Consider the following 118,374-nt stretch of genomic DNA (forward strand, 5'->3'; position numbering starts at 1 on the left):
ATGAGGGGTGATATTTTAAAGTGTATTATTTAAATAATGAAATTGTATTTAAGGATTAAAAACAATAAACGAGATAAATAATACACAGGTATCTAGATATTATTTATTCGATAGAATTATACCTGTGGGTTACCCATTAGATATTATATTGACACTCCAGGAAATGCAATTTAAATGTTTACATAGAGCATAGATCTCTCCAGTTATTGCTTTCAAATCCAGTATTGCTGCAACAATAACATGCCCCAATTGTAAGACGAGTCAGGGCTCATTATTTCATGTTTTTTGGTCTTGCCCAGTGATCTCACAATTTTGGACAAAATTATTGGAGAATATAGCATATATTAGGAATGTCACTATCCCTCTACCATACCATCATACATTTCCAGGTTAACTTATCTAATCGTGTTCATAATGATTATAAACAAATGATGGTCAAGAAATTATTTCTTCAGGGGCTGCTTTCCATCTTGTTGGTCTGGAAGGACAGTTGTATTCCCTCTTTCTGGCAGTGGCAAAATGCTATTCACAGTATGATGGTAATGGAATCCTACGCGGCGCATACCTCGCCCCTTCTGAAGACGAAATTCTTAAAAATTTGGGATCCTTATTTACAAAGCCTTAGTGGAAGGGCAAGAAGTTTAGTCCTTAATACCTTGTCATAGTCTTAATACCTTGTCATAGTCTTGGTCTCTCATTAATTTGCCTAAGAACATAAGAACATGCCATACTGGGTCAGACTAAGGGTCCATCAAGCCCAGCATCCTGTTTCCAACAGTGGCCAATCCAGGCCATAAGAACCTGGCAAGTACCCAAAAACCAAGTCTATCCCATGTTACTGTTGCTAGTAATAGCAGTTGCTATTTTCTAAGTCAAATAATTTAGTAGCAGGTAATGGACTTCTCCTCCAAGAACTTATCCAATCCTTTTTTAAACCCAGCTACACTAACTGCACTAACCACATCCTCTGGCAACAAATTCTAGAGTTTAATTGTGCGTTGAGTGAAAAAGAACTTTCTCCGATTAGTTTTAAATGTGCCCCATGCTAACTTCATTGAGTGCCCCTTAGTCCTGTTATACGAAAGAGTAAATAACCAGTTCACATCTACCCGTTCTAGACCTCTCATGATTTTAAACACCTCTATCATATCCCCCCTCAGCCATCTCTTCTCCAAGCTGAACAGTCCTAACCTCTTTAGTCCTTCCTCATAGGGGCTGTTCCATCCCATTTATCATTTTGGTCGCCTTTCTCTGTGCCTTCTCCATCGCAACTATATCTTTTTTGAGATGTGGCGACCAGAATTGTACACAGTATTCAAGGTGTGGTCTCAACATGGAGCGATACAGAGGCATTATACATTTTCCGTTTTATTCACCATTCTGTTTACTTTTTTGACTGCCGCAGCACACTGAACCCATGATTTCAATGTGTTATCCACTATGACGCCTAGATCTCTTCCTTGGGTGGTAGCTCCTAATATGGAGCCTAACATTGTGTAATTATAGCATGGGTTATTTTTCCTATATGCATCACCTTACACTTATTCACATTAAATTTCATCTGCCATTTGGATGCCCAATTTTCAGTCTCACAAGGTCTTTCTGCAATTTATTACAATCCGCTTGTGATTTAACTACTCTGAATAATTTTGTATCATCTGCAAATTTGATTACCTCTTTGTTATTGTTCTCTCGTATTTTTCTGTTTTTTGGTTATCTTTTTTGTTATATCCATCCAACCACAGCTTGAAGACGGGTAGCTCTCTGTGTAGAAGAGGGAGGGGAAGGTGGGGGGGGGAACCTGTCTCATTATGTATATTCATTATCTGACTTATCATTTAGGGTTTGATGTGCCAGAGTAAGACACCAGCCTTGCCCATCATTATCATTATTATTTTGTATACACAATTATCTGTAATCTGACATTGTGACTGAAGTACTGTTTGCAATTCCTGTGAATGTGTTAATAATGTCATTTTGTTGTTAATTGGTAATTATAATGATAATAATAAACATATTTGAACTAAAGTCGAATTGGCTGGATGAAATCCGCTAGACTCTCTTGAAGACCTAATCCATTTAGCTATTTGCTTGGATCTCCGATTGCAGGAAAGATCCCGGGAAAGGGCCGATCTTCGTCGCCCAGTATGTTTAGCATCTTCCTTTCAACACCCGCTTATCTCTTCCAAACCGCAAGAAGCACGAACCATCACAGAAGAACCTATGCAGATTGGTCAGTTCAGGATTTCATCTGAGGAAAGGCAGTGGCAGGATTTCATCCGAGGAAAGAATCTGTGTCTCTATTGTACAGGAGCAGTTCACTATGCCAAAACCTGCCCTTTGAAGCCGGGAAACTCTTGGACCTAGGATTGATGCAACTTCCTCTTCTCAAATCTTAATTCTGGTGACATTATCCATCACCAAGAATTCTATTCACCTGCAGGCCTTCTTGGACACTGGTGCAGCCGGGAACTTCATTGAGGAAAGTCTAGTTCAACACTATCAGATTCCCACAGAACCTCTGAAGATGCCCCTTACCATTTCATCAGTATACGGACAGCCCCTGGCAGACAGGATTTCGTGCATTACTAGACCCATAACTACTGGGATGTTGCACCAGGAGGCTATTCGTCTTTATGTCTTACTCTTCTCCGTAAACCAGATAATTCTAGGCCTGCCTCGGTTGAGGTTACCCCAACTTAGAATAGACTGGGATATTCTGCAGTTGGCTAGTTGGAGTTCCAGTTGTCACCATAACTGCCTGGTTCCTCTTCTGCTCCATACCTACCCTTTCCGGATTGCTGGACCAATATGCTGACTTCGCCGATGTCTTCAGTGAGCAGCAAACTGAGACGCTGTCTCCACATCACGACTATGACTGCGGCATCGACTTACTTCCTGGGAAAATTCCTCCCTGAGGGAGAGTGTATTCACTATCAGAACCCGAGACGAAGGCCATGAACCAATACATTCAAGAGACTCACCAGACCGTCATCTTCTCCAGCGGAACCTGGGGTTTTTTTTGTTAAAAAAAGGACAGATCTCTACGACCATGTATTGATCGAGGTCTGAACGCTATCACATGATAAAAATTATATCCTATTTCCCTGATTACCGAGCTTTTCGACCGATTTAAAGGCGCTAGATCTCCGAGGAGATCTTAACTGAGTTGTGTAATAAACATTGTAAAAATTAAGTAAACCTGATATTTTAAATTCAGGAAAGGAGGAGTTATGTGAAAGTGAGTTTTTTTTATGCCACATCAGTGAACAGAAACAGAAAACACAGAGAGGGAGAAAATAGTGATCCCTGTCGCTTATAAAGCATCAGCATAAAAGAATCAAAGGTGTTCTAGATTAAACACTGGTATAACTGGAGAAGGAAAAAGTTCAGGATAATTTGCAGTGGCAGGACATAAAGGCCCCATCACAATCCAAAGCTGCACTTGTATTATCTGTGTAGGTTATAATTTTAAGACTCTAGTGACAACCTTGAACTGAGACCGTTTACACATACAGAGTGAGAGAAAAGTTTCTGCGTGGTTGAGTCAGCGCTTCCAATAGGCGCCCAAACCTCCCTGTTTGTCTTAATAGAAATAGAGATACTTGATTATCATATATTTTCTTGAAGCCAAAGCTAGTACTAAGGGACTCTAAGCTGGTGAGTCAACGCTTAATCTACACTTTAGTTTCCCTGACCGGAAGACTTTATTGTGTTAGCGTAGTCAGGAATCCTGTTTCTCATTTATTTAAAGTAGAGCATAGGAGAAGGTCAGTACATTTTGATGAAAAAGAGTTCCTGAGACAGAACCGCCAGCACCTCTCAGCTAATCAAGCAGCGAACGCAAACAGTACCCCTTCTGTCATCAAACCCCAGACTCAGTGAGAGGATGAAGAATCTGCGCCCCCTAACACCAGCGCGTCACACTCAAATTACTCAGGGACGCAGATAAGTGCACGCTGCCACTCCAGCCGCCAGAAAGTTTAGGTAGACCAACAGCCATTTATACTTTCGGAGAGTTTTAAAGAAAAAGAAAGTACACTCACCAACAGAAAAGGCAATAGTGAACATCAAAACGGAGTGAGAGAGAGCGAAAGAAGGAGATTAAAGAAGCAAAATCAAATAGTGACGGAAAAAGTAAAGGGAGACAACAGGAGAAAGAGAGACACAAATAGTGACTAACTTATACTTACCTGAGACATCTCCTAATAATCTTTTCATTCATAAGAACATAAGAAATTGCCATGCTGGGTCAGACCAAGGGCCCATCAAGCCCAGCATCCTGTTTCCAACAGAGGCCAAACCAGGCCACAAGAACCTGGCAATTACCCAAACACTAAGAAGATCCCATGCTACTGATGCAATTAATAGCAGTGGCTATTCCCTAAATAAACTTGATTAATAACCGTTAATGGACTTCTCCACCAAGAACTTATCCAAACCTTTTTTGAACCCAGCTACACTAACTGCACTAACCACATCCTCTTGCAACAAATTCCAGAGCTTTATTGTGCGTTGAGTGAAAAATAATTTTCTCAGATTAGTCTTAAATGTGCTACTTGCTAACTTCATGGAATGCCCCCTAGTCCTTCTATTATTCAAAAGTGTAAATAACCGATTCACATCTACTCATTCAAGACCTCTCATGATCTTAAAGACCTCTATCATATCCCCACCTCAGCCGTCTCTTCTCCAAGCTGAACAGCCCTAACCTCTTCAGCCTTTCCTCATAGGGGAGCTGTTCCATCCCCTTTATCATTTTGGTTGCCCTTCTCTGTATCTTCTCCATCACAACTTTATCTTTTTTGAGCTGTGGCGACCAGAACTGTACACTGTATTCAAGGTGTGGTCTCACCAAGGAGCGATATAGAGGCATTATGACATTTTCTGTTTTATTAACCATTCCTTTCCTAATAATTCCTAACATTCTGTTTGCTTTTTTGACTGCTGCAGCACACTGAACCGACGATTTTAAAGTATTATCCACTATGATGCTTAGATCTTTTTCCTGGGTGGTAGCTCCTAATATGGAACCCAATATCGTGTAACTACAGCAAGGGTTATTTTTCCCTATATGCAACACCTTGCACTTGTCCACATTAAATTTCATCTGCCATTTGGATGCCCAATCTTCCAGTCTTCCAAGGTCCTCCTGTAATGTATCACAATCTGCTTGTGATTTAATTACTCTGAATAATTTTGTATCATCCGCAGATTTGATAACCTCACTCGTCGTATTCCTTTCCATATCATTTATATATATATATATTGAAAAGCACTGGTCCAAGTACAGATCCCTGAGGCACTCCATTGTTTACCCTTTTCCACTGAGAAAATTGACCATTTAATCCTACTCTCTGTTTTCTGTCTTTTAACCAGTTTGTAATCCACGAAAGGACATCGCCTCCTATCCCATGACTTTTTAGTTTTCTTAGAAGCCTCTCATGAGGGACTTTGTGAAATGCTTTCTGAAAATCCAAATATACTACATCTACGGTTTCACCTTTATCCACATGTTTATTAACCCCTTCAAAAAAATGAAACAGATTTGTTAAGCAAGACTTACCTTGGGTAAATCCATGTTGACTATGTTCCATTAAATCATGTCTTTATATATGCTCTATGATTTTGATCTTGAGAATAGTTTCCACTATTTTTCCTGGCACTGAAGTCAGGCTCACTGGTCTATAGTTACCTGGATTGCCCCTGGAGCCTTTTTTTAAATATTGGGGTTACATTGGCCACTCTCCAGTCTTCAGGTACAATGGATGATTTTAATGATAGGTTACAAATTTTAACTAATAGATCAGAAATTTCATTTTTGAGTTCCTTCAGTATCCTAGGATGCATACCATCCTGTCCAGGTGATTTGCTACTCTTTAGTTTGTCAATCTGGCTTACTACATCTTCCAGGTTCACAGTGATTTTGTTCAGTTCGACTGACTCATCACCCCTGAAACCATCTCTGGAACTGGTATCTCCCCAACATCCTCATTAGTAAACACAGAAGCAAATAATTAATTTAGTCTTTCTGCAATGGCCTTATCTTCCCTAAGAGCCCCTTTAACCCCTCGGTCATCTAATGGTCCAACTGATTCCCTCACAGGTTTCTTGCTTTGGATATATTTAAAAAAAGTTTTTATTATGAGTTTTTGCCTCTATGGCCAACTTCATTTCAAATTCTCTCTTCGCCTGTTTTATCAATGTTTTACACTTAACTTGACAATGCTTATGTTTTATCCTATTTTCTTCAGATGGATCCTTCTTCCAATTTTTGAAGGATTTTTTTTGGGTAAAATAGCCTCTTTCACCTCACCTTTTAATCATGATGGTAATCGTTTTGCCTTCCTTCCACCTTTCTTAATGCGCGGAATACATATGGACTGCGCCTCTAGGATTCTATTTTTAAACAATGTCCATGCCTGTTGAATACTTTTAACCTTTGCAGCTGCACCTTTCAGTTTTTTCTATTTTCCTCATTTTATCAAAGTTTCCCCTTTGAAAGTTTAGTGTTAGAGCTGCAGATTTACTTATTCTCCCCTTCCAATTATTAGTTTAAATTTGATCATTTATTTATTTGTTTATTTTTTATATACCGACATTCAATATGGTATATCACATCGATTTACATTTTAACTCATGTAACATAACTACAATTACCTAGTCCTTATTCAAGTGTTTCTTCTTCTATCGGTTCTTGATTTCTCCCTCCCAGCAAGTTCAAGCCACTCCTTTCTAACGCTCCATGTATTTCAAACGAAAGTTCCAATCCATTAATTAAGTTACACTGTTACTATGTATTTCTGACATAAGTTCCAAATTGTTTACTAAGTTTCTTTGTTACTATGAAATAATAAGAAGACATCTTAGTCATATTATTCCATGAGTTAAAATGTAAACCGATGTGATATACCATATTTGTTATGATCACTGTTGCCAAGTGGCCCCACCACCATTACCTCTCTCACCAAATCCTGCGTTCCACTAAGAATTAAATTTAACTAGCTCCCTCTCTTGTTGGTTCCTGAACCAATTGCTCCATGAAGCAGTCGTTTATTACATCCAGGAACTTTATGTCTCTAGCCTGTCCTGATGTTACATTTACCCAGTCAATATTAGGGTAATTGAAATCTCCCATTATTTCTGCAGTGCCAAATTGGTTAGCTTCCGATTTCTCTTAGCATTTCATCATCTGACCATTTTGGTCAGGTGGACGGTAGTATACCCCTATCACTGTACTCTTAACCAACACACATGTGATTTCTATTTATTTATTTATTTATCTTTTTTTATTTTATCATTTTTTATCATTTTTCTACCCATATAGATTCTACCCATATAGATTTCTACCCATATAGATTCTATTGAGCATTTAGTCTCTTGTATGATCTTTATACTGTTGGTCTCTGTTCTCTCCCGGACATAAAGTGCCACACCCCCACCAAGCTGATCCTCCCTATCATTGCGATATAATTTGTACCCTGATTCAGCTACTTTAAACAGCTATTGATTTAAATCTCCATCTTTAATAGTTCACTGTTAAAGGGGAGGACTAATAGAGGACGTATCTGATAGTTATCTTGGATTATATTCAGAACCGGTTCTGTTAGTTTCTGGAGCTAAGAAAAATAAGAAAAGAGTTCTTATTAGTTAACATTTATATGAACATCTGTAATCCTGTTTTGTAGTTAAGAGATTATTATTCATGAGAATTGCAACATTGATAATTCTTGCTTGAAAATAAAATCCATCAGTTTTGAAGTATCTTGAATGCTCTAAGAGTTTTCATCTGTTTACATTTAAATTTTGCTTTTGTAATTTGGGTTCTGCTTTCCCCCTTCACTCCTGAGGAGTTTGCCGGGTGGGTTTTGGACCCATTTTTTCCCATTTTAAGGGAGACTCAGTTGGAAGCAGAATTCCCTTTCTGCCCTCCCCTTCTTGGTTTCCTACATAGAAATGACTGCAGAAAAGGACCAAATGGTCCATCCAGTCTGCCCAGTGAGTAGAAACGACTGCGCCTTATGAGTCACCTTTATAATTATCAGTTTCCAGACCGTCAAAGTCAGGGCCCTTGTTGGCTGTGTTTGAGTCCAATTCCCCGTTGCCTCTTGCCATTGAAGCAGAGAGCAATGTTGGAGTTGCAAGAAAAATATCAGGCTTATTGGTTAAGGTTAATTACAGCCGCATCCGCAAGTTACCCCCATGCTTATTTGTTTTCCCAGACTATACAATTCAATATCCTTGTTAGTTGCTGTCTGAATCTAATTCCCCTTTTTCTCTCCCCCACCCCCCCCTGCCATTGAAGCAGAGAGCAATGATGGAGTTGCATTAACAGCATAAAGGCGTATTGGTTAAGGGTTGTACTGCTACACCAGCAAGTTACCCCCATGTACTCTTTTCTTCATTCCCATCCTCCAGCCTTAATGGATCCACAGTGTTTATCCCATGCCCCTTTGAAATCTTTTACTGTTTTTGTCTTCACCACCTCCTCCAGAAAGGCATTCCAGAAATATTTCCTGACATTAGTTCTGAGTTGTCCTCGATGGAGTTTCATTTTGTGACCCCTAGTTCTACTGATTTCTTTCCAATGGAAAAGGTTTGTTGTTGATTGTGCATCATTAAAACCTTTCAGGTATCTGAAGGTCTGTATCATATCTTCTCTGCATCTCCTCTCCTCCAGGATATACATATTTATGTCCTTCAACCTCTCCTCATAAGTCATTTGATGGAGATCCCCCACCATTTTGGTCGCCCTTCTCTGAACTGCCTCCATCCTGTCTCTGTCCCTTTTGAGATATGGTCTCCAGAATTGAACACAGTACTCCAGGGGATGCCTCATCAAGGACCTGTACAGCGGGTTCTCACCTCCTTATTCTTACTGGTTATTCCTCTCTCGATGTAACCCAGCATTCTTCTTGCTTTAGCTATTGCCTTGCCACATTGTTTCGCCATCTTCAGATCACCAGACACTATTACCCCAAGGACCTCTCTTGCTCCGTGCACAACAGCCCTTCACCCCCCAACACATACAGCTCTTTTGGATTACCGCACCCCATATGCATGACTCTGCACTTCTTGGCATTGAATCCCATCTGCCATATCTTCGATCACCGTTCAAGCTTTCTTAAATCATGTCTCATGCTCTCTACTTCTTCCGGTGTGTCTACTCTGTTGCAGATCTTAGTATCATCTGCAAATAGACAAACTTTACCTTCTATCCCTTCTGCAATATCCCTCACAAAGATATTGAACATCTGAGAGACTAAAGATGGTTGCCTAATGAGAGGCACAGTTTTTTGAGCTCCTTGTTACTTTTAGATATTTTTCTTGATATGCCTCTTACTAAGCGCAAAGCTAAAATCAGGAAGTCAATCCCAGTCACTCCCTGATCCGATCCCTCTTAGCCATTAATTCAGGGGTTCTTTGCCTCAGCATCTGAACCAACACCGGATGCGTCCTTGGCAGTTCGAGCCTCGGAGCGAGTGGCTCTATTGTTGAACCTTGATGTCACCCTTAGCCCTGATGCTCCGGCAGCTCTGCCTCTTCTTCTCCAGATGGCTTCCTTGGGGGATTTCTCACTACCTTGTGAAGTTCAGCTTCCTAGATTGGCATTTTCTGGGGTGAATCTCTCTGTTGGAACCGCAACCAGTTCAGGTTTGCACCAGATTTTTCTTCAATGTTCCTGCAGCAACTTTGTCTGTCTGCAGGTGACAAGGATCCTGCTGTTAGGCCACAAACTTTTATTTCAATACCGGAGGAAGTAGGAAAAGACCTGCAAGAGGTTCAAGCTTCACAGAATGGCAAATGTCGGTATATAAAAATGCAAAATAAATAAATGTATAGATTATTTTCTACTTTGCCCCTCTTTGCCTAGATCTTCAGTGATTACTCTGGACTCAGTCTGGTCTGCTTTAATTGTACTTCAGAAATCTATTTCTACTTTAGTTGATGTCACTTCTACTTTTTCACCTTGTATCCAAGTTATTGAAAATGAATTGGGCTCTCATTCAAAGAAAATTGAAGATATGGGAAATCAAATATCATCGATACAGCAAGTTCAAGAAACTTTAAGTCTGATACACTTTAGTTAAGGAAATTGGAACACACTGAAACCTCCCTTCGGTATTTGAATCTTAGGATTTTGAACTTTCCCCAATCTAATTTAATTTCAGCTATAGATATGTTTAAGAAATATTCATTAGATGTTCTTAAAGTACCTATGGAAGCTACACCAACTATTGCTAAAGCATATATGTTAAAACCCATAGAAGCTTATGTAACCTCTCAATCTCAAGATATGGACCCTGACTTGACTCAACTATTGGAATCATTTATTGAAGTGCCTATTTCCCAACATAGGACTTTATTTCTTTTGTTTTTTCCCATGAAAAAGCCTTGGTTCTTAGAGCCTTTGTTCTTAGAGCCTTTTTTCAAAACAGACTTTCTTTTTTTTATGGCCAACAGGTCTGGATTTATCCTGACATTACACTCTGTAAAAGTTTCTTAGTATGCAATCTGAGACTGTGACATTAGGCGTGAGGTTCATCCTTAGATATCTGTGCAAGTGTGTAATTTCTCATTTAGGATCTAGTTTTATTTACTTTGACCCTGCTCATTTGCATCTTTATCTTGATGCTCATACTCAAGCCATTTCTGCTTAGTTTGTTAATCATCAGGATTTATGTATTACTCAGCGCTTGTCTGTCTTTCTTAAAAATGTTTGTGTTATATTGTAATACACTAGTATATCGCTCCTTTTCTTCTTCCTGAGTCTCCCTGTTTCTTATTATTCATATGTGAGACTTAGTTTATTATCATGATGATAAGTTTCATTTCTTGTAATTCTTGTTTGTTCATGAAAATTTCAATCAATCAATAAATAAATAAAAGATATTGAATAGAACCGGTCCCAACACCGATCCCTGTGGCAGTCCACTTAACACTGTTTTCTCTTCAGAGCAGGTTCCATTTACCATCACATGCTGTCTTCTATCCACCAACCAGTTTGTAATCCATGCCAACACCTTGGTGCTTACTCCCAAGCTTCTCATTTTATTTATGAGTCTTCTATGTGGGACTGTATCAAAAGCTTTATTAAAATCCAAGTAAATCACATCAAGCGCTCTTCCCTAATCCAATTGTCAAGTCACCCAATCAAAAAAATCAATCAGTTTCGATTGACAGGATCTTCCCCTAATGAATCCATGCTGCCTCGGATCGAACAACCCACCGGATTGTAGATAGTTCACTATCCTTTCCCTCAGCAGAGTTTCTATAAATTTTCTCTCCACCAAGGTGAAGCTAACTGACCTGTAGTTTCCAGCTGTTACGAATGTACCCAGAGAGCCCCGGGAAGGGCGTAGAGATGCAATCGCTTACTCCTGAGAGAGAGTGAGCCTTTGGGCCCTGAGGTGGCTCAGAGAGGAGCCCCAAGACACACCCTGAGGGAGGTGAGCAAGCACAGGCATGGGTGAAGCAAGAACACAGGAGGAGGATGAAGTGGGTCAATCCTCTGTTGAACCAACATGTACTAGTGAGGACAGATGGAGGCAGCGGGCTGGAAACTAGGAGGCAAGGTACCAGAGTAGGAGATTCCATACCCGAGAGAGTAAAGAGTCAGAGTACATAGGGGAATGAGGACTCCTGGATCTTGGATGAGAAGAGGACTCCTGGACTGGACGAAATGAGATAGGACTCTTGGAGACTTGGACGAGACGAAGCTCTTGGAGGCTTGGATGAGACGAAACTCTTGAAGACTTGGTTGAGACGAGACTCTTGGAGATTTGGACGAGATGAGACTCTTGAAGACAAAGAAAAGACGAGGCTCTTGGAGATCTGGAAGCGTGCTGACCTTCAGGGCGCACTACACAGCCCAACGTGGACTGGTCATGGACCACCCTGTCCTACTGCGCACCCTACACAACCTGGAAGGCTGGATTCAGACCATGTGGAGAGCGGGACATGCACAGAATGGAGAAGAGAGTACAGGCAGTGCTTGAGAGAAGTCTAGCCGAAGAGGATTTCAGTCACCTGAAAATGGACAACGAGGGAGATAGATTTACTCCAGAGAAGGTCGACTGGAGGAGAAGTCCGGGGGATAGCAAGGCTGCTGGAGGATACTTCTGGATTGAGAAAAGGAGAGAAAGAAGAGGGTACGCGAGAGGGGATACCTCAAGCGCAGGTCATATAGACATCTGGACACCTGGACATCTGGATCTCAGAACGAGAAGACAACTGGACATCAGGGTCTCTGGACATCTGGACAAACAGACCCAGGAAGAGAGGACTACTGGACAAGTTGAGATCAGAGGGTGGTAGAGAAGAGGATGACGGCCATCAGGACAAAGGACGTCTGGATACCTGGACATCTGGAATGCTTGAACCAGAGGACATCTGGATGTCTGGAGATCTGGACATCAGGAACGTCTGAGACATCTAGATACAGATGAGGAACCCTGAGGCTTACGGAAAGGGAAGCCAAGGCCAGGAACATACCACGAGGATGATCCGACGAGGAATAAGACTTGGAGCGATGGATGAAGACATCAAGACAAAAAGACATGGAACATGAAGTCTTCCGGACAGGAGCAGCAAGCTGGACCATGATGGAAGCGGTGGAACTCCAAGGACGAAAGAGAAGCTCCATGGAGTGTGTAACTCCATCCGAAGGCACTGAGGAACTGAAGCAGGGGCTTTAAATAGGGCAGGACCCGGAAGAGCTCTGAAGACATCAACTGGAGGGCACAGGAATACGTCCTGTCTCTGGCCCTTTAAGAAGAGGACAGAGACATGCGGCCCACCCCTAGAGGGAGCCCCGGAGGCAGGTGGGTGGAGCCGAGGCCTGCAGCAGCATCCTGCCGCATGGAGAAAGAGTGGGCCAGCCGGAGGCAGCTCCTGCTGCCAAAGAGGAGCTGCAGAGGGGCGTCCTTCTGCCCCAAAGAAGAGGAGAAGGCGGCGTACCTCCTGCCGTGTAGGAAGGAACAGCAGCAAGGCCGCAAAGATGCAGGGAGGTGCGGCTCGGCGGCAGTCCGGGCCGCAAGGGAGAGCAGCAGCATCGAGTCGGCTGGAAAGAAGGTGAGGGGCCTGTCCGCGGAATGGGGTCCGCGGGCAGGATCAAAACACCAGCCTCCTCTCTGCTCCCACTCTTGTGAAGCGGGACCACCACTGCTCTTCTCCAATCACTCGGCGCCACTCCTGTTTCCAGGGATCTATTGAATAGGTCACACAGCAGACCCGCCAGCACATCTCTGAGCTCCTTCAGTATCCTGGGATGAACCTCATCCGGCCCCATGGCCTTGTCCACTTTTGGTTTTCCTAGCTCTTCCCATACATTCTCTTCTGTAAATGGAGTTACATCTACTCCATTCCCCTCCAGTTTCTTGTTAACTAGCGATGGTCCTTCTCCAGGGTCTTCTTTAATATTTAATATTTCTGCCGTTTCTTCCTCTCTCTCCACACATTGATCCTCGTCACCTTTCGGTTTCACTATACCTCCTTGGGCCTTTCTCCTTTTTCTGATGTATCTAAAAATTGTTTTGTCACCTCGCTTTACCTCTTTGGCTATTCTTTTTTCTGCCTGACTTCATGCTTTCTTGATTACTTTCTTCATCTCCCTCAGTTTCACCAGTTATTATTCCCTGTGTTCCTCTTTTTAGGATCCTTTTTATTTCTCGAATGCTGCTTTTATTATTCCTTCATATGGTGACTCCTCTAATAACATCTGAAACCCCATTTTGCACCTCATCCATTTCACACCGAAAGGGCGTGGGGGAGGTTAGACAATTATAAAGACACTACGAGAAAAAGCCCTAAAAGCCCTGCATGCAAGAAAAACACCTCTGGACCAAATAAAACCTCCCAGTAAAACTACTATTAAAATTATTTGATAGCATTATTCAACCAATCCTTTTATATGGGAGTGAGTTCTGGGGTCTATCATTACCCAAAACTGTACAGAATAGGACAGAAACCCGACAGAAATCCTACACCTCCAGTTCTGCAAACAGACGTAATGTGTCCATGGAAACACCCCTTAATAATGGGTGCAGAGCAGAATTAGGATGCTTTCCCCTACTACTCACCAGGCAAAAAAAAAATAATATTCAAATTCTGATGACATCTCAATAACAGAGACACAAACTCCCTCCACTACCAGGCTCTCTGTGAAGTAACCACAAAGCACTGGGGAAAACACGCTCTGCCCCATGGTAGCAAACCTGACTTTTTCATTCTTCACTGTGGTACCAGCCCTGCCACCGAAGATTTAAAAATGGGCAGCATGAGCTGAAGGCAACACCTCCTTGCCTTTGAAGAGAGAGAGAGAGAGAGAGAAAAAAAAAAGGGAAAGGGTTTATTTATTTATTTAATTTATTTTATTTATTTATTTATTTAGGCATTTTTATATACCGTCTTTCCAAAAGAAGATCACAATGGTTCACAGTAAGTATTAGGTATTTATATTCATGGTCCTCGAACATAGGCTTTGTGATAAGGTTCAACCATTCTTAAATGAACGGAGCGGCTAGAGTGCTGACGGGAAAAAAGAAGTTTGATCACATTATGCCAGTGTTGATCTCTCTCCACTGGTTACCCATCAACTACAGAATAAAATATAAAGCCGCCTGCCTCATACATAATTTGTTATATGGAGAACAAACTGAATGGTTGAATTTATCTCTAAAATTGCACGTACCGCCAAAAAATCTAAGATCGGCAAACAAGGCTTTGTTATCTATACCAACTATCTGCTCGGCAAGATTAAGCCAAGAGAGAGAACGTGCATTGTCTATCGCAGGATCCAAACTGTGGAACGAGTTACCAACAGATCTGAGACTAACGATCGATAAAAAAAATTTTAAGGCTGATTTAAAAACTTGGCTTTTTAAATGCACATATTCACAAAATAATCAAACCTCTCATGGCTAGTTACAGGTACTAAAACAAACGCTCCAAAACTTCAGTTTTAAAGGCAGAACTAACTTTTATGTTTTATGAGTGTGATATTTTAAGCATGTTTATTATTTTGTCTTAATTTGTCTTAACTTTACCCTTGAATACCATATTGAGGAATAGCCATCTATAATTTTATCTTTACTTGTACAGCTAAAATACTTTTATGTGCTTTTAACTAATTTTAGCTGTCATCTTTTATTGAACTGTTTTACTGTATTTCAAATGTGTATATTGTAAACCGCTGTGAAGGCTAACGCCAATACAGCAGTATAAAAAATCTAATAAACTATAAATCGAGCTCACATCGGCTCGCAAGGATGCTGGCGTGTCACTGCCGCCTTCCGCATCAGGCGCAGCAGGCTGATGACGCCAGTTGTTTCCGAGCAGGCCCACAACTCCGATGCTGCCTATTTTCCTCTTCAGCACTGCCCAGGTGAGATAAAGTTGGCGAGGCAGCGTCTGCAGGATGCACTGATGTGGGGAAAAATTCCTCGCAGGCAGCTAAACCAGGATTTGGCTTCCTGGCCTGGAAGTAAAGTGCCTGTAAATGGGGAAATTGGATGGAAATATGGGAGACTTGGTAGGCATGCATTTAAGGAAGCCCCACTGTCATTGGATTTCAGCTACTTTTGATTGCCTCAACAAACTCTCCTAATTCAATAGAGGTAATTAAAAAAAACCAATTAGTTCACAAGTGAAAGCTTGCAGCAATCTCACCAATGTGTATTTTTCTCATTGCCGCTGTTGAATTACAAAAGCAATCTTCTTCTACATGTGTTATATGCCGAGATCACACGGTGACTGCAAAAAATTGTTTATATGCACATTCTTGAGCTAGAGAGCAATGGAAGTGTAAGAATTTCATAATAGAAAAGGCTGTGGGAGCTCTGATTAGACTCTTTGGTGACACCAGGCCTCATGTTCCGATTTCTACACCATTAAAGAAATGTTTGTTCCTTAGTAATACAGGGTCGTAATTGATTTTCAGATGAGAGACGTATGACCTGTGCCATTCTGAAGAGTGGGGATCACTTTTTTTCTATTCTTACTTGATTTACCTGGTGATTTTTCTGGTTATTTTTGTGTATTTCATTTTATGTTCCTAAACATCTGCTAGAGCTGAGAGAGGTGGGGATGGGGAAGGAGGGAGAGAGAGAAAGAGTGATTGCTTGGGACAGAGGGGGAGCAATAGAGCGACTGCTGGGACTGGAGGAAAGAGAGCTGAGGTTAGGGGATGGAGAGGGAGAAATGGAGGGGGATGAAGAGAGGGATTGAGAGTTGGGAATGAGAGAGAATGATAGAAAGAGACAGAAAGAGTGGCTGCTGGGAATGGGTAGAATTGAGAGAGACTGACTACTAGAGAGTAGGGGTTTGATAGAGAGTGGAGGATGAGGGCAATAGACAGAGAGTGAGTGCTGGGGATGAAGAGGATAGACACAGAGAGAGAGAGGGCGACTGCTGCGAGTGAAGAGGACTGAGAGACATAATGAAACTATCTGGGATAAAGAGGATGGGGAATAGAGAGATAGAGATTGAGAGTGATGGGAAGAGGAGAAGATTTACGAGAGTTGTGACTCTCGAAATATGTTGGAGAGGGTACCAGCCACATTTCCACCTCATCCTTCCCAATGTGAAATGGCTTTTCTGTTTTGAAAGGTTGCACAACCCTGCCCTATTATGAGATGCAAATTGGAAAACAGAACAAGCTGGACTGCTGCAGATCCTTACACAGAAGTACACGGCATCAGAACCCCTCACCCCAGTTGCACACGCAAAAAACAGGCAGACACTCCTCAAATATAGCATAAGCGATCACAGACTAGAAAAAGAAAGATGCAGACAAAAATTAAACTGGAAACCCCAAGAAGCCAGACGCTGTGTGCAGTGCAACACTGGAGAAATAGAAACGAAATGCATTTTCTTTTGTGCTATGGAAAATACAAAGAGATCAGAGACGCACATTTCCCAAAGCTGACAGAGAAAATCCAAGACTTCCCACGAAGGAACCAGCAAGGATAGAGAAGAAACAGCAGGTACAGTAGCAAAACATATGGTATCCTGCCACCAGACCAGAAATGAAACCTGACCAGGCCTAATATGGATCAGCACCAGAACCTGAGTTTTGTTTCTGATGCTGTACGTTCTGCAATTTTACTTCACTGTTATTTTGTAATTTTTCCTTTCTTCCTCTTATTCTAATCATTCTTTTAGCTACTTTGGCAATGCATGTAAAATTGTCACGCCAATAGTTATCAGAATCTGAATCTGAGTTGCTCGGCAGCCGTGACTGTAACCGGAGTCTTAGCAGCTTTTTTGCCATTCGGAAGATGTCGCCTGCATGAGATCCTGAGACCACAAAGGGCTTCCAGTCTCTTTCTCTGCCCAGATCCCTCCTTCCTGTCCCTTCTCCTCCCTCCTAACCCGGAACATTTCCTGCAGCCTCAGCCATCGAGAGAGAGAAGCAGAGCCTGAAGAAAGCGAGAGAAGGGGGAGAGCCTGCAGCTTCCTCCTCCCCAGGAGAGAGCATGGCCGAGGCAGAGCCTGCACAGGTAGGGATGGGTGGGGGGCAGCTTTCCCTCCAGGGCTGGGAGAGGGGGAGTTCACAAGGAATAAGACCAGGGGGAAAGACAGTCTAACCCCCCTCCCCTCCTCTCCGTCCACTTCTCAACAATTCATCCCTCTGCCCCTGCCAGCGATTCCTCTCTCATTCCCCCCGTCCTGCAGAAAAGCTCACACATTTCACCGCCGCTGCAGCCTCTCCCCAAGCAGCCTGGCCTGGGAAAGCGGCGCAGCCCAGCAGGAAAGGCCCCGGATAGCACTGCCCCCCATGCACGGGCAAGGCTGCTTCCACCTCTGGTCAAACACGGCAGCTGCATAGCCGGGGACCCATTGCAGGAGCTCACAGGGCTCGGCCAGCACCCACTCTATTGTTGTCCAGTGCCCTATGGCTCAGAAAGCATCTGCCCTCATCTGCTTTTTCCTACCGACCCTTTCTTTCCCTGGCAGGGTGCAGAGAACAGGCGGGGAAGGGGTGAGCGATTTCTTTTGCGTTACCAATGTAGATATTCCTTAATTATTATTATTATTATTTTATTTTTTTTTTGCAATCTGTTCCAAAAATCACAGATGACGCATTTGTCAGACACTGGCATGATTTCTGAAACGTATCTGTTTAATATTTAAAAATATGATATCCAGTGATGTGGTTTAATTATCAAGTTCTTGGGTGGAAGATAGTTCTAGGCCTGAAAGTTAATTGGGAGGGGGCCCAAGATAAGGGTTCACCTATGACAGTGGCTCCCGAACCTGTTCAGGGGGACCCGGAGCCAGTCACAGTCAGGATTTTTAGAATATCTGCAGTGAATATGCATGAGATAGATATGCATGCACTAGAATCACTGTGTGTGCAAATCTATCTCATGCACATCCATTACTTATATTCTGAAATCGTGACTGGTTGTGGGCTCCCAGAACGGGATTGGGAAGCACTGACCTTGGGGGTCTGATATCCTTGCACTGGCCCTGCCCCAAAGTGGAAGGCTTTTAACATGGCACTCATGCCAGTCCACCTAATGCCATGCTTGCCTGGACTCACACAGGCCAGAAGAAGGTAGAGCCATGCTGGCTTCGCCCAGAAGAAAGTAGAAATGCACTTGAATCGGCCCACACGAGTGGGAAGGAGGTGGTGGCATGTGACTGCTCCCCTGTCAGCCGGAGCAGGGGAAGAAAGCTGAAGCAGCAGGCCAGCAGTGTCATGGAGGAGAGGAGAGAGCTGGGGGTCAGGGAGGCAACAAGGGAGGAGGGTAGCAGTCAATAGAAGTCCAGTTGTTAGAGCAGAGGGCCGAGAACCGAGGTTGCCAGAGCTCAAAATCCTCCTCCTCCCACTGATGCTTCTTGTGAACTTGGGCAAGGCATTTCGAACCTTCATTGCCTCAGGTACAAACTTATCATTTACTAAGTTGCGTGAATGTGCAGTAAACTGTGTTTCTCGGAGGTCAAGCAGAATGTGGGTGGCAACATCATCAGATGGAGCCCAGCATGGAAGTGTTACCGCGAAGCTTGCACAAGCTTTGGACATGCCTGACTGACCATGTGCAACCCAACCTATATCACAGCCTTCCTCATGGAGGCCCTTCGGTCTTATCTTTCCACTGAACCTACAGGCCCGGGAACTGCGACCGTCTCTAAGGGTCTGGATGTCAGCCACTCGTCTACCTCTGGTGTCCCAGGAAGATGTGGCCTCTCCTCCTGCTTTCCAGACCATGTTGGCATCAGCAGTTTTCAAGGAGGAACTGGACAGACAGATCCAGAAGGCTCCGGAACGTATGATGCGGAGCATCTGTGCACTGCCATCGACGGCATCAGTGTCTCTGCAGACTGAATCCCCTTTCAAAAAGGCCAAGTGGCTGAGAACATAACGCTTGGTGACCCCAGGGAGGGATTATTATACCCTTGGCATGCTTGGGAGAAACATTTACAAGTGGGCCATCCTTAACATCTGCCTAGCCTCCTCCCGGCTCTTTATGTGACAGGATGTGTGAGACATCCTGATGGCGGCATTTGGGTGAGTGCGGCAGCTTGCAGGGCCAAACGTGGCTCAGATGAAAGACCACTTAACACCTTCTCCATTATCACACAAGATCCACTCTCCTCATCTAGGAGGTACTTGAGTGGAATGCCGAAGAGGTATTTCTAACCACAGAGGAGATACTCTCCTCTGCATCCCTCTTCCTCACCAGCAACTGGGACCTTACTCTCATCCCGGACAGCAGAGGGCCCAAAAACCACAGCCAGCATCCCAGACAATACCTGAGATGGATTTTTGACTGGATCAGGGAGAGCGTAGCTAGGGATCCAGTATCCGTGACAGAGAATCTTCCTGTTGGGGGGAGGCTGAGGTTCTATGGCTCAGAGTAATCTCAGACAATTGGGTTCTCAGTAGGGTTGTGCATTTGTTAGGTCATTCGTTTCATTCATTTCGGCCATGTGCGCATATCTTGCGATCCGAAGTACGTGCATAAAACTGATGGTACACGCACATTTAGGTAGGTGCCCACATACACGCATACCACCAGTTTGTGTGCGTAGATTTTGATCGCGAGATATGCACCCAGCCGAAAAGAATGAAACGAATGACCCAATGAATGCACATCCCTAGTTCTCAGCATAATCAAAGCAAACAATTGTATGTGACATGTTAGTCCACATGGATACATGGAATTAAGTGTCAAAAGCAAGTTGTAGGTGATGTCTTTTTATAGGACTACCTTAATACATCTGTGATGAGCTTTTCAGCATTCTCCTTTCTTCATCAGGCTAGTGAAGAAATAGCACAGTCACGTTGGGATTAAATAGTATAGAGTCAGCTAGGTCTTCCACTGCCTGCATGTGTCATTACAGCTCAATCAAGGAAAGGGGGAGGGGGAGAATGCTAGAGATGATGAGAATAAAATTCTGCAATTGAAAAGGCCTAAATTATATGTGATAAAGGGTGACAAAGCCAATGTCCTTATTAAGTCCTTTTCTGTTTGTTTCAAAGTGTTTAATCATTCCAGTTTCAAACATTTTCCCTTCTTGTGTACTTCTAAAGTTCCCTTTAAGTACCCTGATTATGAGGTCGTTAAGGGAATGATCTTTTGAGAACAGGTCATCTACTGGCCCTTGTCCTGTTTTTTTCTATGTGATATTCTGAGTCATGTCTATGAAGATTGATTCTTGTTCATAATCTTTTGTCTTGTCTCACCAGTTTAGCATCCTTCTTCACAGGTTTTGCATTGGATCATGTACACAGTATTCACAGAGCAAATATATCTTATGCATATTCATTATATGGATATTCTAAAAATAAGGCCTGTTTGTGGCTCTTGAGGACTGGAGTTGGCCACCTCTGAGATAGAGGCACCTCTCCTGCCACTACAGGGCTCCTTCTTTAGGGCTCAACCAGGCCAAGAGCCTGGGAGCTGCCTGCAAGAGGCAATGAACCTGGGCCACCAGGGAACCTGAGATCAGCCTTGATGCCTGCTCCACCAGGGAAAATTAGCCCTGGGACTGGGAGAAAACAGTGCTCGACAAGGAGAATCAGTCCAAGAAAAGTATTGCCCAACGAGCAGAAGCATCTGCTCAACCAGGTTGAGGCACGAAGTCAAGATCTGAGAGCCGCATTTCTAATTCTAGAGGCCTCTCATGTACCATGCGGTCCTGGGGCCCCAGGATAACTAAAAAAGATGATCACAGATGCTTGTGCAATGTGACTGGGTCTTTTTTGTCCTACATGTGATGGGGGACATAGGGTCTCATTTTAGGAAGGCTAAGATCTCAGGTCTTGGTCCTCTTAATTCCTCTACTCCTCTTGAGCAAGGAGAGCAGGTAGCCATGAGGGTGGCAGAGGACTGTGCTGCAGAGGCAGCTGCTGGTTTACAATTGCCCCCATTTTCATGCTTGCTCAGGCCCACCCTCTGAAACGTCTGCTTCTGGGGGCCAAGGACCATTGGCCATTTCCCCTGAAGCTGACGGCATTAGGAAGATCCCTCTCGAAGTGGTTGGCCCTCCACATTGTTTCTTTTCCCCTGAATTTGTAATTATTATGCGCCAGATCTTCTGCACTATGTAGAGGCCCGGTGGGAGCAGCCTTCCTCCAACTTCTGGTCCCACGCCTATTGATCACCAGGAATCTGCTCCTAAGTGCCCAAGAGGGGCTTTCGGGGGTTTGGGCTGATCAGTTACTCCTAACTCCTCGGCATCCCTTAGGGGGCCTGACCCAAATTAGTCTAATTCAGATACTTTATTGGACTCTGGAAAAAGAGGAATGTTCTTCCAATGAAGAGGACTCCTCACAAGGGCTTACCCCTGGTGAGGAGTTTGATTTTTTTAGTATGCATTCGTGAAATAGAGGTTACTGCAACTGCCCAAAATCATGTAACATGCCCATATATCACTCTGTTGTAATTCAATATCTCCCAGTGAAGTACAGAATCCTCCACAAATCACTCACTTTAATGCACAAAGGCCATCTACAATCACTTGCATCTGGACCTCGAATTCCCCCTCAACCTCCACTTCACCAACAGACCGAGTAGAGAAATATATAAAGGAACCCTACAGACCCCACCTACAAAAGCCACACGTCTCACCTCAACTAAAGACCGATCCTTTTCAACAGCAGGCCCAACTATCTGGAACAACATCCCAGCTGACCTCAGAATGGAGCCCTGCCTACTAACATTTAAGAAAAAACTTAAGACCTGGCTTTTCCGCCAAGCCTTCTCAGATACCCATGACACACAATAGTCGACAGAACTTCCTTCATGAGCAATGGATCTCCATACTACCCCTAAGTCCAGAATAAGAGCCCCCTGACTCAGCTTTTGTTTATACTAATTATTTTCTTCTGTCTCAAGCCTTTCCTTCCTTCCAGCAGTCTATGCTTCCAAGTTTACTTTCCCTGTTAAATGTAACTTTGTTCTTCCTGTTCAATCTATTGTTTTTTGGTTACTGTTCATGGTTCAGTTCCCCAATTTGATGTAAACCGATCTGATATGGTCTCTACCATGAAGGTCGGTATAGAAAAGTGTTAAATAAAATAAATAAATAAAATATACTTGTGAGGCATGACAGACAATGACAAGAAGTCTTGTAAAGCTTAGCTGTGTCAGCTGACACCATTCAAGCCTCTCCGACTAAAATTTCAGGCAGTTCCTCCGCTGATCTTACAGCTAAGTTTTACAAGACTTCTTGTCATTGTCTGTCATGCCTCACAAGTATATATATTGAATTACAACAGAGTGATATATGGGCATGTTACATGATTTTGGGCAGTTGCAGTAACCTCTATTTCACGAATGCATACTAAAAAAATCAAACAAGACCTATGATTATATCAATGGTATACATTAAGCCTTTGCTAACTAGCATGGATAAGTGTGCCTTTTTATGAGGCCTTTTTGAAAGAAAATTCCTGTAATACACGGTGTATTTTGTGTTAACTTTTTTTGGGTGTTTAGCTTATTCTCAGCTGACATTTTATTGCTATCCATGATCACCCTTTTTCTTTAGCAGGCTCTCTGTTTTGAAACTCGCTACCTGAACAGTCAGATACTATCTCTGACGTTGACTAAAGTTTTTAAAAAGGCACAAAGACACAAACTCCTTTTTATTTAAACAGGTCTTTCGCACAGTATCACTAAGTTCCCTGAGATCTAAAACTTGATGAAGAGACAGACAGTATCCATATCACCATACATACTCTTTCTGATTGTGCACCCTGTAGCACCTATTTATACCCTGATTCTGTACCTAGTTTTTATACCCTACCTCAGTGATTTTGTTTTTTGAATGTTCTCCCTCAAAGTTCTATGTCAACATGTTTCAATGTATTCCGCCCCTGAGGCAACAGTTCAGTTCCTTGTAAACCGGTGCCATATGTATTGTATACATGAACATCGGTATAGAAAAATTAAAAATAAATAAATAAATACATTTAAAATCCAGCTTTAGTTTACATTGCATTGTTTTGTCTTCTGCCATTTTGTATGGTTTTACTATGTATTTGATCCTTATCAGTTATCATTTACTATGTTAATATGTTTGTTACTATTCTGGGAAAACATGGAATTTATCCACCCCTTCCTCCAGACAAAATTAAGACCCAAAAAGTATTAAGTGAAAATATTCGATGATGTCCATGGTCTCCCCAAATAGGGTACAGAAGATCCTTGTTACTATCTGCAAACTTTAGAGGAAACGTGTCAGGAGTTTGTGCTGACGTGCCTGATGCAGAAGTTTCCTACTCCAGTGCATTTTATTCTCCAGTTAATGACCTCATCTGATTTCTAATATTCTAAAATACACCTGCTGAGCGGGTCCCTCTTCCTGTTCCAGGTCTCTGTAACCTTTGAGGACGTCACTGTCTATTTCTGTGAGGACGAGTGGGAGATGTTAGAAGAATGGCAGAAGGAGCTTTACAAGAAGACCATGCAGGAGAATTATGAAACTCTGACATCCTTAGGTAAAGATGATTTTTTTTTTGTTCCATTTTGAGAAGTTGTACATTGCAGTGTTTTGAACACCTTCAGTCTGGGAGGAACTAGACATTTAACTGGAATGATCCCAGTCTCTTGTACATAAAAATCTAGTGGGTATTTAAGAGATTACCAGGAATATGTTTGAGAATTGTGCTTGCTTTCTGATTGCTAGCTAACATCTCTGCTAATTTTCTGTTCAATAGCTTGGCTGTTGCAGTAATCCTTTAGGTGTACTGCTTTGTTCTGTGGGGCTCTTACTTTAGGTCTGTAGTATCTCACTTCAAGTTCTAACCTGAAACACCCCTTGGCAGCTAAATAGATTTAACTCTTTATCTCTGCCTTGTGTGTATATAAATGCGACCTTCTCCCAGATATCTCATTAAAGTAAAGAAATACTTTTTTAGTCTCTCTCTTATTTAGAAGACATACAGAGCCAATTATTCAGAAAAAATATTAGCCAGATAAGTCATATTTATCTGGCTACGTGGCGCCACTGAATATCCAGCTACAGTCAGTAGATGCCACTTAGCTATATAAGTGATTTATTCAGCTAAGTATGTAGCCGAATAACTCAGGGACGGGGAATGGGCAGATCAGGGAGAAGTCAAGTTAGATGGACTAGTTATCTGGTTAACTCCAATATTCAGAGTTAGTTGGATAACCTACTCTGGTCGGGCACAGGGCTGTCTTAAAGTTAGCTGGATATTTATTTATTTATTTAAAGGCTTTTATATACCGGAGTTCATGCACTTGTGCATACCACTTCGGTTTACATTTTAAAATTTAAAAGATTTTACATTTTAAAATTTTACATTTTACATTTTACATTTTAAAATTTAAAAGATTTTAAAAGACGCAACCATTTTATGACATGCATGTGTCACCACGCGCGTGTTCTAAAAGCGATACCTGCGTGCACTTGCGCGCCCGTTTTTATATTGGTGTGAGTTTATGTGGGCAGGTTGCGACTTGCACGCACAAGAAGGGGTAATTTTCTAAAAAAATGCACGGTGATGCTTTAAACATTTGCCCATTAGCCAGCTAATCTAAGGTAGCTGGGTATATTCAGTGGTGCAGCTGCACAGTGACTCAATATGGACCCCACAGACATAGTCTTAGTGTATAGTCTGTTCATAGTCCATTACAGCTGATAGAGAATAAGCTACAAGTAGACTGACAGATAATGGGCTTATTACTTTCTTCGAGTAATATGAATGTTACTCCAGGGAGAATTCTGCACACAATGTTTAAAAATTCTTCATGCTTTGTATTTTGTTAATTTAAAATGTTGCAAATAATAAAAAATGGAGCATTCACTAAAGAATGAAATCTTATAATCACAAAAAATTCTTATAATCATGACAAAGCTTAAGTAATACTGCTAAGGACCGTCATAACACCCCACGCGTACATCATACATTTATGTATTTGCATTTTTAACGGGTCATGCTTAATCGTAGGTCCTAAATAATTCTCCCTTTTTAAATATTTTTTTTAATTTTTGCAGTTAAAATAAGATTATTACTTCCCTTCATCCAAGGCAGCACAGTAAATCACAAGTCACCCAACACAACGTTATGTTTCAATTGAGATTCTGCATCGGGGGTGAACATTACAGCGACGTCGACGTTTCTCTAGATGTAAAGAGCATCAACGTTAGTTAATACAAAATGACAGAATGTTTGTGCTTCAGCCAATTTTTTACACTTTTTACTCAACATGAACCGCCATGTCATAGTTCCGATGCCACGCGATGCTGCGGCATGCCAGCGTCTTAAAATAGAAGTGAGGATGTAATTATGTCAGTACTTTGCATACTTGACAACTGTCAACCAAATGATATCAATTAAGAACAGACCAATTAGAAAAATTGGTTCCACTCAATCTCGGCATTCATACCGACAGGAGACATTGATTGCATATAATTAATCTATCGTTGTTCATGTTTGATTCAAGTTTTCACCCGATTCCAAGCCTCCAATCACTTGCAAGTTAGACAAGAATAGACCAGGCTATATCAAAAAAAGTATACTTCTTTTCAACAAAATGTGCCACCATCAGTGCCTGTAATAAAAGACAGCTTTTATGTTCAAGCAGGCATACATGAAAGGATCTAAAGGTTTTCCCTATATATATTGAAGAGCCCAGGGACACTGTAGTAGATACACTACGTACGACAGTTTACAAGTAGATATGCGGGAAACTTCCACTCTTCTTCCACCCGCTGAAATAACATAACCTTTGGTGTTTTGCATATCACAGATAGCACATTGATTGCAACTTTCTTGCCTTTGTATTCTGGAATCAGAGTTTCCGAAAACTATGAGATCTAAGCCGGTCTCAGCAGCTGCACCTTGAACCACCATGGTTTCTGCCTGGGTCAATTAAATTGATTGGGTTTTTCTTTTCATTTCACAATAGAGGCCTCTCTCCCTCAGCATTGCCAAAATTAAAACCCCACCTCTGGGGTTTCCCCCTACCCCCACCTTTCCCAGACACATCTTGCCCCATTGAAGGCATTGGGTGTGGTGGGGGTTGGGCAGCAGGGGGTAGGAGAATCCAGCCCATATGTTTCCTTTTGCTTTTTTGCTTTTTTTCTTTTCTTTTTTCCTTTGTTGTATATTTAATTTTGAGCCAATGAAACAAACAGAAATAAACATGAAACGAAATGAAAAACGAATTTAAAAAAATAATAGAAAATGAAAAAAACTAGACAAAGCTTTTTTCCTTGCACATTCCTTCTTTCCTGTCCCCATTTAATTCCTCAGAATTTAATATTGTATCACACTACATCTCCTCTATGTATTGACATCAGTAATATTTCTGCCGCCACTCAGAATGAGCTTCATTCTGTGCAAACATTTGTTTAATTGTAAATTCACTTTCTATATGATTAGTTAATTAAAAAAAAACAAAAAAACACTTCCCTTAATTTAGGACAAACACAGTATAATTTATTTTTGGCTTGGAACAGGCTCTTCATGTGAGAAACCTTCTCTTATATCAAAGATTGAGCGCAAGGAAGATCCATGTGTCAGAGACAAGCAGGACCCAAGAGACAGGAGAAGACTGAAAAGCTCCTGGACAGGTGAGGGAGAGCTCAGGTACAGGAGAGGACCCCGGGGCAGCCTGAGGGCACCTCTCTATCTGTATGGGGGGAGGAAGAGCCTAGACATTCGGGAGAAATATAATTTATCCTCGTTGGGTAGGATAGCTCAGGAAAAATGAATATTCTACCTCATTTGTACTACCTTTTTCAAACACTTCCTATTTTGATCCCAGTTAGAGTCTTGAAACTATAGCAAAAAAAGATAAGAATATAAGAATATAAGAAAGTGCCATACTGGGTCAGACCAAGGGTCCATCAAGCCCAGCATCCTGTTTCCAACAGTGGCCAATCCAGGCCATAAGAACCTGGCAATTACCCCAAAACTAAGTCTATCCCAAGCAACTGATGCCAGTAATAGCAGTGGCTATTTTCTCAGTCAACTTGATAAATAGCAGGTAATGGACTTCTCCTGCAAGAACTTATCCAACCTTTATTAAACCCAGCTACACTAACCACATCCCCTGGCAACAAATTCCAGAGCTTTATTGTGCGTTGAGTGAAAAAGAACTTTCTCCGATTAGTTTTAAATGTGCTGTTTGCTAACTTCATGGAATGCCCCCTAGTCCTTCTATTCACATTTACCCGTTCTAGACCTTTCATAATTTTAAAGACCTCTATCATATCCCCCCTCAGCCATCTCTTCTCCAAGCTGAACAGTCCTAACCTCTTCAGCCTTTCCTCATAGGGGAGCTGTTCCATCCCCTTTATCATTTTGGTCGTCCTTCTCTATACCTTCTCCATCGCAATTATATCTTTTTTGAGATGCAGTGACCAGAATTGTACACAGTATTCAAGGTGCGGTCTCACCATGGAGCGATACAGAGGCATTATGACATTTTCCGTTTTATTCACCATTCCCTTTCTAATAATTCCCAACATTCTGTTTGCTTTTTTGACTGCCGCAGCACACTGAACCGACGATTTCAATGTGTTATCCACTATGACGCCTAGATCTCTTTCTTGGGTTGTAGCACCTAATATGGAACCCAACATTGTGTAATTATAGCATGGATTATTTTTCCCTATATGCATCACCTTGCACTTATCGACATTAAATTTCATCTGCCATTTCAATGCCCAATTTTCCAGTCTCACAAGGTCTTCCTGCAATTTATCACAATCTGCTTGTGATTTAACTACTCTGAACAATTTTGTATCATCTGCAAATTTGATTACCTCACTCATAGTATACCTTTCCAGATCATTTATAAATATATTGAAAAGCACAGGTCCCAGTACAGATCCCTGAGGCACTCCACTGCCCACTCCCCTCCACTGTGAAAATTGTCCATTTAATCCCTCTCTCTGTTTCCTGTCTTTTAACCAGTTTGTAATCTACGAAAGGACATCGTCACCTATTCCATGACTCTTTACTTATCCTAGAAGCCTCTCATGAGGAACTTTGTCAAATGCCTTCTGAAAATCCAAATACACTTCATCTGCTGATTCACCTTTATCTACATGTTTATTAATCCCTTGACTTGGGTAAAGCCATGCTGACTTTGTTCCATTAAACCATGTCTTTCTATATGTTCTGTGATTTTGATGTTTAGAACACTTTCCACTATTTTTCCTGACACTGAAGTCAGGCTAACTGGTCTGTAGTTTCCCGGATCACCCCATGGGCCCTTTTTAAATATTGGGGTTACATTAGCTATCCTCCAGTCTTCAGGTACAATGGATGATTTTAATGATAGGTTACAAATTTTTACTAATAGGTCTGAAATTTCATTTTTTAGTTCCTTCAGAACCCTGGGGTGTATACCATCCGGTCCAGGTGATTTACTACTCTTCAATTTGTCAATCAGGCTTACCACATCTTCTGTTGGATCCTTCATCTAATTTTTGAATGAGGATCTTTTGGCTAAAATAGCCTCTTTCACCTCACCTTTCGACCATGCCGGTAATCGTTTTGCCTTCCTTCCACCTTTCTTAATGTGTGGAATACATCTGGACTGTGCTTTTTTAATAATGTCCTTGCCTCTTGCACATCTTCAGTTTTATCTGGAAACATAGGCCACTTACGGTGTCGTGATTGATTTTTACCACCCAAAGTCAAGGAGAGAGGGCTTAATGCCCCTAATATTAAATGGCATTACCTTGCTTCTAAGCTTCGGGCTCTTATTGATTGGCATAAGGAAAAGGAGATTAAACAGTGGGTGCAAATCAAACATTGGTGTGGTTGCCTAAATGCTCATGGTACATTTTTTCATATTTGGCAGGAATGTCCATTTGTTTGCAATTATTGGGCCTTAATTCAGGGGGTTTATTACTGAGCGAGTGGGGCTGCTGAGACCCTCCAACTATCTGAACTGTTGGGCCTGACTTCCCTCTGATTAGATGCTATCACTCATTAACTGCACCTAGTGACTCCGGTAATATTTCTTTTTATTTGGAAAGGCTTATACACATGCAAACTGACAGCATAACAGTATGCCAGTCTGAAGATATCAGGAAATGCAGGCCAATATATCATTTTAGTTTGTCATTATTAAACAATAGCTCTTTATTTAGTATTTAGTTAATAACTGGACCTTTGCACCCATGGGTGGTCTTACCTACAACATGATGTATTTCCATATAAGATAAATCTCAGTGCTGTGTTTGTGGCATGGTTGTGGACCCCTGGTTGCTGTGTCGATGACTCCTCCCACGGGGAGGGGCCCCATGGGGGAACCACAGCAATAGGCTAGACTCTCTAGTAAGCAACACAAGGAAGAAGGAAGCTTTATTGTACAGCAATAGAGCGATGCCCGAGGAGTGGGCAGCTCTCCTCAGCCACAGAGTAGTCTCTGATGATAATGTTCAGTCCAGGCACTGGTGACACAAGTGCAGAATAGATCTCACCCGATGCTGGGAAGCGAAGGGGTCCGGTAGTGGTCCGCGAAGCAGGGTAGGCTGAGAACCCAGCCCAGAGGATGTAGACAGCGATGACAGATCTGGTAGTGGTCTGCAGGGCGGAGTACACCGAGAATCTGGTCAGAGGTGAGACAAGGTAGAGAGACTGAAGAATGAGGTATTCACAAGGCTGGTAATGCTGCCGAGGTATATGGCTTCCGCAGTAGTAAGGTAGCGAGGCAGGCCGAACGCTGGTGCCGTGGTCCTTGAAGGTCCTTGAGGAGCAGGTAACCCAGAGGTTTGGGTACTTGCCAGGTTCTTATGACCTGGATTGGCCACTGTTGGAAACAGGATGCTGGGCTTGATGGACCCTTGGTCTGACCCAGTATGGCATTTTCTTATGTTCTTATGTAGGTAGTCAGGAGTGGACAAGGCCCTCGAAGAGCGAGTACCTAGGCGTCCTTCTAGGCAGGGTAACCTGGAGAGAAATAGAAGAAAGCAAGACCCCCGAGGAGCGGGTGTCTTGAGTGTCTTTGCTGAGCGAGAAACCCCGGAGGGTAGGTAGGAGCGGAAGGGCCCCCGAGGAGCGGGTACCCAGAGCGTCCTGGAATCAGCGTAACCCCGGAGGCCTGTAGGAGTAGGTACTCTGAGCGAGCGTCTCAGAAGCGGTCAAAATTAGCTGGACCGGAATCCTTGCTAACTCGTAGTAGTGTTGGAGATTGGAGGCTAAGTACCCGGAGGTAGTGACGTCATGAGGTGGGGACGCCCCCCCAAGGTTCCCGCCAAGACGCATTCAAAAGGAAAGGCGACGAGCACGCGTGCCCTAGGAGGCCTTAGAGAACATGGTGAACGCAATTGCCCATGCCGGTCCGGGGACGCCGGAGAGGTCGGCAAAGTGAAGTGGAGGCAGCCATCTTTCCCAAAGGAAAGGAGAGAGAGAAAAAAGCGGTAAGATAGAGAGGGCGCAGCCATCTGCGACCGGGTGCAACAGTCAGATTCTCACCAATAAAAGCTCTATTAGTTATCTATATTTCTCGCGGTTTCTGTTATGCTTACAAGCAATTTCTAGCTTCACTAAACCTTCTACTGCTAGCTGAGATGAGAATCTGGTTTAAACCAGTTACAGTCAGCGCAGAACACGAAAAGAGACGAAAAGGTTACTAGAGTTCACAGCATAAAGCTGGCCATATCTATGAGACCTGCGCATCTTTTAATTAGATATAATGGGGAAGCACGACACAGGCCAAACTGGCCCTACTAATTTTCTACAGAGTTAACATCCTACCCCACCACAACCCAACCAACACTCTCTCATCCTCACTATCCCAAAGTAAGTAGTACACCTAACCTTACTTCTTCCTCCCTAACACCATCCCATATCTAAATAATAAAAGGGCAATCCAAATACTTTCCCACCTACACCCTCTGGTTCTGTACATGAAAAGGACCTTGTCTACTGATCACTTTCCTCACAAGGAACTGCCAACAAATAATTGACCCCACAAATGTTACTCTTAAACACTAGATCTATCAAACTATTTCTTATCTGAGGAAATTGAAAACACCCCATTTTAACAGAGACATGGACATCCCCCCTGTTTCTACAAATCTTTCCACCTGATTTCACCTCTGTCCAAGCCAGTCATATGAACAAGCGAGGATGAGAGGTAACCATAATCCTCAAGCAATCACTGGGCCTGACACTTACCCCCGCCCATTGAGATCAAGGAAACAGTTCTTATTCAAACCAATGCCCACCCCCAAATGGGAAATCCTCCTGGTCTATCACCCACCATTCAGCACAGACATAGCCGTCCAGGATCCCCTGTCAATAACCTTTTAAATAATCCTGGAACACCCAAGAACATTGATCTACACAGATGAACCAGACTGGACCCTACCTGATTTCTTGACTTCTATTGAAGCCTTAAACCAATCCCAACTAGTAAACAACCAACCATGTTGCAGGCCTTATACTTGACCTGGTACTTACTTACACCATATCAGCTACTAAAAATACATCAGTTGAGGACCTCCAAACATTCCAGCTTTCATGGTCATTCCATTTCTTGATACAGTTCAACCTATAACCTCATCAACCTGCAAAGTCAAAAGTGAAAAAGCTATGAGTCAGACCAACTGTGCAAATAACACAGGAGGCCTTTTTAAAAACTCTCCAGAAGCTAAATTACGAAAATCCTCCCACCTCACTCAATCATCTGGTTGACACTTGAAATAAGGACCTTAAAACCAATCATAGATGAGATTGTCCCAGCATAGATCGGCCTTACAAAAACCCCAAACTCACCCCTCAGTTCACACTGGAACTTGGAGGAAAACTTGTATATGGGCACACAAAATTCTACTCCTGTATTTTATTACTTGCATATATATGATATTTGCAGGTTATAAAATATGCACAAATGTACCCTGCAACATGCATGCGTGTGTAAAAACAAAAAAAAATGTGTGACTACATATTGCACTTATCCGGATAAGTTCTGACCTATCCAGTAAATAGCAACAAAGCAGCTATTTAGCCAGATAAATCATAAAACATTACTTATTCGGCTAAGTCAGAATGCCAGATAAGTAGCACTATTTGAATATGAAGCATTTTAAGACTTATCCTGCTTAGCTAGATAAGTCCTAACTTGTCCGGATAAGTGCCGCTTTTAAGACTTAGGGGGGTCATTTTCCAAAGCGATCGCACGCGAAAAGTCCCTTTTCGCGTGAGATCACTAAATCAGGGAGGAGTTGGGGCAGACTCTGCGACGACTTCGCTGATGGCAAAAAGGTAAGGCCCTTTTGGATCTTTAGCCTCAACTCTCTCCATTTCATCCTAACTCCCCACCCAGTCAGTATGTGAGCAGGTGAGTAATCTGCCAAATCTACACACGTAAATTGCTTATAAAATAACAACTTGCGTACATTTCTCCCCCACCCTGGAATGCCCCTGGCCCACCCCTTTATTCCATGTGCAAATTTATTTGTGTACCCTTACTTACACATGTATTTTAAGATTTGTAAAATATCATATGTGCGGGTATGTGCTATATGTACATGCATATAGGATGATTTTTATGGCCATGACTTTTGAAATTTCTCCTTTCAGTAAGCTAGAAGAAGGCATAAGTGGAAATGGTGAAAGTCAACCCTACAGGCTAACAGTGACAATTGCAGGCATCACCAAACAATCTGTCACAAAGCCTTGAGCAATGTAAAGAAAGTGTTCTACATCTAAATACTCAACCAAGCAACAAACTCAACCAAAGAACTCTTCAGAATAGTTAATAAGCTCCTAGGATCCATCTCCACATTATCATCTGAAACATACCTTAACAACTAAGCAGAATATTTCACAAATAAGATTGCACGCATCAGATCAGAACTGAATGCAGTCTCAAATTTCAGCATGCTACCAGCAACTCACCCCACCTCCCTATACACACCCTCTCCTCCTCCCACCCATAGCTGGAGGATAGCATCCAAACCCTTCTCACTGACCTCCAGGGAATAACATGCACTGAGGACCCCTTGTCCATCCTGGTTCATCAAAACTGTGAAACCAGGTCTACACAATTGCCTTGAACCAATAATCCACACCTTTCTTCCTAAAGGGTCACCTACCTGACAGAATAAAAAGAGCTACACGCAGGCCAACCTTAAAGAAACCAGACTTAGACCCTCATGACCCAAGAAACTACCGTTTAGACTCCAACCTCCAATTTCTGAGCAAAATCATTGAAAGGCTGTCCTATTACAGCTAACTGAATTCTTGCCCACCTCAAAAGCTCTTGATTCCTACCAATCTGGTTTCAGACCGCACAACAGAACAGAAACTGTATTTGGAGCTTTGTGAAGCATTTGATACTGTGGATCATGAAGTCCTAATTGCCCGTATGTAGGACTTGGATCTAACAGAGTCAACGATTATCTACTCTAAATCCTACCTTCAGAATCTCTTCCAAACTGTCTTTCTGAGACCGACACTATCTCATGCCCATTTCCTCCCGTGGATCCCCCAAGGATCCATGCTCTCTCCCACAATCTTTGAAATCTGCATAGCCCTAGATCTCTGCCCATTCATACACAGATGACATTCAGCCTGTGATCCCACTTGGTCCAGATCCAGACAAGGCAGACAAAAAGTTTCTTTACAGAAAGGGTGGCGAATGCATAAAACAATCTCCCAGTGGAAAGAAGGATGGTATCGGAAATCAAGAAAGCATGGGTCAAGCACAAGGGATCTCTGAAGGCGAGGTAGGGATTGTAGCGATGGGCAGTCTAGATAGGCCATGCGGCCTTTTTCTGCCATTATGTTTCTGTGTTTCTGACTTAGTGTTTCCCTCTCCTGGATCCCAGCATACTTATACATCAGTTCTTCCAGGTCATAATCTCTTATTTGCTTTTCTTCCTGACTGTTTCTTTACCTCATCCTCCTGTGTTGCTCCCTTGTCATTCAGTTACCTCTAATTGCTCGGGCTGTTCTGTCATCTCTCTTCTGAGACTCCTCTCCAGGTCTCCTCTTTCTCTCTCCGTTTCCCTTCCTGCCTCTTCGCTCCACTGTTTTAAGATAATGTCACTCATGTACTGCTTTATTTTGATTTGTCCAGTAAGCATTTTAAATTTGCATAAATTACTTTTTCAGTTTTTCCTTTGGCAGTTTTTCTCTTTCTTCTAGTTTTGGCAGATTATCTTTGCAAACTCTCTAGATTTATATACAGACAGGGTTTGTGGCATAAAGATAGCAGTACATTATCTCCTTCTTATGTTCAGGTGTCCACGTGACTGAATTTAGACCTATGGGAAACCAAGCGGTGTTTCCCAGGCTTGAGGCACAAAACCACATGGATTCCAGCCTTTTCTAAGGCAGATAAAACTTTATTCAAGTTACAGCAGTCAACACAATAAAATGACTGCCTGCCTTTTCATGTATTTAGTTTATTTTAAAAACTATATATACCGCTGTTCCAAACACGGAAGGAGATCAAAGCGGTTTACAACTAAACATACATAATGAGGGAACATAAAATAAACAGCTATCACAATATCGTCAAATCATAAACACATTAAAAATCCAAATAAAACAAAATCTTAAAAATATAAAAAAGTAAGACAGGAAACAAAAAAGGCAAATTTACACTCTGGAATCTATAATTATATCTTCAGAGTCTAACCGTATTCGTCCTTGAATAGCCAGGTTTTGAGACCTTTTCTGAACAATGTTAAATCAGTCGTTGATCTCAGGCAGTCAGGCAGTGTATTCGAAAGTATGGGTCCCACAATAGAAAAAGCTTTCTCCCTTACTTCACCAATATGTGCTATTCTGATAGATGGAATTTCGAGCAAACCTTTATTTTGAGATCTTAGCGAGTTGGAATATAAATATGTAATTTAGAACCAACCCATGGAGTATCGGAATTATTTACAAGTTTATGTATTATTGTTAATATCTTGTATTTGATTCTGGCTCTAATGGGGAGCTAATGTAGATTAATAAGAATGAGTATAATATGATCAAATGTTTTTATTCCAGTAATTATCCTGGCTGCAGAGTTTTGTAAAAGTTGTGTGGGGCGTAATGTTGATGTAGTAGATCCTAGTAATAGTGAATTACAATAATCAGTTCCAGAAAAAATCAAGGTCTGTAACACCATCCTGAAATCACTTTTACAAAGTATGGGTTTTCGATGTTTTAACATTTGTAACTGTGCATATCCATTACGGATTATGTATTGAACTTGATTTCTTATGGTAAGAGTACTATCCAGTTGTACTGTATTTTGAATGGGTATGGAATGTCCTTTGAAATCTAGAGTTACCCGAGGAAAATCTTTTTTTTTATCTCGACAGTAAGATAATTTCTGTTTTTTGAGCATTAAGAGCTAAACGGTTTTGAGACATCTATTGGTTTATAGCATCTAAATATATTTTTAAGGATTACAAAGATTTTGTTAGGGTCTCTTGGGCTTTGGGTCAACATAGATTGACAGGAGATGCCTTTCCTGGAGACTTAGGGTAGATGTGAATCGGTTATTTACTCTTTCGGATATTAGAAAGACTAGGGGGCACTCCATGAAGTTAGCATGGGGCACATTTAAAACTAATCGGAGAAAGTTCTTTTTTACTCAACGCACAATTAAACTCTGGAATTTGTTGCCAGAGGAATGTGGTTAGTGCAGTTAGTGTAGCTGTGTTTAAAAAAGGATTGGATAAGTTCTTGGAGGAGAAGTCCATTACCTGCTATTAAGTTCACTTAGAGAATAGCCACTGCCATTAGCAATGGTTACATGGAATAGACTTAGTTTTGGGGTACTTAGCAGGTTCTTGTGGCCTGGATTGGCCACTGTTGGAAACAGGATGCTGGGCTTGATGGACCCTTGGTCTGACCCAGTATGGCATGTTCTTATGTTCTTCTGTTCTTATGCTCGCCAGCTGGTCCTGCCCCAGAGCTTTCTCCCTCTCAGGAATTTAAGGTGGACCAGGCCTCTAACCTGGTCCTGCACATACAACATGGGGGAAAACGGGGTCTGCATTACAAGACTTCTTATTTTTTTTCATCTGCTGCTATGGTGGATCCATGATAAAGGCTCCCCAGGGTCTAGAACTGCACCAGGGATGTCGTCTTAACTTTAAGATTCTGCACTATCACTACCACCATCATTAACCCTAGTGCTGAGGCCGAGGATGGGTACTTTTTATACCAGGTGATGTGCAGTCAGTATGGATTTGTTTGTTTGTTTGTTTGTTTGTTTTTGCTTCTTCTCACACTTCTCTAGTAGTATGAGAAGTATGTGGAGATTTGGTCTAGATGTTATACAATGAGGTCACCACATGAAAGTACAAGACTAGGTGAGGATTACTCCATTCAAATGCTGACTCATTACAGGCTACAGAGAAAGGAATGCAGAGAAAGAGTTAACAGATCCTCCATGAGCAAACACCTCCTATTTGCTCTGCCTCAGAGGCTTTGCTTATTTCTCATTGGCTATTTTATTACCTTGTGATGCTCAGATATGCCAGTCCTCCAGCAGTAATGTACATAATGCATCATCTCATAAAGATGGAAGTCATCAAATGTCAGTTTGATATCTTTTATGACTGAGATGAAAAACTTTTATCTATCTCTTTTAATATCACCACGAATACATTGGAGTTAATGGTGGATCTGTCCGAAACTCCATTTCCTTCTGAAAACGTTTTGTTGGAATAAAACGTATGCCCGTAGGTCTCCATTGCACATTCAACTCTGAGGGTCTGAATATGGAGCCTGAGAACTTTTTCCTGTGCCCCCAACATATGAAATAATGTCTGCATTTTCTCTCTTACCCAGCAGGTTATGGGATCAATCATGAAAATAAGAAGCAGCAGATGGAATGTGCTGAGAACCGGGAAACCCACAAGATGCTCCCAGAGAAAGACAAAGAAAGGTTTATCCAGCAATCAGACGTGGAAACAGACTGGAGGAGAGAGTCTGATTCAAGCAAGGAAAGGGGAATCACTACAGAGTCCAGAGGAGACACAGACAGTATTTCTGGAAATATAACAATCACCACTAGACCACAGACCAGAACAAAGCAAAATATATCCACTTACAGAAAGAGGGAAGAAAATTTTACAAGAAAAGACAAACTTATGTTTCACCAGCTAAGACAGACTCAGGAGAAATCCATTCAATGTACCGAATGTGGTAAAAACTTCAGTTCAATGTCATATCTAAGAATGCACCAGAGGATGCACAGAGGCAAGAAAGCATGCAGTGAAAGCTTCAGTCAAAGAATGCCAGGAATGCAACCTCAGAGGATCCACAAGGGACAGAAACAATTTATTTGTCCTGATTGTGGTAAAAGCTTTCATCGGAAATCAGTTTTAAAAGAACATCAGATTATCCATATGGGAGACGCACTACTCCAAGAGAAACCATTTGCATGTTTAGAGTGTGGTAAAGGTTTTATTCTAAGATCAAGTCTAACAAAGCACAAAAGGATCCATATTGAATTGAAACCATACACATGTTCATACTGTAGTAAAAGCTTTAATGATAAATCAAATTTTAAGAAACACCAGATTATTCATACAGGAGAGAAACCATTTTCATGTCCAGAGTGTGGAAAAAGCTTTAATGACAAGTCAAATTTAAAACAACACCAGAGGATCCATACGGGTTATAAGCCATTTGCTTGCCTGGATTGTGGTAAAAGATTTAATCGTAAAACACATTTAAATACACACCAGAGGAACCACACAGGAGAGAAACCATTTACCTGTCCAGATTGTGGTAAAAGTTTTGGTGACCGGTCAAATCTAAGTAGACATCAGTTGACCCATATGGAAGAGTACTTATTTATATGTCCAGATTGTGGTAAAAGCTATAATGATAAGTCAAAGATAAAAAGTCATAAATTGACCCATATGGGAGAGAAACCATTTACCTGTCCAGATTGTGATCAAAGCTTTTGTGAGACATCAAAGCAAGAAGACATCAACTGAGCCCTAATGGAGAAAGAAAGAGAACTGCCAAGGTCTGAAACATATCTTGAAAGTGCTTAAACCACACAGAATAAGTTTAAGTAATTAATAAACTCACAATCTCTGTACTCTTACAATTTTGGAATTGTAGACAGGTTTGATAAAGATTTCAACCAGTTGGATGTAAGAAAAAGAAAACTCAGTCATGCTCACCAGCTATTCAATAAGAATCAGAGTGTAAATCATAAGAGCTAAAAAAGGTCTGGGTCTTGAAGATATAGATTACATACACAGAGCTACTTCTGCAGACATCCAGACATACATATCAACTGATCCAGATGCTCAGAAGGTACCAAAGCATTAAAGTAAAAGGTCACAAGTATCATAACTGGGCAAGTGTATCGAAGATTGGAAATAGAAGGCATGACTGAGATAGTTTCTCTTTGAATATTTGCTGAAACTGTTATGTATCTTGTCTCCGGACATCTTACTGGAGGCGTCTCAGTGAGCAATTGAATACGGACGGTTACACAATGAGCAGTTCAAGCATGAGATAATTTTCTGATACTACACAGCAATAAAGGCCAAAAAAACAAGCTGTTTAGGGGACCTTTCTAATTCGACTAGCGTAGCACAGATCTTAACTCCCTTCATCAGGTCAGGTCAGAAGGAGGTAAGAGTGATGGTATCTGAACCCACTTGATGAATCAGAATGGTGGAGTTGTTTCAGAATTATGATGAGCAGTTAAGTGGATGGATTTGATAGGGGTGGGAGGGAAATGGGGAAAGCTACATTTGTAAAACTCTTATTTACTTAGATGAAATAGAGGCGTGAGAAAAATCAAAAAGGGAAAATTGTACAATAAAGTTTGCAATTGTAGGAAGATTGGTTTACTTTCATTTTCATTTCATTCATTAAAATTTATTGATGGCTTAACACAAAATGGTCTAAGTGATTTACAATAAAATAACACATATAAAAACATAAATATAACATAATATACAAATAAAAGAAAAAATAAACAAAAATTATAAGCCACAAATATAAAAGGAAGTCAAAAATAGAAACTCTAGCGAAAGCCATCAAGGGAAGGCTTGCTTTAATAAAAAGGCATTTAAAAGAAGTCTGAATTTCTTAAGACAGCCTTCTAGCCGAAGCTCCATGTGTTACGGGAACCGGCCGCAGAGGCCATCGGCCGGCTCCCTTCACTTACCAGCGCATCCCCCAGCTGACCGGACCCGGAAGCCTCGCCACAGATGCACACTGCCGCATGCCCTCCTCTCTGGCTCTCCCACGCTACTGTCGCAACCCGACCAGGCCGTTGCCGGGACGCCGCGCACGATCCAGGCCGCGGTCAGGCCCCACGCTGGCCTCCCGGCTAACCCCCGGGCTCCCATGTGTTCTCGCTTCACGTGACCCCCTTTTCAGGGTCACCCGCAAGAGGGGTCCAGACTCTTTCCTAGGCCTCAGGCCTTGCCTTGGCTACTCCTGGCTCCTGTTTGTTCCTGGAAGCTTCTCTACCTGTTCCTGAATTCCTGTTTCACCTGACACTGTCTGCCAAGACTCTTGCCTGCCTGACCACGAGATACGCCGCCTGCCAAGACTCTTGCCTGCCTGACCACGAGATACGCCGCCTGCCAAGATCCTTGTCTGCCTGACCACGAGATACGCTGCCTGCCAAGACTCTTGCCTGCCTGACCACGAGATACGCCGCCTGCCAAGACTCTTGCCTGCCTGACCACGAGATACGCCGCCTGCCAAGACTCTTGCCTGCCTGACCTCGACCCGACCCCGGTTCCTGAGGGCTCAACCTGAGGGGAACGAGGGCAGGTATTGGTGGAGCCCCAGTGGGGTCTCAGGCGTCACCGGCCTCGCCTGCTAATGGTGGGCACCTGTGGGGCTCCTCCCCACTGGTGGGATCAGCTCCCTGTCAGTCCAAGGATCCAAGCTGCTAGCACCATGGGTAAGGAGTTCCATAGGGTAGGTGCAGCAACTGTAAAAGCCGATTCCCTTGTAATGGTGAGGCGGGCATGGCGTATAGACGGAGCATCGAGAAGTCCTCGTTGAGATGATCTAAGTTCTCGGCAAGGTTTGTAAATTTTTAGTAAAGCATTTGACCATGAGCAAGAATGAATACTTGCTCATTAATAGATTAAACTATTGTTTTATGGTGTCCGATCATTTTAATTTCAATTTTCTTACATTCCTATGTAAGTTTTCTTTTTGAACTCCGCTCCTATGGTTGTTAATAGAATGGCCTTGCCTGTTAAAATGTTTTCTTTTGCATCTTCTCCTCCTTGTTCTGCTCTATGGTGTGTTTATTTCATGTCCTTGGAGTTTCCCTCTGGATTTTATTTTCAGGCCTGTTGTTCCAGTATAAGATATTCCTCTTCACATGTTCTGCGTTGAATGATGTGCACCACTCTGAAAGAGGAGCAGGACTATGAGTCTTTTCTGATGAATGCTCCCTGTTTATGAGGCGCCGGAGGGTTCCTGGTTAGTGATGGTGGAACAAGGGAGTGGAGGAGTAGCCTAGTGGTTAGAGTAGAAGGCTGTGAAGCAGGGAAGCCAGCGTTCAAATCCTGCTGCTGCTCCTTGCGATCCTGAGCAAGTCACTTCACCCTCCATCGCCTCAGGTACACACTTAGGCACCTGATTTACTAAGGCTGTGCTCCCATTCTGTGTCTATGGGGGAAATGCTTAGTAAGTCAGCCCCTTAGATTGTAAGCCCGCTGGGGACAGGGAAATGCCTGAAGCACCTGCAGTGTTACTCGCCTTAAGCTACCAATGAGAAGGTGTGTGACCTAAATCCAAATGTAATAAAAAGGAGATGTCAGTAGATGTGTGCTGGGTAAACTCCCTGAACCCACCACCCAGAAGCAGAATTCAGCGCTGGAGGAAATGCTGATACAGCTATAGCGGAAAACGGAGAAAAAAAAAATCAAGGAACTGCAGACCCATAGCTACCCTCAGCCATAGGAATTAGGTGAGGGAGGGGGCTGATGAATGCTGGAGAAGGGCTGGCAGCAAGCGTAAGATTATACCTGATGATACCGGGCAGCTCACTGGGAGGCAGAAGAGAACATTCACTGAGAGGATGATTTTAAAACGAGCAGGCGTGCGCCCATACATGGGAGTATCGGCGCGCAAGCGAGGATATGCTAGAATTTGTAATCATGCCTGGACTTCCACGCCTGCATTTTAAAATGCACCAACCATGCATAAGTATGCTCCTAGTTTTAAGAGGCTGCTCGAGCACAGCTAGCGCGCATGTGTCTTCAATAGGACCATGTCAGCTTTTACGCGCGTACGTCGGTGAACTTTAAAACATGCTCGCGCGAGGCTCATTCCTAGTTTTCCAGTGAGTCCACCAGCTTGTCCAGTTGATAGCAAGGTCTTTCAGACCCCTCTGGTTCTTCATCTTGGACACTGCCCAGTTGTCCCAGTCCCTTCACCCTGACCTATAAGCCCTAAAACTCAAGATCTACGTACTTGCTCATCGGGAGCCGCAGTAAAGTTACATGCATATCTATCGTATGTTTATAAAGTTTGCATCTTTTTGGATTATTGAAGTTCTTTTTGGAATAACCTTAGGACACTGATACAGGAATACTTGCTGGTTTTGCTCACACAGACACATTCTGACTCTCTTTTGAGTTGAATGACTGGGGGATTTTTTTTTTTTTCACTTTCTGAATCCCCGCAGGCTTGCTGACACCTCTTATTTAAACTAGTGTCTTATGTTTAAGATTTTTCTGATTGTCTCTTTTCCTGTGACTACAAATATAAATGAAACATTCCCCTCTTATATCCCACAGGAGATAGCAGCGATCTCTGGGGTTTCCAAGCTAAGGGTGGGATGCACCGCATGCAGCTGTGGCCCTGAGACTGGGGAGATGCAGGCGGTGGGGCGTCTCAGGGGGACTCTGCAGGCCTGGGACTGGCTCTGGCCTGCAATCTGTGAGTGCTGGGAGAAGCGCTGCAGGGGTCGGGGAGGCAGGAGCAGTTCCAGAAAATAAAGTGCCTGAGCTCAGGGAGGGCGGAGCAGGGATGTGATCCAAGCCCATGGAGCAGGGAAGAATCACAGATTGAGAGGTGAGCTGAGCCTGCCAGTGAAGGGAAGCCTAACCTGATGTGGAGGGCAAATTTGTGTGCTGCATTTTGACTTCCTTTCTGGAGGCGAGCGTCTTCCGTTTCACCTACTCCAAGTGGGCCTCTCTGATTGCAGTATGGTTTTTTTTTAATGTTGGCAGTGAATATTCAAAATAAAATGAAAGAGAAACAAATTGAAATGTAGTTTGTTTTTATTTCATGGACATTGCCATTTCCTATTTTGTGTTACAGGAGTGCAAATCCCTGATTTGTGCTGTTATTTCGAGGTTTCTGGATTCTGTTTGGCATTGCTGAAGGAGCCCAGTAGGGGGCGCTCTCTGCCCATGGGCTGCCTGGTTTCAGGTAGAAGCTGTAAAAGCCTGGGCACAGTTGGCAAGGGCAGTCAGCTGTCTCTGGGAGGGAGTCCTAGGTAGAAGGGAGTGGTCTCAGGCAGGATCTATAAAAGCCAGGGCAGGGAGCCACCAGCAGTCAGCTCAGTCCTTGGGAGTCTGTCCTAGTCAGCAGGTGAGTGGTTTCTGGAGCATTTCTGAGAGCTCTTTAATGCCTGGGGAAGTTTAGTGATTAATTCATTGATTGTACAATTGGTTGGTGTTGGTGACTTGGAAAAAGGGGGAGAGGGTTTTTGAGATTGGATTCCTCAGAGGAGATTGCAGGCAGGACAGACGAGAGAGAGTTTGATTGATTATATTTACTTTTATTTAAATTTAGGATTTTTATTTTACTTTTCTCCTTCATTTCTCTTTTTTTCTTTATGCATTTTGTCAGTATTTACCATCCATTTATTTGGCTATGAAAGCTTGTCTCTGTGATGTAATGCATTTATTTATTTAAAAGACATTTCCCACTGTCAGGCATTCTAGACAAGTTACAAACTTTAACATACATATAATGGATAATAAATACCTCAGCACATCGGCTGTGATCAAAGTCTTGATACAGTTCAGACTGAATCTTGATCAGAATAGTTCAGTGCAATTTCAATTTGCTGAAAAGCTTGTGCAAATAGGTAATGCTCTTTGTCTGGAACGATTTAATAAATAGTTCTCACTTTAATCTTCAGGATCCGTATTCCAGGAAGCTGGGCCGGCAACGCAGAACATTCTCTCTCTTCTTACACAAAAGTTTGTCTTAAAAAACGAGGTAAGCGCTTACCCAGAGATTGTGGCAGAACACAGATCATTGAAGTAGAGATTATATGCAGTATGGATCTTTATCATGAAGTGCTCTATGAATCAAGACTAAGATCTTAAATGTGATTATGCCAGAGAATTGGAAGCTGATGCAGTGGTTACAGTCATGTGATCATGTCACCCCATGCACCCTGCAGCACACAGGCTGAGGCATTCTGGCCCATTTGTAGTGCACTTAATGACTGATTGTTAAATGTACAGCAATGCTGGGGAATGGTGAGCTGACATCCTTAGGTTTTGGAGATGGAAATCAGAAGTTGTTTCTAACTGTGGATAGGTCAGGGATTGTGTGTTTTTTGGTTTTTTATTTTATTTCAAGCGACATACATGCAGAATACAAATGACTGCAGATGTTAGAACATCTGGCAGAATATATCCCTCCAGGACACATACAGCTGCAATCCTTCAAGCACACATTCTTCCCACACCCCCATTGTTGCTGGTCAGTGCCCCCTTGCAATGATTGTCAGAGGATGCTCCGACTTGTATAGAATGGAAAATATTGTAATACAAATTAATGTGAATGGAAAATATTGTAATACAAATTAATGGAATGTGCAAGCAGCACATTCCAGCAAGTGAAGTAAGGGAGGGTGGGCAGTAGGGAAGAGGGCAGTAGAGCGGAGAGGCAGCCTCAGGATTACAGAATCGGGGAAGCTTCTCTCGCTGAGAATCCCTGTGCAAGCCACTTCTCCCTCTGCTGCCTCAGGTACAAGCTTACAGCCGGAGGTAAAAAGACGTGTTTTAACTACTGATGCATTGAGCTAATGGTAAGCTAATGCTCTGAGAGCTAAAAAAGAGAAATATGTGCTAACCCAAAAAATGTGCAATTAAAGTATAAACTTAGCATGCATTGGAACATGAGTGGTACACAAAGTATATTCGTGGAACTCTTATCCCCCCATCTATAAAATCCACAAGACTCATCTCCACCACCAATAGGGCCCTTTCCCTCGCAGGCCCTTCCCTGTGGAACTCCATGCCACTTGACCTTCGCACCGAAACCTCCACACCCACCTTCAAAAAGAAACTCAAAACCTGGCTCTTCCTCCAAGCATACCCCCAATCACCTTCACCACCTATAAACACCTTAACCCAACCTCCATCTAGTACTAGTACTAACACCTACACCCATCCCCTCAAGACAACCACAAACCCCCCACTTATCATGCACACAATAATTTATCTCTTATTAGCACCGTACATATCTTCTTACCCCCTTGCACTGTTGCCCTTGCGCATTTTCAAATATTGCACACAACCTATGTACATACCGCTTGTTCATTGTTTCCCTGTACATATTTTCTCCTCACGTTTCCGTCTTCACCCCCCCTGCCCCCCCCTTTGTCTCGACCACCCCCTCCCCTCCCTCCCCTATTTATTTAGTTATTGATCTGTTACTATTTTCTAGGTTACACAATGTTCCTTGTAAAGGCTTTGCCTATATATATCCTTGTTTTAAGTTATCTGTAAACCGGCACGATGTGCAAACGGCTGCCGGTATATAAAATTAAATAAATAAATAAATAAATATTCCCTACACATAAAACATGATTTAATGTGCACATCCTTTACAAACATTGTGTTATGCACAGAGAACACACTTCTTGCAGAAATTGTATTTTAGCACAAAAATCCCACACCTTGAACTCAAGGTTCAGTCCTATAGGCTAAGGGCAGTCTCTCAAACTCCGACCAGCAGTTACATTTCCAGCGTTAGGAAAACCCGAGTTAAGTCTACTCACCTCTCAGCACTGGGGGTAATAGCTAATGCCTTGATTTAATATAAAATTTGCATAGAGATCCGCCAATCTCCTCACATCTTTGTGTGCATATATGTTTTTGTTACATCAGAGGTAGAGTTGTACACATAGAAATGTGCACACCACGGCATACTCACATGCACACATTAGGGGTGAGCAGCCCAAAACATTTTTTTTCATTTTTGGCGTTCCATTTAACATTTATTTAATTTCGGTTCTTTTACCAAACTGAAAGGAACACCCAAGGATGAGAAAAAAACTGGTGAAGCCCCAACATGGTGCTGGGGCTGGGAACTACCATGGCCCCATCATTGCAGCCCTGGGGAATAAAAGTGTAAGGAGGGACGCTCACTCACCTCCTGCCCCATCATTGCAGCCCTGGGGAATAAAAGTGTAAGGACGGACGCTCACTCACCTCCTGCCCCATCATTGCAGCCCTGGGGAATAAAAGTGTAAGGAGGGACGCTCACTCACCTCCTGCCCCATCATTGCAGCCCTGGACAATAAAAGTGTAAGGAGGGACGCTCACTCACCTCCTGCCCCATCATTGCAGCCCTGGGGAATAAAAGTGTAAGGAGGGACGCTCACTCACGTCCTGCCCCATCATTGCAGCCCTGGGGAATAAAAGTGTAAGGAGGGACGCTCACTCACGTCCTGCCCCATCATTGCAGCCCTGGGGAATAAAAGTGTAAGGAGGGACGCTCACTCACCTCCTGCCCCATCATTGCAGCCCTGGGGAATAAAAGTGTAAGGAGGGACGCTCACTCACCTCCTGCCCCATCATTGCAGCCCTGGGGAATAAAAGTGTAAGGAGGGACGCTCACTCACCTCCTGCCCCATCATTGCAGCCCTGGGGAATAAAAGTGTAAGGAGGGACGCTCACTCACGTCCTGCCCCATCATTGCAGCCCTGGGGAATAAAAGTGTAAGGAGGGACGCTCACTCACCTCCTGCCCCATCATTGCAGCCCTGGGGAATAAAAGTGTAAGGAGGGACGCTCACTCACCTCCTGCCCCATCATTGCAGCCCTGGGTAATAAAAGTGTAAGGAGGGACGCTCACTCACCTCCTGCCCCATCATTGCAGCCCTGGACAATAAAAGTGTAAGGAGGGACGCTCACTCACCTCCTGTCCCATCATTGCAGCCCTGGGGAATAAAAGTGTAAGGAGGGACGCTCACTCACCTCCTGTCCCATCATTGCAGCCCTGGGGAATAAAAGTGTAAGGAGGGACGCTCACTCACCTCCTGCCCCATCATTGCAGCCCTGGGGAATAAAAGTGTAAGGAGGGACGCTCACTCACGTCCTGCCCCATCATTGCAGCCCTGGGGAATAAAAGTGTAAGGAGGGACGCTCACTCACCTCCTGCCCCATCATTGCAGCCCTGGGGAATAAAAGTGTAAGGAGGGACGCTCACTCACCTCCTGCCCCATCATTGCAGCCCTGGGGAATAAAAGTGTAAGGAGGGACGCTCACTCACCTCCTGCCCCATCATTGCAGCCCTGGGGAATAAAAGTGTAAGGAGGGACGCTCACTCACCTCCTGCCCCATCATTGCAGCCCTGGGGAATAAAAGTGTAAGGAGGGACGCTCACTCACGTCCTGCCCCATCATTGCAGCCCTGGGGAATAAAAGTGTAAGGAGGGACGCTCACTCACCTCCTGCCCCATCATTGCAGCCCTGGGGAATAAAAGTGTAAGGAGGGACGCTCACTCACCTCCTGCCCCATCATTGCAGCCCTGGGGAATAAAAGTGTAAGGAGGGACGCTCACTCACCTCCTGCCCCATCATTGCAGCCCTGGGGAATAAAAGTGTAAGGAGGGACGCTCACTCACCTCCTGCCCCATCATTGCAGCCCTGGGGAATAAAAGTGTAAGGAGGGACGCTCACTCACCTCCTGCCCCATCATTGCAGCCCTGGGGAATAAAAGTGTAAGGAGGGACGCTCACTCACCTCCTGCCCCATCATTGCAGCCCTGGGGAATAAAAGTGTAAGGAGGGACGCTCACTCACCTCCTGCCCCATCATTGCAGCCCTGGGGAATAAAAGTGTAAGGAGGGACGCTCACTCACGTCCTGCCCCATCATTGCAGCCCTGGGGAATAAAAGTGTAAGGAGGGACGCTCACTCACGTCCTGCCCCATCATTGCAGCCCTGGGGAATAAAAGTGTAAGGAGGGACGCTCACTCACGTCCTGCCCCATCATTGCAGCCCTGGGTAATAAAAGTGTAAGGAGGGACGCTCACTCACCTCCTGCCCCATCATTGCAGCCCTGGACAATAAAAGTGTAAGGAGGGACGCTCACTCACCTCCTGCCCCATCATTGCAGCCCTGGACAATAAAAGTGTAAGGAGGGACGCTCACTCACCTCCTGCCCCATCATTGCAGCCCTGGACAATAAAAGTGTAAGGAGGGACGCTCACTCACCTCCTGCCCCATCATTGCAGCCCTGGACAATAAAAGTGTAAGGAAGGACGCTCACTCACCTCCTGCCCCATCATTGCAGCCCTGGGGAATAAAAGTGTAAGGAGGGACGCTCACTCACGTCCTGCCCCATCATTGCAGCCCTGGGTAATAAAAGTGTAAGGAGGGACGCTCACTCACGTCCTGCCCCATCATTGCAGCCCTGGGTAATAAAAGTGTAAGGAGGGACGCTCACTCACGTCCTGCCCCATCATTCCAGCCCTGGGTAATAAAAGTGTAAGGAGGGACGCTCACTCACCTCCTGCCCCATCATTGCAGCCCTGGACAATAAAAGTGTAAGGAGGGACGCTCACTCACGTCCTGCCCCATCATTGCAGCCCTGGACAATAAAAGTGTAAGGAGGGACGTTCACTCACGTCCTGCCCCATCATTGCAGCCCTGGACAATAAAAGTGTAAGGAGGGACGTTCACTCACCTCCTGCCCCATCATTGCAGCCCTGGGGAATAAAAGTGTAAGGAGGGACGCTCACTCGCGTCCTGCCCCATCATTGCAGCCCTGGGTAATAAAAGTGTAAGGAGGGACGCTCACTCACCTCCTGCCCCATCATTGCAGCCCTGGACAATAAAAGTGTAAGGAGGGACGCTCACTCACGTCCTGCCCCATCATTGCAGCCCTGGACAATAAAAGTGTAAGGAGGGACGCTCACTCACCTCCTGCCCCATCATTGCAGCCCTGGGGAATAAAAGTGTAAGGAGGGACGCTCACTCACCTCCTGCCCCATCATTGCAGCCCTGGGGAATAAAAGTGTAAGGAGGGACGCTCACTCACATCCTGTCCCTTATTCAGTAAGGGGCGGAAAACGCGCGTCCAATCCGCCGAACCTAATAGCGCCCTTGATGGCCCTATTAGTTATTCCCGCGTGATTCAGAAAACAAAATGTGCAGCTAAGCCGCACATTTTGCTTTCAGAAATTAGCGCCTATCCAAAGGTAGGCGCTAATTTCTTCGGGCACCGGGAAAGTGCACAGAAAAGCAGTAAAAACTGCTTTTCTGTGCACCCTCTGACTTAATATCATGGTGATATTAAGTCGGAGGTCCCGAAAGTTAAAAAAAAAAAAAAATTTGAATTTGGCCCGCGGCTGTCGGGTCGAAAACCGGACGCTCAATTTTGCCGGCGTCCGGTTTCCGAGCCTGTGGCTGTCAGTGGGCTCGAGAACAGACGCCGACAAAATTGAGCGTCAGCTGTCAAACCCGCTGACAGCTGCCGCTCCTGTCAAAAAGGAGGCGCAAGGGACGCGCTAGTGTCCCTTGCGCCTCCTTTTGCCTGTTTTTACCGCCGGGCCTAATTTAAATACTGAATCACTTTTTCTCCCGCAGACTTTACTGAATCGGCCTGTTTGTTCTCTGACCTTCTTTGGTTGGAAAAAGAAGTCGGTGTACATTAATAACAATGGGGTAGATTTTCATACTCCGCGAATAGGCCTACTTTTGTTGGCGCTCCAGGCGCAAACAAAAGTACGCTGGATTTTAGTAGATACGCGCGGAGCCGCGCGTATCTGCTAAAAACCTGGATCGGCGCGCGCAAGGCTATAGATTTTGTATAGCCGGCGCGCGCCGAGCCGCGCAGCCTACCCCCGTTCCCTCCAAGGCCGCTCCGAAATCGGAGCGGCCTCGGAGGGAACTTCCTTTTGCCCTCCCCTCACCTTCCCCTCCCTTCCCCTACCTAACCCACCCACCCGGCCCTGTCTAAACCCCCCCCTTACCTTTGTCGGGGGATTTACGCCTCCCTCTGGGAGGCGTAAATCCCCGCGCGCCAGCGGGCCTCCTGCGGGCCTCCTGCGCGCCGGGACGCGACCTGGGGGCGGGTCCGGAGGGCGCGGCCACGCCCCCGGACCGCCCCGGGCCGTAGCCACGCCCCCGGGCCCGTCTCCGGAACGCTCCCGACACGCCCCGAAAACGCCGCGCGGTTCGGGCCCGCCCCCCGACACGCCCCCCTCCGAGAACCCCGGGACTTACGCGAGTCCCGGGGCTCTGCGCGCGCCGGTAGGCCTATGTAAAATAGGCCTACCGGCGCGCAGGGCCCTGCTCGCCTAAATCCGCCCGGATTTGGGCGGATTTAGGCGAGCAGGGCTCTGAAAATCCGCCCCAATGTGTATGTGACTCTTTTTCCATAAGGTGTGCTATCTGTGGAAGTCAGTCTGCGTAGCAGCCAGGAGATCTCTGTGTCACTGTCCACTCTCCACACAACACTAGTACTGGTATTTGTGTGTGTGTCTGAGTACTAGAAAAAAAAAAAAGAGTACACTTCATTTATTGTAAGAATAAAAAAATCCCTAGCCTTTCCTAGTGACAGTGCAAATTCCTTCAGGCCATTGAGCCCCTGGCTGCTGCTTTACAACAAACATTGGTATTCATTGGTATCCTTATACGCCAACGACAACTTGCTTTACACATCCAAACCCTCGGTATCCGGGCCGCATTTTCTGCGTCTTCTAGCGGAGTACAGTGGCATTTCCGGTTATAAAATAAACATTGATAAATCGGAAATATACATTATTGACAAATTTATGCCAATCCCCCACTGCGTTGCTAAATTTTGTGTTGTACAAGACAGTTTCCAATATCTTGGCATCTTTTTTTCCTCGTGACTTCAGGAAACTATTTGAGGCGAATTACAAAGATCTTAGCGGTGATATTAAAGGCCGCCTGCAACGTTGGGGTGAACTGCCAATCTCTTGGATGGGTAGAGTCAATTTGCTCAAAATGAACATCCTTCCCAGTTTGCTATACCGTTTTTACACGTTTCTTGTGACATCCCTCATCGGGTTCTTGCAGAGCTCCATGGCTGGTTAGGTCGCTTTATTTGGAATCTTAAACCCGCTTGCATTCGGCTTAGCCAGTTATGGCTGGCAAAAAATCAGGGTGGTATGGCACTGCCTAACCTCCGTCTTTATTACTGGGCGGCACGGTTAGTTTGTTTGCAAGCTTGGCTCTGCGGCTCAGAAATGCCTTGGGTAGCTCTCAAGCAGGAACAAGCAGGGGTTTCCAGACTCTCAATGCTCCCTTTTCTGCCGCATGGATCTCAGTTATTGCACACAGTGTGTCGGACTCGTCCCATAGTAGTGCATACGCTACGTATCTGGCATCAGGTACTGTGTTTTATCAAATTGGAGGGGGAGGAGATCTCTCCCATTTTGTCCTCTTTATAGTAATTCTATTTTATCTAGTTGTACTTTTTCTCTGGCTTTCAAAGACTGGTGAGCACATGGCCTGATTTCCCTGGTTCACCTCTGGAGTGAGGAAGAAGGGGAGGGGGTAGCTTACTTCTCTACCTTAGTTGAAGATTTTGATATTGTCCAGGGTTCGTAAGTTCACTATGGGGTAAATTTTAAAAGCTTCACGCCCGCGACCTTCACCCATTCCCAAACCGTACCCTAACCTCCCTTCCCCTTCCCCTAACCAACCCACCCCCTATCCCTATTCTAGGGCCCCCTGCACCTTTGTCCTACTTTCTGCGCATGCTTCCGGGCAGGTGCAGATTGTGCGTGCCAGCACCCAGCGGGCATGCGATCCTCCCCCATAGCAGCAAATGGCCCAGGGTTTTGAAAATCTGGCCCTATACACGGCTATGTCAGGCTATTCGGGGAAGAGTTCCTCTAGACCAGAGCTTTCCAAAGTGTGTGTCGCGACACTTTAGTGTGTCGCCTGCAGTGTGCCGGTGTGTTGCACAAGCCCGGTGCACGTGACACACCAGCAAGTGGGAGCCAATGCGGCCGCCGGTGGACCTCATCCCACTGGCGGCTGAGTAGTAAAATATTGCTGTGCTGTGTGCCGGAGATGCACAGCAGGAAGATCGGCAGGGCCGTGGTGGAGCTTACATCACCACGGCCCGAACAAAAATGTCACGCAGGTGCTCCTCCTCCTTCCTGCCCACGCGGCCCCGGAAGGAAAATGTTGCTGGAGCCGCGCGGGCAGAAAGCAGGAAGAGCAGGTGCTCCGCCTCCTTTCTGCCCGCGCGGCCCTGGAAGAAAAATGTTGCCGGAGCCGTACGGGCAGGAAGGAGGTGGAGCATCAGCCACATGCAGAAGAGGAGCAGCGTTGTTGCAGCGGGCGAGAAGAGGAGGAGGCCCGGTAGCAGGGTCTCCACCGCGATCGGCCGGAGAAGATCAGGGCTGCTGCAGAGCCCATCCTGCAGCAACCCGTGAAGAGGAGGCCCAGAGGTAAGAGAGAAGCTGAGGGCCCGATGAGTTGTGTGCGTGTATGAGGTGAGTTGAGAGATTGGGTGTGGGAGTGAGGACCTGAATGTTTGCAGAGACAGCATGTGAGAGCCTGTGTGTGTGTGTGTGTGTGTGTGAGAGACAGCATGTGACAGTGAGAGCCTGTGCTTGAGCAAGACAGCATGTGGGAGTGAGAGAGCCTGGGTGTGTGAGAGTCAGACAGCATGTGCAAGAGAGAGACTGTATGAATGATTGTATGAGAGAGAGCATGTGACAGTGAGAGCCTGTGCTTGAGCAAGACAGCATGTGGGAGTGAGAGAGAGCCTGGGTGTGTGAGAGTCAGACAGCATGTGCAAGAGAGAGACTGTATGAATGATTGTATGAGAGACAGCATGTGACAGTGAGAGCCTGTGCTTGAGCAAGACAGCATGTGGGAGTGAGAGAGCCTGGGTGTGTGAGAGTCAGACAGCATGTGCAAGAGAGAGACTGTATGAATGATTGTATGAGAGAGAGCATGTGAGAGCCTGTGTGTGTGTGTGAGAGAGAGAGAAAGCATGTGAGAATGAGAACCTGACTGAATGTATGAGGGAAGAAGATAGATGGAGAGAAAAGAAATAGAAAAAAAAGACAATATGAAAGGAATTGGCAAAAAAATAAGAAAGGGGAGGTGCAACAAAAAAAGCCTGTGACCAACCGATTAGAAAACTAAGATCAGACAGCAAAGGTAAAAAAAAACAAATAAATTACTTTTTACTGATTGGCACATGTAATCTTTGGTAATGTGCAAGAGTAGCACTTTCTCCATGCGGATCTCACAATGTATGAGATCAACATGGAGGAAGTGGAAGCCCACGGGGCCTGCACAGAGGAGGTAGCAGAATGGGCTTCAGTGCCAATAGCAGCAATCAGTGCCTCCCAAATAGCCATGTGGCAGCAGTGACAGTGGCAGCAGAGGAATGAGAGAGGCTCTGAGGTTGCTGGCAAAAGAAAGAGAGGGGGGTCTGCCTTTAGTGTGTGCATGTGTATGAATGGGAGTCTGCCTGGGAGTCTGTGTGTGAATGCATGGGTGCCTGACTGAGGGTGTGTCTGTGTATGAGAATGTATGGGTGTCTTCCTGGGGTTTGTATGTGTGAGAATAGATGCCAGCCTGTGTGTGGTGTATGTGTGTGTGTGAGAATGAATGTGTGCATGCCTGGGGGATGGTGAGGGAGTGGTGTGAAAATGAATGGGAGCCTGCCTGGGGGTCAGTTTCAGTGTGTGAGAATGATTGGGAACTTGCCTGGGTGTGTGTGTTTGTGTGAGAATGATTGGGAACTTACCTGGGTGTGTGTGTATGTGAGGGAGCCAGAGCGAGTGTGTATTTATTTATTTATTTATTTATTTATTTTTAATTTTTATATACCGAAGTTCTTGTGGGAATTACAAATCACTCCGGTTTACATAAAACGATGAACTGCCCAACAGCGGATGGGGGCTTTACATAGTACTGTAGAACATAAGGAACAATAAACCGGATGTCAATTTAACATAGTAATAATAAATATAATATAATATGTATATACAATTTAACTATTTAACGTAGTAGAGAAGACCTGTCAAATCTACCATATAGATACAATAAGAATAATATAGTGAACTTATGGATTCAAAAATTGATTGAGCAGTTGTGGAGTCCTGATAGTAGGAATCGGTGAGGTGTCGATAATTTAGGGATACCTAGTATGAGAAAATCCAGGGGAGTAAGAGTTTGTGTGTGGAGGGGGAGAGAGTGTCTTAGAGCCTGAGAGTGTGTCAGTGTCTGTGAGAGCGAGAGGTTATGGTGGGTGTAAGAGCATGAATGTGTATGTATGTGACAGTGTATGTGTGAGAGAGGATAATCTCCTAATCCTGGACAATATCAGGGTGACTGGAAATCAAGAGCTCCCACGTATGGACAGCAGGGGCTTTTTAAAATCCTTATTAGTTTTAATTATTGGGTGTTATTTGATATATGTGCTGTTTTGAAATATTTTATTGGTGTTTGGGAAATTGTAAAAAATGTATATGATTTTAATTAATAGAAATTCTATTTATCAGTAGTTTTAAAATATTCTTTTATTAGTATGGTTTTACTATTATAACTGATGCTTTATGTTTTTTGATTTTATTTGTTTTATGAGGAATGGTGGTTCTGTTTTTCCATTGTTAATACACAGAGTCTGGTTGCTTGGGGTTTCCATTTCAGTTTTTGTTTAATTTGTGCTCCTTTATTTTGTATTCTGTATTTGGTGAGGGTCTGTCTCTGCTTTGTGTGTGTGTGACCATGATGAGAGATTCTGCTAGCATAGGGATCTATAGCAATCGGGTTTGTTTTGTTTCCTCAGTAGGTGGTGTATTGGTATTCTAGGACCCAGTGTAATATTTACCTTTGTGTTTTCACAGGTAGGGGTATTGTTGTTTGAGTCCTTGGTGTTATTACTGTTATGTTACAATGGGATTGCAGTATAGATTTTGAGTGTCTTTTTTGCGAGGTTTTATTTTAGTTCACAATGTGCCTGGCAGAGGAAGGTGTTTGTGCTGCTGTTACTGTGAGGTGACACCAGCATTTGAAAATATCTTTTACTATGATGAGCTGTAAGGGAAACATCCAAGCTCCTTTGTTTGGGGAAATTTCAGTGGATGCACAGAGTTAGAGAACTGAAGATGCAGGATTTGTATTGACATTCTGTCCCTTCCTATAAATTCCAGACTTCACTCTCATAGCCAAATAGAATTAGTTGAATGAGGCTATCAAATAATTATATAGTGTGAAACTGGCCAGCTTTTTAAAATTATGCAGAAGACCCTTTGGGCTTTCTTATTAACACCAAATATTCAAAATCTGTGTTCATTCCATCAAGCTCATATATCTCATTAAAGAGGTAAATTGAATAACACAATAACTTTGTTTTATTATTGTTATTCATAAATTAGAACAATAACATTAATCTTGGAATATTATATATTTTTAATATAAATGAAAGGTTTTCACAAGATAGGTTGTGTCGTGAAACATTTTATTATGTATATATTTAAGGAAACATACATAAATTGTCGAAATACATTTCGTTCGTTTAACCTTTAACCTCCGGTTTGCTAGTAGACTGAATTACTGTGTCCCGAAATTATGTTTGTCTAAAAAGTGTGTCACCAACATGAAAAGTTTGGAAAGCTCTGCTCTAGACCGACCTCTTCGACTTTTGAATGGGATGAAGCTGTTCTCAAGTGACCCTAAAGCGAAGTGATGGGGTATTGCTCTTATTTACAACGGCCTCCTGTGTAGTAAATTTGGTAACTTCACTAACTCCAAATTCATAGATGCTTAGAATGCAGACCTTGGCTTGACTTTGACTCCTAGAGATTGGAAAGGTCTATGGACATCTGCACACCGGGTCTCCATTTGTGTTAAATGGGTTGCTCTGATGTTTTGATTACTATATTGAACATATCAAATGCCCCATATTTTCTCCACAATTCATACTGGAGCTAGTAATATTTGCTGGAGAGCTTGTGGGAAAGTAGGCACCTTTCGACACATTTGGTGGGATTGCCAGAATGTGCAGTATTTCTGGTCAAGGGTTACTCAGGTCCTGGCGGATATATTGGGCTACTCCTGTTTTTTATGGGCCCAGTCTAGGGCTTCTGGGTTGATGGGCTGGTTCATCAGTGCCACTAAAGTACAAGCAGCTAGCCAAATAGCTTTTACTAGCTGCACACTTTACCATAACCAAGTTCTGGAAAACCAGCCCATCTCTGGACTATTGGGTCCATTCTAAAGACCTAGCTGGCATTGAACGTCTACAGCATGATCAATTAAACACTCTTTCAAAATATGAGTATTTGGGGACCTTACCTGAAATACTATAAACAACACAGTCATCTAACTGTAGCTGTTTTATTCTCCTACTCCATGTTCCTCTTATAACAATATGCATTGTATAACTAGCCTTCACTCTTCCGTATTGCAGCAGTGACCTCTGTACTGCTGTTTTGACTTGGATTCCTCTACTGTCTGTCTCTTTTTTTTTTTTTTTTTTTTGTTAAAAAAGTTTAAATAAAGGGGGCACTCTTTCGCCGGCAAGGAAAATGGCCGCATAAGGGAAATGCTCCATTCCCGGATCCACAATCCGAGCACGCAGAGGTATGGCAGCTAAACGAAAAACAGTTGATTTAAAACAATTTCACTTCAGCAAACTGCCGCCTGATATCGGGAGCGATCACGAGGTTGGGCCCGTGCGGGCCTCAGAAGCTGATAACGAGATGTCTCAGCAGGGACCCGATCCTGTCACTGGGGGAAGCCCAGAATGGGCAGAGACTTCTGCACAACTTAAAAACGACATCTGAGGCTGGTTCATAGAGTTCCGGGCAGATTTGAAAACACACAAGCAGGAACTCCTGGCCGTGATGATATAGCTAACTTGGGCCATAGAGTGGATGAGCTGGAGGTGCAAGTGAATGCGAATGGGTCTGCTTTAAATAAAGTGGCTATGCAGCAGGATTCAATGGATGGTGAGCTTATGGTGAGCTTATGTCTATACAAGAAGAGTTGGAGGATCTGGAAAACCGCTCCAGGAGGTGCAACATAAGGATTCGGGGAGTGCCAGAGACTCCAGAGTTCAGTAATGCCATAGAAGTGGCTGGCTTGATATGCCAATTTATCCTACAATCTAGCCAGGAGCACAGTTCTACCACTGAGGGCAATACACAAGAACCCATCAAGTTAGAAAAAGAGCCCATAGGGCCCTTGGCCCTAGAACAGACTCTAGGCCTCGAGACATTGTATTGTGCTCCACAGTTTTTTTCTTAAATCAAAGATAATCTATGAAAGGTTTTAATGATCCAAAGACAATGACAAACCTTTTCCGTTGCAAAAAAATCAGCAGAACCAGGGGTCACGATTTAAAACTCCAGGGAAGAAGACTCAGAACCAATGTCAGGAAGTATTTCTTCACGGAGAGGGTGGTGGATGCCTGGAATGCCCTTCTGGAGGAAGTGGTGAAGACCAAAACTGTGAAGGATTTCAAAGGGGCGTGGGATAAACACTGTGGATCCATAAAGTCTAGAGGATGTGAATGAAGAGAAGAGGCAAGGGATGGCTTGCTTGCGGGAATGACGGCTACTACCTGGAGATTAATATCTTTATTCAATAAACATACACACAGTTAATGCGACTCCAATATTGCTCTATGCTTCAACGGCAAGAGGAAATGTGGAAAAAGGAAAATTAGGTTCTTACCTTTGCTAATTTTCGTTCCCGTAGTACCATGGATCAGTCCAGACAGCTGGGTTATGCCTCCCCTCCAGCAGATGGAATCAGAGAGAAAACTGAAAGCACCCCCTAGATATACTGGTGTGCCACCTGCGATCCTTCAGTATATGTGATATCAAAGCCGAAGTAACGAATTAAACACCATACACACTGCCCCCCCAAATTTTATTTTATTTTTTTAAAGTAGTGACCAGATCAAGTAGAAACATCCTTGAGAACAGGTAAAACCAGAAACAACAAGTAGGACACCAAGGGGCGGATTTTCAGAGCCCTGCTCGCGTAAATCCGCCCAAAACCGGGCGGATTTACGCGAGCAGGGCCCTGCGCGCCGGGAAGCCTATTTTACATAGGCCTCCCGGCGCGCGCAGAGCCCCGGGACTCGCGTAAGTCCCGGGGTTCTCGGGGGGGGGCGTGTCGGGGGGCGGGCCCGGTCGTCGCGGCGTTCCGGGGGCGTGTCGGCAGCATTTTGGGGGCGGGTACGGGGGCGTGGCTACGGGCCGGGGGCGTGGCCGCGCCCTCCGTACCCGCCCCCAGGTCGCGGCCCGGCGCGCAGCAGGCCCGCTGGCGCGCGGGGATTTACGTCTCCCTCCGGGAGGCGTAAATCCCCCGACAAAGGTAAGGGGGGGGGTGTAGACAGGGCCGGGTGGGTGGGTTAGGTAGGGGAAGGGAGGGTAAGGTGAGGGGAGGGCAAAGGAAAGTTCCCTCCGAGGCCGCTCCGATTTCGGAGCGGCCTTGGAGGGAACGGGGGGAGGCAGCGCGGCTCGGCGCGCGCAGGCTATACAAAATCGATAGCCTTGCGCGCGCCGATCCAGGATTTTAGTGGATACGCGCGGCTCCGCGCGTATCTACTAAAATCCAGCGTACTTTTGCTTGAGTCTGATGCGCAAGCAAAAGTAGGCTGATCGCGCTTCTTTTAAAATCTACCCCCAAGAGTGTACAGTAAAAACACGATAAAATGACCAACGGAACTATGAAAACTGTGGCATCTGTCGCAAGACAAACTGCAATAGAAAAAACATAGAATACGAGCGGACTCCAGAAAACACTGTGGGCGGGCGTCTGGACTGATCCATGGTACTACGGGAACGAAAATTAGCAAAGGTAAGAACCTAATTTTCCTTTCCCAGTACGTACCAGGATCAGTCCAGACAGCTGGGATGTACCCGAGCCGCCTTAACTGGGGTGGGACCTGAGAGTCCCGCTCGAATCACACTGCTCCCAAAGGACTCTGCAGGAGGACCACGGACATCCAGTCGATAATGCCTGGAAAAAGTATGCCAGGATTTCCACGTGGCCGCCCTGCATATCTCTTGGCAAGAGACAAAGTGATTCTCTGCCCACGAAGTCGCCTGAGAACGCAGAGAATGAGCCTTAAGTCCAGCGGGAACAGGCTTACCGCATCCAACATACGTGGACGCAATAGCACCCTTTAACCAGCGTGCAATCGTAGCCTTGGAAGCCTGAAGACCCTTCCTGGGTCCATTCCACAACACGAATAGGTGATCCAACCTTCTAAAATCATTGGTAACCTCCAAATAGTGCAAAAGAATCCGACGGACGTCGAGACGCCTCAAGTCCCTACCTTGAGAAGACTGGAGGTCCTCTTCCGAAAAGGAAGGCAATTCCACCGTTTGGTTGACGTGAAATGCGGAGACCACCTTAGGCGAGAAGGAAGGAACAGTTCGTAGAGAAACTCCGGACGCCGAAATGCGCAAAAACGGTTCCCTGCAAGAGAGAGCCTGAAGCTCCGACACCCGACAAGCCGAGGAAATGGCCACAAGAAAAACCGCCTTGAGGGTTAGATCCTTCAAGGAAGCCGCCTTGATAGGTTCAAACGGAGCCGCACACAAGCCCCGGAGTACCAAGTTCAAATTCCAAGACGGACAGGGAAGCCTGACGGGAGGACACAAGTTTCTAACCCCTCCCAAAAAATGAGCCACATCTGGATGACTCGCGAGGGAAGAGCCTTCGACCTTACCCCTCAAGCAGCCCAAGGCCGCCACCTGAACTCGAAGCGAATTATACGCCAAACCCTTCTTCAGGCCATCCTGTAAGAACATAAGGATATCCACCACGGACGAACGTCTGGCCGAGGAACCCGCCGTGTCACACCAATCGTGGAAAACCTTCCATACCCTCGCATAGGCAAGCGTAGTGGAAGACCGACGCGCCCGAAGAAGAGTAGACACCACCGCGTCCGAATAACCTCTCTTCCTCAACTGCTTCCTCTCATAAGCCAAGCCGTCAGACAAAAATGATCCGCCAGATTGAAAAATACTGGACCCTGACGAAGAAGATTGGGAAGATGAGCGAGACGTAGTGGACCGTCTACTGCCAGGTTGACAAGATCCGCGAACCACGGGCGACGCGGCCATTCCGGAGCCACGAGAATCACCTGACCGTAATGGGACTCTATGCGTCTTAGCACTTTCCCCACTAGAGGCCACGGAGGAAACACATAAAGAAGAATGTGACGAGGCCACGGAAGGACCAGCGCGTCCACCCCTTCCGACGCGTGCTCTCTCCTGCGACTGAAGAAACGTACCGCCTTTGCATTTTGGCGGGTCGCCATGAGATCCAATCGCAGAGTCCCCCAACGCCGAGTGATGAGCACCATCGCCTCCGACGAGAGCTCCCATTCTCCTGGATCTAGGTGTTGCCGGCTGAGGTAATCCGCCTGAACGTTGTCCATGCCGGCAATGTGGGTGGCCGCGAGGCGCGTTATGTGCCGTTCCACCCAGGACATTAACAGCGCCGCCTCTGTCGCCACCGCGCGACTTATTGTGCCTCCTTGCCGATTTATGTACGCCACTGTGGTCGCATTGTCCGACAGAACTCTTACTGCTCGCCCGCGCACTATTGGAAGGAGGCGACGCAAGGCCAGCCGAACCGCTCTGGTCTCCAATCGGTTGATGGACCAAGTCGCTTGGAGCGCCGACCAGGTGCCCTGGACTGCACGGGACTGGCAGACCGCTCCCCAGCCCGAGAGGCTGGCATCCGTCGTCACCACCAACCAAGACGGGGGTTCGAGGTCCACCCCCTGTAGGAGATTGTCTGGAGTCAGCCACCAGGAGAGACTGGAGCGGGCCGGCTCCAGCAAAGGTAATTCTATCCCGTAATCCTCTGAACGGGGATCCCACCGAGACAGAAGTGCTCTTTGTAACGGTCGCATATGTGCAAAAGCCCATTGTACCATTTCCATAGTAGACACCATATGACCAATGACTTGTAAATAATCCCAGACCGTGGGAGTCGCGAGCTCCAACAGGCGCCGCACCTGAGTCATGAGATTGAGCATGCGTTGCTGCGGAAGAAAAACCTTGCCTACCACGGTGTCGAACCGAGCTCCCAGAAACTCCAGCTGTTGGGTCGGCTCGAGTCTGCTCTTCACGAAGTTGACTACCCAACCCAACGCCTGGAGCTGGCGCACCACTAAGGAAACCGCCCGGGTGCAAGCCGCATGCGACTTCCCTCGGACGAGCCAATCGTCGAGATAGGGATGCACAAGGACTCCTTGTCGCCGGAGGGAAGCCGCTACCACCACGAGAACTTTGGTGAACACCCTCGGCGCGGTGGTCAAACCGAAGGGGAGGGCACAAAACTGGTAATGGGACCCCATCACCATGAATCTCAAGTATCTTTGATGTCGTTCTCGGATTCTGATGTGGAGATACGCCTCTGTCAGGTCCAAAGAAGCCAAGAATTCTCCCTTGTGGACGGCCGCAATAACAGACCGGAGAGTCTCCATCCTGAAGCGAGGCACACGCAACGCCTTGTTTACTCCTTTGAGAGCCAGAATGGGCCGGAAGGTGCCCTCCTTTTTGGGAACCAGGAAGTATATGGAATACTGACCCGTCCGGAGCTGGTCCTGTGGAACCGGAACCACCGCCCCCAGAGCCTGTAGATGATCGACTGTTTGGGCTATAGCCATTTGTTTTTTCACCGGGCCGCACGGCGATATCATAAAGAGATCCCGGAGGGGACGTACAAAATCCAACTCGTAGCCGTACCGAACCACATCGAGGACCCATTGATCCGAAGTGATTTTGACCCACTCCTCCCAGAACCGGGATAGGCGACCTCCGATAGCGGGAACGGAGGAGTGGGCCTGCGCACCTTCATTGCGCGGGCTTGATGGCAGCGAAACTTTGGGACGAGCCCCCGCGTTGAGGCCTCCTGCCGCGAAAGGAAGGAGACCAAGACTGGGTTCTCGTTGCCTGCTGCCGCTGGGGAAAGGAACCACCTCTTCCCGCACGGAAACGCCTTTGCCCCCGAAAACGAGCCCTGGTATTACCAAACGACTGAGGTTGCCGAGGCCTATCCTCCGGCAACTTGTAAACCTTGTTGTCTCCCAGGTCCTTAATGAGCTGATCTAGTTCCTCGCCAAACAGCAACTTGCCCTTAAAGGGGAAGGAACCTAATCTCGCCTTGGAGGTGGCATCCGCCGACCAACGACGGAGCCACAGCAACCTCCTGGCTGAGACCGCCGAGGACATAATGCGAGCCGAGGTGCGTAACAAGTCATATAAGGCATCCGCTGTATAAGCGACCGCCGCTTCAACACAATTGGCCTGCTCAGCTTCGCCCGGAGGAAGCTCCTGCGTGGTCAGCAGCTGCTGGACCCAGCGCAGATTAGCCCTCTGCACGAGGCTGCTGCATACCGCCGCTCGGACACCCAGTGCCGCCACGTCAAAAATGCGCTTCAGTAAGACCTCCAGCTTGCGATCCTGGAGGTCCTTCAATGCTATGCCCCCCATCACGGGGATAGTCATATGCTTGACCACAGCCGTGACAGCCGAATCTACCGCGGGTGTCTTCAAAAGTTCCAATGAATCATTAGGTAAGGGATATAGCTTTTCCATGGCTCGATTCACTCGCAGGGAAGCCTCTGGCAGTTCCCATTCCTTCGAGACTATCTGCAAGACCTTGTGGTGGAAAGGAAAAGTCTGAGGGGGGGCCCGAAGCCCTGCCATAGCGATATCCCCCGTCCGCCTCTTGAGGCGGCGCCGTCAACTCTAGCTCCTGCAGCACGTGAAGAATAAGGGAGCTTAGCTCCTCTTTACCAAACAAGCGTAGCACCTGTGGGTCATCCCCCTCTACGGACCCCTGCTCGTCCGCTGTCAACAAATCCGGGGCCCCCGGGGATTCCGGAACGGCTCCTGTGTCTCCCATGTCCTCAGCTCCTCCCCCCCCCCCCCCCACGGGCGGGGAACCGTGACCCCGGAGGACCCCACCCCCGGTGGACTCCCCCGGGGCAAGGAAGTTGTCTTGGGAACCTTCGGGGGAGTGGGAACCTCCACCTCCCAGCCGGATTCTGCCTGCAAAAAGGCTTTGTGCATTAAAAGCACAAAGTCCGAAGAAAATGGCACCGACCTTTTTAAATTCTTCCTCGGGGCATCCGCGGAGGGGGGGCCTCGGGGAGACCCCAAATCGGGCTGGGAGCGCGGGCTTCGAGCGCCAGGAGAAGGAGGAGGGGAGATTTCCTCCTCCGATGCTGAAAACTCAGACTGCCTCGTGGCCAAGATGGCCGCCGCACTCCTCCCCGATGGAGGAGGGGCCGCAGAACGGCTGCCGGAGGCGCTGCGATGCCGCGACAGAGAGGGGAGAGGAGACCCGCTGCGGGCAGCGCTCCGCCCCCGCGAGGGTCCCTCGCCCCCGGGAACACATCGGGGGCAGAGACCCCCACGGGAGAGCTGCGCCCCCGCCTCCCCACAAGTCAGACAGACCGCGGATCGCAGCATCATCGAGGAGAGCCCGAGCTGCAAACAAGAAATGGCGCCAAAATTCCGGTGAGGAGAGAGCCTCAAGCTATCGCGCGCCGGGTGAGCTAGCCACCCCCTCCAGGGTCCGAAAGGCACTGGCAGGCCGGGGTTAAAAAGAGTGAGCTCACCGCCTGTCTCCAACAGGTCTTAAGTGGCTCTGCAAGAAAAAACTTCAACTTTTTTTTTTTTTTAAACCCCCTTCAGGGTTAAACTCCCTGGAATTGGGGGGGGAGGGTGACCGGCCCACCGGTAAGCTCTCCCCCAGCCACACGGACACTCTATCCCGGGAATAAAAAGGAGGGTATGCCCTCCGAGCCTGCCCCACACTGAACTCCGACCGCGCAACGCAAGACACTAACACAGACAAACAGGCAGACAGAGGATAGTAAGGAAGAACCAATTGATCTTGTCCCCTGTCCTCTATTTCTTTCTTTTTTTTTTTTTTTTTTACATTTCCCAGTACCGAGAAAACTGACCAGACCAGGACCGCAGGTTATGCCTCTCAATCTGCTGGAGTCAGAGAATATACTGAAGGATCGCAGGTGGCACACCAGTATATCTAGGGGGTGCTTTCAGTTTTCTCTCTGACTCCATCTGCTGGAGGGGAGGCATAACCCAGCTGTCTGGACTGATCCTGGTACGTACTGGGAAAAGGTTTTGCATCCACAAAAAAGCAAGGGAGTAGCTTGCTTGTTACGGCGGTTACTACCCCAAATCAAATAAGCCTGATACTTCACTTTCAATGCACATTCAGCAAAGCTCTCTCCTTCAACGGCAGGGAAAATGAAGAAAAGATGATTTATATTCAGCATCAACCAACAAGGAATGAATTACATAGTCTGGGTAAACAAATAAGCAGGGGTGTAGCTGGCTTGTTATGGCGGTTACTACCCCAAATCAAATAAGCCTGATACTTCACTTTCAATGCACATCCAGCACAGCTCTCTCCTTCAACGGCAGGGAAAATGAAGAAAAGATGATTTATATCAGCATCAACCAACAAGGAATGAATTACATAGTCTGGGTGTAGCTTGCTTGTTACGGTAGCTACTACCCCGAATCAATTAAGCATGATACTTGACTTGGAATAAGTATCCAGTGCAGCTCACTGCTTCAGCAACAGAGGGAATTAAGTAAAGAGGATTTTTATTCAGACAAACAACAATGGCTGAATTGCACATGCAGGGTAAACAAACGGGAGTAGCTTGCTTATTACGGCGGTTACTACCCCAAACCAATTAGCTAGATACTTCACTTAGATGCAGCTCCAGCACTGCTGTTTTCATCGATGGTGGGGGTGGAAGGGAATTGGAACCAAATAGTTACCAATAAGGGCCCTGACCTCAGCGGTCAGAGTAACAGATTATGAAAACAAATAGGTGTGAAAGCTTGCTGGGCAGACTGGATGGGCCGTTTGGTCTTCTTCTGCCGTCACTTCTATGTTTCTATAATGGACGCTGCCAGTAAAAAGAATTCCTGGGTGTGGGAGGGCCATACCCTGTCTGTTTAGCAGGATCTCACACCATCTACACTACGCAAACGCTTTGATTTGAAAGAAATCACAGCTTATTTACATGCTGAAAACATCCGATATCGCTGGACTTTCCCATTTGGACTCCAATTCGCTATTAATGGGGTGGCTTCTCATGTCAAAACCCTGGCGGAAGCTATTGAAGCCCTCAACAAGGCTGGTCACCAGCCTAACATCGTGGCACCGAAGAAACCCTCCAGGACTATGCGGATGGACGACCACCCAAAATGGCGCAGGGTAGGAAAAGGCGGGAGCCGGCTGTGCCGCCACTCTGAGGACTCTCGGTCAGCGCTATCTGATCAAGGCTGATTTCCTTTATCTCGGGACGTTGTTGGATTGGCTACTGACTGCATTAGCAGGTAATCTTGTTGGAGCTAGCTTATGCGTTCCTCCGCTTATCTAAGCAGAAGATCTCTGGTGACGGTTTCATTGCTAGACAGACTGATGCGCTCATCATCTGAGTAGTGAGCTCGCTTCTTGTTGCATGTTCATAGGTTTAAAAATTGGGTTTTATGAACGTATTTGTTCATTGATTCGAAAGGGGGTGGGAGGGGGTGTACCATGCCGGTAAAGGGTGACTCCCGAGTGAGGAGTCTCATCACCCACATGTTCTGGAGGGTTGATACTAGATTATGGGGTATAATGGGGTTAACCTTTCCAGAGAACGTAGGTTATTGCCACTGTATTCTTTGCTATAGTAGCTGTCCTTCTGTCATGAATATCACAATATGTCTAGATTGACTGCATTCACTCAAAGACCAAACCCAGGGGAGCGTATTAGGATGCTTAATGTGAAGGGACCTAATCATTACCGTAAACGGTTTCTCCTAAACCAAGAGCTACAAACACATCATGTTTCTATTGCAATGATACAAGAGACACATCTATGGAAGCGCCACAAAAGGGTTCTTTCATTTAAACAATACCCACATATATATCTTGCTGCTAGTACAAAGAACTCCAAATATGCAGGTGTGGGTATCCTGATTAATAAGGATTTTATACATGAGATCATGAAGATTATACGAGACCCATTAGGGCGGTATATCTTATTAAAACTTAAGAGTGGGGAAGCAGGTAGTCACTTTGGTCAGCATTTATGCTCCTAATATTGGTCAATATGTTTTTTTTTAATATGCTAGATGAGATGTTACTCAAATATGCTGAAGGTGCAATCATTATGGGTGGGGACTTTAATGTGACTCACAGCCCCACTATGGATAATTCCGCTCAGACATCTACCATACCCAGGGCTGTTCGGAAGCGATTATCGAGCTTGATTTCACACTGGCAACTAGGGGATGCTTGGCAGCAGAGAAACATGCATTCTTGAAGTCATACTTACTTTTCTCATGCCCATCAATCTATTCTCAATTGGATTATTTTCTGGATGACAGGCAAATGCAAAACTGGTTACTGATGCTGGAATTGAACCCATTGTGTGGTTTGACCACTCTCCGGTCTGCATACAGGTAAATCTTCACGATCAGGACAGGGGCCAAAGGTTCTGGCGGTTGAATGAAGGGCTTCTTAAAGACACCTCATTTGTTCAGTCCTTGGGTACTAAATTGTCAGAATACTTCCACAACCATATCAACAATCCCACTCCTAAGCCAACTATCTGGGAGAGCTCCAAGGCAGTCGCCTGGGGTATTCTTATTTCCCATGCCTCTTTTCGCAAACGCGAGAAAGAGAAACGGTGAAAATCACTTATGAGGCAACTTGCCCAGTTGACCCAGCAGCATATGCAATCACAGGGCCCTATCTCACTTCAGAAAATAAATAGGATCAGGGATGCCCTTAAGACGCTCGATGCGGAGACACTCGCTTTTCAAATGGATATAATTAAACAATACTTTGAGGGGGGAAACAAGGCAGGTCGTTTGTTAGCTAGACGCTTAAAAGAGGTTTTCGTGCAAAATAATATCACTAAAATAAAGGATAGGGGGGGAAATCTTGTTACTTCCTCAGAGGGGATCAAGAAATGTTTCACTGACTTTTAATGTCGGTTATATAGTAGAGATACCGCCATTGTTGGTACTGACATTGAACGCTACTTAAAGGATTTGCCACTGCACAAGATTACGTATGATCAGCAGCAGTATTTGGATGCCCCTATTCTAAGCAATGAGGTACAAAGGGCGATTAAAGCTCTAAAACCAGGAAAATCCCCAGGATTAGACAGCCTCACCGGCATCTATTACAAAAAACTCTCCCATATTGTGGCAGAACCTTTAAGTGAAATGCTGAACTCCTTACGGGGCACAGACGCCTTAGCCACTCACGCGAATGTATGTATGTATTTATTTATTTATTTGCTTATTTATTTAATTAGCTTTTCTATACTGGTGTTGGTACATACCTTCACACCAGTTAACAATCTATCTTAAAATAAAAATAACATAATATAAAAGAAAAATAAAATACAATAAATTTCATAAAAATACATAAATCAATCTTATAAAAGTAATACAAAATGAAATTAATACATAAAATGATCACAATAAAACCAAAGTTGTTAAACAGCTAAAATAAAATGTTTTTAACTGGCTGTTACTTGGAAAGCTTGCGTGTATAACCAAGTTTTTAGCGCTTTCTTGAACTCTTTTAAGTTACATTGGAGTCTTAATTCAACGAGTAGTGAGTGCCAAAGGCCTGGTCCCGCTAATGACACGGCCCTTTCTCTGACTGATGTAAGTCTGGCTGTAGAAACCGATGGAATTATGAGAAGCCCTTTGCCTGCTGATCGCAAATTTCGTTGGGGGGGTGAATTCGAATGACTGCATTCATCCAATCAACTTGTTCGGCGTAGGCCGCTTTATGTAATAAACAAAGTTTTATATTGAATTCGATACTCTATAGGTAACCAATGTAACTTGGCAAGGACTGGGGTGATATGATCTTTTTTGTTAGTGCCAGAGATAAGACGGGCAGCAGAATTCTGTAAAATCTGCATAGGCCTAATAGCGGAAATTACAGTTCTTGCGAAACCAGGCCGAGACCCAATCCATTGTGGGTCGTATCGACTGATATCGCTCATCAATTTGGATCTAAAGATCCTGGCTGGATCTTGGCAGAATGACTAAAGGGCATTATTCTCTCTTTAGTGCACAATGATCAAGTGGGATTTATCCCTTCCCGTATGGCTAGCGATATTAGGAAAGTAGTAGACCTGATATATTGGGTCCACCATCATAAGACTCCGGCTGCACTCTTAGCAAATAGATGCTGAAAAGGCTTTCGACCTTGTACACTGGCCTTTCTTGTTCCAAGTCCTTAATAAGATGAATTTTGGTGAATCTTTCCAAATTTGGATTAAAAAGCTGTATGAGTGACCTCAAGCTAGAGTAAAGGTCAATGGAGGATATGGCCCACTACTGGATATTCAAAGGGGAACCCGACAGGGCTGCCCTCTGTCACCCATGCTTTTCGCCCTTTTTTTAGAACCCTTTGCCATGACGATACGGCAGGCAGAGAATATTTCTGGGGTCCAGCTTGATCATTTGCATTTTAAGTTGTCCCTATTTGTGGATGACATCCTTTTTATACTAAGTGACCCTGAGGTATCCCTTCAAGGGGATACGGATGCCTTGGAGCAATTCCATAGGGTGTCTGGTTTCACAGTGAACTTGGAAAAGTTGGAGCTCTTGAACCTTCACTTGCCCAATCAGGTGGTTCTGAACATTACCAAGACATTTCTGTTTCGTTGGGCACGTACCTCTATCAAATATTTAGGAGTGCAAATTGGCTCACATAACTCTTAATAATTCTCACTTAACTATAATCCACTATGGAAAAAAATAGATAAAGATCTGCTGAAATGGTATAGGGAATATTATTCATGGCTGGGGAGGCTGGCGATTATTAAAATGATCATCCTGCCCCGATTATTATATTTCTTTTCCACTATTCCCATTTTCATTCCAACCGCCCTTTTAAAGCAATGGCAAACTAAGATTTATGGTTTCATCTGGCGGAAACGGCCACCTAGGGTAGCCAGGACAACCTTATTTCTATCTTAACAGGCAGGGGTTTTAGGAGCGCCAAATATAATCTGGTACTATATTGCCGCCCAATTGCGATATCTAGTGGACTTATACAATCGGGTTGATCCTAAACAATTGGAGCAAGCCCAGGTTGGGGCTATGCCTATACAGGCTCTACCGTGGCAACCCAAATCTACATGGCTACCATTGACTTATGTGCCACCTGCTTTGGGTACCACTCTCCACGTCTGGAAAACATGGAAAGCTAAGCTTGTGGGACCCCTCTGATTATCATCAGCTGTCTCATTTGTTTCACAACACTCTCTCTTTTCAAAGGGGGGGCTGGGAGAATCCTCACTTTAGGGTTTGGGAAAGGAAAGGGCTTGCATCTTTTGGACATCTCCTTACGGGTACTAGCTTACAACCTTATGATACTTTGCCCATGCTGGACTTGCCTGGCCTTTATCAGGTGCTTGACTTTGCTCAGGCACGACACTTTTTACTGACACTGACACATGCTTATAAGGTACACCCAACCAAAACCCTTTTTGAAACCTATTGTGAGCATTCAGGCCAAATGAGGGGTATTCGTTCCAAAATCTATAAGTTGCTGAATAATTACTCCCCAAAATCTGCAGCTAACATTCAGGCCTGGCACAGGGATTTGAGGGAAGATATTGAACAGGAAGTTTGGGATGTAGTGTTCTTTCAATTATCTACAAGAGCAATGCTATAAAGTCCTTTATAGATGGCACTTGACCCCGGAGAAGCTCCGTAGAATGATGCCGGCCATCCCTAATGTTTGTTGGAGAGGGTGTGTGGTCAAGTGGCCACTTATATTCACAGATGGTGGCAATGTCCGAAAGTGATATTGTTCTGGAAAAAGGTCCACGAGTGGTTAGTAAGTGTAATACCAGACATCAGGGATTTAAATCCTAAGTGTGTTCTACTTAATGTTCCTTTGGAAGGCCTTCCATCCCAGACAAATAAATTTTGCAACCAAGTCTTTATTGCAGCTAGGGCCGAACTGGCTGAGGCTTGGAAGTTGCTAGATACTCCACCCATGGCAGTGGTACTTCATAGATTACATGGTTGCCTGTTCACTTTAGAATCCTCTACAAATCTCTTTCCATAATATACAAAACCATCCATCAACACACCCCACTCGACTTACAAGTCCCATTCCAAATTTATAACTCCTCCAGACCAACAAGAGACACACTCAGAGGATCTCTCCAAGTGCCCCCAGCCAAAACTACCAAACACATTACCTTGAGAGATCGGGCCTTTTCAACAGCCGGCCCCCTTCTATGGAACTCCATCCCACCGGACCTTAGACAGGAGCCCAGCCTCCCAACCTTCAGGAAGAGACTTAAGACCTGGCTGTTTAAAAAAGCTTTCCCGGACACCGATTAATTCTATTCAGCCAGATTCTACCACTTCCACATGTAAAAATGTTATTACTAATGTAAATACCTATACCTAATGTTATTCTCTTTCTTTTCTTCTCTCCTCCCAGTTCTATTACCTTGTTATTTGTAACTGCTTCCTTCTACACAAATAGGTTATTGAATTGTTTACTGTACACCCCTGTTATATGTAAACCGGCATGATGTGTTTGCAACATGAATGCCGGTATATAAAAATTTTAAATAAATAAATAAATAAAATATGTCCCATCTCACTGCTGTGAAAAACGATACCATAAAGTATCCTATGGTCACCTGGCTCCATACCCAGGGAACACCCCCCTTGGAGATTGGTAGTTAGACTTCAGTTGCAGAGTAGGTATTGCATGACATAATGACTTGTTATTCCTCCATCATTAGCAGACAAAGAATACAGAGCCTGACAAAGTAATTTTTAGTTTTTATTTTCACATTTTATTGCTGTTTATTCTCCCCCCCCCCCCCCCCACATGTGAACAGTATTTTAAATGTTATGTGCATACTTTTTAAAATGAGGCATATTTTGCCTTGCATGTTTATGGGTGCACATGTGTTCTTTTAAAATTTACTTTTAAATGAGAAAGAATATTCAGTTTTACTTAATTGGTTACAGAACTCAAGTATTTCATTAAAGTGGTGTTGTTATATTTCTTTTTTTCACATAGATAACATCATGGCTGCTGAAGCTGGAAATTCTGTTGCTGTTTGCAAAGCCGTGAGCAGTGCCAGCAAAGCAGAGGATGTGAGAAAAGACATGGAGATGACAATGAAGCCTTACCCTAACTGGGAAGCGTTCCTGATGTCTGCTCCCCTCTCCATAGCTATTTTGGGAGAGTTGGTGTTCATTTCTGGTGGACAAGGAGATTTCACAATAAATAAAAACCCACCCGAAAAAGGATTCCAATATATCAGATATCCAGAGTCCTTCCGCTCATGCCTGATGCAAGTGTGTAACCAAGGCTGCTCAGCCTTTAATGTCGCCAACAAGAATATGGATCAGATACGACTGCTTTCCATGAGTGTCCCAGGTACCATGGAAACGATAGTTCAGACCCTGTCCCAGGATATTCAGGTTGTTAATGCTCTGCTGCCTACACAGTTAGGAAGTATAAAGTCAGTGTCAGATCAGTGCAAGCAGTTGGCTGTGTCAGTTGAAAAGAAATTCGATGGTGTAATTTCTCTCATTCATGAATTACTGGAAGCCTGCACGAATGCAAAGCAGGGATATGAGGAAGAAAATAAAGAAATCAAGATAGCACTGGAGCAAGCACAAATTAAAGAGGAATCAGCAATGAAATGTAAGGAGATAGCAGATAAGCATTTGAAGATGACAGAAGAGCAATTAGATGATGCCCGTTCCCAGTACAAGAAAGCAATGGACTCTCTGTCCATAGGATGGAGTGCTGTTGGTGTTGGTTTTGTAAGACGCATAATAACGGCACCGACTAAATTTATTTCAGGAATACACAAGTGGATTTCTAAGAAAAGTTCTGGCACAACCAAAGAGACCAATGATGGTTTGGCTACAAACAATGTTTATTTAAAGTCTGAAGTTCTGTTGCGCTATGTCACAGCCCTCGGCAAGTTTATTGATACCAAAAACAGCAAAATCATCCAGGAAATTTATGATCCACAAACAGAAACATGCGATACAGAGTTGTTGAAAACAGACTTTAAGAAACTGAAAGTGAATATAGAGAAGGAAAATGAGTGCACTCCCAAAAACACAGTGATACAACTGTGTGAGGCTGGCATCAAGATCTGTGATGATTTGAAAAACATTGCAAAGTCTGGGAAAAAAGACACTGAGGAGATTGAAAGATTGGCTAAAAGTATGGCCGACTTGCAGTCAAATACACATGAATTTGTTTCTTCAAGCAAAGTAGCTATGAATCAATTAGCTGTACCTGAAGCAGCAAAATCTGACTGCCTTTCCACTGTCACAGAAAATGCTCATTTTAAAATAGAAAAAAGCAAGCAAGATCTGCAATTAGCATGGGAAGTATATCAGCAAAGCTTTAAGAATTTAGAAAAACAGGATAAAGAACTCACAGAAATCCTGTGCACCATGAGAAAATGTGAAATCAGAGAAATCGATTTTGAAAAAGCCAAAGAAATGCTAAATAAGGGTCTGGATGCCCTGGGCCGAGTGAAAGAACAGTGGGAGCAGATGGTGCGTTTCTTCCAGATGATGTCCAACCTGACTGAAACCTGCCTTAGCAGGTCCATCATGGATATGGTGAGCTCTGCAGAAAGTGTGCCTCACATTCCAAATTATACTTCTGATGCCTTTGTGAAGGATCAGATATACAACAAGGCATTCAATGCTTCCAACATTGCTCACCTGGTCCATATGATTTCTGAGACATACACAGAGGTGTCCAATAATTACCTGATGAAACAAGTAAGCAGATTGGGTAGACTCATGGCAATGGATTCCAATGGCAAAGGATTTCAAGATGAACGTAAAGATTTTGAACATGGATGTGATGAAGCACGAGTGGCCATACGTAAGAAAGCCACTGAGAAAAAACAGGAGCTTGAGGCCAATATGGAGCCAAGAATGAGAAAATTTAGTTCAGCGTTAAATGCTATACTATCCCCAGCAAGTGAAGAGGAGCTAAAAGAAATTAAAGATACAGAACAGAAGGATATGTGAGCCCTGACTATGGAAGAAGAGGATCAATTTGTGTAGAACAAAATCAACCACCAGTGACAAAACAGTAACAAAAGTGCTTTAATGCACTGCCATTCCCTCCAGGAACATGGAATCCCACATGGACATATATACAGTAAAACATTATTTTTATAAAGTAGATCATGTTATAGCTTACACATAATGTAGTTCTTTTTGATTTAGGTTTGGCATTGCTTTCTATTGGCTTAAAAACAAGTTACTGGACTCTGACCGGCTTACCCTCTCAAGTCTTAAACCACTTGGAAACTTATCTGCCTGATGCAAAGGCAGCAGACTTCATGCATTGCCCAGCTAGGATTTTAGAGAGCGCGGGGGAGGAGCCAGCTGTTCTGATCCAGGTGGGTGTCAATGACAGAGGAAAGTGCAGGAGCGAGGTTCTGGGGGCTAAATTTATGTTTCTAGGTAGTAAACTAAAATCTAGAACCTCTTTGAAAATTATCCTGTCAAAACGGCCCCCACACAATTACACCTGCTAATGCCCGCAGCTCCATGCCCAGGAACGCCTGTGCTCACAGGGGACAAAGGGAAGTACATTCGGGCACTGTGCATGCACTTTTACTCACAATTTTATGAAATAACATTTCTGAAAGGTCAGCACTATTTTACCCACGTAAATGCCTTTAAAGTGAATCTTCCTATGGATTGCTTTTATGACAAAATTCAATTGGATTTAAATCCATCTGTTTATTTGGAAATAATTATTGAAAATGTCATTAATATTAGGCTTTATTTGCTATTTGGGCTACTTTTGGGCTTGGGTACTGCCTTTCCCTGACGTACTTGGGCAACTTTGCGGCCACAGCTGGTCTAACTTTGTGCTACTAAACCCCATTTTCTTTCCCACCCTCCCCCCTACCTTACACAGTGTTAAAAAGACCAACGCATAAAATGTATAAAAGAGCAACTCTGATTTCACTTGTACATTACTATTCTTTATTATAAACCATTCATATACTGGGCCATTTCACTCCTGCTGATAATGCCGGATTTCCAGCTACTTTATCCCTATTTCCAGTTAACAGTGAGGACAGAAACAATTGGATTGGATCATGTTTTATTCCCACTTTTAAAGGGAGGAGGGTTTTGTTCCATTTTCACCCCCTGCCTATGATGATGGAAGAGGAGAATTTTCCCATCCTTCAAGGGGAGGGCATATTGGACACTGATTCAGATCAGAGGAGGAAAGCTAGGAGACAGAGCACCTCGGTTAAAGAAACTGCAGCCCTTGGCCTTGTTATTCTCCTTTTTATGTTAATGATTTTTTTCCCCTCTGGCTTGGATTCTGTTTTTTAAGTTGAAGTAAACCTGTTTTGTTGAGCACCACTACCAGACTGCTGGCTGTGTTACTCAGTGCATCTCCAATTTAATGAGACCTTCTGAAGTGAGTACCCACTGAACTGTGTGTGAGAAGGTGCTTGAGAGTCATTCACTGTGACCTGAATCCCCACTGCTGCACTGAGGGCCCTGCGGGTCCTTACCTCCTTCCTGCGGGTGCAACCCTGGCATGCCAGTGGCTAACACTTGCTGTGACATGGCAGAGAGAATCAGAAATCCAGGACATTCGTAATTAGCCCTGAGAGCTGTGTGGCTTTATTCAGTCTATCAAACAAAGAGGGGGTTACATCAGAAAATACTTCCTCATTTAAAGGGCATAGAACAACTTCCCAGTGGAGGTGATAGAGGGAAAGAACAATAACAGTTCAAGAAAGCACGGGGCAAGCACAGAGGATCGCTGATAGTGAAGAAGGGGACGGTCAGAGAATAACGGGGGCCCATAGCACTGTAGCAGGACATAAACTGGGCAGGTTAGAGGGGTCTCCTCTTCTGCTGCTATATTCTCTGACTCTTGTGTTTTTCTCATGGAGAAGATCAGCATCAGAGGTTGCATACGCGTAAGCCCCATCAGCGAAGCAGCAAGCAGCGTCTCCACGTGTTCGGAAATTTGATGGCTGAAAGTTGGCAGCCCTGCCGCCAGTGCTTCTCCCATCCGGTTCACGGCTGTTTGAATCACAGGGTTTACTGGAGAAATCTGCGGTGCACTGCACAGTTCATACAGCTGATCGGAGAGGAGCCGGTAGCAGGAAAAGCAGGGTAGAGAAGCATCGGGCCTGCACTCTCCTGCTGGCAGCTGGCATCGGGCTGCTGGGGACGGAGGGCCAAAAATAAAAACTTCCAGTGGGGTCCACGTGATCATTCTTGTTCCGCTGGTAGCACTATATATGGGATCATTAGTAGTAGAGTGGTAGAGGAAATGTGAATGTGGCATATCGAGGGGCAGAGAGGAGGGATATAGGACCCGGGTTGAGCGGTGGGGGGAGGAGGGAGAAAGGCAGGACCCAAATTCTGTGAGAAGGAGGGTGAAGGCAGGAGGGAGAGTTAAGACCTGGGATCACAGGGGTGGAGAGGAAGCAGGGAAGGAGATAGGACCTGGGATCCTGCTAGCGGGAGGGTGAGAAGTGGCTTGTGACCAGCCCCCATCACAAAAACTGGCTCTGCCAAGCCATCTTCAGGCCTGCGTTCTCTGACTGACAATGAGGCCTGATGCAGTCGCATTAACCTGAAGATGGGCCTGAAAACGGGGACGACTGGCACTCAGGGACACTGGTGGAAAAGAAGGGACGTTCTCCAAAAATAGTGGCTGCCTGTTAAACCAAGGCAAGTCTTGCAGACAGGCAGTACGTGGAGCCATAAATTAGCATTTTAGTGCCTGGGGCAGGCAAACGTATTGGTACTCCCATCACCCCCACCCCCACCCTGATCCCCAATCCTCTCTCCTACCACCCCCTTCACTCTGATCCCCAGATCTATTTCCTTCTCTCCACTCCCCTAACTAGTTTGTAAGAGTCTGCTTTAAGAACATAAGAACATGCCATACTGGGTCAGACCAAGGGTCCATCAAGCCCAGCATCCTGTTTCCAACAGTGGCCAATCCAGGCCACAAGAACCTGGCAAGTACCCAAAAACTAAGTCTATTCCATGTTACCATTGCTAATGGCAGTGGCTATTCTCTAAGTGAACTAAATAGCAGGTAATGGACTTCTCCTCCAAGAACTTATCCAATCCTTTTTTAAACACAGCTATACTAACTGCAGTAACCACATTCTCTGGCAACAAATTCCAGAGTTTAATTGTGCGTTGAGTAAAAAAGAACTTTCTCCGATTAGTTTTAAATGTGCTCCATGCTAACTTCATGGAGTGCCCCCTACTCTTTCTACTATCCGAAAGAGTAAATAACCGATTCACATCTACCCGTTCTAGACCTCTCATGATTTTAAACACCTCTATCATATCCCCCCTCAGTCGTCTCTTCTCCAAGCTGAAAAGTCCTAACCTCTTTAGTTTCCTCATAGGGGAGTTGTTCCATTCCCCTTATCATTTTGGTAGCCCTTCTCTGTACCTTCTCCATCGCAATTATATCTTTTTTGAGATGCGGCGACCAGAATTGTACACAGTATTCAAGGTGCGGTCTCACCATGGAGCGATACAGAGGCATTATGACATTTTCCGTTTTATTCACCATTCCTTTTCTAATAATTCCCAACATTCTGTTTGCTTTTCTGACTGCCGCAGCACACTGCACCGACGATTTCAATGTGTTATCCACTATGACACCTAGATCTCTTTCTTGGGTTGTAGCACCTAATATGGAACCCAACATTGTGTAATTATAGCATGGGTTATTTTTCCCTATATGCATCACCTTGCACTTATCCACATTAAATTTCATCTGCCATTTGGATGCCCAATTTTCCAGTCTCACAAGGTCTTCCTGCAATTTATCACAATCTGCTTGTGATTTAACTACTCTGAACAATTTTGTGTCATCTGCAAATTTGATTATCTCACTCGTCGTATTTCTTTCCAAATCATTTATAAATATATTGAACAGTAAGGGTCCCAATACAGATCCCTGAGGCACTCCACTGTCCACTCCCTTCCACTGAGAAAATTGCCCATTTAATCCTACTCTCTGTTTCCTGTCTTTTAGCCAGTTTGCAATCCACGAAAGGACATCGCCACCTATCCCATGGTTTTCACCTGCTGATCGCTCATGCTTGCATGTCTGTTATTTCTATATCCCCCAGGGGCTTTCTTCCTTGGGCAGTCGCCTCTCTCGCTCATCTCTAGTTACAGCCCTGGCAGTAAGATAGACATCCATAAGGCATTCAAGAGAAACATACAGCCATGAAGTGAGAAAACACACACAGGCCATAATGAGAACACATAAAGAGGCTGTAAAAGAGGCACACACTGGTCCTGATTCACAGGCAGTGAGACAGACAGACACACACACAGGCAGTGAGACAGACAGACATACACACAGGCAGTGAGAAAAACATAAAAGCAGTGAAAGAGACACACACCGGTCATGAGAGATAGGAAGTGAGACAGACACACACAGGCAGTGAGAGAAACATAAAAGCAGTAAAAGAGACACTCACCGGTCATGAGAGATAGGAAGTGAGACAGACACACACAGGCAGTGAGAAAAACATAAAAGCAGTAAAAGAGACACACACTGGTCATGAGAGATAGGAAGTAAAAGAGACATAGACTCATTCCTCATAGACTCATTCCTCATAGACCTCCCCACAAACCCCCCCACATCCCTAAACAACCGATCCATCCTACTCCGTCCATCCAACACCCAACTCATGAAATCTTCCATGCAACCCTCTACTAACAAACTTTCCCCACATCATTAAACAATCACGCAGCAATCAAGCAGGCTCCCTCACACAACAAAAACACACGCAATGGATCCAATCCAATGCATTCCCAAACTACCCCACCGCTACATCCAGCACCACCATCCCAAATCCACTCCCTCCACCAGACGCCTCACCAAAATCCACACCAACCCTAAAATATCCTTTAACACTCTCACACTCATCACTCTCCTCCTCATCAATGCACAGTCTATCACCAAAAAAATCCCAATCATTCACGACCTGCTCACAGACTACCAACCAGACATATTCTGTATAACTGAATCCTGGCTCAAGCACACTGACACAGTCCTACTCAATCAACTGCCCAGAAACACATACAACATATTCTCTAGGGATGTGAATCGTTTTTTGACGATTTAAAATATCGTCCGATATATTTAAATCGTCAAAAATCGTTAGGGCCACGATACAATACCAATTCCCCCGATTTATCGTCAAAAAATCGTAAATCGGGGGAAGGGGGAGGGCAGGAAAACCGGCAAACTAAAACCCCCTAAAACCCACCCTTGACCCTTTAAATTAAATCCCCCACCCTCCCGAACCGCCGGCGGTTCCGGACCGCCGCTGAACGACCTCCTGCAGTCGATCTCCTGCCAGCGCCATTTTCCGTACGGAAAACGGTTCGCGGCAGGAGATCGTTTTCCGGACCCCCGCTGGACCCCCAGGGACTTTTGGCCAGCTTGGGGGGGCCTCCTGACCCCCACAAGACTTGCCAAAAGTCCAGCGGGGGTCCGGAACGACCTCCTGCAGTCGAATCGTGTTGGTCTATGGCCGCCACCATTTTGCGCCGCCATTTTGAAAAATGGCGCCGGCTGAAGACAACACTATTCAATTGCAGGAGGCCGTTCCGGACCGCTGCCGTTCCGGACCGCCGCTGGACCCCCAGGTAATTTAAGGCATTTGGGGGGGGGTTTCAGGAGGGTGGGGGATTTAATTTAAAGGGTCGGGGGTGGGTTTTAGGAGGTTTTAGTGTGCCGGCTCACGATTTTCACGATACTTTAAACACCCAAACGGCAACAATACGATTCCCTCCCCCTCCCAGCCGAAATCGATCGTTAAGACGATCGAGGACACGATTCACATCTCTAATATTCTCCATACCTAGAAGCAAAAGAAAGGGAGGTGGACTACTATTCCTTGCCCACAAAAAACTTAAATTCTCCTCCTACCCCCTAAGCTTACCTCCTCCATTCGAGACCAACCTATTCAAATCAAAACATCTACAAATACTTCTCCTCTACGCCCCACCAGGTTGCCTACAGCACAACCTCTCCCCCCTGGTCGAAGCCTTCACAACACACATCAACCTACAAGAACCAGCCATCATACTAGGAGACTTCAATCTCCATATTGACACCCACCCACCATCTCCCACCTGCGAACTGCTCCTATCCACCATGACTGCTCTCGGATTCTCCCAAATCATTAACACCCCCACTCAGAAATCAGGGCACACCCTTGATTTAATCTTCATAAACAATAAAATATCTGCAACTGAACCACCCACTACAACCCCGACTCCATGGTCCGACCACTACCTCATACAAGCCAAGCTTCAACATCAATCGACCACAGTGAAAACAGACTCCTGCTTCATCGAATACACCAAACCATGCTCCAGTGAAGATCTTGCAGAGCTGCTACCTGAAGCACTAAAAACAATTAACCTACATGATGCCAATTCAGCTACAAACTCCTGGATTTCCATCAATGCTGACATAGCCAATACATTATGCCCCACAATAAAAAAGGAAATCAGACCATCTACTAAACAAAATGCTCCTTGGTACACCCCTGAACTGAAAACATCAAAACGAACACTGAGACAAACCGAAAAACAATGGAGACGAACACCTACACCAAACCTAAAAGACAAATACAGAACACTACTACACAACTATACAGCTGACCTCAACACAGCAAAGCGCAATTTCTACACAACAAGAATTCATGAATACCAATTCAACCCGAGGACCCTCTTCTCCTACGTCAAAGAACTCACCAACCCTATCCAGAATGACACAACGCCAAACTCCAACAACATATCCAGTGACAAACTAGCACAATTTTTCAAGGACAAAGTCAACAACATCATTGCCAAGATTCCCCCATCCCACAACGACTCAACAAACATCCCTCCACCCATCCACACATGGACCCAATTCACACCTGTTGCATCTACTGAAATTGAACCCATCATCAAAAAAACCAACCCAGCTTCCCACCCCGTAGACTCCATCCCCATCAAAACCCTAAAACTCATCAAAGAGATTATTGTCAAACCTATAACACAAATCATCAACCTATCACTTGAGCAAGGAATCTTCCCAGACAAACTCAAAAACACCATCATCAAACCAATCATCAAAAAACCGCAACTCGACAAATCAGATCCTGCAAACTACAGACCAGTCTCCAACCTCCCATTCCTAGCAAAAATCATCGAGAAAACTGTCAACAATCAACTTACAGACCATCTTGACGCCCACAATTTTCTCCACCCAACACAGCATGGCTTCAGAAAATTCTACAGCACAGAGACTCTCCTCCTCGCTCTCACCAACACCATCCTAAGAGGTCGTGACAGTGGCAAAACATTCCTCCTGATACTCCTTGATATATCAGCCGCCTTTGACACCATCAACCAAAGAACACTCCTCACCAGGCTTAAAGAAATCGGTCTTCAAGACACTACACTCAATTGGTTCAAATCCTACCTCACTAACAGATCCTTCATTGTCAAGACAAACTCATCTGAATCCTCCCAAGTGCCCCTCACCCATGGCGTCCCTCAAGGTTCTTCACTATCCTCAACCCTCTTCAACATCTACCTCCTCCCACTATGCAAATACCTCTCAGATGCCAACCTCACCTACTTTGTCTATGCAGACGACATACAAATTCTACTCCCCATAACCAAGTCCATTGAACTCACCATGGAAAGATGGAACAAACTCAGTTCAAAACTATCACAACTGCTATCCCAACTATCACTCTGCCTCAACCAAGCCAAAACAGAAATCATTCACATCCATGATGACCGTCCCTCTTCTCCTCTCGAGAGCACCTCCTCAAACAACCCAGGGAGCTCAAACAACCCTGGGATGCCAAACTTATCAAGAACCTCACTCACACCATCCACAAAAAACCTAGGAGTAACAATCGACAGCCAACTCAACTTTAAACGACACATCTCCAATACAATCAAAGATGGAGTTTTCAAGCTTCAAACACTTAAAAAACTCAAACCCCTCCTCCAACCGCACGATTTCCGAACAGTACTTCAATCAATTATTTTCTCAAAACTCGACTACTGCAACTCCCTCCTCCTTGGACTACCAGAAATCCACATCAAACCCCTCCAAGTCCTACAAAACGCCGCCGCCAGAATTATCACTAACCACAGAAAATCCTCCCACGTCACACCCACTCTCAAAGACCTCCACTGGCTGCCCATCACACAAAGAATCCAGTATAAAACCCTCACCCTTATACACAAAAAAATAAACAACAACAAAATGGTCTGGCTAAACAACACTATCCAACCATACACCACACAAAGAAATCTCAGATCCTCCAACACAGGTCTCCTCTCCATCCCAAATCTAAAAAATGCTCACCTCAATGCAACACGCAAACGAGCCATTACAATAGCTGGCCCTACCCTATGGAACTCCCTCCCCACACATCTCAGAAACGAACCCTCACCACAAGTCTTTAAAAAACAGCTCAAAACATGGCTGTTCTTGAAAGCCTTCCCTCCAGATTCCCAACCTCCTCAAATGCATGTTCTTGAAAACCTTCCCACTTGACTCCTAACATGCACTAACGCATAACACCCCCCTCACAACCACCCCCTCCACCCCCCCTTCACCACCCCAACCCACCCCTACCCCATTCCCACTCCCTCCCTCTCACTCCATAGCCTCTGACACAAGATCTAATCGTAACCAAGTCATACTGTATATATTGTATATAGGATATATGCTACAAATTTATACTCACATTCATTTGTATTCATATGTTACAATGTTTTTTATTTCAATAGTTTAATTAATTGTTATCTTGTTAAATGTAAAATAGGGCAGATCTCGCCCTATTCAACCTGTTACCTGGAAACCGATGTGATAGCTCAATCGAATGTCGGTATACAAAAGAAATAAATAAATAAAATAAATAAATAAGTGAGACAGACACACACAGGCAGTGAGAAAAACATAAAAGCAGTAAAAGAGACACACACCGGTCATGAGAGATAGGAAGTGAGACAGACACACACAGGCAGTGAGAAAAACATAAAAGCAGTGAGAGAGACACACACCGGTCATGAGAGATAGGAAGTGAGACAGACACACACAGGCAGTGAGAAAAACATAAAAGCAGTAAAAGAGACACACACCGGTCATGAGAGATAGGAAGTGAGACAGACACACACAGGCAGTGAGAAAAACATAAAAGCAGTAAAAGAGACACACACCGTTCATGCGAGATAGGAAGTGAGACAGACACACACAGGCAGTGAGAGAAACATAAAAGCAGTGAGAGAGACACACACCGGTCATGAGAGATAGGAAGTGAGACAGACACACACAGGCAGTGAGAAAAACATAAAAGCAGTGAGAGAGACACACACTGGTCATGAGAGATAGGAAGTAAGACAGATACAAACAGGCTGTAAGAGAGACACAGAGGCAGTAAAAGAGCTGCACACTGGTTGCAAGAGACAGTAGTGAAATGGACACCCTTAGAGCACGAGAGAGGCACACGGACAGTGCGAGATGATCACTTTCTGTGTCGCTTCAGCTGTACTGATGGTGGTTTTTATCATAATTTACTGTCTGGAAATGAATTTCTCTGCTGCTTTAGCGCCTTTGTTTCTAGCTCTAGAATACTGCTTGCAGATGGCAATCATAGCTTCTGGACTTTGAATCAGTTTAGTGATGGTTTTATATCTCTGCATGTGTACAGCTGGACTGTACTCGCTGCTTTTTAGCCCTGCAGAAGTTGAAGGATGCACAGGAGGAGAGCAGAGCTTCAGCCCTTCACAGTTGAGCATAGACAGAGAATACCCATGCTTTTAACATGCTTCTTTAATTAAATTACATTGTGAAATCAGCAAGTCAGAACTATCATATTACTGAAAGATTTGCATTTGCACTGAATTATCCAAACATTGAAGGTGACCTTTCGAGATCAACCAGGATTCGTTTTCAGATGTGAATACCTGTGTGATCTCGAGAGGAAGTCCTGGTAAAACATCACCTTAAGAGAAATCTTCTCCAGGTCCTCTAAAAGGTGTCACGGCCTGCAGGGAATCCAGTTTTATCCAGGACCCAGGCGGGTGCTACAGCCCAAACCCACATGCAGAGATAAATCATTTGTAAGGTATGGTAGAACAGCAAGCTTTGTTTTAACGGCAACCGACCTGTTTCTTATAAAGATGTGGCACCCTATGCTAAGCACAGGGCAGGATTTCAGGTTTGGGCACCCATAGGCAGCGTGCCCCTTTGAAGCTGTGTCATCACATAGCCCTAAAACCAGCACAAGCAGGCTTCTCTTTGCCCTGGATATTTGGCGCCTTCAAAATTCAGCACCCTAGGCAGGTGCCTATGTCGTCTATACCTAAATCCATGAATGGGTAAGCACAATGTAGGTCTCAGCCTCTTGATTCCCCATGGATTGAGTTTCTCATTAGAATTTCCATTTAAAGAGCCATTTTTTTCTGGAGCTTAAAGAAAAGAAACTTCTCCCTATCTTTCAGAAAAGTAAGCTTCAGGGGGGGTGGGCAGCCCACGTTTATTCTTCCTGGCAGTGGAGCGGCGGACGTGCGCTAGGCCTGTGGAGCTGAAGGCTGCATGTCCGGCCCCCTGCTTGCTTTCTACTGGCAGTCATTCTGGAAGATGTGCACATTGGCTCCCGGGCTCAATAAATTGTTCAGCCGGGCCTGGAGCTGCGCGACTGAGTAAGTTTGGACGGAATTGATGCCGTTTTGTGCCAGCGCTCCCCCGGACAGGGGGGCCTGGTTGGCTCTCCTGCAGCAGTAAGCGCTCCACAGGTGACTGGGAACCCTGACTCTCTGTTGCCCATTTTCTCCAATCCAGTTGTTTCCTGGGATGACGCCGGTGACCACGTACATTGTGGTGCAATTAGGGGCGATGTTCCGCGTGCGCAGCTCACTGGCTCTCCAGGACCCGCTGTTCAGGGAGGCAGACATGGGGGCTACATTGGTCAAGGTGTAAGTTGCCCGCTGGCTTGGTCCGTCAGGGTGGTGGGCATCGGGGTTCAAGTGCCCCTTGTGATAGCCGCTGCCTTCGTAGTCGGCATTCACAGATTGGTTCTGGCGAATAAGATTTCCAGGTACCCCTGGTATTTTGTTGTTTCGAATGGCTTTCTCAGCATCTGTCTGCAGTAACATTTCCTGAGGGAGGTTGGTGGCCACCAACTGCAATATAAGGCAGGATAAATCATTAGCCAGGATTAGGGATGTGAATCGTTTTAGGACGATTAAAATTATCGTCCGATAATTTTAATATCGTCTTAAACCGTTATGGAACACAATACAATACAGATTCTAACGATTTATCGTTATAAATCGTTAGAATCGTGAGCCGGCACACTAAAACCCCCTAAAACCCACCCCCGACCCTTTAAATTAAATCCCCCACCCTCCCGAACCCCCCCCCCAAATAACTTAAATAACCTGCGGGTCCAGCGGCGGTCCGGAACGGCAGCGGTCCGGAACGGGCTCCTGCTCTGAATCTTGTCGTCTTCAGCCGGCGCCATTTTCCAAAATGGCGCCGAAAATGGCGGCGGCCATAGACGAAAAAGATTGGACGGCAGGAGGTCCTTCCGGACCCCCGCTGGACTTTTGGCAAGTCTCGTGGGGGTCAGGAGGCCCCCCACAAGCTGGCCAAAAGTTCCTGGAGGTCCAGCGGGGGTCAGGGAGCGATTTCCCGCCGCGAATCGTTTTCGTACGGAAAATGGCGCCGGCAGGAGATCGACTGCAGGAGGTCGTTCAGCGAGGGTTCCGGCGCCTCGCTGAACGACCTCCTGCAGTCGATCTCCTGCCGGCGCCATTTTCCGTACGAAAACGATTCGCGGCGGGAAATCGCTCCCTGACCCCCGCTGGACCTCCAGGAACTTTTGGCCAGCTTGTGGGGGGCCTCCTGACCCCCACGAGACTTGCCAAAAGTCCAGCGGGGGTCCGGAAGGACCTCCTGCCGTCCAATCTTTTTCGTCTATGGCCGCCGCCATTTTTCGGCGCCATTTTGGAAAATGGCGCCGGCTGAAGACGACAAGATTCAGAGCAGGAGCCCGTTCCGGACCGCTGCCGTTCCGGACCGCCGCTGGACCCGCAGGTTATTTAAGTTATTTGGTGGGGGATTTAATTTAAAGGGTCGGGGGGTGGGTTTTAGGGGGTTTTAATGTGCCGGTTTTTCGATTTTTCGATTTTTCGATTTTTAACGATTTTTAACGATTTTTCACGATATTTTACCCCCCCAAACGGCAACAATACGATTCCCTCCCCCTCCCAGCCGAAATCGATCGTTAAGACGATCGAGGACACGATTCACATCCCTAGCCAGGATTATCAGAAGAAGAGACCCCTTTAATAACATTCTGAGACTTATGGCAAATAAATTGACAAGGTTTAAAACTCACCCTTGCTCCTCCACATGTTTACCCTCAAATCTAAACACCACTTGCCCTTTAGCACAATTTTTCTGACTCTGGCATAATATGAGAGTTTCCAAAAGAGAAGGAACAATTGTATTATTCCTGCCAGCTTCAGGTAGGTAAACTGATGGTCAAGGAGATAAATCTGATTTATCCTACCACCACACAGAAAGTCAGTGGCAGAGCCGGGATTAGGACTGAAGCACAGGGAGATAAAGTGGTTTTGCCCAAGGTGACACAAACAATGGCATTCGGTGGAAGAGGTGCGATTCAGAATCACTTCCTAGCATTTCAAAGCCTTCACCACTAGACAACTACTCGTCTCCGTGATCAGATGACTGATCTCTCTCACCTGAGGCTCCACTCTGAATGTCTGGGAGTTGCCGGTTTGCTGGCCTGGCCTGAAATCCAGGACGTGAGCAGAGAAGAGTGGGATGCGCAGCTGTGTGGAATAGAGAGAGGCGTAGAAGGGGTTGTTAAAGTTGTCGTACATTTGGCAGATGTAGGCGAGGCCACCAGACAGCTGATTGAAGCCCTGGGGAGGTGAGGCTCCATAGAAGGATCCCAGGCACCCATTGAAGTTCTGATCCACCTTACTGTCGGCCCTCCCAGCTAAGGCGAGGGCCAGCAGACAGCAGAGAGGAGACCAAGACTTCATGATGCACGAACGAGCCAAGCAGCGGAGCTCCTGACAGGACTGAAATGCTTTTAAAAGGGCTTACAGCCCCTATTCTGTGGGAGGAGGGAATTGGAGGGGACTGTAACATTAAACTCCATTCTCACATAACTCTTCATGATATCTCCTAATAATATTATCAGTGGCATTCCCTGAGAAGAAAAACACCTGTGAAGTAAAAGGGGTGGGCTTACCTTGGCTATTTACTATTTAAATGCTGACAAAAATCGACTTTTCCCTACCATCTCAATAACCAGGATGGAAAGGAAGGGGTGGGGATGGGTCAGACACATCACAAGGATTCGCTGTTATCACCCTCTTCCCCCTCCCCCTCCACCAATCACCTGAGCAGTATATGGGGCACATGGCAAGGTGCCAGGCTCCAGACTACATCACGGTTTTTCTTAGGAGCGGGTTACACAGCCTCCTGGCACGGGGCAGCCCACAGCTCCTCACCATCAAGACCTGCTTGCCACCTGCACACATTTTCAGGAACACCTTTCTCTTTTCCTGTGGCCTTGAGGACACTCGCCCGTGATGCTGGAGGCAGCAGCATTTTTATTGATTTATTTATTTCTATGGGGAGATTTGATATCCTGCCTTTTTTTTTTTTCAACAGGTGGCCTCGAGGAGGATTAGAAAGCAAGTTTTTAACTCAACAGTTGCAGTGCATTAGTCAAAGGTCGCTTACAATCTGTTGCGCTGCGATGGAAGGGAGCGCTAGGGGAGCACTCCTCAGCGCGGGACGAGGAGTGTGTGCCCTTGCGGTGAGGCAAGTCCAAGTCTGGGAATCTGGAGGCCCTGACCCTCCACTGGACCTCCACGCCTCGGTGAGGCCACCAATGCAATGGTGGCCTCCTAGTGGTCCTCCAACCCCTTTCGGACCTGCCGCTGGGTAACGGCAAAGGCGGCAGACCAGACAGAGGTCGAGGTGGATGAAGGCGGAAGGCATTGGAGCTTGGATCGTAGATCCCCACAAGACCAGGATGTAGAACTTGGAGTAGACAAAGACGTAGAACTGAGAAGACAAGACGAGGCCTTGGAATCCAGAACCAGGCGAGATGAGGCCTTGGAATCTGGAACTCAGGGGCAGGGAAGAATCCGGGCAGTGCTTAGTGATAGTCCTGCCGGAAGAAGGCTCCAGCCACCACGGAAAAGGATACTGGATGGGACGGCTTTACTCCAGGGGCTGGTCAGCCGGAACCAAGGTCCGGAGCGAGCAAGCTGAACCGTAGAGAGGACGGAAGGTACCTCAGGAACAGGAGAAGAGGCAGGCTTCAAGCTGGTTCTTGGAACCCCAAGCCTGGAACAAGGAACATCAGGACTGGGACGGAACATCTGGAACAGAGACCAGGAACATACGAGAAGGGATCCCATGAAGAAGAGCAGAGATGCCAGGCAGGAGCTGGAGATGAGGAGTCCTAGGGAGGACTAACCCCTTGCCAAGGCGAAGGCTGAATGAGCAAGCAGCCTTTTTATAGGGCAAAAGAAGGAAAACACCCAGGGAGGAATCCAAGGTGGGGCTCGGGGCGGATCAGATACGGGCCCTTTAAATCTGGAGAGAAGACACGGGCCCGCCCCTAAGAAGAGTTGGACAGGACCTTGGACAGCGGCCATGCTGAAGCTGAGGAGCAGTAAGACAGGCCGCAGGCAGGCCCCAAACGTGGGAAGGGGCATCATGCCACTGAGGAGGCGGGTCGATAGCGAGGCATCCACGCTGCTGAGGAGCAGGCCTCCAGGCCTGCAAGGAAATGGTGTGGACGGTGGCTCCATGCTGCAAAGAGGAACTTCAAAGTCAGGTTTTGCCTCTACAGCCAACTTGGCTAAAATAGCCTTTTTCACCACGCTTTTTAACCATGCCAGTAATCGTTTTGCCTTCCTTCCACCTTTCTTAATGTGTAGAATACATCTGGACTACACTACTAATATTGTATTTTTAAACAATGTCCATGCCGATTGTACACTTTTAACCTTTGCAGCTGCACCTTTCAGATTTTTCTAAATATTTTCCTCATTTTATCAGTTTCCTGTTTGAAAATGTTCTGTTAAAGCTGTAGATTTACATATTGTCCCTCTTCCAGTCATTAGTTCAAATTTGATCATGTTATGATCACCATTGCCAAGTGGCCCCACCAGCGTTACCTCTCTCACCAAATCCTGTGTTCCGCTAAGAATGAAATCAGCTCCCTCTCTCGTTTGGTTTCTGAACCAAGTGCTCCATGAAGCAGTCGTTTATTACATCCAGGAACTTTGTCTCTAGCATGTCCTGATGTTACATTTACCCAGTCAATATTAGGGTAATTGAAATCTCCCATTATTATTGCACTGCCAAATTGGTTAGCTTTCCTGATTTCTCTTAGCATTTCATCATCTGTCTGACCATTTTGGTCAGGTGGACGGTAGTATACTCCTATCACTATACTCTTACCCAACACACATGGGATTTCTACCCATATAGATTCTACTGACCATTTAGTCTCTTGTATGATCTTTATCCTGTTGGACTCTATACCCTCCCGGACATAAAGTACCACACCCCCACCAAGTTCATCCTCCCTATCATTGCGATATAATTTGTACCCTGATATAGCACTGTCCCATTTGTTATCCTCCTTCCACCAGGTCTCTGAGATGCCAATTATGTCAATCTCATCATTCACTGCTAAACACTCTGGGGTAGATTTTCAAAGGGGTACGCGCGTAAGATACACGCGTACCCCCCGAAAACCTACCCCAACCCCCCCCCTGCGCGCGCCGAGCCTATTTTGCTGCCTTATCAATGTCTTACATTTCACTTGCCAGTGCTTATGCTTTATCCAGAGGGATGCTTGGTAGGGAGGGGAGGAGAGAGGGGAGCCAGGGCTGTCAGAAGGGCAGACAACCATCCCGAATGCACAGTGTCTGCCAGAGCTGGGGTGGGTGGGTAAAAGCAAAGGGGTGGAAATAAGAGGAGGATGGGGGGAGAGGCGAGGGCTGGGAGCAGGGGGGAAATAGCTGGTGACAGATGAGAGAGAGGAAGGGACTGAAGGCAGGAAGAAAGAGAAGGTAACTGAAAGAAGAGAAGAGAGATGTGCTCCAACATGAAAAACAATGAGCACTTGGCAGCCTGAAATTAATACCCATTCCCTCCCCACCTCACCATATAAGAAAAATGATGAAGGTTTAATGTTGGAGCCACCAAGCCTTTGCCCTTTATCTTGAGGGTGGGGGGAAGAGGTGGGGAAGAGAAGAGAGAGAGAGAGAGAGAAAGAGAAAGAGGGAGGGATGGGAGCAGGGAGGTGAGATGAGGGTAAAATAGGAGTTGGAGGAAAGAGACTGAAGGGAGATGGGGTAAGGGGAGAGAGAAGGGTGAAGAGGTGAGGGCAGGAGAAAAGGAAAAGTGAAAATGGTTGAAAGAGAAGGGAGTTGAGGGGAGGGAATGGGGCAAGAGTCAAGTGGAAGAGGCAATGTAGATAGGAGGAGAGAAAAGAGGAGGAGGGAGAAAGAGAAAGGGGCTGGGATGGGGTGGAAGGAGAGAAATCTCCTCCTCTCTCCTCTGCCACAAGCCCCTTCCTGCTGCTTTCAGCCCTCTCTTCTTCACCAGTCAGCACCCAACCTCTCCCCATCCCCCCTTTCCTTCCTTCAATCCCTCCCCACGCATATCCCTACCCCATTGCACTTGCCCCATGCTCCATCCTCCTCACTCAGTCCCCCCATTCTCTCCCCACCCTTGTTCTCTTCTTCTATTTCTTCTCCTTCTCTCTCTTCAGTCTCCCTCCTCCCCTTTCCCTTGCCCCCACCCCCTTGTCCCCTCTTCTCCCTGATCTCATCACGTCTTCCTCTCTCTCTCCCTCCTGTCCTCACCCCCCTGATCCCCAGCTCTCCTAGTCCTCCCTATCATCCGTCCACATCCACCACCCTTCCTCATACCTGGCCTGCTGGTTCTTTGATTCTGCCGCTGAGGGCAGCAGCAAAAGCACAACGCAGATCGGGGTGGCAGCTAAAATGAAATAAAGGCAGGTCCTGCCTCCTGCCGCCTGGGGCAGCAGCCAGAGAAGGATGATCCCAGCAGCGGTGGCAAAAGTGGCCCATGGGTTTTTGCTGCTGTTTTGGTTTTTTTTTAAACTTGCTTACAGTGGCAGTTACATCTTTTAAAATATAAATGCCATCGCTAGCAAGCTGCGGGAAAGAGGTGCCCTGGCAACTGATGGCCAAGAGTTGGGGGCCATGACCCCTGTGGCCCACCCCCTTTCCAATGCCTGTGCTGAGCCTGCGCACGAGCAGCTCCTCTCATACTCCCTGTGCCTCCTGTTGTGGCTTAGAAACAGAGAGCATGGAGCTGATTGGTGCGCCTAGAGCAACACTTGTTCTGATCGGCCCTCGGCCTGGCCACCGTGCTCTAACTTTCCTTACCGCCTTAACTGGGTATTATGGAGTCCTGGTTACACGTGTAACCGGACATTGCACAGCAGATGGGAAAACCTGATGTCAGCTCAAAAGCAGGCAGTTTGGTCACCCTATTTGGCTGCCGCGCGGGATGAGATCGCCTAGTGGCCGTGGCACTTCCTCTTCATTCGGCAGTGGGGCAGGATGGGATTTTCCAGCGGTTATGGGCGCTTTCTCTTCACTTGGCCACTGAGTGGGAGGGGATCTCCCAGCATCTATGGGGGCCTCCACTTTGGTTGAGCCACCGGGCGGCACAGTATTGCCCCCCAGTGGCTGTGGGATCTTGTCTCTTTGACTGCTTCTTTGCAACCTCCGGCAGGATGGAATCAGCCAGTGGCTCTTAGGCCACCGCCTCCTCACAGTCACCACTGTGCAGAAATGCATGGCTTGCACAGTGGGTCATGCTGGCAATGCTCGCAACTAGGGAGCCTCTGCAATCACAGAGGGCCAAATATATATACTTCCAGTCCCCACATTCATAAATGGTGACCATATTTTCACAAACTGCTCATAAGACTGATTTTTTTTCTTATAACACATCTCACCTTCAGTTTTAAGTATCCTTTATACATAGCTTGGGCCAAGTACTGATGTGAGTGAGTATGTTCTGCCATTAACATATTCTGATTAGAAAGTTTGAGGATCAAACTGCTTCAACTATCTTTAAGTCCTCTGGTTATTATTCTATGGAGTGCTCCAGTTCTGAAGAAATACTGGAACTCTAAGAATGTACTTTTACATTTGTCATTTGCTAACAGCAGCCAGAAGGATGCTAACAAAATTTTGGAATGGCCTAAATAAACCTACTGTAGATTCCTGATTCTAGTGCATAAGAACATAGGAAATTGCCATACTGGGTCAGACCAAGGGTCCATCAAGCCCAGCATCCTGTTTCCAATAGTGGACATTTCAGGTCCCAAGTACCTGGCAGAGTTCTCTTATGCATGGTTTAAAATGTCTATAGAAAAAATAAGTAACCCAAGTAGAGATTATTTATTAAGGTGTGGCAAGCCCTTTTTATGCTTTCCTGTTGGACGAAATTATGTAAACGGGATCAATCAATGTATGCCCATCCGTCTGTCTGTATGTATGATCATCCTAAGATGGCAACGTACCAAGAACTTCTAGAAGAAATACCAAAAACTCCTGGTAAATAAGGAATAAACATTTCATCCAGCAGCAAGAAAGAAAGTGACCGCAGGAAACTAATGAACTCTTCTCCAAAAGGGGAGTGAAAGCTATGAGAGCCAGTATACTGATGAATTTTAAAAAAGTCAAAAGGAAAGAAAGAAATTAAACTTGATATGTTAAGAAAGAATCCAGCCCTGTTGCTTGCAGACCATTCTCACAATGGGACTGATGAGCTCTAAAACCAATCTCATATTAAACTTCACAGAGGGCTTAAGCTGGGAGGCTCAGGTTTGGTATTGTAGGGAGTGGCTCTAGGATACTCAGAAATAGCTTGGGGGTAACTAGCAGTTTGCAGAGGTCATTGTTAAGACTGGCTGTGTGGAATGTTTCTGGCCTAGGGTTGGTATATAAATGGTATAAAGTCTTGTAAACATTGGGGTACGTTTTAAAACATAGCGCGCGTGCGTACTTTTGTTCGCGCACCAGGCGCGAACAAAAGTACGCCGGATTTTATAAGATACGCGCATGCGCAAGGGGGTGCACATTTGTGCAACTTGTGCGCGCCGAGCCCTGCGCGTGCTGCCCGTTCCCTCCGAGGCCGCTCCGAAATCGGAGCGGCCTCGGAGGGAACTTTCCTTCCGCCTCCCCCCACTTCCCCTCCCTACCCCCCCCCCCAGCCCTATCTAAACCCCCCCCCACCTTTGTCGCAGAAGTTACGCCTGCTTGAGGCAGGCGTAACTTTGCACACGCTGGGCCAGTTGCCCGGCGCCATGTTCCGGTTCGGGGGCTGGTCCGGAGGCCGCGGCCATGCCTCCAGAACGCCCCCGGGCCGAAACCAGGCCCTGGCACTACCCTTGGATGACGCGCCGACCGCGTCACGCCCCGGATGATGTGCCGATTGTGTCACGCCCCCGACACGCCCACCCCAAGAAAGCCCCGGGACTTACATGTGTCCCAGGGCTTTGCACGCGCCGGAAGCCTATGCAATATAGGCTCGGCGCGCGCAAGGCCATTTGAGAAGGGTTACGCGCATACCTTATGCGCGTAACCTTTTAAAATCCGGCCCATTATGTAGACAGAATGTCAAATAGCAATGATGCAAGAAATGCACCTGGATGAGCAGGGACATAAAAAACTTGGACAAGGGCGGGTTGGTGAAGTATATTCTTCTCAGGCTCCTTCTAGAAAATCCGGTGTAGCTATATTAATTCGGAAACATTTTGTTGCTTTTCAATTACATCAGTTGATTACTGACCCAGGCGGCAGATATCTTATAGTCATGGGTATGTCATTTGACCAACGGGTTACTGTTATGGGCATGGATCCCTGGGCCGAGGGGGAGTTGGTACCACCAGTGGAGAGGAGCCCCACAGGTTCTCACCATCGGCAGGCGAAGCTGGAGAAGGCCTGAGAACCCACTGGGGCTTCACCAATACCAGCGGCCCTCGTTCCCCTCAGATTGAGCCCTTGGGTACCAGGGCCGGCTGGACTTACGTGGGGTTTCAGGGGTCAAGCTGGAGGATACCATAGACGTGCGTCTGGGGCTGGTGCCAGATGGGCAGGTGGACAATCATCGCCTTCAGTCGGTGCACTGAAGCTCTGACGCGTCCGCCGAAACACAAACGCATCCTGCCGACACACCGGTACGCCGACACGTCCGCCAGTGCACCAACGCATCCGCCGGCAAACCGAAACACAACATGTCTGCTGGCGCACCTAGGCATTGGCTGATGCAGACACGCGTGAACCGACGCACCTACTCATGATGCACCAGCATCGAAGAGCCGTCCTTTAGATGCGATGCCAGCGCAAGACCACCAAAGCACCGAGGTGGTCGACTACGATGAAAGATCATCTTCTCCAAGAATCCTTACAAGAAAGATACTCATGAACTTCGCGGACCATACCAGGGGCGGAATCCCGATGACGACCAGCCCAGGGATTCGCCGCCCAGGCCGGCCCAGGAGATACCATGTGGTCTGCCGAGCATGGCTCGGCAGACCACGTGACTAGAGCGCCCGGCCCACCGGGGGATGCCCGATCCCGCAATAGGCCAATCCGCCCCTGGACCATACTATTCCAGAATTCCAAACAGCGACAGGCGCTCCAGCTCAATCATGGGCACTACTTCTAGATGGCACGGCCCCTCATGCTGCGTCAGAAACTTCCAGAAATCTTATAATTTCTGATGTTTTTTCTTCAGCACCAACCACAACAACTGCCCGTCATACCTTGAACTGGCAATCCATTCCACCATCTTCTTTTTTGCTTCATTCAGGAGTCTCCTCCGGGCACTCCTATTCATTGGGATACTAATAAGAGACACAGCCTTGAAATGGGGACTCAGAGGGTCCAGGTCCCGAGTCACATTTGTTACGGGCCCTTCCAATTTATTTGGAACTCCTGCGGAACCAATGGCTTGTTTCCTCCACTATAGATCCCCTTGTTTGGGACTGGCGTCTCCCCATCTGTGGAAATCTTCTCTCTATGATCTAACTCCTCAGGCCTCGGTTGTGATAGAATCCGCAATAAAAAAGAAAAAAAAAAGGCAAAGAGAAGAAGAAGAAGAACAGGACTTCCTTTAAATGAACCCCCCAACAGGCGGCATACATCCCGGCGCCTTCAAGAGAAGGGCACTACAATCTGAAGGGCTGCATGCGGCGATACAACATCGCAGATTTATGTGGTGTAGCCTTTTTATGGTTGTCTCCAGTCTCTAAAACATCTGTCCCAGGAAGTTCGACCCCACTGGCTTTCAGGACAGGCAGGAAGGTTTTTTTACCACACTTCATTCATCTATGAGGACTTGGATACTTTACCAACTTCCACGTCGCTGGACTTGTGTAGAGGCGACCGCCGTTCGTGACGGCATTCACAGATTGGCAGACCATCTTGTCTCCCGATAAGCTTACTGCACATAATAAGAACATAAGAAATTGCCATGCTGGGTCAGACCAAGGGTCCATCAAGCCCAGCATCCTGTTTCCAACAGAGGCCAAAACCAGGCCACAAGAACCTGGCAATTACCCAAACACTAAGAAGATCCCATGCTACTAATGCAATTAATAGCAGTGGCTATTCCCTAAGTATAATTGATTAATAGCCGGTTAGACTCATTTCTGTGGTGGGAAAATTAATGGAGACTGAAGGAAGGAAAGGATAGTGAACTATTTACATCTGGTGAATTGCTGGATCCGAGGCAGCATGGATTCACCAGGGGAAGGTCCTGCCAGACAAAACGGATTGAATTTTTTGATTGGGTGACTGGAGAACTGGATCAGGGAAGAGTGTTCAATGTGATTTACTTGGATTTCAGCAAAGCTTTTGATACAGTCCTGTATAGAAGGCTCATTAATAAAATGAGAAGCTTGTGGGTGCCAAAGTGCTGGAGTAGATTACTAATTGGTTGACTGACAGTAAACAATGTATAATGTTAAATAGAGCCTGCTCTGAAGAGAGAATGCTAAGTGGAGTGCCTCAAGGATCAGTTTAGGGACCAGTGCTGTTCAATATCTTTGTGAGCAACATTGCGGAGGGATTAGAAAGATAAGTTTGCCTTTTGCGGATGATGCTAAGATTTGCAACAGAGTGGACACGCCTGAAGGAGTAGAGAGAATGAAAAGTGATTTAAGAAAACTTGAAGAGTGGTTGAAGATTTGGCAGTTGCGATTCATTGCTAAGAAGTACAACGTCGTGCACCTGGGGTGCAAAAATCCAAAAAAGCTGTGTGTGATGGGGAGTGAAAGACTATCATGCATGGAGCAGGAGAGGGACTTTGGGGTGATTGTGTCTGGTGATCGGAAGGTGACAAAGCAAACCCCCCCCCCCCCCCCCCCCCACCATTTTGGTTGCCTTCTTCTGGACCATCCTGTCTCTATCCTTTTTGAGATATGGACTGCAGTACTGAACACAGTACTTGAGGTGATGCCTCACCAATGACCTGTACAAGGTCATCACCACCTCCTTTTTCCTACTGATTATTCCTCTTTCTATGCAGCCCAGAATTCTTCTAGCTTTAGCTATCGCCTTGTCACATGTACTGCATACAACAGAGGCTCTTAATCCAATCCTTGGCAGACACATAGCCAGTTAGATTTTTAGGATATCCACAATGAATATGCAAGAGGTAAATTTGTGTGCACTGCCTCTCATACAAAGCAAGTAGCTATCAAAGCACACACTGTATGGCAGAAGTTCTCAACCAGTCCTCTGAATACATATCCAGTCAGGTTTTTCAGGATATCCACAATAATGTGAATGAGGTAGATTTGCATGTACTGCCTCCATTATATAGAAATCTCTCATGCATATTCCTTGTGAATATCCTGAAAATCTGAAAGGCAAGGTGTGCCCAGAGGGCAGGTTTGAGAATGACTGTTATGATATACTCAGAAGGGAGGATCAGATGCTAAGCTGCAGCTGTAATGCTAAATCAGACATTTGGCAACCCTGGAAAAATAAAGCCCAGTAAACAAGTCATAAGTAATAACAATATCATCACTGTTTTGCAAATGTGTTCTCTTTTATTTTCACCAATATATTTATTAATTTAACAGCAAAAACTCGTAAGCTAAAAAGACAAATATAAAAATTGCCATGCCACTAAAGTTAGCAGAATCTGAAATCTTTTTATTGGATAAAATTTCTGACTAGCATTCAATAATCCATCTGCAAGCTCTGGTGCTTTTCTGATTGTACTCAGCTTAAAGAGATCTTCCAGCCCCCTCAATGATGTCATCAATCTGTGCTCTTAGTGTAAAGCTCATCCCCTGTGTGATGTCATCAATCAGCGCCCGGCAGAAGGGGGAGTTGTTCTGCACGTGTGCAGCTGGCTAGCGCCGGAGCCTGGGAAGAAGAAACTCTTCCCTTATCTAGCTCCGGTTCTCAGCTTTTCTCTCCCCCTTAACAAACAGCGAGAAGCCAACGCTTAGCGTTTTCCCAGCCCAAGAAAGAGCCCCCAGTTAATTTCTGATCCTGAAAGCAGCAAAAGCGGAGAGGAGAATGCCTGCAGGAGCTTCTGCAAAGGTAGGAGATTGCACCCCCCCCCCCCTCCAGACTTAGCCCTGATTTTAGTAGGACCCCGAGCAGATCTCGTGGTGCATAAAAAGGCAGTTTGGGACCTTCCTGAGTGTAAGGAGATAGATCAGGAGTACAACAAAATGAGATTTTATGTTGTGGCTTAAATAGTACTGGAATCATGTGCTGAGAATTAGTGTTTCTGTTTTGTGTTTCAGGACCCAGTAACCTTTGAGGACATCGCTGTCTATTTCTCCGAGGAGGAATGGAAAGATTTACAAGAGCGACAGAAGGTGCTTTACAAGGATGTGATGAAGGAGAACTACCAGACCCTCAGCTCACTGGGTATGGAGAGGTTTTTTTTTACCTGCTGCTTTGTGCTTCCATGTCAGTTAAATCCAAGGCTGGGATATGGTGCTGAGCACCTTCATTCAGAATTCACCAGGAATTTTTTCCCCTATTATATATCCTCCCCAACATACATAATAATGGTCATTGGAGTGATGGCCCCAAGCCAGGACACATGTACTAGGCGTCCTCATGGAACGCTGCAACCATAGTTCCTAAATGCCCCACCACTACCCTGGATCTGTGCATAGTGCCTGCTCAGTATCCACAGCCTTAGTCAACCCATGGAACAGAGGGCCTGACTTGGAGATCAAGCCCAAGACCACCTGCATGGTGGAGCATAACATTAGTACTAAGCTCCCTGGCAAATTCTGAGAGGGAAGTTTTTATTTATTTTTATTTTTAAGAAAGAAGGCCTTTTTTCATATTATATCCCAGTATACAAGTTTGAAAGTGTGAGGATGGGAGTGATAGTGACTGGCGAGAGAGTCTGGTCTAGGGAGAGGGGATGGTAGTGGTGAGAGAGAGGCTGGGGGGAGGGGATGGTAGTGGTGAGAGAGGGACTGGCCTGGGGAGAGGGGATGATAGTGGTGAGAGAGAGGAAGAGACTGGTGTGTGTGTGTGAGCAGTGTTAATCTTTGGGTAGGACGCATTGGGCAGTTGCCCTGGACATCACCTATCCCATTGCAACCCAAAGAGAGGCCCCAGGGGCCATAGCAGACCCCATCCCAATGTGGCTCGAAGATACTGGGAGGCTCTGAGAGCGAGTGTGTGTGCATGTGCACAGGGGAGTGAAAATGAGATCTTGTGTGTAAGTCTGTGTATCACAGGGAGTGAGACAGCTTGTGTATGTGAGACGGGGAATGTGTGTGAGTGTGGGTTATGTGTATGAAAAGAGTGTGTGTGAGACAGGATAAAGTTTATGTATTCCCCTCCCCCAATCCACATCTCAGGAAATGAAAAAAAAAATCCCAGGTATGGAGAGGATTTTTTTAAAAATCCTTATTAGTTTTAATTATTGGGTGGTGTTTGATGTTTCTGCTGTTTTAAAATGTTACTGGTGCTTTGGCTCAGTTCGGCTGGTGATGTGTGATCCAGGGGTACATGATTGCTAGAAGATGAAAAAATGTCTTTAATCTGTAGATGCAGAATTTCTGTATCTAAAGAGAGCAAATTTTTCTGTATTTCTGAGGCCACTGGAGAGAGTGCTGAGATCGGGCGAGAACTTGGGGCCACTGCTACTAATCCGCCCCCCCCCCCCCCCAGGAGCAGGGATCAGTTTGGGAGGGGGGGTTGCCTCAGATTGCCTTGAGCCGCCCCTGAGGGCCTTTGCGTCATAGCTTTCATTCAGGCCGATACGGTAAAGCGCGGCCGCAGTTATCCCGTTTCTAACCCGCTCTGTACACACGATTTGGACGCGTAAGGCGAACCCGCGATTCAGTATCCGGTTTTACGCGTCCTTACCGCTTCTTGAAATCGGTTAACCCTTTCCACCCGCGGCATGTATATATGTTAATGATCGGATTAGCTGTTCCCTCCCATACAGTAACGTGCGGCCCGATTATCGCCTTTTTAACCTGCTATTTTGCCCCGTCTTTAACCTGCAAATTTACCGCCTACCCTGACCCTGGCGTTAGTGTGGTGTTCAGTCGGCTTCCCACTGCCTTGAGCTGTATCTTCGCCCCCTCTGGATCCCTCCTTCAACCTTCTCTGCAGGCGACAACCCCCCCCCCCTCCTCCGAGGAGAGGGGAGCTGGAGACCTTGAAAGCCTTCCCTTCTCCTCCCCGAGTGTGGCGGAGGGCGGAGCAGTTTAGCAGGGAGGTCGCTGGCTGTGTCCCTGGCTACCGTTCATGGACAGATTCCTGGGAGAGGGAGAGACGAGACGAAGCTAGAAGTGTCTCCTTGAACCAGCGAGATGAGCCGCGACCTCCTGCTGCCTTAAGCAGCAACAACTAGGACTCCCTGTGGCCCTCCAAAGAATTAGAGGGTGAGTAGCATAAATACTTTAAATATAGAGAGTAAATAATAGGGTTTCCTGTATGGACCTGGCCAGGCACTTAGGGCAGGGTTTAAGTATTTTCACGTGAACGGACGCCGCGACCTCCCGCTGCCTTGAGCGCCTGGCTGGGCGCCCAAGCCGGACGTCCGAGCTCGCGGCTTGGTCGTCCAGCCTGGTGCTGAAGGCAGCGGGGTCTGTAGAAAAGAACTTACCTGGTGGAATGACGTTTGAAACGACAGGTACCAGTGCACCCAGGATACCGTATAGGCGCCGTATACCGCTCTATACAGTAAAATGGATTGTGCATGCCTACCGCTTCACGGACGCGCTTTGGACGCGGCTTGCGTTTGCGTCTCATTTGAATACTGAATCGAGTGATGTGTGAACCAAATTGCGCGCGTGGAGAAACGAGCGGGCGCCCGGCACTGCCGCACTTTTTCTTGCGCGTCCTTACTGTTATCGGCCTGAGAGAGAGGAAAGGCTCCGTTTCCAAGCAAGAATATTTGGTCAGGGAGTCCTGGCTCTCACTTATTGGGCCTTTTAAAAGGAGGTGATTAGCTTCTTAATTGGGAATCTGTTTAACTACTGGAATCGGTCTTTTGCAGGACTCCAAAGAGTGCCCCAAATGTGTGTTTCCCGCCTTAGATTTGTACACAGTAAAACCTGGGAAATCCTTGCTAATTCCAGGGCTCGAGGAGACAGAGTATAATTATTTATTTATTTATTTTTTAGAAAAAGGCTCCAAGGGCTGCAGTGTTTTCCATCTCTTCAGTTTTGTGGGTTTGGGGAAAGAAATGGGAGTTGGGCGTGGGCTGCAAACAGTTTAGTTTGCATCTGTTAATATTTATTTTTCCTAGGCTGAGAGTATATTGTTAGAAGAGGGTACCCGGCCATTTTTAAGGTTGAACTTGCTATTCATTTGTTGCTGCCTTACACGATGTGCATCTTCCTCTATGAATGTCACTCCCCCCTTTATGCTTTCCTAAGTAAAACTGATTATGATACTTTGGCACTGTTTTTGGTGTAGCCTGGGATGTGTCTTGCTGCCCATGGAAGAAATCTTCCATGGGCAGCAAGTGTGTATCTATCTATCTAATATCTTACTATCTAGCTATCTAATATATATTAGAACTTTTTATTATCCCATAGAATCCTGGGAGAGGGGAGAGAGAGAACTGTCTCTGGATCCTTTCCCATTCCCTGTCTCCCCCCCCCCCCCCCCCCCCCCCCCCCCCCCCCCCGGCTGTTTGTCAGTCTTCCCCTCCATCACTATCTCTGGATTTGTCAACCTCCCTTTTCCATTACCCCTCCATAGGTCCCTATTTCTGATGTGACATCTGAAAAAGGAATCTCTGTGGGGTTTGTTTGTTTTTTTTCAAAAGTTCATGTATAATATTCTTCAATAATTCTTATGCTGTAATGTAAGGCGCACTCTACGCTTATAGCCAGGGACACATGAACACTTAGACTCAGTAGAAAGCATAATTTCTTTTTATTAAATCAGTATAAATATTCTCGGGAGATGCTGGGTACTGGATGCTCTTTGTCTGACAAACTGACCAGCATCTCCCCGTATACAGGAAGTGACCCTTCTTTCATAGATAACATTCAATACTGGAGAAGGTTCTAGAGATTTGTGTGACTGCCCAAAGGATCGTTTACATAAGTTGTAATGTCAACTGCATGATTAGATCATCCCTAACTACCCCTGATTAGTTTTTCCCCAGGACTTGTAGCCCATTTACCATGGCTGTTGAGAGAGTCCTTTGTTCTGTTAAAACCTTACTGGTCAAGATGATTAACACGTCTGGTAGCTGTGTTGATTACAAACTCCTGAGAATACTGCCTGAAGCTCCCCTGTGGTTTCCTCTTTGTGACTCTATGAATAGACATCACCTGTCTGGTACCAGCTTGCCTGGCTCTATAGATATCCAGGGACATTCTGCAAGTCACTCAGAGTCCATTCAGCCCAGGCAGGCTAAAGAAAAGCAGAGGATTCTGGGAATTTCCTTCTCCATGTTGGTTTTCTGATCAGGCCTACTTCTCAATGCTGATCCTGTAAACAGGTTTCAGAATCTGCTCTGAATCCTCCGATGGCAGTTGTAGTTTTCAGTCTCAAGTTATTGTATGCGTAACCCTTTTTCTTTGGAGGGGCACATCCTCCAAGGGCACGCACAAAAGAAATGTCTTTCTTTAGGGGCTCTCTTACTTTGCCACCTGCTCCCTCTTCCTTGTAACCCCAGGGGGGGGATGGACAGACAAGACACTAGTGTTTCTGCAGCAGGCGGTGAGACGGTTTCCCTTGTCACTGTGTAGTTTGCCTGAAATGTAATGTGATGGTGCTCAGCTGGGACAAATGAAACAAGTCACAGGGCTGGGAGTTCAGATAATAAAAGTTTACTGATTTCTTCAAAGGTAATCAATGTCCAGCTGAAAAGTAAAGTTACAGATGAGTGTCCTTTTCTCTCTGTGTGCCAGTGACTCAGGTTCATGGGTGGTTCCTATCTCTCCTGAACTGAGAGCTTCTCTGTCCCAGACTCTGGGGAAGATCCTGTGCTGTGAGGGAAATCCCCTTAGAGGTGGAAATAGTCCTGCCTGACTTCCATTAGACTTCAGACAATTACCCAGCCCATGCCTGTGTCCCGGGATTGAAGATCCTGTGGTTGGGGGAGGGGGGGGGGGGGTTCTTTTAAGTTGAGAGAAGGTATAACTTCAGAAAGCTGCCCTTAAAACTTGTTCTGGCAGCGCTACTCTCACTGCAGCCCTTCTCTGACCTAGAACTTAGCTGTCAGGTCTTCAGGGTCTTGGCCTCCTGACACTGGGAATGGCCACCTCCAAAAATCCAGGCTGCACTCCAGAGAAAAAACTCCCACAGTAGTAAAATAAATAAATAAATAAATAAATCCTCTCGCTCTAAACAGAGGGGTTTCCAGTCTGGCATGGAGTACACAGAAAGGAACAGCCGCAAACAAAATATACTTAGCAAGGGGTAGCCTTGCTCTGGAACAAAACTACTAGAGCCGCTCGCTCTTCAATGCCCACACAGACTATTGCTCCAGCCCCTACTTACAGACCAGGTGCACGCACTCAGGCTGCCTGTGGAGGAGGAGCTGAATTGTGGTATCCCTTCCGGCTGATGGGACATCTGTAGGGACCAGGTGACCTCGAATGGCCAACCCGGAGGGGTGCCACACTTGTAAAAATGTAATTTTTTTTTTTTTGGTGTTACATGGAGAGAGGTAGTGGTGGATTAAATCATTTTGTGAGAACAAGGAGTGCCTCGCCAAGTGGAGCAGAGCTGGCGCGAGCCCCTTGATGAGAAACTGGCAGCACATTGCCGCCGTCCGGCGTAGTGCAGCCCTCCCTTGGCTCTCCCGGTGCCGTTCCCTTTGTGTTCAGTACACGTTATCGGGCCAGGAGGGTCTCCTTAATGCTCCTGTTCTTTGTTTGGTTTTTTTTGTTTTTTTAACAGGATTATTCCTGGGAGGAGACAGGCTTATCAGAATCTCAGGAGGGGGGCCCAAGTCTCAGACATTCACACCTAACAATGCAGCTGCTTCTACTGCTGTCATACTAAGCCCGAAGTAAACATTCAAAAGTTAGTTGTGTGTGTAAGGGAGGGGTGGGGAGAGGATGCAAGGCTAAAGGTTTGTCTAGGGTACTGAATTTTTTTTTTTTTTTTTTTTTTTACCTAGCCATTTATAAGTCCTTCTGTATGTTTCCCTGCCCCCATCAACCAAACTCATAGTCAATACCCCTACAGTGTAATTTAGTTTAATAGCAGGCTCTGGGTAGAGAAGATTTCAACAGCCATTTACATTCCCGTGACGTTCCTCTCTATCACTGAACATTTTACTTCCAGCCTTTTCAGTGACTTCTCGTGTGTCCTTTCAGTAAAAGAAAAACAAAAAACTGTTCTTGACTGTCCTGGCCAGACCAGTCCAAACAGATGTGGCTATGCCCTCCTGCCAGCAGATGGAGAAAGAGAGAAAAAGAATCTCAAAGCTGACTGTGCTCACCTACGGACTGATTCAGTAAAGTCCGCGGGAGAGTGGACGAATGCCCGCTCTCCTGGCATGCGCACAGGCCACTCGCCTGTGCACGCGATTCAGTATTTAAATGAGGCCCGGCGGTAGAAACGGGCAAAAGGAGGCGCTAGGGACACTAGCGCATCCCTAGCGCCTCCTTTTGGACCAGAGCGGCTGCTGTCAGCGGGTTTGACAGCCGACGCTCAATTTTGCCGGCGTCTGTTCTCGAGCCCGCTGACAGCCACGGGCTCTGAAACCAGATGCCGGCAAAATTGAGCGTCCGGTTTTCGACCCGACAGCCGCCGGCCCATTTTAAATTTTTTTTCTTTTTTTACCCTTTGGGACCTCCGACTTAATATCGCCATGATATTAAGTCAGAGGGTGCACAGAAAAGCAGTTTTTACTGCTTCTCTGTGCACTTTCCCGGTGCCGGCAGAAACTAGCGCCTACCCAAAGGTAGGCGCTAATTTCTTAAAGTAAAATGTGCGGCCAAGCCGCACATTTTACTTTCTGTATCGCGTGGGAATACCTAATAGCGCCCTCAACATGCATTTGCATATTGCGGGCGCTATTAGGTGCCGCAGGTTGGACGCGCGTTTTCCGCCCCTTACTGAATAAGGGGTAAGGGAAAACGCGCGTCCAAGGGCAGGTTAACAGTGCGCTCCGTCGGAACGCACTGTACTGTATCGGCCTGCTTGTAAAGGACCGTGCTGCCTTCAGCTCTTCATTATTTTGTCAGTGCTGCAGATCTGTGGACTGGTGCCAAAGTAGCTCTTGCCCTAATGCGGGTTAGGTGGGGCTCTTTCAGGAGTGGATTTCAGATCAGCCTGGTGAAAGCTCCAGGACGAGCAAGTTCTCCAGCCCATAAAGGAAAACAGGAACCACGACCAGCATCCGGCCCTCGGCGCGAGCTTCCACTGGAAGCCTGGACGTTCCCTGGTCTGATTTCTGAGTGTGCAAGCAGGGGGTGCTCCTTCACCCGTACTCCTAATCAGAGGATTCTTCCCTGGAAGGTCCCATCCTTTCTTTTACAACCTCAGCTGTTAAGGGAACCAGGCTACGTGGCGAGGATACTTGGGGCTGAGGGTTATAGCGTTCGATGGCACGAAAAAGACCACGGAGCAGACCTGAGGGTTTTGAGCCTCTGCAAAGTCAGTTTACAGGAGGAGACGGATTTCCCTCCGAGGGATCCATTCCTTCAGTCTTGTCTTTCTACCAGAGGAAAATTAAATTAAAGCACAACTTGCAGATCTTGCAAAGCACAGAGCGTGGCACTGGCTTTCGCTGCAAGAGATACTGAAGCGTTCTCGGTGCTCTCCAGATTAGATATTTTCTTTCTAGGCACGAAGATCACAATTCTTCCGCTGCAGGAGATCCCTCGATTTGGAAGAATAGCATAACTTTGAGTCTTGTTGAAGCCAGTCCTTTGGTCATTTTAAAGAAAAAGGGTATCTGTGCACCCAATACGCTCCTTGCTTGGAGGGCAGGGTTTCATTTCTGTTGGAATCGGGCTTCTCTCACTTAAGATGGTGAAAAAGTCAGGCGATTTATAGGGCCAGAACAGGGAGAAACCTCTCAGTTGTAGGTGACCAGTTTCTTCTTGGATAGGGACCTTTGGTCTATTAATCTGTCCTGTAAAAGCACAATTAATTCTAAAGCTTCCATTTCAGGAGAAATCCAGGAGAAAGAGCACTTTAGATCTCACATTTTAGGTCTGAGGGCCCAGGATCCTCATTGGCAGAGTTGGGAGTCTGTCTTTCCATAAGATAAATGGCAGGGCAGCACCCTTGCTTCCATTGCATCCCTGCTGTACATACCTCAGGGTGGGCGTACAGGCAGGGAGAGGCTATGCCTTAGTCTCAGTAGGTCCTGAGAGCTCTATCTGGCCCGGGGAGAGCTTTCGTAATCTAACTTGTCCGAACTGGCCTGGCATAGACGATGAAGATGTGAATTTAAACTTTATTTGTTAATTTCCTTTCCTTTAGTCATGGCAGACCAGTTCAAGGAAGCCAGGATGATCAGGGGCTTTTCAGTCTGGTTCAGAAATCTGCCACTTGAGTACATTTTGTTGCCTCTCCGAAAGCCTGACTGTGAACTTGATGTAGGGATTCCTGTTTCTGGCATAACCATGGAGTGAAGTTGTTTTGGCTATATCTGGTTTTGGTGGTGGTTGTGATTTGGAAACCAAATTGCCTTTGGTAGTCTTATTCTTTGACATACGATACTTAAGAACTGAAGGCAGCAATGACCTTTTTATAAGGTGTGTGAAGTCCACATTGAGGTTTTTTTTGTTTTTTTTGTTTGTTTTTGTTTTCTGTCTCCATCTCCTGGCATATCTGGACTTGTCTGGCAGGACTAAAGGAAATTAAGAGGCAAGTTTGTTTCACCATTCTCATGATTCTTGACCATGGAGCGGCTTTGGGCTGAGATCTAAGTGCGCACTCCACTAGCAAGGTATTTCACGCCTGATGGTTCCCCAAATATTTCTTTTAACTAGTCCAGTACAAAAGTTTCAACATCTTTGCCGCCTTCTAAGCTTTCACAATCTCCCAAGAAATCAGATGATATTTCTCTGGGACCTGTTTTCAAGGTCAGCTGGTTTCCGTGCTTGAGCCTCTGCATGTTTTGGTATTATTTGATTAGATTTTTCCAGATCCTGCATTCTGGCCTCTGAAGAGTTCATTCTTTGCTCAGCAGTCCCCAGTCTCTCCCTGAGCTTAGGTTCCTACCCTGTAAAGGAGATGTTAGCGGTTAAGGTGTCAATTTTGGCAGCCCGTGACCTCTGGCGATGTTTTATGACTTGCAGGAGGGTGTGCTAGAGCTTTTCCTCCTGCATAAGTACAATGTTTTCCAATGTTGCTTGTGTCTGTGGGTGGATAGGTCATTTTCCTGAGGCGGCAGGCAGCATTTTAAACCGAAAGTTGTGAGAATTGGCCTAAAAATGCCTTCGGTGGAGCTTTTTTGGACCAGACTTCCTTTCAGTTGGCCATCAGGTGACCTTGAAAGCCTCTGTGGTTTAGTGCGCTATTCATTATGAGAGAACCTCCCCTTATGTTAGATTTCTTTCACACCAAAGAGCTCTCTTAACTTTTCTAATGTATTACTTTTTGGGAAGTTTCCTCTGAGCCTCCCTCCTTCCAGATTTGTATCAGGACTTGTTGTCCTCGAGCTTCTTTTTCTATGGAAAGTGCTCCTTCTCATACACTGGTGAAGGCTGCTAGGCCATTTCAATATTTCTATTGTACATGCCTCTTTCTTTTTATCACATTTTAAGTTCAGTACAGGTCTCCAGAAAATAACTAATGTTTGTGTGCTAAGTACTGAGTATGGGAAACCTAATGCAGTGCTCTTACCCCAGGAACAGGCTCCCCCACCATCACCCCTGAGATTATATCCCACATTGAACGAGGGGAAGAGCCGTACATCAGGGATGAGCCGGAATCAGAGGAAGGAGGAAGTGGGAGAAGCAGCTGCTCAGGTGAGTGCAGGAATAAGAGGGAGCGGGGTGAAACTGCTGAGCTGGAGAGTGGAAGTGCAGAGACCCCTTCACAAGCTCCTCTGCAGATCTCTGGAATCACTCACAGGGTCTCTGTGACAGGCAGTGCTGGTGTCTGTCCTTTTTTATATTGAGACGCCCAAAGCCATGAGATTGTATTATTGATGTAATTGATTCTGTAGGTACATTTCCAAGTGCTTCATAGCCACCTTATTTCTCCAGCCTCTGAACAACTGATATTTGCCAATTAAGCCAGAGTTATAGATCACCCAAAGGGTGACCATGTCACATCCTCTCCCTCTTCGCCATTGGTTGTATGAAAGTTAAAAGCAGCTTTTCTGCAGAGCTTGAGCTCAGTGATAAAGTTGGGAACCTGATTAATGCAACTGCTGCCTCATATTACCCTTCCCTGGGACTCTACAGCGACCAGGTGTGAGCTATCCACTACAGATGCTTTCCACCCTTGCTCCCTCTAAGCATCATCAGGGCTGTGGGTCCAAAAAGGCAGGGATAAGACTTCCATTGTTGCCGGAGATTAGATCATTAGGAACATTAAATAGGGGTGGCTAGCAGCCTGCAGGATCACTTGGTAACTTGCCTGCCTGGTGCCTCATGCATCACCTAGGTAGGATTTTAGAGAGTGCTGGGAAGGAGCTGACTGTTGTGGTCCATTTGAGTACTAGTGGCGCAGGAAGGTGCAGATGGGATATTCTTTTTTTTTTTTTGTAATATTTTTGAGTTTTCATAACAAATAAACAATCACAATAGGAACCGTCAGAACAATGTTACACAAATGGTCTCAAACAGAGAACCCTACAGTTATGAACTATGAAAAAACATTTGCAAGCGTAGCTGAAGTGAGAAAAAGAAAATCAACTGTTATTGAAAAAGGGAGAAGAAAGAAGATCAGGTGTAGAGCCTGACAGATAAGGCAAAGAAGGAAGAACAAAAGGAGGAAAGAAGCGTAAGGAAGAGAAGATACGAGAATAGTAAGAAAAGAAGAGAGAGACTAGAAAGAACTCCTGAGCAAATAACACTTGTAGAGATAGTGTGTGCCAGAAAAATATTGGGGTTGTGATTATCCATGGGTTTCCATATCAAATTCCATTTGGCTAGCCGATTTTATTTAATTGCCATAACTCGTTCATACTTACTATAGAGACACACCATATTCCACCACAAATGTTCTGAAAGCAACTCGCTGCGTTTTCCAATTAGAGGTGATGTTATATAACGCTATGGTGAGAAGGAAATCTAATAATCTCCGGTGTGGGAGAGGGATGATAATATCAGGATGTGCACCTTTTCATATTTATCATAGCGTAGGATATGGGCATGTGGAGAGATAGAATGGTAGAGATTTTAGACCATATCTGGTGCCAGAACATGTTCACTAAGGGGCAAAAATATAACGTATGGTCTAAAGTGGCCTTCTCAGCTAGGCAAGACCAGTAAGTATGAGTGGGGAGAAGTCTAGCCCTATGTAATTTCCAGGGGGTCCAAATAGCTCTGAGCAGTATAAAAAAGGACGTTTGGGAAATACCGGTAGAAAGCGAGGTACGTTTCAAAGAGGACCATAGGTATGACCACATCGTGTTAGTTGGTTGAACATTGATGTCTGAAGACCATATTGCCTGTAATTGAGTAACATGGGACCACAGCGAGAGGCTTTTAATAATTTTGTACTGTCTAGAAGCTAAGTGACCTCGAGGGCCAAACTCTACAAATAGTGTAAGAAGGTATGGCAGCTGATCTAACAGAAGAGTGGATTGATTCAATGATTTGACAGCATCACGGAGCCGTAGCCAAGCGTAGAATTGAGTAGAGGAAAGATGGAATTTTTCTCTTAATTGAGAGAACGATAACAAGTAACTGTTAGAGGTGATGGATGAAAGAAACTATATCCCTTTAGCTTGCCATGGAATCCAATTAAGAGGATGACCATCTATTTTAATAGATGGGATATTCTTGATAAATTTTATAGGCTTCTATGTGGAACCTTGAGGGTAGCATTCTCAGAAATACTCCCATTTCCATGCACAGGACCCCAGAGGTAGGCTGAGCTCCAGAGTCTCCAATGCACAGATGAGATAATGATGCAAAGAAGAGATCTTTTAGAGTCATTGGTAACTGGGGAAACTGTCTGGGGCATCATCCAAATAACTTTAGACAGGTATATTCCGCGGAACAAGTCTCCCTCTAAATATCGGTAGCAAGTTTGGTCTTTACTGTTGAGTTCATTGGAGATTGTAACACCAAATTTGTTCATTGACAATTTAGAGGAACTAAAGTAAATCACTGTACAAATGGAAGAAGTAATAGAGCAAATGGACAGTCTAAAGAGTAACAAGTTCTGGAAAAATTTAAATAAATTACAGATCTATTACTAGCTATCTCTAACATAACTGTTTTTAATTGGAAACTGCCACGAACTTTGGAGTGTTGCGGCTAATAAATATTTAACAGCTCAGTACTTTGAAGACTGAGGGTGGACATTGTAATGCCAGTTTTTAAAATCTGGCTTCTATAGTTTCCCGGATCATCCAGACCGATGAGCCTGACATCAGTGCCAAGCAAAATGATAGAAGCCATTCTTAAAAACACAATTATTGGCCATATATATTTATAGGCATGACCCATAGAGGATGAGTTAACATGGATTCAGCAAAAGAAAGTCTTGCCTTGTTAATCTACATAAGAACATAATAAATTACCATGCTGGGTCAGACCAAGGGTCCATCAAGCCCAGCATCCTTTTTCCAACAGAGGCCAAACCAGGCCACAAGTACCCAAACACTAAGAAGATCCCATACTACGGATGCCAGTAACAAGAGGCCATTCCCTAAGGCAACCTGCTTAATAGCAATTAATGGACTTCTCCAAGCCTTTTTTAAACCCAGCTACACGACTCTTCTTGCGGGAGTTCCATATGGTGTTTGAGCCCAATTGTACGTCTTCCCTGGCATTAGAACTCCTCCAGATCCGACAAAGCTTCCAGCTGGTAGGAGAGTATGCCATTTCCACACACTGGCATCAGAGCTCCAATGGGGCAATGAAAGCTTAACTGCCATCTTCAGGCAAGGGCTGTCTGAGTGTATTAAGGATGAGTTGGCCAGCCAGAACTTGCCCACTATCTTGGAGGGGACTGATCAGTCTAGCAATTTGTCTAAACCTCAAGATTTCAGGAACGGGCTCATGAGAGAGGCTTGGCTCGGCCTTTTCGTCTCACCCCCAGCTTTCAAAGCCTAGTAGCTACCAGATCACTTCTGGAACCTAAACCCTCGCAGGAGGAATTCCTGCAGGTGGATTGCCTCAGGCTACTCTTTATGCATACCGATCTCTTCTATGAAGAACAGATCAGCCTGTACATACTTGCCAAGGCTGTCAATGCAGTTATCTTAAGCCTCAATCCAGCATTGATTGGGGAACCTTACAAATCACCTAATGGAGCCCTCTTTGTCATGAGCAGTTCCTTTCTAAGGTCTTGCCTGTTGTTCCCCCTTGCCGAAGGAGTAACCCCAGAGCTTCCTGGCCTTTCACCTCAGTATGCAGTCTATGCAGATGTCTTCAGCAAAAAGTAGGCAGAAACCTTTCTACTACATCGCTCCTAGGTCTGCTCCATTGATTTGTTCCCAGAGAAGGTACCTCCCAGGGGGGTAGGGTCTGCATACTCTGTGTGCCTAAAACAGAGGCAATGTCTAAGCACATCAAGGAGAACCTAGAAAGAAGGTTCATTCATCCATCTTCATCACCTGTTGGGGCTTGCTTCTTTGTTGGTAAAAAAAAAAAAAGAAATGATGGCTCACTCCACCCTTGGCATTGATTACTGTGGGCTCAGTGCTATTACCAAGAAGCATCCTCAGTCTGACCTAGTATGACATCAGCTTATGTTCCGATACCCTCTCCTGCTGATCATGGATCTCTTCAATCGCATCGGAGGAGTGCAGGTATTTACAAAGCATGACCTCTGAGGTGTGTATAACCTGATTAGAATAAGAGAGGGTGATGAATGGAAGACCGCTTTTAATACCAGGGATGGGCCCTTCGAGTTATGCAGTGCTCCTGCTCTCTTTCAGTTTATGGTCAGTGAAATTTTCCATGACCACCTCTGCTCTCATGTGATGGTATATTTGAATGATATTCTTGTTTTTTCAAAATCTCTGAAAGAGCATAGAGGTCATGTGAAGCAAGTCCTCCAGAGACTCTGCGAACACCACCTTTAGGCAAAATTAGAAAAATGCACCTTCAAGCAGGAGGAACTTCCGTTTCTTGGATATATCATTTCCTGGCATTGCCTACAGTTTCAAAGCCCTGCGGCACTTCCTCTGGTTTGCGAACTATTATAGGCAATTCATTCATGGCTTCTGTACCTTGGCCACTTCACTTATAGCCCTTACCAAAAAAGGGTTCTGACAGCGTGATTCAGGAGTTTAATTGCCGCAAGGAAGAATTCAATCGTAATTCATCATGCATCACCCAGACCCTTCCAAGCCACTCATACTGGAGGTAGAAGTTTCTACTCTTAGGTAGGAGCTGTCATCTTACTGCAGAATAACCATAGGACCCTTATGACCTGCTCCTATTTCTCCTAGAAGTTTACTTCTGCAGAAAGAAACTATATACCATTGGGGATCGTGAACTGCTAACTGTGGAGCTAGTCCTAGAGAAATGGTGATATCTGCTAGAAGGGACTAGACATCCAGTGATTATTCACACAGATCGCAAAAATCTGGAACACCTGGCATAAGCACAGCAACTGAATCCCCGGCAAGCTCACTGGTCACTATTCTTCAACTGGTTTTGAATTTGAACTGCAGCACCACCTAGTAGAGAAATTCCAATTGGCCGATGACATCTCACGTTCCTTCGACAGTGTAGGATCATCATGACACATCATAGATGTGTCATAGGCTTCCTTGTTTAATGTAATGCCTTGTTAGCGCAGGTTTTATGGTTTAATGTAAACCGAATTGATTTGTAACTTGTTACAAGAATATCGGTATATAAGAGCCCTAAATAAATAAATAAATAGACCCTGCAAGGATTGTGGTCGCCACTGCTGTACCGGTCCCACCTGGGAAGACAGTCGTCCCTCGGTGTTTACGTCAGAAAGTCCTTCAGTGGGCTCATAACTCTCGTTTGGCAGGTCATCCAGGTATTACCAGAACCCTGGAGTTATTCTTCCAATACTATTGGTGGCCACAGATGAAACTCAGTGTGAAGCGGTATGTGGAGTCCTGTCCTACATGTGCCATGAATAAGAGCTCTTGAACCACTGCCAGCCCTCAAAGAATCATTGACCCATTTGGCCACTGACTGTCATGGACTTTCCCTTCTTGAGTGGCAGCACCACTACATGAGTAGTGGTGGATTGTTTTTCGAAGATGGCCCATTTCATACCTCTTCCTTGGCTTCCTTCTGCGTCTGAGCTGGATAATCTCAGGTGCAGACTTAGATTCAACACATCTTTCGTCTGCATAGGCTCCCATCCAGTATTCTCTCAGACAGAGGGGTACAATTTACAACCCACTTCTGGGAGTCCCTCTGCAAGAAATTCGGGATCGCTTTGGATTGCACTTCAACCTAGCATCCTCAAAGCAACAGACAGACTGAATGGATTAATCAAACCCTTAAAGCCTTCCTGAGGGCTTATGTGAACCAGAGTCAAGATAACTGGGCATCCCTCCTCTCATGGCAGATTTCTGCTACAGTAAAGACCTGGGAATCGTGACAGGATCCTTGCCTTCTACCTAGTATTTGGTCACCAACCTCTGGTACCTCTGCCAGTCCCTATCTCAGTCCATTGCCCAGCAACCAAAATCAGAGGGGCAAGAGCTCTTAGATCTTTGGCAAAAGACTCATCAACTGCTTGAGCAGGCAGTGGAAGGCTTTAAGAGGCAAGCAAACAAAAAAATGTTTCCCGGCACCACAATTCCAACCTGGAGATTTAGTGTGGCTCAGTACAAGAAATCTGCGTCTCAGGATGCCATCTCTAAAACTCACTCCCAGATTTGCGGGGCAGTTCCCTATCCTCTGTCAGGTGGGATCAAAGGTCTTCAAATTGAAACTGCCACACACTCAGAATCCACGATGTCTTTCACATATACTTACTAAAGCCTGCAATCCTGTCTTGGCTGTCTAGGCCAGTGGTTCTCAACAGGTGTGTCAGGAGGTCCTGGAAAGTATGTCACGGGGTCAGTCGACTTCTCTTATATTGGCCTGCTGGGAGGATATTCTCACTTCCTTCTCTTCTTTCTGGCCCAGTGGGAGACTTTTCCTACTTCACCCAGATCAGAGTAAGATGTTGCCAGCTCCTGCTGTTCTGGGCCTGGTGGGATGCAAACTTCTTCCCTTACTGAGTCTGGAAGTGATGCTGATGATGAGCTCTTCACCCTGAGGAGGGTGGGGGGAAAAGAGGTTGGGGATGTTGGGAAATTGAACGTGGAATGGAGAGGGAGTGTGGGAGCTGCTGAGCAGAAAGGGGTGGGAAACGAGGGGTCAAGGTAGCTGAGCAGGCAGGGAGAAGGGATGAAGGGGGAGTAGGGAGAGTCAAGCATGGGAGAGAGGGGGCTCAGGAATGCTGGGCAGGGATATGAGTGTAAGTGGATGATTGAAAGGGAGTAATTGGGGGGAAAAGTGAAGGATGATGGAGACATGGAAGGGGAGCAGCGAGGTGCAAGAGCCATAATATATTAGTTTTGGGAAGGTGGATTTCTTCTATCTTTGTACTTAGTGTAGGAGGATATATATATTTTTGTTTCCAGTTTTGCACTGCGTGCAGAGTGGCTTTTTGAGGTTTCCATTCCAATAACCAATCTCCCATGAACCTTAAGAAAGAGGCCATGTTATAATATTTAAATTTTGGGAAGGTCAGACTTCTCTTCAGGTACTCTTAGCTTCTGACTAGATAGTCTGTCTTTTTTTTTTCTTTTCCACAAAAAAATTGTGCATAATTTATTTAATGTATTTATTTCGCTCTTCAGTAATATCAAGGGCAACATTTGTAGGAGACAGAACAATGTAGGAACCCAAATCATCTTAATTATTGCTATTCTCCCACGAAGGGATAAAGGAGAATGTATCCAGCTTTCCAATTTCTTTCCTAAATTCTGCGACAGCTGGTGAGAGATTACAAACAGAGAGAGGCTATTCAGATTCTTTGGGATTGTAATACCCAAGTGCTTACTATCTTCATCAGCCCACTTTTAATGGAAAATTCCCCCATGGAGAGGCCAAGACCCCAGAAGTATCGAGCACCACGGATTTGTCTAAATTTAAAGCCTGAGAGAGATCCAGGTAGTTTAAATCTTTCTAAGGCTAAAGAAGTTTTCGCATCCGATAACAGCTTAATAAAATGGCATCTACCAAGATGCTTTTTAATGACTCTGTGACTGATGGTAATTACCAGTAATAGCATTATCTGACTCCCTCTTCTGCGTAAGAGGTTCTAATGTTACAATTAGCAGGAGCGGTGATAGGGGACACCCCTGTCTGGTGTCTCCTTCAAGAGCTAAACCTTTTGAAAGGCATCCGTTTGCACTAATTTGAGCAGTCGGACTGTAATATAAAAAGGAAATATGTTGGTAAATAGCTCCTGGGGAAAAAAAAAATTCCTTAGTAAGACGCCTTCGAGAATCTCTCCATGAAACTCTTGTCGAAGGCTTTTTCCATGTCCAAGCCAGTAAGCAAAGAATCTTTAATATTTTTGCTTTGACATCTTTCCAGTGAGCTTAGGACCCTGTGCATATTAGCACAAGGTCTTCTGTTGTGCACAAAACCAACCTATCCTCCAGAAATAAGGCTTGGTAAAAAAAAAAATAAATAAAATTTCATTCTGTTTCTTTACTAAGACAGTGGCCTGGAGTGCAGTGTTGCCATTGTCTCATCCTCCTCCTCGTAAGCTGAGAACAAGGCGGTATGGAGAGAGTGTGGAGGACCGACACTGTGGCCTGGATGCAGTGGCCACTGCTGCAGAAGAGGAGGACATGGCCTATAGGATTTTACTACCAGTCGGGGAGGGGAGGGGCAAGAGTGAGTGAGAAGATCTCCAGAGGTTGTGGGGAAAGGAGTGAGGGGTGCAGGGGTGATCGGAGGGGAAAGAATAAGCAAGGCGCAGGGAGGCAAGAGTGGAGGTCGTCGAGGGGATAAGAAGAGAGGAATCAGGAGAGAGAGTAAACAGGGAGAGTTAAGGGAATTGGAAGGGATACAGGGAGATTAGTGAATTAGGGGATCAAAAGGTGTGACAGGTGAGCAGAGAGGCTGTGCTGTGTGAATGAGGAGCTTGGACCGGTGTACTGGGAAAGGACTGGAAGAGAAGTGGGGGTGAGTGAGAGGATCTGAAGGGAGTATGGAGTGTGTGAGAGAGAGGATCGATGTTGCAGGGCAGTGATGCGAGTGGCTCCTTCCCTACATTCTCTTTTTCCTGATACTGCTTCCCTTCCTTTCTCTCCCTGATTTTTCCAGCCTCTCCTCGTTTCTGTGTCTATCTTCCTCCATCTCATACTCCTCTACCCCTCTTACCTGAGATTCTGTCTCTCCACCCCATCTCCAGATCCCTTGCAGCACCAATTACTAAGATCCCTTTTCTGTTAATAAAGAGCCAAATCAACTGGACACAGAAATGTAAGAGAATTATTTTATTTTTATAAAGTCAAATATATATAGATATATTATAGGTAAATCTATCTCTCCATGCAAAATAAAACCAAATAATTCTTAGAGACCAGAAAGTCACCTAAATAAACTAATATTATAAATACTATGATTACAATATCAATCGGATTGTAGCACATATGTATGGCACTTCTTATGTTCTTAAGGTGTGTGTCCATGCTAGGATTCCCTGACTGTTGTCACTGTGAGTCCCCTCACATCAAGTAATGTCTGACCTTTTATTTTCTTATCCAGAGATTGATGTGTGCAAGAGAAGGCACGAGGAGACGCATCCTGAGGAACCCACGAAACACCTGGAAGTGACTAAAACTGTATCAGAGCAGGAGAGAGGTGATACCTGCTTATGTTGTGACCGGGAAAGAGACAGCTGGACTCGATACAAACCGAAGGAAAGGCTGAGAAACCCAGCAGGAGACTCCACTGAGAATATGATTCCCTGTGAGAAAAGTACCAGTGATGTCCCTCACATTATGGAGAAGCCGAAAAACCGGACACTAGGATGGCGGCCTATGTCTAATGAAAGTGAAAACAGTGATGTCGATCAGAGAATTCTACAATTGCATCAAAGACAGCCTGGAGGGGAGAGAGCACCAACGGGTGCAGAACGTGAAAAGAACTTCAGTAAAGAGCCTCATCTTGCAGCACCCCAGAAAAGCTACACTAACCAAGTCAGACCGATTCCAATTCCTAGACCTGAGAAACATGTCCCTCAGAAGAGAGACCAGGTTTTGCAGGAGAGAACACAAAAAGGAGAGAGACCCTATTCATGCAATGAATGTGGGAAAAGCTTCCAAAATAAATCCTATCTCTCAGTGCACCAGAGAACGCATACGGGAGAGAGACCCTTTTGCTGCAGTGAATGTGGCAAAAGTTTTATCTATCAGTCTTGTCTTTCAAAACACCAAGTCATCCATGCTGGAGAGAGACAATTTCCATGTTCTGAATGTAACAAGAGCTTCTCTTTGAAGGGAGACCTAGTAATTCATCAGAGAATACACACTGGAGAGAGACCGTTTGCATGCACAGATTGTGAGAAAAGCTTTTCTCGTAAAGTAGGCCTCGTGTTACACCAGAGAACCCATACAGGAGAGAGACCATTTTCATGTACTGAATGTGAGAAAAGTTTCACTTCCAAAGGAAGCCTAGTAGAGCATCTGAGAATTCACACAGGGGAAAGAAGGTTCTCATGTACTGAATGCGCGAAGACCTTCATACTGAAGAGAGAACTTGTAATTCATGAGAGAAAACACACGGGAGAGAGACCGTTCCCATGCCCCGAATGCTGGAAAAGCTTCGCCTGCATGAAAAATCTCCGGACACATGTGAGAATGCATACAGGAGAAGGACTGTTTTCATGCACAGATTGTGGGAACAAGTTTACTCTTAAAAAAAGCCTCCTGAGGCACCAGAAAGACCTACACCAGAACGGTGTTGCTAATGGAAGTGTTTCCAAGTGACTGTTTTGTACTGCGTATGGAAAGACAGAAGATCACCATGTACCAAGAGATACACTAGGAAAGCAAGAAAAGATGGCAGAAAGATACAGAAATAGTCCCAATTATATTGGGGGCGCCACTGGTCTGATTAAGAAGAACTTCAGATGCATCTTGAGATGTTGCCTGAACGGTTCATATTACACCTTATGAGCTCCAGGAGGAGGTAGTCTTTGACTCAATGCAAGCATTAAGAAGACTACTAGCAGTCCATTTGAGAGATTTAAGATTATATCCAACATGTACTGGCTTATGAGTAGGGTTCATTCTCGTCACGGTATGCATGCACTGTCCCACAGGGAAAAAATAAAAAGTTTCAAGAGGACCTGAAATGGCAGAAACAGAACAGTTCTAGAGAATTACTGATGAAGATCTTGTAGTGTGATAAAGAAACAGAATGGTGACCCAGCAGACCGGAGAATAGGGAAAGTTAAAATGATGGAATGGCAAGAGTCTGAAACTGTCAAAGGTTGCACACTGTGCCAGTTAAATTACTAGGAAGTTTAGTAAATGATGGCAAAGAGCAACATGGCCCATCCATTCTGCTCAGCTGATGTTCATCCACGGGTAGATTCACATATAAAATGCCAAATGCAACCACCAAACCCACCCCCTCATCCATGCCTTTCTCCCAACCTTTCAGTCGTCCTCTGTCTGTCCCAAGCATGCCTAAAATTCATCAGGGTCATGGCCTACCCCAGTGCTTTCTTGGAGCCTCTATGCCAGGGGTCTGGAACCTTTATGGCTGAGAGAGCCATGAACGCCACATATTTTAAAATTCTGTGAGAGCCATACAAGACCTACCAAATTAATTTACTACAATCCCCTACTTTCCTGACACCCCCAAGACCTGCCAAAAGTCCCTGGTGGTCCAGCGGGGGTCCAGGGCTCGCAGACAAATCTTTAATAAAAAAGTAAAAATCTAACAAAAACCCCACCCTCCTGACGCCCCCCCAAGACCTGCCAAAAGTCCCTGGTGGTCCTGCGGGGGTCCGGGAGCGATCTCCTGGACTTGGGTTGTCGGCTGCCAGTAGTCAAAATGGCACCGACGGCCCTTTGCCCTCACTATGGCACTGTGGTCGACCAATGGCGGCGGTAGCCCCTGTGACATAGTGAGGGCAAAGGGCTGTTGACGCCATTTTGATTACTGGCAGCCGACGGCCCTTTGCCCTTACTATGTCACAGGGGCTACTGCTGCCATTGGTCGACCCCAGTGACATAGTGAGGGCAAAGGGCCGTCGGCGCCATTTTGACTACTGGCAGCCGACAGCCCAAGTCCAGGAGATCGCTCCCGGACCCCCGCAGGACCACCAGGGACTTTTGGCAGGTCTTAGGGGGGGGGGGGGTGTCAGGAGGGTGGGGGGTTTTGTTAAGATTTTTACTTTTTTTATTAAAGATTTGTCTGCGAGCCAGATGCAGTCATCAAAAGAGCCACATCTGGCTCGTGAGCCATAGGTTCCCTACCCCTGCTCTATGCAATAGTACCACTGCTATTGGGGACCGTTGTTCGCCTTGATCTGATAAACTGCAAAAATCAATTCCTCAGCCAGCAGAACTAACCACCACGGCGCCAACCGGCCAGGTCTCCTACATCTGGCTGGAGTTTCCCTTCCAAGACTATTTTACACTCTCTTGTGTGGGAAAACTCCTACGATATTGGGCCCTCTTCTGATGCAATCGATGGGGTGGCAGGATGACTGCTCCGTTCTGCCCCCTCCAATCCTTGCAACAGTAGAGGGCTGTCACGGATGCACGAGGCATGGGGACACTGAGCAAACGCAGCGACGCCTGGTCCAACAGAGAAGCACCTTTCTCCGCTTGCATACTTCCTGTTCAAAGCAGGAGTCGCAAGTAGTAGGAGGAGGAGGCAGGT

The 118,374-nt window shown here is 45.6% G+C and overlaps 4 protein-coding genes across 8 annotated transcripts; 3 read left to right on the forward strand and 1 right to left on the reverse strand.

Moving 5' to 3' along the window:
- The first annotated feature begins 17,347 nt into the window (after window positions 1–17,347).
- Window positions 17,348–41,020, forward strand: LOC115083774 (gastrula zinc finger protein XlCGF26.1-like). Of its 4 annotated transcripts, none has more exons than XM_029587790.1 (4): window positions 17,348–17,501; window positions 23,830–23,956; window positions 26,947–27,060; window positions 37,256–41,020. In XM_029587790.1, the coding sequence occupies exons 1-4, from the start codon at window positions 17,478–17,480 to the stop codon at window positions 38,410–38,412; spliced, it is 1,422 nt and encodes a 473-aa protein (XP_029443650.1). In that variant the 5' UTR covers window positions 17,348–17,477; the 3' UTR covers window positions 38,413–41,020. The 4 variants fall into 4 exon arrangements, with proteins under 4 accessions (XP_029443650.1, XP_029443651.1, XP_029443652.1 ...); XM_029587791.1 differs by having other exon boundaries at window positions 37,259–41,020; XM_029587792.1 differs by lacking the exon at window positions 26,947–27,060.
- Window positions 41,021–43,403: 2,383 nt separating this feature from the next.
- On the forward strand, window positions 43,404–74,128 carry LOC115083775. Its single transcript, XM_029587794.1, has 2 exons — window positions 43,404–43,645; window positions 70,773–74,128. The coding sequence occupies exon 2, from the start codon at window positions 70,781–70,783 to the stop codon at window positions 72,764–72,766; it is 1,986 nt and encodes a 661-aa protein (XP_029443654.1). The 5' UTR covers window positions 43,404–43,645; window positions 70,773–70,780; the 3' UTR covers window positions 72,767–74,128.
- Window positions 74,129–83,345: 9,217 nt separating this feature from the next.
- Window positions 83,346–85,873, reverse strand: LOC115083175 (endonuclease domain-containing 1 protein-like). The gene is made up of 2 exons (XM_029586981.1): window positions 85,568–85,873; window positions 83,346–83,980 (listed from the first exon to the last, which is right to left on the reverse strand). Exons 1-2 carry the CDS (start codon window positions 85,871–85,873, stop codon window positions 83,417–83,419), a joined length of 870 nt encoding a protein of 289 aa, XP_029442841.1. The 3' UTR covers window positions 83,346–83,416.
- Window positions 85,874–95,884: 10,011 nt separating this feature from the next.
- Window positions 95,885–117,350, forward strand: LOC115083776 (zinc finger protein OZF-like). Of its 2 annotated transcripts, XM_029587795.1 has the most exons (4): window positions 95,885–96,472; window positions 96,682–96,808; window positions 106,198–106,317; window positions 115,243–117,350. In XM_029587795.1, exons 1-4 carry the CDS (start codon window positions 96,449–96,451, stop codon window positions 116,463–116,465), a joined length of 1,494 nt encoding a protein of 497 aa, XP_029443655.1. In that variant the 5' UTR covers window positions 95,885–96,448; the 3' UTR covers window positions 116,466–117,350. The 2 variants fall into 2 exon arrangements, with proteins under 2 accessions (XP_029443655.1, XP_029443656.1); XM_029587796.1 differs by lacking the exon at window positions 106,198–106,317.
- Window positions 117,351–118,374: the final 1,024 nt, after the last annotated feature.

The sequence above is a fragment of the Rhinatrema bivittatum genome, chromosome 2, assembly GCF_901001135.1.
Source record: "Rhinatrema bivittatum chromosome 2, aRhiBiv1.1, whole genome shotgun sequence".
NCBI lineage: Eukaryota > Metazoa > Chordata > Amphibia > Gymnophiona > Rhinatrematidae > Rhinatrema > Rhinatrema bivittatum.

What these genes read in the sequence shown, in the direction of transcription:
- LOC115083175 (XM_029586981.1), bottom strand. Translation starts at nt 85,873, where the DNA reads ATGAAGTCTTGGTCTCCTCTCTGCTGTCTGCTGGCCCTCGCCTTAGCT. An exon ending in CATTCAGAGTGGAGCCTCAG is followed by an intron (nt 83,981 to 85,567) that starts GTGAGAGAGATC and finishes CTTATATTGCAG; the next exon opens with TTGGTGGCCACCAACCTCCC.
- LOC115083775 (XM_029587794.1), top strand. Translation starts at nt 70,781, where the DNA reads ATGGCTGCTGAAGCTGGAAATTCTGTTGCTGTTTGCAAAGCCGTGAGC.
- LOC115083774 (XM_029587790.1), top strand. Translation starts at nt 17,478, where the DNA reads ATGGCCGAGGCAGAGCCTGCACAG. An exon ending in TGAAACTCTGACATCCTTAG is followed by an intron (nt 23,957 to 26,946) that starts GTAAAGATGATT and finishes GGCTTGGAACAG; the next exon opens with GCTCTTCATGTGAGAAACCT. An exon ending in ACTGAAAAGCTCCTGGACAG is followed by an intron (nt 27,061 to 37,255) that starts GTGAGGGAGAGC and finishes TCTCTTACCCAG; the next exon opens with CAGGTTATGGGATCAATCAT.
- LOC115083776 (XM_029587795.1), top strand. Translation starts at nt 96,449, where the DNA reads ATGCCTGCAGGAGCTTCTGCAAAG. An exon ending in CTGCAGGAGCTTCTGCAAAG is followed by an intron (nt 96,473 to 96,681) that starts GTAGGAGATTGC and finishes TTTGTGTTTCAG; the next exon opens with GACCCAGTAACCTTTGAGGA. An exon ending in TGGGAGAAGCAGCTGCTCAG is followed by an intron (nt 106,318 to 115,242) that starts GTGAGTGCAGGA and finishes TTTCTTATCCAG; the next exon opens with AGATTGATGTGTGCAAGAGA.